Source organism: Cherax quadricarinatus, chromosome 77 (assembly GCF_038502225.1).
Source record: "Cherax quadricarinatus isolate ZL_2023a chromosome 77, ASM3850222v1, whole genome shotgun sequence".
NCBI classification, from domain to species: domain Eukaryota; kingdom Metazoa; phylum Arthropoda; class Malacostraca; order Decapoda; family Parastacidae; genus Cherax; species Cherax quadricarinatus.
In genome coordinates, this window is record NC_091368.1 from 18,158,332 (window position 1) to 18,302,510 (window position 144,179).

At 43.4% G+C, this 144,179-nt stretch overlaps 1 protein-coding gene across 1 annotated transcript; it reads left to right on the forward strand.

Moving 5' to 3' along the window:
• Positions 1 to 58,170: 58,170 nt before the first annotated feature.
• LOC138854997 (glutamate receptor ionotropic, kainate 2-like) lies at positions 58,171 to 110,754 on the forward strand. The gene is made up of 12 exons (XM_070101509.1): positions 58,171 to 58,754; positions 59,773 to 59,914; positions 72,170 to 72,390; positions 72,705 to 72,833; positions 85,245 to 85,403; positions 85,726 to 85,816; positions 90,082 to 90,385; positions 90,541 to 90,761; positions 91,258 to 91,438; positions 103,118 to 103,217; positions 110,167 to 110,296; positions 110,423 to 110,754. The coding sequence occupies exons 1-12, from the start codon at positions 58,171 to 58,173 to the stop codon at positions 110,528 to 110,530; spliced, it is 2,370 nt and encodes a 789-aa protein (XP_069957610.1). The 3' UTR covers positions 110,531 to 110,754.
• Positions 110,755 to 144,179: the final 33,425 nt, after the last annotated feature.

The window sequence follows — 144,179 nt, forward strand, 5'->3', positions numbered from 1 at the left end:
TAGAGTTCTTCATCAGTCTATTCAGATCTAGTGTCATTGTCAGAATTAATTTGACGGCCGATTTTGGTGTCATCGACAAACTTGTTTATGCCACTATTCTATGTTGTTTATGTAAGTTGTGAACAATGGAGATAAATAGTGTAAAATACCGACAAGGTGAAAAATAAACACAAGTGCAATATAATATGATACTTTATTGACTACGTTTCGCCCAAACAATGGGTTTCATCAAGCCACAAACAGATCTGATAAATTAGGCACATGTGCAACACTTGGGTATGTTTATTGAGGAAACGTTTCGCCACACAGTGGCTTCATCAGTCCATACAAAGGAGAATGGCGAAGAACAGGAGGAGTGTGAGGTAATCAGTCCCTCTGCCTGGAGTCTATGTAATCGACTTATATGCATTATATATATATATATATATATATATATATATATATATATATATATATATATATATATATATATATATATATATATATATATATATATATACACATTATTATTTATTTTATTATCACACTGGCCGATTCCCACCAAGGCAGGGTGACCCGAAAAAGAAAAACTTTCACCATCATTCACTCCATCACTGTCTTGCCAGAAGAGTGCTTTACACTACAGTTTTTAAACTGCAACATTAACACCCCTCCTTCAGAGTGCAGGCACTGTACTTCCCATCTCCAGGACTCAAGTCCGGCCTGCCGGTTTCCCTGAACCCCTTCATAAATGTTACTTTGCTCACACTCCAACAGCACGTCAAGTATTAAAAACCATTCGTCTCCATTCACTCCTATCAAACACGCTCACGCACGCCTGCTGGAAGTCCAAGCCCCTCGCACACAAAACCTCCTTTACCCCCTCCCTCCAACCTTTCCTAGGCCGACCCCTACCCCGCCTTCCTTCCACTACAGACTGATACACTCTTAAAGTCATTCTGTCTCGCTCCATTCACTCTACATGTCCGAACCACCTCAACAACCCTTCCTCAGCCCTCTGGACAACAGTTTTGGTAATCCCGCACCTCCTCCTAACTTCCAAACTACGAATTCTCTGCATTATATTCACACCACACATTGCCCTCAGACATGACATCTCCACTGCCTCCAGCCTTCTCCTCGCTGCAACATTCATCACCCATGCTTCACACCCATATAAGGGCGTTGGTAAAACTATACTCTCATACATTCCCCTCTTTGCCTCCAAGGACAAAGTTCTTTGTCTCCACAGACTCCTAAGTGCACCACTCACCCTTTTCCCCTCATCAATTCTATGATTCACCTCATCCTTCATAGACCCATCCGCTGACACGTCCACTCCCAAATATTCACCTCCATACTCTCTCCCTCCAATCTGATATCCAATCTTTCATCACCTAATCTTTTTGTTATCCTCATAACCTTACTCTTTCCTGTATTCACTTTTAATTTTCTTCTTTTGCACACCCTACCAAATTCATCCACCAATCTCTGCAACTTCTCTTCAGAATCTCCCAAGAGCACAGTGTCATCAGCAAAGAGCAACTGTGACAACTCCCACTTTATGTGTGATTCTTTATCTTTTAACTCCACGCCTCTTGTCAAGACCCTCGCATTTACTTCTCTTACAACCCCATCTATAAATATATTAAACAACCACGGTGACATCACACATCCTTGTCTAAGGCCTACTTTTACTGGGAAATAATTTCCCTCTTTCCTACATACTCTAACTTGAGCCTCACTATCCTCGTAAAAACTCTTCACTGCTTTCAGTAACCTACCTCCTACACCATACACCAGCAACATCTGCCACATTGCCCCCCTATCCACCCTGTCATACGCCTTTTCCAAATCCATAAATGCCACAAAGACCTCTTTAGCCTTATCTAAATACTGTTCACTTATATGTTTCACTGTAAACACCTGGTCCACACACACCCTACCTTTCCTAAAGCCTCCTTGTTCATCTGCTATCCTATTCTCCGTCTTACTTTTAATTCTTTCAATAATAACTCTACCATACACTTTACCAGGTATACTCAACAGACTTATCCCCCTAAAATTTTTGCACTCTCTTTTGTCCCCTTTGCCTTTATACAAAGGAACTATGCATGCTCTCTGCCAATCCCTAGGTACCTTACCCTCTTCCATACATTTATTAAATAATTGCACCAACCACTCCAAAACTATATCCCCACCTGCTTTTAACATTTCTATCTTTATCCCATCAATCCCGGCTGCCTTACCCCCTTTCATTTTACCTACTGCCTCACGAACTTCCCCCACACTCACAACTGGCTCTTCCTCACTCCTACAAGATGTTATTCCTCCTTGCCCTATACACGAAATCACAGCTTCCCTATCTTCATCAACATTTAACAATTCCTCAAAATATTCCCTCCATCTTCCCAATACCTCTAACTCTCCATTTAATAACTCTCCTCTCCTATTTTTAACTGACAAATCCATTTGTTCTCTAGGCTTCCTTAACTTGTTAATCTCACTCCAAAACTTTTTCTTATTTTCAACAAAATTTGTTGATAACATCTCACCCACTCTCTCATTTGCTCTCTTTTTACATTGCTTCACCACTCTCTTAATATATATACACACACACACACACACACATATATATATATATATATATATATATATATATATATATATATATATATATATATATATATAAACACTGATTTCTGGCTGAAGGAGACTCGAACCTACGAACCTTGGAGCAAGGTACGCAGTGCTATACCAATCTCACCACACTGGACCAATACATATATATATATATGTCGTGCCGAATAGGCAGAACTTGCCATCTTGGCTTAAATAGCAACGCTCATCTTGCCATATACGACAAGTGAAAATTTGTGTATGCAATAATTTCGCCAAAATCATTCTGAACCTAACGAAAATAATATCTTTCACTTTGTTTGTTTAATATTAAATTATTGTAAACAAATCTAAAATGCATTTAGTTGTGTTAGGATAAAATAAATTGCGCTTATTATAATAAGGTTAGGTAAGTTTTCTAAGTTCCTTTTGGTGCAAAATTATAAGTTTTTACATCAACATTAATAAAAAAAATATATCTTTAAACGTATAAGAGAAAATTTTTGAAAGGACTTAATTTTAAATGAGTTCTTGCTAATTGACCAGTTTTACATATTCGGCACGACATATATATATATATATATATATATTATTATTATTATTATTATTATTATTATTATCATCATCATCAACACACTGGCCGATTCCCACCAAGGCTGGGTGGCCCGAAAGAGAAAAACTTTCACCATCATTCACTCCATCACTGTCTTGCCAGAAGGGTGCTTTACACTACAGTTTTTAAACTGCAACATTAACACCCCTCCTTCAGAGTGCAGGCACTGTGTTCCCATCTCCAGGACTCAAGTCCGGCCGCCGGTTTCCCTGAATCCCTTCATAAATGTTACTTTGCTCACACTCCAACGACACGTCAAGTATTAAAAACTATTTGTCTCCATTCACTCCTATCAAACACGCTCACGCATGCCTGCTGGAAGTCCAAGCCCCTCACACACAACCTCCCTCCAACCTTTCCTAGGCCGACCCCTACCCCGCCTTCCTTCCACTACAGACTGATACACTCTTGAAGTCATTCTGTTTCGCTCCATTCTCTCTACATGTCCGAACCACCTCAACAACCCTTCCTCAGCCCTCTGGACAACAGTTTTGGTAATCCCGCACCTCCTCCTAACTTCCAAACTACGAATTCTCTGCATTATATTCACACCACACATTGCCCTCAGACATGACATCTCCACTGCCTCCAGCCTTCTCCTCGCTGCAACATTCATCACCCATGCTTCACACCCATATAAGAGTGTTGGTAAAACTATACTCTCATACATTCCCCTCTTTGCCTCCAAGGACAAAGTTCTTTGTCTCCACAGACTCCAAAGTACGCCGCTCACACTTTTCCCCTCATCAATTCTGTGATTCACCTCATCTTTCATAGACCCATCCGCTGACAGGTCCACTCCCAAATATCTGAATATATTCACCTCCTCCATACTCTCTCCCTCCAATCTGATATCCAATCTTTCATCACCTAATCTTCTTGTTATCCTCATAACCTTATATATATATGGGGATACAAATCGCAACAGGTAGGTGGGGAAATTGAGGCAAGACAGAAGGTATGAACAGCAGCCCATGACACCGACCCAAACACTTACCTCCCTGCTCCCCTCACACCCTTCTAATCGATATCAACTGATTTATTGCCATATGGAATTATTTTACGTAAGTACAGGGGCTTATCTACAGAAAATAGCGCCTTTTACATGCTCTGAAACTGCGCCTCTGTCCAAACATCTGACACACATCTTTCAGATAACTTTACCATAAAATCATCTTACAAGTCAAGCTAGTTAATCTTTTAATTAACTAATTATATCACTACATGAAAATTGCAACTGCAAATTCCTTGATTTCAATGATACAAATTGGTAGATGATATAATTAAATTGAGTTTTTTTCCACTTTCTTCTCTTTCTTCACTCAGCAGCGCAAGATCACAGCATCTATCGTGACTCATAGAAGCTCTCAGATACGAAAGTATTAGTTTTAACTTTCTGAATGATCTTTCACAGCTGGAGATGGAAACTGCGATGGTTAACATTATCTGAATAATAATGTGAAGATTAAGGAAGACGCTCTCATCTCCATACTGAACAACAATTTTGAGATGCTCTTTAGGTCTTAATATTTTCATGTTGACCCAACTTGACACTAACATTCTGAAATCCAAAATTTCTTCGTGTAGTTAATCTTCATCATCATAGTTTTACACTTTATCTTTTTTGAACTTTTTCTTCTTTGGGTTGTTAGTGTCGAGGAGAAACCCAAACTTGGCGTCAGTGTCGTGAAGACGGTCGAGTGTTCCTTCATGACTCTTTCTATTTCCTCCTTGACTGTTAATTCAGTGTCTCTCGAGTTCTCATCAGTTATTCGTTTCTGACGTCTGTGGAGTCTTCCAACTTCAATATTCCATTCTTGACAGAGACTGAATCCTTGTTCTAGTGACACACTGACCAACACTTCTCTTTCCTTACCAAAATGATCTCGGAGGACTTTCTAATCTAGAACAGCATCGTGGAACTTCATGCTAGGATCCTGCAGCCTCTTTTGAATACGGTCATTGCGAAGGAGTACTTTGTTCCAAAATCTTAGCAAAGTCAGAAAATCGTAACTCAACATGGTTATACAGCTGCCTTGCGACCCTTCTTGTTTCACCGGTCTTGTTTTCCTTGTCTATCATGTCCTGGAGAACTTGAAGTATCTCCTCAAAGTGCTTGTTGACGGGCTTCACTGCTTCCGTCCTAGCACTCCACCTGGCTTCGGACTTCGACTTAACATTTACACGCAAGGCGTTTTTTATTTTTTTCCAGCATTGTGTTGAACGAGAAAGTAACAGGTAGAGAGCTTCGATGGTTCCAAAAAACGTGACCATAACTGAATCCTGCTTGGCTGTATATACACCCACAAAGCTGAGTGGTTGTCGCAATTAATACTGACAGGTTGTTTTTCTCACTCTCTGATAACACAACTTGTGTGTCCAGCCATCACAGCAGTGTTGTCGTAACACTGTGACCAACAATCTTTTAGCTTCATTTCGTTCTTCTCTACCTGTTTCAAGTTGTCTTCAACCAAGCTCTCAGCATCCTTCTGGCTTATCCGCATAAAACCAAGGAAGAACTCTCTAACAAGGATTTTTTTGCTCTCAAAATCAAATTCCACGTACCACATTACTTCTGACATCTGCTCATGGTATGCCTAACCAGGAATCGAGTCGCTTATCTTTGCGAATGTTTCTCAGTAAACTCGGGCAAACAGTTGATGCCATCATGTGGATGAATTCATCCTGGACACACGGCGTGGATCCAGGATTAATTTCCACTCTAGTGAGGTGTTCTTTCACGACAGGGTCAAAGATGACCAATAGTTTCAGTAAACCAAGGAAATTTTCCACAGTGGAATCATCACCGTCCAGCTGAAGTGACTCATTGTGTCCTCGCGAAACCAGGTTCTGAGCCTTAAGGAATTTTATGCAGTGAAGGTTTCTCGTCAAGATATCACGTCACTTCTGTTTTTTTTCCCTCAATATACGACCAAAGTTCCTTGTCAATAACTCCTCTGATTTCAGCTAAATTTCTTTCCACTGTGTGAAGAACTCCCGATGATTAGCATTTTCATGAACATTAATCCTTTCAGGTGCTTTCCACTAGTTGAATCCACTTTCCTGCTCCAATGAGGATTGATGGTCTGACCGGGAATAGAGAAAACAATAGATACAAAACGCAGACTTTTTAGAAGGGAACTAGACCAGCCATGAACGAGTCACTTCCTCAGCACCTCCACTTCCCAGTTTCCTCTTGAACCAAGTTTTGTTCATTGAACAATTATTTGTTGATAGAGACCTTCCATCACTGTTCTGGAAATACTTTGAACTCAGCATTATTATTTATGTTCTCTACGCATCTTGCATAACTGCTTCTTCAGTATCCTTGTCAAACTTCAAAAGTCCAGTGTCATGCTGTTTAATAACTTCTGGATTGGATTTATCTGACATCTGACTTGACTTCCTCCTCGTCTTGTGATGAATTTGTACATGATCCACCTTCTGATTCTAACATACTTGTAGCAGGTGTAGGCGACTCTATGGAACGTTAAGAACAACTTGTTCCAGGCTTCCCAAGAAAGCATGAATTGTGCTCGCTTTGTCACTCAGTCATACATAAATATGACAACTCCCACACGTCTGAGGGATCAGACAAATATATGGATAAAAAAATATACGAGGAAGAAATATCGTACATGAGTAACACATAAACTGCGTAAAGTCAAATCAAACGGTTGGTGATGTAATTGTAATGAAAAATACAGAAACAGAGGATTACTAACATAAACACGAATGGCTAGAAGTGGGAAGCATAATATCAATATAGATACGTGGACAGGAGCTCTGTGAGAGAAGTGACGGAAGAAGCTCCTGTAAGTAGAGCCTCGAACCTCAATCGAGCCTCGTGGCCCTGTCTTTGACCAGGTCGCGAGGGCGTTGATCTCCAGAACACACTCCAGGTAGGTATACACTTAGAAACAGATTCAGTTTACATCACAGCATCATACTGACTCTGGAAGCTTTCGTGTGACCAGACCGAAGACTCGCCTCTTCCTCGGCCAATACGTCGACCTAACAATTGTTACTTGCGCTGTTAGGTGACCAGTACCTCTCTTAATGTTCTCATCTTACCTAAATATTCCTGTGCTTCCAATGTACTTTTAATAAACTTTAAAAAATGTTGTTTAAAACCAAACCATATGTTAATAATAATAATAATGGAAGAAGAAGAGGCTAAATAAGAAAGTTAAGACACATGTGCAACATCTGGATATCTTTATTGTAGTAGACGTTTCGCCATCCAGTGGCTTTATCAATACAGATTCTAGGACATAATAGGAAGACAGTAGAACTATATACAAAAGATGAGGTAATCAGTCCCTCGGCCTTGGAGTTAGTGTTCACAGCATCGTGGTGGAGGAGAATCTGGAGCAAAGACAAGAAGACTGGCGGTTATATAGGCGTCAGTGGATAGGGACGGGCAGCAGACGAGGGCAAAGTTATCCAGATGTTGCACATGTGTCTTAACTTTCATATTGTCGGTATTTTATACCTTTCTTGCACAACTTGTCAGACACTGCAACATCATGGAATCTTGGCTCAGAGGACATCTACAAGACCTTCTTCACGGCTGCTGCAACTAACCCATCTCTTTGGGAAGGACCTACTTCCACTGGGGAATCCCGCCTACCAGTGACTTTGCCCTCGTCTGCTGCCCGTCCCTATCCACTGACGCCTATATAACCGCCAGTCTTCTTGTCTTTGCTCCAGATTCTCCTCCACCACGATGCTGTGAACACTAACTCCAAGGCCGAGGGACTGATTACCTCATCTTTTGTATATAGTTCTACTGTCTTCCTATTATGTCCTAGAATCTGTATTGATAAAGCCACTGGATGGCGAAACGTCTACTACAATAAAGATATCCAGATATTGCACATGTGTCTTAACTTTCATATTGTCGGTATTTTATACCTTTCTTGCACAGAGGCTAAATAAGCAACATCTAAAAAGATGTTTCTCGTTTATTTAAAAAACTCGACCTGTCTTATCTGGGGAAGACGGGTCAAAATACCTGGCGTATACCTGGAGAGGGTTTCGAGGGTCGACGCCCCCTCGGCTCGGTCTAAGACCAGGCCTCATGGTGGATCAGGTTCTTATCAACCAGGCTGTTACTGTTGTCCGCAATCAACCCGACGTACGAACCACAGCCCTGCTGAACGGGTACTGACTTCAGATGCTTGTGAGCACCTTCTTGAAGACAGTCAGGGGTCTATTGGTATTCCCCCTTTTGTATGCTGGGCGGCAGTTGAACAGTCTTGGGCCCCTGACACTTATTGTGTTGTCCCTTAATGTGCTAGTGGCGCCCCTGCTTTTTTAGTGGGATGATGTTGCATCTTCTGTCGAGTCTTGTGCTTTAATAGGGAGCGATTTTCGTGTGGAAATTTGTTATTAATCCCTCTACGATTTTCCAAGTGTATATAATCATCTATCTTTCCCGCCTAAGTTCCAGGAAGTACAGGTCGAGAAACTTCAAACGTTCTCAGTAATTTAGATGTTTTATCGTACTTATGCGTGCTGTGAAGGCTCTCTGTAAAATTTCTAGGTCAGCAATTTCACCTGCCTTGAGAGGCACTGTTAGTGTGCAGCAATATTCCAGCCTAGATAGGACAACGACCTGAAGAGTGTCATCATGGGCTTGGCATCCCTGGTTTTGTAGGTTCTCAGTATCCATCTTGCGATTGATACAATGTTGTGGTCTTTGACCAAATAAAGAATTTATTGAAAAAGGTTGAATTCAGGTAAAGGGAGACAAGTGTAACTAATGCTACGTTTTGTTCATGTAGATCAAAACGTTGCCACAATAAATCGTCGCATTATTCGCATTACTGACATATTGTCGGTAATTATACCAAATTATCTATGTTCACTTAGACTTAAAAGACATAATCAACACCCTGAGTTTCCTAACAAAGATTCTTTCTAACAAGGATCAAACTCCTGAGTACCGTCATAGAAGCTAAGAGTTAGTGTAGTGTTAAAAATAGGTTGGATAAATACAGGAGTGGATGTGGGTGGGTGTGAGTTGGACCTGACTAGCTTGTGCTACTAGGTCGGATGCCGTGCTCCTCCCTTAATGACTTGTCTGACCTCTTGCAGATCAATGGTTCAGAGAGCCGACACGTTGATAAATTAGACACATGTGCAACTCTTGGGTGTCATTATTGAGGAAACGTTTCGCCACACAGTGGCTTCATCAGTCCATACATAGGAGAAACTTGAACAGGATGAGGTAATCAGTCCCTCAACCTTGAATCAATGTGGTCAGTCCATCAATCTTGAATAGATCTTAATACTTGGGAATTCTTCGCTTGTTTAAGCCTTGGGCACGACCTACTTCCACATTGGACAAATTTGACACCACCTGCGACTGCTGCACCTCTCCTGCCTACGGTTTATAAGAAGAAGAAGAACGAAGGAATACTGCTGAAGGCCTACTGGCCCATGCGAGGCAGGTCCACGTCTCCTACCTTAAGCCAGTGTGACTTTGTCAATGGTCCAAGTCGGACCGAAACGTCGACGTAAGCTTCTCTCTTATGAACATTAAAATGGTATAAAATACCGACAGGTTGTTAGGAAAGACACATATGCAACAGTTAGGTATCTTTATTTCGAAACGTTTCGCCTACACAGTAGGCTTCTTCAGTCGAGTACAGAAAAGTTGATAGAAGCAGAAGAGACTTGAAGACCTCAAAACTTTAAGGGTGATGGACTGATTACATCGTCTTCAAGTCTCTTCTGCTTCTATCAACTTTTCTGTACTCGACTGAAGAAGCCTACTGTGTAGGCGAAACGTTTCGAAATAAAGGTACCTAACTGTTGCATATGTGTCTTACCTTCTCTCTTTTATGTGCGGGTTATTTGTGTATTAAGCCAATGCACCCAACCTAGTCAGGTCAGGTTACCTTGACTTAACCGTCCTGGTAGCACAAGCTAATCAGGTCCAACTCACACCCACCCACACCCATTCATGTATTTATCCAACCTATTTTTAAAGCTACACAACGTTCTGGCCTCTAGGACTGTACTTGGGAGTTTGTTCCACTCATCCACAACTCTATTACCAAACCAGTACTTTCCTATATCCTTCCTGAATCTGAATTTTTCTAACTTAAAACCATTGCTGCGAGTCCTGTCTAGGCTAGATATTTTCAGCACAATCTTTACATCCCCTTTATTTATTCCTGTCTTCCATTTATACACCTCAATCATATCCCCCCTAATTCTACGTCCTTCTAGAGAGTGCAGATTCAGGGCCCTTAGTCTATCCTCATAGGGAAGGTTTCTGATACATGGGATCAACTTTGTCATCCTCCTTTGTACATTTTCCAGAGCATTTATATCCATTCTGTAATACGGTGACCAAAACTGTGCAGGATAATCTAAATGAGGCCTAACCAAGGATGTATAGAGTTGAAGAACAACCTGAGGACTCCTATTATTTATGCTTCTTGATATGAAGCCAAGGACTCTATTAGCTTTATTGCGAACACTTATGCACTGTTGTCTTGGTTTCAGATTACTGCTAACCAGAACTCCTAAATCTTTTTCGCAATCCGTAATATTAAGATCTACATTATTTAGTTTATATGTGGCATGGTTATTTTCCTGTCCAACATTTAGAACTTTGCATTTGTCTATATTAAACTGCATCTGACACCTCTCCGACCACTGCATCAGTCTATTCAAATCTTCCTGGAGTGCTCTAATGTCCTCGTCAGAATGAATTCGACGGCCTATTTTGGTGTCATCGGAAAACTTGCTGATGTCGCTCTTTATGCCCTCATCTATGTCGTTTATGTATATTGTGAACAGCAGGGGGCCCAACACTGACCCCTGTGGAACACCGCTCTTGACGCTTCCCCACTCTGATTTCTCCCCATTTATGCAAACTTTCTGCTGCCTATTTGTCAACCATGCCTCTATCCAGGAAAAAATTTCTCCTATTCCATATGCCTTAATTTTCCTCAATAGTCTCTGATGTGGGACCCTGCCAAAAGCCTTACTGAAGTCCATATACACAATATCATATTCATTACCATGATCTACCTCCTCAAATACCTTAGTGAAAAAAGTTAATAAATTCGTAAGGCAGGAACGCCCCTTTGTAAAACCATGCTGAGATTCGTTGATTAATTTATGCTTTTCAAGGTGGCTACGAACTGCCTAGGCAATTATTGATTCCATAAATTTTCCCACTATGGAGGTTAGGCTTATTGGTCTATAGTTAGAAGCTAAGGACCTCTCACCTGCTTTGAAAATAGGTATCACATTTGCCATTTTCCACTTAACTGGCACCATGCCAGTTTGTAGTGATATGTTGAAAAGATTAGCCAAAGGTTTGCTAAGCTCCTCTTTACATTCCTTTAGAACCCTTGCATACAGTTCATCAGGGCCTGGGGATTTGTTAGGTTTTAATTTATCTATTTGCCTAAGGACCATGTCACCTGTGACCCTAATAGTGCACAATTTATTATCGTCCTGTTCCACATAATTTATCATTTCTGGAATATCGCTGGTATCCTCCTGTGTAAAAACTGAGAGGAAGTATGTGTTAAAACTTCTACACATTTCCTTATCACTGTCAGTGAGCTGACCCGAGGAACTTTTGAGTGGGCCTATCTTGTCCCTGATCTTACTTCTGTATACCTGAAATAATCCTTTTGGGTTAGTCTTCGAATCTCTTGCAACTTTAACTTCATAATCTCTTTTTGCTTTTCTAATTCCTTTTTTTATTTCTTTCTTTAACTGAATACATTGATTTCTTAATTGCCCCTCTCCTCTTTTGATTTGCCTATATATGCCTCTCTTTTGACCAGTTAGATATTTTAATCTATTGTTCATCCATTTAGGATCATTTTTGATTGATCTGATTTCCCTATTTGGAACATAATTTGACTGAGCAGCTAGAACTATGCCCTGGAAAGCGTCATATCGGCAACCATCACCACCTACCTGACCCTTAGTCAGGTCATTCCAGTTCAGCCCACCTAAGTAATTTTTCAGTCCTTTGAAATCAGCCAAGCGGAAGTCAGGGACAGAGACTTGATTGCCATTATTAGGGGAATTCCATGATATATTAAAATTGAGTGATTTGTGATCACTTTCCCCAAGCTCATCATTAACCTCAAGATTATTAATTAGTGTTTCCCTACTGGCAAGAACCAAGTCAAGGAGGTTATTTCCCCTAGTTGGCTCTGTCACAAACTGTTTTTAAAAACAATCCTGGATCGTATCAAGAAAGTCACATGACTCTAAATTTCCTGTCAAATTGCTCCAGTCAATCTGTCTATAGTTGAAATCTTCCATTAGCACAACATTTTCGTATGTAGATGCCTTACGAATTTCGTCCCATAGAAGTTTACTGCACTCCCTATCAAGATTTGGGGCCCTGTAAATCACACCCAAAATTAGTTTTTCTCGGCCCTCGAGAAGCTGTAACCAAACAGATTCAGTGGCTGACGCTTCTAATTTAATATCTTGTCTAACACAACAATTTAAATTGTCTCTGACATACATCGCTACTCCACCACCTTTCCTGTTGACCCTGTCAATGTGGAATAATTTATAGCCTTGTATGTGGCATTCAGAGAGCATCTCTCTATCTTTCAGATTGAGCCAGGTCTCTGTTATAGCAATAATATCTATGTTTCCTGCACTTGCAATTAATCTTAGCTCATCTATCTTATTTCTTACACTCCTGCTATTAGTATAGTAAACCTTAAGAGAGCTAGTCCCTTGCTGCCATCTGCTGTCCCCCTTTGTTTGCTGACCTGATCTATTGTTTTTATTTATAACTTCAGGCTGAATGCCTTTTATACATTTACTGTTTCCAACCCTAGTGTTGCAACCTGCTTGTTTCCCACACACACCCATACCTCTATCTCCCATCAGTTTAAAATCATAGGCATTTCACCAATGGCCTTCTCAATCGAGTCTGCAAGTGCTACCACCCCAGCCCCAGAGATATATACCCCATGCCTTGCATACATATCATGTTTGCCATAAAAGTTGTTCCAATTGTCAATGAATGGGATTGCAAGTTCCTTGCAGTATCTGTCTTGCCAGCAATTTACACCAATTGCCCTAGACACCCATTCATTTCCTACTCCCCTTTTAGGCAAGATGCTACATATGATTGGGATCCCTCCCTTAGACTTAATGAAATCTGTAGCTGACCTGTGCTTTTCTAGCAGCTCTTCTCTCCTACCCTTCCCAATATCATTTCCACCAGCACTGAGACAGATAATGGGCTTGTTCCCATTACCTGACATGATATTATCCAGCCTGTTGACAATGTCCCCAACACCATCTCCAGGGAAGCACACTCTATCTCTCATCTTCTTATTCCTATTACAAAAAGCACGGTCAATATATCTTACCTGAGAGTCACCAACCACAAGAATGCGCTTACCTCCATTAGCAGGGGCAGTAGTACCCTTACCTTCACTGGCCACTGAAGTACATTCATCCTGAAGAACAGAGAAGCGATTTCCTACCTTCAGATCTTCACTCTTAACTTTCCTTACTCTGATGCGCCTCCCATTACTGTGAACCACTCGCCACTTGTAGCAGGTGCTGGGCTGCACCTCACTGCTGGTAGCCGTTGCTACCTCCCCAACTACAGCCTCCTCACAGCGAGAGACAGACTGCACCTCACTGATAGAAGCCTCATTCCCCACAACTCCAGCCACCTCACACTCTCTCCCAGACCCATTGAGGTGGACCTTCAGCCTCCTAATCTCCTCCTGGAGAAGCAAGACCTCCTCCTTCAACTCTCCAACCTCAATTTTTAAAACACTGCAGAAGCAAGCCATGCTTTGTAACCGTCCACGCTAATCCCCAAAGCAGCTCAGGGTCTGTGACCTCACGTGACGACTGACTCATATGCTGTATTCTATTGAAGATTGATGGACTGACCACATCGACTCAAGGTTGAGGGACTGATTACCTCATTCTCCTCCTGTTCTTCAAGTTCTCCTATGTATGGACTGATGAACCCACTGTGTGGCGAAACGTTTCCTCAATAAAGATACCCAAGAGTTGCACATGTCTAATTTATCAACGTGTCTGACCTCACTAGATCAAGGCATTGTCTTGAGCCGGTGGGACAATTGGACCTGCCTCGCATTGGCCAGTAGGCTTGTTGCAGTGTTCCTTCTTTCTTATGTTCTTCTTATATTTTCTAAAGTCACTTTCAGATCGTTGTGGATAACATCACATTTATCTCGCGCACAGAGTGATGAAAGGAAGACGAATATTACGTTCAACTAACGTGAACGATCGTTTAAAGTTCGTGAGGATGTGGGCGAGTGGGCAGACAATACGAGACATCGCTTCAGACACAGGCTGCAGCATCACAACAGTCAGCAGGTGGATAAGAAGGTGGAAAAGAGAAGGCAACGTTAACTCCAGACCTCGCATTGGCAGACCTCGACAATGTATATCTCGTATGTTATACGAGGTTCTTGGAGAGTATGTTCGTCACTTTCAACCAATCCTATGTCCCAGGGACATTGAAAGACAAGTATATTGTCTAACTGGTTGCCATTATTACCAAACCTCAAGGAACAACTTTCCGGAAACTTTCTTTAATACAACTGACAATGTTTGGTCCATGTACAGAAACAATCTTTTGGCATAACTGTACATATAATATCTGGCTTATGGCCACGGAATATACTCTGAGGTGTCTGGAAAGGAGTTAAGATATTTTATATGATGTTCTACACTGTAATAAACATTTTGACCACTCGTACCACCTTACTTTTCACGTTAACTTTTCAAATCAGAAGTCCTGAAAGATAAATCAACAACTACCAAGCAGATTAGACTTTTTATATATAAATATTAAAATTTTGTATTTAAAGTCATAAAACATATAAACTTTTCACTCTAACCTATGAATAACAATCGTAACCAATCTTCTGCCATAACTCATAAATTCGTGTATCATGTAAATTTTCCCCGATTGATAATTGCGTAGACGCCTCTACTACTGATGTCAGTCGTCATCGTTAGGTCGATGGACATGTCTACAGATGCTCCCTTAGTCACATAACCAGTTGACTTGCAAGAATAACAATAAAGTTCACTAATAGCCATTCAAAAGTCTGATCATGTACCATTGCAGCGTAACTTCGGAAATATATGGTGATAACTTCCAAAATTTTATCTTAATGGGATGAACTGCCTTGACACCTGGAATGACCGGAGTGTTTCATAATCTATTATATGCCAAAATATCATTACTAAACAACCTTACTAAATTTCTTGTCATGCTCGATTGCATCAGTTTTCATTTGCTTAACTCTTTCAACTTTTGACTTGATTCCTAAAATCTTCAGAAGCATATCATTAATTAGGTATCCGTCAACGCTGGTAATTGGAAATTATACCAAGATTCTGTGTACCTCATTACCAAAGATGTAAGACACATTTCCAGGATCCTGCAATAGATCCGATAACTTCCAAAATCCTCTGAGACGTAGCATGGAACATTCTACCTCACATCTCCACGAGTGAAACTAATATGTGTAGGCACATATTTAATCATCACACGTGTAAGATATTGATAACTCTTTTATTCCCTTTTAAACCAAGTTATATTAATTTAAGTATCTCTTCTGAATGGTTTCAACATTTAATGGCAGATTTATTGTATGGCCAGGATAGTGCTTACTAAGTGTAGTTTGTGCCGGGAAATTTGTTAATGCACTAATTGTTTTAAAAAAACTATATTTTCAGCCTTCGAGTGTTGCCAAGAGAGAGCAAAACTTGCATACATATTTACATCAAAAAGTCCCAACTTTACAATTCTTTTAAATAAATAGAGAAATTGATTTCCAGACAATAATTAAAGAACTAAAGTCCTGGAAATGGGAAATACACTTCTTGCACTTTAAAGGAGGGGACTGGGATATTGGCAGTTTGGAGGGACTTCTAAACTGTCGTATCTGAGCGCCTCTACAAAGATAGTGATTATGCAGGAGTGATGGTGAAAGTGTTGAATGATGAAATTTTTTTCTTTCTTTTTGGGTCACCCTGCCTCGGTGGGAAACTGCCGAAGTTAATGCCTCATCTTCTCGACTTGTTTCTATATGAGGGAAGACACACAGCAACTGAAATTATTAGGACCAATTTGGGGTTCTTGTTCAAAGAGCAGTTCCTGAAGAATGCCTTTTCTGATAGACTTCAAACTTTCAGTGCTGATCAGCTTTATAAAAAAAAGTTTTGGTTTCACTTAGTGTTATGTACTAATGTTTATATTGCCAACTTTATTAAGTAACTTGCTTTCCCTTTTATAAAAAGAGAAAGACTTTTCTGCTTGTTTTCAAGAACCTGAAAGTTGGGTTAATTAAAGAAAAGTATTATTTTTTATCTTATTATGAGCAAATTTACCAATTTATAGATTTTCGATCAAATTAAATTTATTAAAAAACATAAGATTTAGTGTTTGTCGAAGATAATTTGAATACTAAATGAGCTAATCAGTGATCCGTCCAATTGTGAGCTACAGTGTTCTCATCCCTTGTAACTTCCCATTAATATTAAGATTCTGGAAGCAACTGACAAGTACAAGTATCCTTTGCTCACTTTTTTAAAACAATTTCTTAATAACAAAAAAAAAAAAGGCACAATACCGTGACTGGAACGATACACAAATAACCCGGACATGATGAGAGTAAGACACATGTGCAACATCTGGGTATCTTTATTGTAGACGTTTCGCCATCCAGTGGCTTTATCAATACAAATTCTAGGACATAACTTGAAGACAGTAGAACTATGTACAGAAGCTTACGACGACGTTTCGGTCCGACTTGGACCATTTACAAAGTCACACTAACCAGAAGTGGAGCAGGACGGCTATATATAGGCAGGAAGAGGTGGTGGTAGCTTTAGAAAGCTTCTCATGATCGTCTTCAAAATTTAATGCTGGTATATCGTACTTAGAAGAAGGTTGATGTTGGTAATGGATATTACTGTAATATTTGATAATGTTGCATTATTTTGCTCTGGTGCTGGTGAGTGGCTCTTAATTGAAGGAATGGAAATTACCTTGTTTATTGGATCGGATTCGAATGTTTCCCATTCCACAAGTGCGTTTTCCCGTAATTAAAATACAAAGATTCTGATCTGCATCAGTTTTTAATTACTGATTCATCATATAAAATCTATGAAACAATTTTTGGGTTCAGGCTTTGAAGGTTCACATTACGTTGTAATCTGTACAGTAGCAGCAGAATCTCACATTTGGTCAGCTAGAACTTTAATGTACTGATGTTCATTCCTCAAAGGAAACTTTACCTCTATTTTAGTGAAAGATTTAATGTGCTAATTTTATTAATCAAACTGATTTCTGTGAAATAACTAGAGAACGTCCTATGTGATCAGTAACCAGTCACAGGGCTTGATTATTTTGGGAGGTTTTGCTTGGATCAAGCTACATAAGGCACTTTTAATGCGTAATGTGTGTGTGCCATCAAGACCACTGCAAAAATAATTGTGTTGTGTGTTCAATATGTAAATAAAACGTTCTTAGTTTCTTCCCTGCATACTTAAAATACCTTAAACACAACTGTCATCAAAGATTTGTTAAGTTATACCATGAATTAAGGAAAGATCCTGGACTTCACCTTACGAAACAGAAAAGCAAATGCGATAGTAATTATGGAAAAGGTAGATTATAGTGGGAAAATGAACATGTTATTAGAAGACGGGAGAGCTTATATGCCTCTTAAATGATGAATTTCATGGGATGAATAAATAATCTGACGGACCTCGCATAACTAACGCTCATAACTTCATTATGTAAATTCTACGTGACATCATACTTAATGTGCGTGTTTGTGCTTTATAGTGTGGCGGTCACCTGGGAAAACAGCAGAACGTTCTTCATCTTTGCTTGGCATAAAAGCTGGTATTTCTTAGTAGAAGATACGAGTTTATGGAGCTTATTTCTACTGCTCCTACTACTACCACTAACTACTACCTCTACTACTATTACTACATCACTACTACACCCTACTCTTTTTATACTTCTTAGATATATTCTGGCTTCCTTCTCTTCGCTTTAGTCTTTGTTACTAGTTAAGGGACCAATTTGGACCTTATCGTGGTCATAAGTTACATTCTCGTAAATACTGAATACATGTTCATTATGTTATGATACATGATACATTACCTCAGGCTAGACACATCTGACGACACTGTTGGTAATTTAACCACAAATCGGAAGTGAAGCCACCAGAAATACAGTCCTCCATTGCGTGTACTAATAAGCCCGTATATAAGCAATGAGAATTAGATATTATAGGAAAAGTATTAAATAGCTTTGATAAAACACAAGTTGGTAATTGAGACACTTGGGCCATATTTGGTAATCTATGTTCTGGAAAAGTTTTGCCAGCCAGTGGTTTCTTAGTCCAATACAGAGAAGAACGGTGGAAAATGAGGAATTTGAAATAACCAGTCCGTCAGTCTTTGGTCGGCGTGTTGACTCCATCAATCTTTACAAGTACACATAACTTTTACAAAGCTTGTCTAACCTTATAGCCATGATGTGATTCCACTAGTGGAATTTCCAGTGGTGACTCAGTTTACCACTGCTTCACCTCATCTGTCTTCGGTATATTAACTCCTTCTGTGGGCATATGCTGCATTTGTATTATATATATATATATATATATATATATATATATATATATATATATATATATATATATATATATATATTACATGAGATGTGAGAGATAAATGTCTAGTACATATTGTTACATGTTTGTCACTGATTATAAAGGGAAAATCTCATCCAGCTCTTCAGAACTGGGGCGCGTGCCCAAAATACAGCAGGCATTACCCCTTTGAACAGCAACGCTGAGTCGCTGGAGCAGAAAACTAGCTGCCCTGGGATCCCTAGTTAACCTGATGAATCTTTTGCCTAGCTCCTCAAGGAACTTAGAGGCACTCTTTCCCCATGAGCCAAGGGTCTGTGAGCCTATGGGAACAAACATATAATCATGGGCAAGTTCTCCATATTTTCTAGACTTTTGGGACTCCCTGAAGCTGGCGGCTGCCCCTCCTTCCTCCCTGGTGTATTGGAGATAGGTATCAACCAAGGTAGATGTACATGTGTAGTCCCATACCACCTGCTTACCGTCTGTCCAGGCTTGAAGTGTGATACTATCTGGACATTTCTGGCTGCCATCGGATCTGCATTGCTGGGGTGGCTCCCTTACTGCTGGGCATCCGGCTGTTGTGAGGCTCCTCTTGATAATGTTATTAACCTCCTCATGTCTTGCAGTCTTACCCTCGGATATACGGCACATAAGACTATGGTACCCGAATCGATCTGCTGCTTCACTGCCACAAATACACCTGTGTTCGGTGAGAAAAGAAGCGGCAAGTCGAAGGGCAACACCAATGCGGATGGTCTGTGGGTCGAGCTGTGTGCCAAGGCTGGAGTTGGGAACAGCCAACAAAGTCCCGTGTATGAGGGGCCAGAAGGCTGGCTCTGTCCTTCCCTGACACACTCTGAAGCATTGTTGTGGCTATTTTCTCCGCTATCAGGCCATCCCAGTGCGATTGTTTGTCGTTGTTGGGGGCAGAAGGTCTGGTTTCAGAGCCCGTTAGATTATCCCAGATCATGGCTCCGTCAATGAACTTTTATTCCTGGACTCCAATCTTGTCCGTAAGATGTTCAGGGAGAATCGCTGCTACAAGCCCTCTGGATGCAATACACGAGGACAGAAAAGCAGGTAACGCAATCTGTGATGACTAGCGGACACCAATGCCTCCTAGTCTGACTGGAAGTGTAGCTTGGTTCCACTGTCCGACTTCTAGAGTAAGGTTAAGTACTTTCGTAAAAATCTGCCTCAGCATACTGTCATATTCGTGCAGTATAGGGTTATCATATGAAGGTGCACATCTTAAGAAATATGTCAACCTGGGCAGACTCAAGCACTTGTGAGAAGGTACAAGGCATCGTGGGTGTCAAGACTGCCTATTCGTTGTTCCATTTTCCTCAATTCTTCCAATTTCTTCCTGAGGATTGTGTCAATGACATCGCTTCCCAGAGATGCTCCAAGAAAGACGCTATTTGTAGGGGGCAATGACTGATGCTCCGGGTAGTATGGATCTCACAGCATTTATCACAAACACACACACACACAAACACACACACACACACACACACACACACACACACACATATATATATATATATATATATATATATATATATATGTGTGTGTGTATATATATATATATATATATATATATGTGTGTGTGTATATATATATATATATATATATATATATATATATATATATATATATATATATATATATATATATATATATATATTATATATATATATATATGTCGTGCCGAATAGGCAGAACTTGCGATCTTGGCTTAAATAGCAACGCTCATCTTGCCATATAGGACAAGCGAAAATTTGTGTATGCAATAATTTCGCTAAAATCATTCTGTACCTAACGAAAAAAATATATTTCACTGTGTTTGTTTAGTATTAAGTTATTGTAGACAAATCTAAAATATATTTAGTTGTGTTAGGCTAAAATAAATTTTTCTTGTTATCATAAGGTTAGGTAAGTTTTCTAACATTCTTTTAGTGCAAAATTAAAATTTTTACATTAACATTAATGAAAAAAATATATCTTTAAACATATAAGAGAAAATTTTAGAAAGGACTTAATTTTAAATGAGTTCTTGCTAATTGACCAGTGCTACATATACGGCACGACATATATATATATATATATATATATATATATATATATATATATATATATATATATATATAGGTAGTAGGTTGGTAGACAGCAACCACCCAGGGAAGTACTACCGTCCTGCCAGATGACTGTGAAACAAAAACCTGTAACTGTTTTGCATGATGGTAGGATTGCTGGTTTCTTTTTCTGTCTCATAAACACGCTAAGATAACAGGGATATCTTGCTACTCCTACTTACACTTTGGTCACACTTCACAGACACGCACATGCATATATATATATACATACATCTAGGTTTTTCTCCTTTTTCTAAATAGCTCTTGTTCTTTTTTTTATTTCTTCTATTGTCCATGGGGAAGTGGAAAAAGAATCTTTCCTCCGTAAGCCATGCGTGTCGTATGAGGCGACTAAAATGCCGGGAGCAATGGGCTAGTAACCCCTTATTACAAAAAAAGTAATTTTTAAAAGACGATGGTATTAAGATTTACTCCTTTTGTAATAAAGAGTTCGGGATACATAAATACACACATTAATATAAATTAATCTTTAATATATAAAAATCAACTATCTTTGGTCTAGAGGTATTTGAACTATGATATAATAATAATATGTACATGTTACTATAATAAATTATAATCAGCATTTTACTAAAATATAATTAATAACCCTACACAGGGTACAACTCTTGACACTACTGTCACTATATATATATATCTCTATGCTAAAACAATAAATTATAAATAACATTTTTATAATAATAAATTACAATCAACTGCCTCTCACGACACGAAGTCAGTCACACGACACTGTTCAGTGTACACTACAACCAGGCCATCTTCAGTGTCCCACGACACCCTTTTCATCTCAGTGTTCCACTACGGTCCTATGCATATCTCAGTGTTCCACTCCATCGTACGTCCCTCAGTGTCACACTACGGTCCTGGCCCAGTTCAGTGTAACACTCCAACCTTTTCTTCATGTAATGTCCCACTAAACAGCATCTGACGACTCCGGCCCACAGTTGATCAACGTAGACGGTGAGTCCACAGACATCACCGGTAGTCCAGTAAATCCTCTCCAAAGGCGGTTGACACACCGCTAGCCGAACACCATGCTGCAAGCTCACTGAATGCGGCCGTCAAGTAACTGAGGCCAACAGACTCAGTGAGCTGCGGTGAGCGGTTCTTCTAACGCCAGTAGATAGGTACGATTCGGTGGTCAGGTACCTACTGCATAGACGTGTACCCTGAGGAGTTCAGGTACTTAATGTTGAAGCCAGTAGACGTGTACCCTTCGGTGGTCAGGTACCTACTGCTTAGGTGTGTACAGCGAGGCGCTCAGGTACATAATATTTCTAAAGCCAGTAGACGTGTACCCTTCGGTGGTCAGGTACCTACTGCTTAGGTGTGTACAGCGAGGCGCTCTGGTACATACTGTTACTAAAGCCAGTAGACGTGTACCCTTCGGTGGTCAGGTACCTACTGCTTAGGTGTGTACAGCGAGGCGCTCTGGTACATACTGTTACTAAAGCCAGTAGACGTGTACCCTTCGGTGGTCAGGTACCTACTGCTTAGGTGTGTACCGTGAGGCACTCAGGCTCTTACTGCTCTAAGGCCGGCTCAGCAGCCCCCACATTGGGTTTGATGACGCACCCAGTGGTACTGCCGGCCGGCAGGTTAACTATTTAACCGCTAGTTTGGCAGGGGCCGCAACACCCCCACCACAAAAGGACCGACACACAAAGATCAATGTAATATGTATCCCGAACCGTCATCCCGGATATGATCATCCAGAAATCATTCTTGATAATCATTATCCTCCCGGACAGGCCCCCATATATTACAAAAAAAGTAATTTTTAAAAGACGATGGTATTAAGATTTACTCCTTTTGTAATAAAGAGTTCGGGATACATAAATACACACATTAATATAAATTAATCTTTAATATATAAAAATCAACTATCTTTGGTCTAGAGGTATTTGAACTATGATATAATAATAATATGTACATGTTACTATAATAAATTATAATCAGCATTTTACTAAAATATAATTAATAACCCTACACAGGGTACAACTCTTGACACTACTGTCACTATATATATATATCTCTATGCTAAAACAATAAATTATAAATAACATTTTTATAATAATAAATTACAATCAACTGCCTCTCACGACACGAAGTCAGTCACACGACACTGTTCAGTGTACACTACAACCAGGCCATCTTCAGTGTCCCACGACACCCTTTTCATCTCAGTGTTCCACTACGGTCCTATGCATATCTCAGTGTTCCACTCCATCGTACGTCCCTCAGTGTCACACTACGGTCCTGGCCCAGTTCAGTGTAACACTCCAACCTTTTCTTCATGTAATGTCCCACTAAACAGCATCTGACGACTCCGGCCCACAGTTGATCAACGTAGACGGTGAGTCCACAGACATCACCGGTAGTCCAGTAAATCCTCTCCAAAGGCGGTTGACACACCGCTAGCCGAACACCATGCTGCAAGCTCACTGAATGCGGCCGTCAAGTAACTGAGGCCAACAGACTCAGTGAGCTGCGGTGAGCGGTTCTTCTAACGCCAGTAGATAGGTACGATTCGGTGGTCAGGTACCTACTGCATAGACGTGTACCCTGAGGAGTTCAGGTACTTAATGTTGAAGCCAGTAGACGTGTACCCTTCGGTGGTCAGGTACCTACTGCTTAGGTGTGTACAGCGAGGCGCTCAGGTACATAATATTTCTAAAGCCAGTAGACGTGTACCCTTCGGTGGTCAGGTACCTACTGCTTAGGTGTGTACAGCGAGGCGCTCTGGTACATACTGTTACTAAAGCCAGTAGACGTGTACCCTTCGGTGGTCAGGTACCTACTGCTTAGGTGTGTACAGCGAGGCGCTCTGGTACATACTGTTACTAAAGCCAGTAGACGTGTACCCTTCGGTGGTCAGGTACCTACTGCTTAGGTGTGTACCGTGAGGCACTCAGGCTCTTACTGCTCTAAGGCCGGCTCAGCAGCCCCCACATTGGGTTTGATGACGCACCCAGTGGTACTGCCGGCCGGCAGGTTAACTATTTAACCGCTAGTTTGGCAGGGGCCGCAACACCCCTTCTCCTGTATACATTTACTAAAAAAGAGAAGAAGAAAAACTTTATAAAACTGGGTTGCTTAAATGTGCGTGGATGTAGTGCGGATGACAAGAAACAGATGATTGCTGATGTTATGAATGAAAAGAAGTTGGATGTCCTGGCCCTAAGCGAAACAAAGCTGAAGGGGGTAGGAGAGTTTCAGTGGGGGGAAATAAATGGGATTAAATCTGGAGTATCTGAGAGAGTTAGAGCAAAGGAAGGGGTAGCAGTAATGTTAAATGATCAGTTATGGAAGGAGAAAAGAGAATATGAATGTGTAAATTCAAGAATTATGTGGATTAAAGTAAAGGTTGGATGCGAGAAGTGGGTTATAATAAGCGTGTATGCACCTGGAGAAGAGAGGAATGCAGAGGAGAGAGAGAGATTTTGGGAGATGTTAAGTGAATGTATAGGAGCCTTTGAACCAAGTGAGAGAGTAATTGTGGTAGGGGACCTGAATGCTAAAGTAGGAGAAACTTTTACAGAGGGTGTGGTAGGTAAGTTTGGGGTGCCAGGTGTAAATGATAATGGGAGCCCTTTGATTGAACTTTGTATAGAAAGGGGTTTAGTTATAGGTAATACATATTTTAAGAAAAAGAGGATAAATAAGTATACACGATATGATGTAGGGCGAAATGACAGTAGTTTGTTGGATTATGTATTGGTAGATAAAAGACTGTTGAGTAGACTTCAGGATGTACATGTTTATAGAGGGGCCACAGATATATCAGATCACTTTCTAGTTGTAGCTACACTGAGAGTAAAAGGTAGATGGGATACAAGGAGAATAGAAGCATCAGGGAAGAGAGAGGTGAAGGTTTATAAACTAAAAGAGGAGGCAGTTAGGGTAAGATATAAACAGCTATTGGAGGATAGATGGGCTAATGAGAGCATAGGCAATGGGGTCGAAGAGGTATGGGGTAGGTTTAAAAATGTAGTGTTAGAGTGTTCAGCAGAAGTTTGTGGTTACAGGAAAGTGGGTGCAGGAGGGAAGAGGAGCGATTGGTGGAATGATGATGTAAAGAGAGTAGTAAGGGAGAAAAAGTTAGCATATGAGAAGTTTTTACAAAGTAGAAGTGATGCAAGGAGGGAAGAGTATATGGAGAAAAAGAGAGAGGTTAAGAGAGTGGTGAAGCAATGTAAAAAGAGAGCAAATGAGAGAGTGGGTGAGATGTTATCAACAAATTTTGTTGAAAATAAGAAAAAGTTTTGGAGTGAGATTAACAAGTTAAGAAAGCCTAGAGAACAAATGGATTTGTCAGTTAAAAATAGGAGAGGAGAGTTATTAAATGGAGAGTTAGAGGTATTGGGAAGATGGAGGGAATATTTTGAGGAATTGTTAAATGTTGATGAAGATAGGGAAGCTGTGATTTCGTGTATAGGGCAAGGAGGAATAACATCTTGTAGGAGTGAGGAAGAGCCAGTTGTGAGTGTGGGGGAAGTTCGTGAGGCAGTAGGTAAAATGAAAGGGGGTAAGGCAGCCGGGATTGATGGGATAAAGATAGAAATGTTAAAAGCAGGTGGGGATATAGTTTTGGAGTGGTTGGTGCAATTATTTAATAAATGTATGGAAGAGGGTAAGGTACCTAGGGATTGGCAGAGAGCATGCATAGTTCCTTTGTATAAAGGCAAAGGGGATAAAAGAGAGTGCAAAAATTATAGGGGGATAAGTCTGTTGAGTGTACCTGGTAAAGTGTATGGTAGAGTTATAATTGAAAGAATTAAGAGTAAGACGGAGAATAGGATAGCAGATGAACAAGGAGGCTTTAGGAAAGGTAGGGGGTGTGTGGACCAGGTGTTTACAGTGAAACATATAAGTGAACAGTATTTAGATAAGGCTAAAGAGGTCTTTGTGGCATTTATGGATTTGGAAAAGGCGTATGACAGGGTGGATAGGGGGGCAATGTGGCAGATGTTGCAAGTGTATGGTGTAGGAGGTAGGTTACTGAAAGCAGTGAAGAGTTTTTACGAGGATAGTGAGGCTCAAGTTAGAGTATGTAGGAAAGAGGGAAATTTTTTCCCAGTAAAAGTAGGCCTTAGACAAGGATGTGTGATGTCACCGTGGTTGTTTAATATATTTATAGATGGGGTTGTAAGAGAAGTAAATGCGAGGGTCTTGGCAAGAGGCGTGGAGTTAAAAGATAAAGAATCACACACAAAGTGGGAGTTGTCACAGCTGCTCTTTGCTGATGACACTGTGCTCTTGGGAGATTCTGAAGAGAAGTTGCAGAGATTGGTGGATGAATTTGGTAGGGTGTGCAAAAGAAGAAAATTAAAGGTGAATACAGGAAAGAGTAAGGTTATGAGGATAACAAAAAGATTAGGTGATGAAAGATTGAATATCAGATTGGAGGGAGAGAGTATGGAGGAGGTGAACGTATTCAGATATTTGGGAGTGGACGTGTCAGCGGATGGGTCTATGAAAGATGAGGTGAATCATAGAATTGATGAGGGAAAAAGAGTGAGTGGTGCACTTAGGAGTCTGTGGAGACAAAGAACTTTGTCCTTGGAGGCAAAGAGGGGAATGTATGAGAGTATAGTTTTACCAACGCTCTTATATGGGTGTGAAGCGTGGGTGATGAATGTTGCAGCGAGGAGAAGGCTGGAGGCAGTGGAGATGTCATGTCTGAGGGCAATGTGTGGTGTGAATATAATGCAGAGAATTCGTAGTTTGGAAGTTAGGAGGAGGTGCGGGATTACCAAAACTGTTGTCCAGAGGGCTGAGGAAGGGTTGTTGAGGTGGTTCGGACATGTAGAGAGAATGGAGCGAAACAGAATGACTTCAAGAGTGTATCAGTCTGTAGTGGAAGGAAGGCGGGGTAGGGGTCGGCCTAGAAAGGGTTGGAGGGAGGGGGTAAGGGAGGTTTTGTGTGCGAGGGGCTTGGACTTCCAGCAGGCATGCGTGAGCGTGTTTGATAGGAGTGAATGGAGACAAATGGTTTTTAATACTTGACGTGCTGTTGGAGTGTGAGCAAAGTAACATTTATGAAGGGATTCAGGGAAACCGGCAGGCCGGACTTGAGTCCTGGAGATGGGAAGTACAGTGCCTGCACTCTGAAGGAGGGGTGTTAATGTTGCAGTTTAAAAACTGTAGTGTAAAGCACCCTTCTGGCAAGACAGTGATGGAGTGAATGATGGTGAAGGTTTTTCTTTTTCGGGCCACCCTGCCTTGGTGGGAATCGGCCAGTGTGATAATAAATAATAAATATATACATACACATATATATTTATATATATATATATATATATATATATATATATATATATATATATATATATATATATATAAATATTTTTTTATTCATTTATTTATTTATCCACACGCCCTTCAAATATTTACAATTTACTGCTGATAATTTCTGTGTGTATATGTGTGTGTACTCACCTAGTTGTGGTTACAGGGATCGATTCACAGCTCCTGGCCCCTCCACTTTACTGGCAGCTGCTAGGCCACACTTCCCGCTCCATGAGCTACGTCATACCTCTTCCTAAAGCTATGTATGGATCCTGTCTCCACTACATCACTTCCCAAGTGTGTGTGTGAGTGTACTCACCTAATTGTACTCACCTAATTGTGGTTGCAGGGGTCGAGACTCCGCTCCTGGCCCCACCTCTTCACTGATTGCTACTAGGTCCTCTCCCTCTCTGCTTCCTGAGCTTTGTCATACCTCTTCTTAAAACTATGTATGGTTCCTGCCTCCACTACTTCACTTGCTAGGCTATTCCACTTCCTGACGACTCTAAGACTGATGAAATACTTCCAAACGTCCCTGTGACTCGTCTGAGTATTCAGCTTCCAGTTGTGACCCCTTGTTCCTGTGTTCCCTCTCTGGAACATCCTATCTCCGTCCACCTTGTCTATTCCCCGCAGTATCTTGTATGTCGTTATCATATCTCCTCTGACCCTTCTGTCCTCCAGTGTCGTCAGTCCGATTTCCCTCAACCTTTCCTCGTACGACATTCCCCTGAGCTCTGGGACTAGCCTTGTTGCAAACCTTTGTACTTTCTCTAACTTCTTGACGTGCTTGACCAGGTGTGGGTTGCAGACTGGTACTGCATACTCCAGTATGGGCCTAACATACACAGTGTACAGTGTCTTGAACGATTCCTTATTAAGGTATCAGAATGCTATTCTCAGGTTCGCCAGGCGCCCGTATGCTGCAGCAGTTATTTGGTTGATGTGTGCCTCCGGTGACGTGCTCGGTGTTATGGTCACCCCGAGGTCTTTCTCCCTGAGTGAGGTCTGTAGTCTTTGTCCACCTAGCCTATACTCTGTCTGCGGTCTTATTTGCCCCTCCTCAATCTTCATGACTTTGCATTTGGCAGGATTGAATTCGAGAAGCCAGTTTCTGGACCACATGTCCAGCTTGTCCAGGCTTCTTTTCAGTCCTGCCTCATCCTCATCCGATTTAATTCTTCTCATCAACTTCACATCATCTGCGAATAGGGACACTTCAGAGTCTATTCTTTCCATCATGTTCGCATATATCAAAAATAGCACTGGCCCTAGAACTGACCCCTGTGGGACCCCGCTCGTCACAGGCGCCCACTGTGATACCTCTTCACGTACCATGACTCGTTGCTGCCTCCCTGTCAGGTATTCCCTGATCCATTGCAGTGCCCTCCCTGTTACATGCCCCTGATCCTCAAGCTTCTGCACTAATCTCTTGTGGGGAACTGTGTCAAAGGCCTTCCTGCAGTCTAGGAAAACGCAATCAACCCACCCCTCTCTCTCGTGTCTTACTTCTGTTACCTTGTCATAAAACTCCAGGAGGTTTGTGATAAAAGATTTGCCTCCCATGAACCCATGCTGGTTTTCATACATAATCTTGTTCCGTTCCAGGTGTTCGACCACTCTCCTCCTGATAATCTTCTCCATGACTTTGCACACAATACATATCAGAGACACAGGTCTGTAGTTTAGCGCCTCGTTTCTGTTTCCTTTCTTAAATATGGGGACTACATTTGCTGTCTTCCATTTCTCAGGTAGTTGCCCAGTTTCATGGGATGTGTTGAAGATTGTGGTTAGAGGTACGCACAGCATCGCTGCTCCTTCTCTGAGGACCCATGGGGAGATGTCCGGCCCCATCGCCTTTGAGGTGTCAAGGCCACTTAGCAGCTTCTTCACCTCCTCCTCGGTTGTTCGTATGTCATCCAACACTTGTTGGTATATTCCCTCTTGATGTTCCCTTCTGTGCTGTCTTCCCACAGCCCTTCCTGTCTCTAATGTAAAAACTTCCTTAAATCTTCTGTTTAGCTCCTCACATACCTCCTGGTCATTTTTTGTGAGTTCTCCCCCTTCTCTCCTTAATCTGATCTCCTGGTCTTTGACTGTTGTCGTCCTCCTGATGTGGCTATACAACAGTTTCGGGTCAGTCTTGATTTTCGATGCTATGTCATTTTCATACTGTCGCTGGGCCTCCCTCCTTACCTGTGCTTACTCGTTCCTGGCTCTGCGACTGATCTCCCTATTTTCGTGTGTTCTCTGCCTTCTGTACTTTTTCCATTCTCTATTGCACTTAGTTTTTGCCTCCTTACACCGTCGGGTAAACCAGGGGCTCGTTCTGGTGTTCCCGTTGTTTCTGTTGCCCTTGGGAATAAACCTTTCTACTGCCTCCTTGCATTTTGTTGTTACATATTCCATCATTTCATTTACTGGCTTTCCTGCCAGTTCACTGTCCCACGGGACCTCCTGCAGGAAGTTCCTCAACCCTATGTAGTCCCCTCTTTTATAGTCAGGCTTTTCCCATTCAACTCCTGTTACTCTCTCCACTTGCAGCTCTACTATATATATTCAAAGCACAGAACCACGTGGTCGCTAGCTCCTAGGGGACTCTCATACGTGATGTCCTTATTGTCTGAACTGCCTTGGGTGAGCACAAGGTCCAATCTTGCTGGTTCATCCTCCCCTCTCACTCTGGTAGTGTCCTTAACATGTTGGTGCATGAGGTTTTCCAGCACCACGTCCATCATCTTGGCTCTCCATGTTTCGGGACCCCCATGTGGCTCCAGGTTTTCCCAGTCAATCTCCCTGTGGTTGAAATCCCCCATAACCAGCAACTTTGCTCTGCTGGAGTGAGCTCTTCTTGCCCCCTCAGCAAGTGTGTCCACCATTGCTCTGTTGCTCTCTTCATATTCCTCTCTTGGCCTCCTGCAGTTCTGTGGTGGATTATACATCACTGCAATGACCACCTTGTGTTCCCCAGACTGAAGTGTACCTACTATGTAGTCTCCTTCTCCCATCTCATCTATGCCTTCCATTTTCTCGAATTTCCATCTGTTTTTTACGAGCAGAGCAACCCCACCTCCCCCTCTGCCCCTTCTATCTTTCCTCATGATGTGGTATCCTGGTGGGAAGATTGCATCTGTTATTGTCTCCGTGAGTTTAGTTTCTGTAACTGCTATGATGTCTGGGGACTTCTCATTGATTCTTTCTTGCCATTCCTCATGTTTATTCGTTAATCCATCTGCATTTGTGTACCAAACCTTCAACTTCTGTTCTAATACTGTAACTGTGGTGCGGGGGGTGGAAACAGAGGGATCGGTGTGTGATGGTTGGTTTGGATTGTTCAGTTGCCTTGGGGGTGTCGTGGCTGGGGTCCTTCTGCAGGTGTTTCTGGGGGGTGTGCTTGTCCTTCCACTTGTTCCTGGGTTATTCTGCTCTCCTTTTTCATTTCCTCCCATTTCTCCTTTCGTTTATGAACTCTCTCTTTCATCGTCTTCCTTTCCTCCTGTGTTCTGTCTCGATCGAGGTGCACACTCATGAACTCCTGCCTGCCTCTCAGCTGTGCTTTCTCTTGCAGGATAATGGTTCGGGTTGATTCTGCCTTGAAAATTACTTTGAGAGGCCGATTCCTTTTCTTTGTGAACCACCCGATTCTCCGAAAATTTGCCACCTGGGTCATGTCCCCCTCGCCTATCACCTTCATGATACCTTCAGTCGCTTTTTTTTCCTCCTGCTTTCTTTCATCATAAGTTTCCCTTTTAGCTTCGTCTAGCCCATAGACAAACACTGATCTCTCCCCTTCCACCTCCCACTGTGACTCCCATTGCATCCTCTGATGTGTTTTAGTTCCTTCCCGTGGAGTGTTCCTTCCTTCAGTCCCTTCCCTAGCTATGGCCCCTATGCTCCTTGGTTTCTCCTTCCTGCTCACCTGTTCCTGGCCCCCACAGGTGTCTGGTAAGGTCCCTGCACATGTCCTAGTTCCTTCAATGTCTTCCAACCCCACATTTTGTCCTAGTGTGCTCCCTGTCTTTGTTTTGGCCCCATGTGGGTTTGACAGGACCTCTGCATACAGTTTAGTTTCCATGCTTCCTTCAGACCCGTTGTCTGTGTCTGATGTAGCCATTGCCGATGCTACTTCTGTAATATCTTTGTCTCTATGCTGTTTCAGATATCTCAGCTCCTCTTCTAATCTCTTTACCTTGTTTTCTGCTGTTGTGGCATGTTGCTTCCACCTTCTGCATTCTGCTTCTAACCTCTCTTCCATCTTCCTTGCCAGCTCTTCTAGTCTCCTTCCCCAGTCTTCCTCCCTTTTTTTGAGCTCTGCTTCCCTGTCCTACCCCCCAGATTTTTCCTTGGAGCCCCTTGTTCTCATCCTAGTTCTAGGTTCCCCCGTTGCTCCACAGAAGGAAGGGGGAGGGGTGGTTAGGGGGAGGAGAATAGATGGTTGGAGGAGAGGGCATGGATGGTTATGGGGGAGGGGGAGGATGGTTATTGGAGGTGGAGAGGTTGTTGGGGGTGGGGGTTAGATGGTGTGGGGGAGGGGTTAGATGTGTTAGGGAAGGGGGAGAGGTGGTTAGGGGAGGGGTGAGGTACCTGTTTGTGTCAAGTGTATATGTGCTTGTGTATGTGTGTGTGTGCATGTGTGGGAGAGGGGTGGGATAAAAGGGGGGGTAGAGAAGGATGAGTGACCCTTAGAAGTATGGGGAGGTGTGTGCATGGGATTAGCAGGGAAGGGAGGGGAAAAGAGGGTCTAGGGTAAAGTGACCGTGACAGTATATGAGTGTATGTGCATGTGTACTCACCTTGTGTGTACTCACCTAGTTGTACTCACCTAGTTGAGGTTGCGGGGGTCGAGTCCGAGCTCCTGGCCCCGCCTCTTCACTGATCGCTACTAGGTCACTCTCCCTGAGCCGTGAGCTTTATCATACCTCTGCTTAAAGCTATGTATGGATTCTGCCTCCACTACATCGCTTCCCAAACTATTCCACTTACTGACTACTCTGTGGCTGAAGAAATACTTCCTAACATCCCTGTGATTCATCTGTGTCTTCAGCTTCCAACTGTGTCCCCTTGTTACTGTGTCCAATCTCTGGAACATCCTGTCTTTGTCCACCTTGTCAATTCCTCTCAGTATTTTGTATGTCGTTATCATGTCCCCCCTATCTCTCCTGTCCTCCAGTGTCGTCAGGTTGATTTCCCTTAACCTCTCCTCGTAGGACATACCTCTTAGCTCTGGGACTAGTCTTGTTGCAAACCTTTGCACTTTCTCTAGTTTCTTCACGTGCTTGGCTAGGTGTGGGTTCCAAACTGGTGTCGCATACTCCAATATGGGCCTAACGTACACGGTGTACAGGGTCCTGAATGATTCCTTATTAAGATGTCGGAATGCTGTTCTGAGGTTTGCTAGGCGCCCATATGCTGCAGCAGTTATTTGGTTGATGTGCGCTTCAGGAGATGTGCCTGGTGTTATACTCACCCCAAGATCTTTTTCCTTGAGTGAGGTTTGTAGTCTCTGACCCCCTAGACTGTACTCCGTCTGCGGCCTTCTTTGCCCTTCCCCAATCTTCATGACTTTGCACTTGGTGGGATTGAACTCCAGGAGCCAATTGCTGGACCAGGTCTGCAGCCTGTCCAGATCCCTTTGTAGTTCTGCCTGGTCTTCGATCGAGTGAATTCTTCTCATCAACTTCACGTCATCTGCAAACAAGGACACCTCAGAGTCTATTCCTTCAGTCATGTCGTTCACAAATACCAGAAACAGCACTGGTCCTAGGACTGACCCCTGCGGGACCCCGCTGGTCACAGGTGCCCACTCTGACACCTCGCCACGTACCATGACTCGCTGCTGTCTTCCTGACAAGTATTCCCTGATCCATTGTAGTGCCTTCCCTGTTATCCCTGCTTGGTCCTCCAGTTCTTGCACCAATCTCTTGTGTGGAACTGTGTCAAACGCCTTCTTACAGTCCAAGAAAATGCAATCCACCCACCCCTCTCTCTCTTGTCTTACTGCTGTCACCATGTCATAGAACTCCAGTAGGTTTGTGACACGGGATTTCCCGTCCCTGAAACCATGTTGGCTGCTGTTGATGAGATCGTTCCTTTCTAGGTGTTCCACTACTCTTCTCCTGATAATCTTCTCCATGATTTTGCATACTATACATGTCAGTGACACTGGTCTGTAGTTTAATGCTTCATGTCTGTCTCCTTTTTTAAAGATTGGGACTACATTTGCTGTCTTCCATGCCTCAGGCAATCTCCCTGTTTCGATAGATGTATTGAATATTGTTGTTAGGGGTACACATAGCGCCTCTGCTCCCTCTCTCAATACCCATGGGGAGATGTTATCTGGCCCCATTGCCTTTGAGGTATCTAGCTCACTCAGAAGCCTCTTCACTTCTTCCTCGGTTGTGTGCACTGTGTCCAGCACTTGGTGGTGTGCCCCACATCTCCGTCTTTCTGGAGTCCCTTCTGTCTCCTCTGTGAACACTTCTTTGAATCTCTTGTTGAGTTCTTCACATACTTCACGGTCATTTCTTGTTGTCTCTCCTCCTTCCTTCCTTAGCCTGATTACCTGGTCCTTGACTGTTGTTTTCCTCCTGATGTGGCTGTACAACAGTTTCGGGTCAGATTTGGCTTTCGCTGCTATGTCATTTTCATATTGTCTTTGGGCCTCCCTTCTTATCTGTGCATATTCGTTTCTGGCTCTACGACTGTTCTCCTTATTCTCCTGGGTCCTTTGCCTTCTATATTTCTTCCATTTCCTAGCACACTTGGTTTTTGCCTCCCTGCACCTTTGGGTAAACCATGGGCTCATCTTGGCTTTTTCATTATTCCTGTTACCCTTGGGTACAAACCTCTCCTCAGCCTCCTTGCATTTTGTTGCTACATATTCCATCATCTCATTAACTGGCTTCCCTGCCAGTTCTCTGTCCCACTGAACCCCGTTCAGGTAGTTCCTCATTCCTGTGTAGTCCCCTTTCTTGTAGTTTGGCTTCATTCGTCCTGGTCTTCCTGCTTCTCCCTCCACTTGTAGCTCTACTGTGTATTCGAAGCTTAAAACCACATGGTCACTGGCCCCAAGGGGTCTTTCATATGTGATGTCCTCGATATCTGCACTACTCAAGGTGAATACTAAGTCCAGCCTTGCTGGTTCATCCTCTTCTCTCTCTCTTGTAGTGTCCCTTACGTGTTGGCACATGAAGTTTTCCAGTACCACCCCCATCATCTTAGCCCTCCATGTATCTTGGCCCCCATGCGGGTCCAAGTTCTCCCAATCGATCTCCTTGTGGTTAAAGTCACCCATGATCAGGAGCTTTGCCCTGCATGCATGAGCTCTTCTGGCCACTCTAGCCAGTGTGTCAACCATCGCTCTATTGCTCTCGTCGTACTCTTGCCTTGGCCTCCTGATGTTCTGTGGTGGGTTATACATCACTGCTATTACCACCTTGGGACCTCCAGAGTGAAGTGTTCCCGCTATGTAATCACTTTCTTCTCCGCTGTCTCCTCTCTCCAGCTCATCAAAATTCCAGCGATTTTTGATCAGCAACGCCACTCCTCCACCCCCCTGTTCCCTCTGTCTTTCCTCAGGATTTGGTATCCCGTTGGAAAGATGGCATCTGTTATCATACCTGTAAGCTTGGTTTCTGTGAGAGCTATGATGTCCGGTGATGCTTCTTTGACTCTTTCATACCACTCCTCCCACTTATTTGTTATTCCATCAGCGTTTGTGTACCATACCTTCAGTTTCCTTTCCAACACTGTGGTTTGGGGGGCCTGTGAGGGTGGGAGACCTGGTGGCATACTGTGGGATTCTATAGCTCGGTGTTGGGTGGAGGCTGTGGGTATGGATTGTAGTGTGTGTTGGGATGGTGTGATAGGTTGTATGGTTCTGAGAATAGTTGTGTGTGTGCTTGCCCTTGCTGTTCTGTTCTGCTCTGACTGACCTGTGCTGGTTCTATCCTTGTCTCTTTTCCTAGCTCCTTTCGCTTTTTTGTCCTCTCCCTCAGCTGCTGTCATTCTGATTTTGTTCTGTCTCTGTCTAGGAACACCCTCTTGTACTCTTCCGAGTTTTTCAATCGTGGTTTCTCTTGGAGGATCCTGTTCCGCACTGTTTCCGTCCTGAGAATCAGCTTGATTGGTCGGTTTCTCCCCTTCGAGTACCCCCCTATTCTCTGAAAATTTACAATCTCGTCCATCTCTTCACCTATTTCCGTGATGATTTTCTCAATCTCCTTTCTTTCTTCCTGCTGCCTTTCAGTGTGTGTCCTTTCCTCTCTCTCCTGAAGCCCATGGATAAACACTGATTTTGCCCTTTCTTCCTCCCATTGCCTCACCCTCTGTGACTCTGGATCCTGCCTGTATGTGGCCAGTTTCTCCCTTGATTTTTCCAGTGGCTCTTGATAGCCTGGTTGTGCCTCAGCATTCGACCTATCACCCTCTCCATCTGCAACCAGCTGTTCTTCCCTTTCACTCCTTGGTCCTCCTTGGCAGGCTGATATGACCTTAGCATAATTCATAATTCCTTCCTTCCTGTTCGGCCTCGCAGCTTCATATGCTGTGTCTTCTCTGGTCACTGCCCCTGTAACTCGCTTCAGCCTATTTATCTCAACTTCTAGGACCCTTATCTTGGCTACTGCAGTTTCGACTTGTGCCTCCCAATTCTTTGTCTCCTTCTCCAACCTCTTTTCCAATTTCACAGAGAGCTCTTTCTCCATTTTTTCAGAAAGCTCTCCTAATTTTCTCTCCCACTCTTGTTCCATCCTTTTCCACTGCTCCTCCGTCCACTCCTCCCTACCAGAACCATTCTCATCTGATCCTTGGTTCCTGTGAGTCCCCACCATTTTTTTTTTTTTTTGTGAGAGAAGAGAGAAGGGAAAGGTAGAGGGGGAGAGAGAGTGAAGGGAAGAGTAGGAGAGGGGAGAGTTTGAAGGGAAAATGGGGAAGAGAGAGAGCAAGAGAGAGAGAGAGAGAGAGAGAGACAGAGAGAGAGACAGAGAGAGAGAGAGAGGGGGGGAGAGAGAGAGAGAGAAAGAGAAGGCAAAGAGGGGGAGAGAGAGGGGCAGAGAGGGGGAGAAGGGGGAAAGAGGGGGGAGATGGAAGAGCGAGAGGGGAGAGAGGCTAGGGGGAGAGGGAGGGGAGGAGGGGAGAGAGATGGGGAAAGGGAGAGGGGAGAGATAATGGGAGGGGAGAGATGTTAGAGGGGGAGAGATGTTAGAGGGGGGAGGTGTTAGAGGTAAGAGATGTTAGAGGGGAGAGATGGGAGAGGGAAGAGAGAGAGAGAGATAGGTAGAGAGTGATAGGTAGAGAGAGAGATATAGGTAAAGAGTGAGAAAGGTAGAGATAGGTCTCTACTTAGGATAGGAAGAGGGGGGTGAGAGGAGCAAGGTTCAGATGGTCAGTTCACAGGACGGTGTGAAATCCTGTGTATGTGTGTGTTTGCGTGTGTACTACAGCTTACAAGTGCTTGTTCCTGTGTGTGTATGTGTATGTGTGTGTACGTGTGTGTGTGTGTGTGTATGTGTGTGTGTGTGTATGTATGTGTGTGTGTATGTGTGTGTGTGTGTATGTGTGTGTGTGTGTGTGTGTGTGTATGTGTGTGTGTGTGTGTGTGTGTATGTGTGTGTATGTGTGTGTGTGTGTATGTGTATGTGTGTGTGTGTGTGTGTGTGCCCCCACTTCTAAGTATTCATACTGCTAATGAATACCGGTAGATACCAGTAATTCTAAGCTTACCAACACTTGTAACACTTATCGATTCTACTTCTAAAATTCAGAAAGTAGCTAGGTTGTAAAATTTAGCTTGTCTCAGCTTAAGTGTCTGACGTTATCCCTCACTACCGCTTTACTCCTTGCACTCTCCTCTATGCTATTTCTACTCTAATTCTGGTAATGGCTTGCAGGAGTGAGTGACCAGTATCTAACAGTGATGCAGGACCAGACTCAATCTTGCAAAATGCAACCTCAACAGATGGAATACTTGCGCTGACAGTGGTGTGATAACAAGTTGCCAGAAGCTGATGACGTAGCCGTCTACATAGGCCTTCTCTCACTATTTTGTAACTCCTTCACACATGATGTTTATAATCATATATGCTCATGCATCCCGCGTTCCTCAAGTGATTTCACTTTTCACTTATTACAGAATACACTTCACATTCGGTGTTACACTTTATATGTATAATGGCATACAAACGGTTGTGACGTCACTGCTTCAGTAGGCCTACTGCCACCTTCCCTTGTTGTATATTTTATTTTTTCTTTCTCCTTTTGCCTATTAACTTTTTCACTCTCACATTACGGTGCCCCACATTTCACTTGTTAACCAAACGCTGGTAATTCTTGATCACCCGTTTCCACACTCGCTTTGATATTTTTATGTTTGTATCTGTGTGGCAACAGTGCCTAGTAGATCCACAACGGTTTGGCACTTTTAAAAGAAAATACTGAATTTAGGTTTCCCCTCGAATTTTTTCAACTAATAACTATAGTTATCACTCGTAGGTTTGTTCACTGACTTTGTCACTACCACTGATTACTGCTAGGGGTTATTGCACCCCTCAAAACACGAAGGTTCTCGGAGCCTTGTGTACCCACGTCTGCACCCATGTGTGTGTGTGTGTGTCTGTGTGTGTGTGTGTGTGTGTGTGTGTGTGTGTGTGTGTGTGTGTGACCAAATTAATGAGCATAAATAGTTCATGGCCAGTGTAACTTGTTCAGCTATCACAATTTTGCGGTCCGGTCCCTGGACCTATTATATACCTCTGTAATCCTTTACTGCCGCCCACAGGATCTGTGTGGGATGCATAATAAAAGTGTTTAACTTAAACTTATTGATGATTGATGTAACTTGGGACTGCCTTTCTGTAAACTTGGATTTCCTCTCCACCTGCCATACCCTAAGTGGGGAATTGAGGGAACAGGAACTGGTTGGTGTCACCACGTTACCTAACTGAGAAAACTTCATCTCATTCCACTTGTTGCTACTCCTGCAACTTTGCATAATTCCTGAAGACGCACTGAGACATGTGAAAGATCTTGAGCTGAAGATTTTCATCCCCCCCCCCCCGTGGCTTGTCTTGCATTGTTAAGATCGCCTCTCTGCGATTGTATTGTATATACACATATATTTACACATACGTATAACTATATATAAGGAGAATTAAATTACACTTTGTATACACAGCTCCATTACTGCTTTTAGATAACTGAAAAAATGGAAGGAACCGTGATGGCTACACTTCCAACGGTGGTGCTGTGTGCGGCTGTTAGCGTGGTGCTGTGTGCGGCTGTTAGCGTGGTTGGTCTTCCTCATCAACCTCAGTGTAAGTACACACGTTACATAAGAACATAAGAACATAAGAACGAAGGAACACTGCAGAAGGCCTACTGGCCCATGCGACGCAGGTCCAAGCCTCCTACCGGCTTGAGCCAATGCACCCAACCTAGTCATAAGAACATAAGAACATAAGAAAGAAGGAACACTGCAGAAGGCCTACTGGCCCATGCGAGGCAGGTCCAAGTCTCCTACCGGCTTAAGCCAATGCACCCAACTTAGTCAGGTCAGGTCACATTGACTTAAGGGAGGAACACGGCAACCGACCTGGTAGCACAAGCTATCAGGTCTAACTCACACCCACCCACATCTACTCATGTATTTATCCAACCTATTTTTAAAGCTACACAACGTTCTGGCCTCTATAACGGTACTTGGGAGTTTGTTCCACTCATCCACAACTCTATTACCAAACCAGTACTTTCCTATATCCTTCCTGCATCTGAATTTTTCCAACTTAAAACCATTGCTGCGAGTCCTGTCTAGGCTAGATATTTTCAGCACACTATTTACATCCCCTTTATTTATTCCTGTCTTCCATTTATACACCTCAATCATATCCCCCCTAATTCTACGTCTTTCTAGAGAGTGCAGTTTCAGGGCCCTTAGTCTATCCTCACAGGGAAGGTTTCTGATACATGGGATCAACTTTGTCATCCTCCTTTGTACATTTTCCAGAGAATTTATATCCATTCTGTAATACGGTGACCAAAACTGTGCAGCATAATCTAAATGAGGCCTAACCAAGGATGTATAGAGTTGAAGAACAACCTGAGGACTCCTATTATTTATGCTTCTTGATATGAAGCCAAGGATTCTATTAGCTTTATTGCAAACACTTATGCACTGTTGTCTTGGTTTCAGATTACTGCTAACCAGAACTCCTAAATCTTTTTCGCAATCCGTAATATTAAGATCTACATTATTTAGTTTATATGTGGCATGGTTATTGTCCTGTCCAACATTTAGAACTTTGCATTTTTCTATATTAAACTGCATCTGCCACTTCTCCGACCACTGCATCAGTCTATTCAAATCTTCCTGGAGTGCTCGAATGTCCTCGTCAGAATGAATTCGACGGCCTATTTTGGTGTCATCGACAAACTTGCCGATGTCGCTCTTTATGCCCTCATCTATGTCGTTTATGTAGATTGTGAACAGCAGGGGGCCCAACACTGACCCCTGTGGAACACCGCTCGTGACACTTCCCCACTCTGATTTCTCCCCATTTATGCTAACTCTCTGCTGCCTATTTGTCAACCATGCCTCTATCCAGGAAAAAATTTCTCCTCCTATTCCATGTGCTTTAATTTTCCTCAATAGTCTCTGATGTGGGACCCTGTCAAAAGCCTTACTGAAGTCCATATACACAATATCATATTCATTACCATGATCTACCTCCTCAAATACCTTAGTGAAAAAAGTTAATAAATTCGTAAGGCAGGAACGCCCCTTTGTAAAACCATGCGGAGATTCGTTGATTAATTTATGCTTTTCAAGGTGGCTACGAACTGCCTCGGCAATTATTGATTCCATAAATTTTCCCACTATGGAGGTTAGGCTTATTGGTCTATAGTTCGAAGCTAAGGACCTGTCACCTGTTTTGAAAATAGGTATCACATTTGCCATTTTCCACTTATCTGGCACCATGCCAGTTTGCAGTGATATGTTGAAAAGATTAGCCAAAGGTGTGCTAAGCTCCTCTTTACATTCCTTTAGAACCCTTGCATACAGTTCATCAGGGCCTGGGGATTTGTTAGGTTTTAATTTATCTATTTGCCTAAGGACCATGTCACTTGTAACCCTAATAGTCACAGTTTATTATTGTCCTGTTCTACATAATTTATCATTACTGGAATATCGCTGGTATCCTCCTGTGTAAAAACTGAGAGGAAGTATGTGTTAAGAATTCTGCACATTTCCTTATCACTGTCAGTGAGCTGACCCGAGGAACTTTTGAGTGGGCCTATCTTGTCCCTGATCTTACTTCTGTATACCTGAAAGAATCCTTTTGGGTTAGTCTTCGATTCTCTTGCAACTTTAACCTCATAATCTCTTTTTGCTTTTCTAATTCCCTTTTTTATTTCTCTCTTTAACTGAATATATCGATTTCTTAATTGCCCCTCTCCTCTTTTGATTTGCCTATATATGCCTCTCTTTTGACCAATCAGATATTTTAATCTATTGTTCATCCATTTAGGATAATTTTTGTTTGATCTGATTTCCCTATTTGGAACATAATTTGACTGAGCAGCTAGAACTATGCCCTGGAAAGCATCATATCGGCAATCATCACCACTTACCTGACCCTTAGTCAGGTCATTCCAGTTCAGCCCACCTAAGTAATTTTTCAGTCCTATGAAATCAGCCAAGCGAAAGTCAGGGACGGAGACTTGATTGCAATTATTAGGGAAATTCCATGATATATTAAAACTGAGTGATTTGTGATCACTTTCCCCAAGCTCATCATTAACCTCAAGATTATTAATTAGTGTTTCCCTACTGGCAAGAACCAAGTCAAGGAGGTTATTTCCTCTAGTTGGCTCTGTCACAAACTGTTTTAAAAAACAATCCTGGATCGTATCAAGAAAGTCACCTGACTCTAAATTTCCTGTGAAATTGCTCCAGTCAATCTGTCTATAGTTGAAATCTCCCATTAGCACAACATTTTCGTATGTAGATGCCTTACGAATTTCGTCCCATAGAAGTTTACTGCACTCCCTTTCAAGATTTGGGGCCCTGTAAATCACACCTAAAATTAGTTTTTCTCGACCCTCGAGAAGCTGTAACCAAACAGATTCAGTGGCTGACGCTTCTACTTTTATATCTTGTCTAACACAACAATTTAAATTGTCTCTGACATACATCGCTACTCCACCACCCTTCCTGTTGACCCTGTCAGTGTGGAATAATTTATAGCCTTGTATGTGACATTCAGAGGGCATCTCTCTATCTTTCAGATTGAGCCAGGTCTCTGTTATAGCAATAATATCTATGTTTCCTGCACTTGCAATTAATCTTAGCTCATCTATCTTATTTCTTACACTCCTGCTATTAGTATAGTAAACCTTAAGGGAGCTAGTCCCTTGCTGTCCTCTGCTGTCCCCCTTTGTTTGCTGACCTGATCTATTGTCTTTATTTATAACTTCATGCTGAATGCCTTTTATACATTTACTGATTCCAACCCTAGTGTTGCAACCTGCTTGTTTCCCACACACACCCATACCTCTATCTTCTATCAGTTTAAAATCATAGGCATTTCACCAATGGCCTTCTCAATTGAGTTTGCAAGTGCTACCACCCCTGCCTCAGAGAGATGTACCCCATCCCTTGCATACATATCATGTTTGCCATAAAAGTTGTTCCAGTTGTCAATGAATGGGATTGCAAGTTCCTTGCAGTATCTGTCTAGCCAGCAATTTACACCAATTGACCTAGACAACCATTCATTTCCTACTCCCCTTCTAGGCAAGATGCTACATATGATTGGGACCCCTCCCTTAGACTTAATGAAATCTATAGCTGACCTGTACTTACCTAGCAGCTCTTCTCTCCTACCCTTCCCAATATCATTTCCACCAGCACTGAGACAAATAATGGGCTTGTTCCCATTACCTGACATGATATTATCCAGCCTGTTAACTATGTCCCCAACACCAGCTCCAGGGAAGCACACTCTATCTCTCATCTTCTTATTCCTATTACAAAAAGCACGGTCAATATATCTTACCTGAGAGTCACCAACCACAAGAATGCGCTTACCTCTGTTAGCAAGGGCAGTAGTACCCTTACCTTCACTGGCCACTGAAGTACATTCATCCTGAAGAACAGAGAAGCAATTTCCTACCTTCAGATCTTCACTCTTAACTTTCCTTATTCTGATTCTCCTCCCATTACTGGTTACCACTCGCCACTTGTAGCAGGTGCTGGACTGCACCTCACTGCTGGTAGCCGTTGCTACCTCCCCTCCTACAGCCTCCTCACAGCGAGAGACAGACTGCACCTCACTGCTAGAAGCCTCATTCCCCACAACTCCAGCCACCTCACACTCTCTCCCAGACCCATTGAGGTGGACCTTCAGCCTCCTAATCTCCTCTTGGAGAAGCAAGACCTCCTCCTTCAACTCTCCAACCTCAATTTTTAAAACACTGCAGAAGCAAGCCATGCTTTGTAACCGTCTATATCCTCTAAATAATGTTATATTTCTCTGAATAACATTCACATCTCATATTGCTCCCAAAAATAATGTCTTCACTTCTCAATTCTCTTTCAATATTATACATTTAAAGATGATAACTTGAAAATACAAGAAGCTGGTACGACTATTCTTCACTAGTGTTTCATTTTATCCCGCTACTAACAAACTCTGTTTTCTAACATTTTTCTGTAAGTCAATGGTGTGTCAACCTCGTATTTAATTATCTCGTCTACCGAAAAGTCTATTGCCAAAAATCTAAATATTTTCACCGAGTCCAGTTTCCCTTTAACTTTAATTTTAGAAGATGTTTTATATTGCCTACACCTTTTATTGTTCTCGTTCTCTGGCTCTTGTGTTAATATTAAACTTTATTTACACAAGTGATGTATCCTATCCACCACCTTCTATTATTACCTTAAATATTAATCAATCAGAACTATATCACATCACTCCCCACTTCCCTGCCACATCACTCCACACTTCCCTGCCACATCACTCCACACTTCCCTGCCACACCACTCCACACTTCCCTACCACATCACACTTCCTTGCCACATCACACCCCACTTCCCTGCCACATCACTCCCCACTTCCCTGCCACATCACACTTGCTTGCCACATCACTCCACACTGCCCTGCCACATCACTCCCCCCTTCCCTGCCACATCACTACACACTTCCCTGCCACATCACACTTCCTTCTTGCCACATCACTCCACACTGCCCAGTCACATCACTCCCCACTTCCCTGCCACATCACACTTCCTTGCCACATCACTCCACACTGCCCTGCCACATCACTCCCCCTTCCCTGCCACATCACTACACACTTCCCTGCCACATCACACTTCCTTCTTGCGACATCACTCCACACTGCCATGCCACATCATTCCCCACTTCCCTGCCACATCACTCCACACTTCCCTGCCACATCACACTTCCCTGCCACATCACTCCCCACTTCTCTGCCACACCACTCCACACCTCCCTGCCACATCACTCCACACTTCCTTGCCACATCACTCCACATTTCCCTGCCACATCACTCCACACTTCCCTGCCACACCACTATACACTTCCCTGCCACACCACTCCACACTTCCCTGCCACACCACTCCACACTTCCCTGCCACATTACACTTCCCTGCCACACCACTCCACACTGCCCTGCCACATCACTCCCCACTTCCCTGCCACATCACTCCACACTACCCTGCCACATCACACTTCCCTGCCACACCACTCCACACATCTCTGCCACACCACTCCACACTTCCCTGCCACACCACTCCACACTTTCCTGCCACGCCACACCACTCCACACTTCCCTGCCACACCACTCCACACTTCCCTGCCACATCACTCCCCACTTCCTTGCTACATCACTCCCCACTTCCCTGCCACACCACTCCACACTTCCCTGCCACATCACTCCGTACTTCCCTGCCTCATCACTCCACACTTCCATGCCTCATCACTCCCCACTTCCCTACCACATCACTCCACTTCCCTACCACATCACTCTACACTTCCCTACCACATCACTCCACACTTTCCTACCACATCACACTTCCCTGCCACATCACTCCACACTTCCCTTCCACATCACTCCCCACTTCCCTACCACATCACCTACCACATCACTCCCCACTTCCCTATCACATCACTCCACACTTCCATACCACATCAATACCCACTTCCCTACCACATCACTCCCCACTTCCCTATCACATCACTCCACACTTCCCTACCACATCACTCCCCACTTCCCTGTCACATCACTCCGCACTTCCCTACCACATCACTCCTCACTTCCCTACCACATCACTCCCCACTTCCCTACCACTTCACTCCCCACTTCCCTGCCACACCAATCCACACTTCCCTACCACATCACTCCACACTTCCCTATCACATCACTCCCCACTTCCCTGCCACATCACTCCACACTTCCCTACCACATCACTCCCCACTTCCCTATCACATCACTCCCCACTTCCCCAACACATCACTCCACACTTCCCTACCACATCACTCCTCACTTCCCCAACGCATCACTCCCCACTTCCCTATCACATCACTTCATACTTCCCTATCACATCACTCCCCACTTCCCTATCACATCACTCCACACTTCCCTATCACATCACTCCCCACTTCCCTGCCACACCAATCCACACTTCCCTACCACATCACTCCACACTTCCCTATCACATCACTCCCCACTTCCCTACCACATCACTCCACACTTCCCTATCACATCACTCCCCACTTCCCTACCACATCACTCCCCACTTCCCTATCACATCACTCCTCACTTCCCCAACGCATCACTCCCCACTTCCCTATCACATCACTTCATACTTCCCTATCACATCACTCCCCACTTCCCTACCACATCACTCCCCACTTCCCTATCACATCACTCCCCACTTCCCTACCACATCACTCCACACTTCCCTATCACATCACTCCTCACTTCCCTATCACATCACTCCACACTTCCCTATCACATCACTCCCCACTTCCCTGCCACATCACTTCACACTTCCCTTCCACATCACTCCCCACTTCCCTATCACATCACTCCCCACTTCCCCAACACATCACTCCACACTTCCCTACCACATCACTCCTCACTTCCCCAACGCATCACTCCCCACTTCCCTACCACATTACTCCACACTTCCCTATCACATCACTCCCCACTTCCCTACCACATCACTCCCCACTTCCCTATCACATCTCTCCCCACTTCCCCAACACATCACTCCCCACTTCCCTATCACATCACTTCATACTTCCCTATCACATCACTCCCCACTTCCCTATCACATCACTCCACACTTCCCTATCACATCACTCCCCACTTCCCCAACACATCACTCCACACTTCGCTACCACATCACTCCCCACTTCCCCAACGCATCACTCCCCACTTCCCTATCACATCACTCCCCACTTCCCTATCACATCACTCCACACTTCCCTACCACATCACTCCACACTTCCCTACCACATCACTCCCCACTTCCCTATCACATCACTCCACACTTCCCTACCACATCACTCCCCACTTCCCTAACATTCGCTTCATTAACAACTCCTCAAATGCCACAAATCCGCTAATACTGAAAAAATGTCCCTTTTAAAAATATATGCTAAGTAGAACTTTCTCTAAGTAACAGTCGTGAGTTAGGTAGGTGTGATGTCACCACAGTTGTTCAATATATTTACAGATGGAGTTAAAAGAGAAGTGAATGCTCGGGTGTTGGCAAGACGTGTGGGGTTAAAATAAAGAATCTAAAACAATATGGTAGTTGCCAAAGTTGCTTTTTGCTGATTACAAAATGCTTTTGGGACATTTTGGAGAGACGTTGCAAATATAAGTGGATGAATTTGGGAGGTTGAGTATGAAAAAGGAAATTAAAAGTGAACGAAGGCAAGAGCAGGATGATGAGGTTAACAAAAGAAATAGATAAGGAAAGACAGGATTTCTGATTAGAGGGAGGGAAGGAGAGAGTATAGAAGAATTGAATGTTTTCAGATACATGGGAGTGTAACTGACGGCAGATGGATCTTTGAAAGACTTGGTGAACAATAAAACTGATGAGAAGAAAAGGGTGGAGTTGTGTATTGAGGCATCTGTGGAAACAAAGAAAATTATCCATAGAAGCACAAAGGAAAATATATTTGAGGGTATGGGGTACTAATGCTCTTGTATGGGTGTGAAGTATGGGCTGTGAATGTTACAGCAAGAATGAGACTGGAGGCAGTGTAGATGTTGTGTCTGAGGGAAATGTGTGGTGTGAATATTTTGCAGAGAATTCGTAGCTTGTAGAATAGAAGAAGTTGTGGGGTTTCTAAAAGTATTATCCAGAGGACTGCAGAGGCTTGTTGAGGTGGTTGGAACATTTAAAGATGGAACAAAATAGGATGACTTGAAGGGCTTATAAATATGTAATAGAATGAAGGCTGGTCAGGGGTCATCCCAGAAAAGGTTGAAGAGATGGAGTAAAGGTTTCGTATGCGAGGGGCTTAGACATCTAACAAGCGTGTGCGTGTGAGCCTCTTAAAAAGTGAGTGGAGGCAAATGGTATGTATGACTTAACGTGCTGTTTGAGTGTGAGAAAGGTAACATTTAAATAGAAAGTCAGGGAAACCACATAGCCGGACTTGAGTCCTGGAGGTGGGAAGTACAGTGTCTGCACTATGAAGGAGGGGTGTTAATGCTGTAGTTTTGAACAGCAGTATCGGCGGTGGGGATGCCTCAGAGCTAATTTTATTCTACTCCCCGTTTGGTGTACTAGCCTCAACAAGTAGTGTTTTATATTACTGCAACCACGAGCAAGTGGTATTGAGGCACCCACACCACCGTATGTCCTCGGATCAAGGTAACACATCCAGCTCTGCTGGATGCCTGATTCTTGTAGGATTTGGTGGTCCTATGGGTAAGAACGTCATGTGGTTTTCGCTCACCATGAGGCGGGCCAAAATAACATGGGTTCGAGTTCTTGGCTAGTCGCAGTGTTGTTATTGTTAGTGTTGTTTTATATATATATATATATATATATATATATATATATATATATATATATATATATATATATATATATATATATATATATATATGAGAGAGAGAGAGAAAAAACAGAGATTATCTGAAATAGTTTAAGAAAAAGGTTATATATCTGTTTCTTTTAAAAAGTGAGAAATATTTTTGTAGGTTTTTGATCAACAAGTTTTAATATACATAAATTTATGGAAGTGAAAGTCACAAAACTCTTCCCTCAACACAATGGATATTCTGAATATATAATATTTCAATGTAGGTGAAAACAAAGTTATGAAGAAAATTTTACGGCAATTAAGAAAAAACTCAATAAAATGATGATAAAAATAGGCAATGAAAGTATTGTTAACTTTTTTAACAGTAAATATCTAGAATGGATTAACTTACGCTACTTTCCCGTCCATTAATATATAAGAACATTTTTGTTCTAGATTTTCGCTTCATTTTTCTCTGCAGCAACTGACAGTTACTCTACGATGGCACTAAGAGATGCGATAATTGACATAATAGGAAAGGAAACACTCGCCCTGTGCCCAGTGTTTCTGCTGACTGGTGGTCACTTGTCCAGTCCCAGAGTCTTCACGGTGAGTCTTCACTTACGTCTACCTCTACATGCATTTATCCATTCATATTTACATTTTTTTAACAATTCGGCGGTCTCCCACCGAGGCAGGGTGACCCAAAAAGAAAGAAAATCCCAAAAAAGAAAATACTTTCATCATCATTCAACACTTTCACCTCACTCAAACATAATCACTGTTTTTGCAGAGGTGCTCAGAATACAACAGTTTAGAAGTATATACGTATAAAAATACACAATATATCCCTCCAGACTGCCAATATCCCAAACCCCTCCTTTAGAGTGCAGGCATTGTACTTCCCATTTCCAGGACTCAAGTCCGGCTATATAAAAATAACCGGTTTCCCTGAATCCCTTCACTAAATATTACCCTGCTCACACTCCAACAGATCGTCAGGTCCCAAATACCATTCGTCTCCATTCACTCGCATCGAACAAGCTCATGCACGCCTGCTGGAAGTCCATGCCCCTCGCCCACAAAACCTCCCTTACCCCTTCCTTCCAACCTTTTCGAGGACGACCCCTACCCCGCCTTCCTTCCCCTACAGATTTATACGCTCTCCACGTCATTCTACTTTGATCCATTCTCTCTAAATGACCAAACCACCTCAACAACCCTTCTTCAGCCCTCTGACTAATACTTTTATTATCTCCACACCTCCCAATTTCCACACTCCAAATTTTCTGCATAATATTTACACCACACATTGCCCTTAGACAGGACATCTCCACTGCCTCCAACCGCCTCCTCGCTGCAGCATTCACAACCCAAGCTTCACACCCATATAAGAGTGTTGGTACTACTATACTTTCATACATTCCCTTCTTTGCCTCCATTGATAACGTTTTTTTTGTCTCCACATACACCTCAACGCACCACTCGCCTTTTTTCCTTCATCAATTCTATGATTAACTTCATCCTTCATAAATCCATCTGCCGACATTTCAACTCCCAAGTATCTGAAAACATTCACTTCTTCCATACTCCTCCCCAATTTGATATCCAATTTTTCTTTATCTAAATCATTTGATACCCTCATCACCTTACTCTTTTCTATGTTCACTTTCAACTTTCTACCTTTATACACACTCCCAAACTCATCCACTAACCTTTGCAATTTTTCTTTAGAATCTTCCATAAGCACAGTATCATCAGCAAAAAGCAACTGTGTCAATTCCCATTTTGTATTTGATTCCCCATAATTTAATCCCACCCATCTCCCGAACACCCTAGCATTTACTTCTTTTACAACCCCATCTATAAAAATATTAAACAGCCATGGTGACATTACACATCCCTGTCTAAGACCTACTTTTACTGGGAAGTAGTCTCCCTCTCTTCTACACACCCTAACCTGAGCCTCACTATCCTCATAAAAAAAACTTTACAGCATTTAGTAACTTACCACCTATTCCACATACTTGCAACATCTGCCATATTGCTCCCCTATCCACTTTATTATATGCCTTTTCTAAATCCATAAATGCAATAAAAACTTCCCTACTTTTATCTAAATACTGTTCACATAAATGCCTCAATGTAAACACTTGATCTACACATCCCCTACCCACTCTGAAACCTCCTTCCTCAACTGCAATCCCACATTCTGTCTTACCTCTAATTCTTTCAATTATAACCCTACCGTACACTTTTCCTGGTATATTCAGTAAACTTATTCCTCTATAATTTTTACAATCTCTTTTGTTCCCCTTCTCTTTATATAAAGGGACTATACATGCTCTGTGCCAATCCCTAGGTACCTTCCCCTCTTTCATACATTTATTAAACAAAAATACCAACCACTCCAACACTATATCCCCCTCTCCTTTTAACATTTCTGTTATGATCGCGTCAGTTCCAGCTGCTTTACCCCCTTTCATTCTTTTTAATGCCTTACGCACCTCCCCCACACTCACATCCTGTTCTTCTTCACTCCTAAAAGATGGTATACCTCCCTGGCCAGTGCATGAAATTACCGCTTCCCTTTCTTCGTCGACGTTTAAAAGTTCCTCAAAATATTCTCGCCATCTACCCAAAACCTCCATCTCACCATCTACTAACTCCCCTACTCTGTTTTTAACTGACAAATCCATACGTTCTCTAGGCTTTCTTTTAACTTGTTTAACTCTCTCCAAAATTTGTTCTTATTTTCATTAAAATTTCTTGACGGTGCCTCTCCCACTCTATCATCTGCTCTCCTTTTACACTCTCTCACCACTCTCTTCACTTTTCTTTTACTCTCCATATACCCTACTCTTCTTATAACACTTCTGCTTTGTAAAAACTTCTCATAAGCTAACTTTTTCTCTTTTATCACACCCTTTACTTCATCATTCCACCAATCACTCCTCTTTCCTCCTGCACCCACCCTCCTATAACCACAAACTTCTGCCCCACATTCTAATACTGCATTTTCAAAACTATTCCAACCCTCTTCAACCCCTCACTACTCATACTTGCACCAGCCCACCTTTCTGCCAATAGTTGCTTATATCTCACCCGAACTTCCTCCTCCCTTAGTTTATACACTTTCACCTCCCTCTTGCTTGTTGTTGCCATTTTCCTCTTATCCCATCTACCTCTTACTCTAATTGTAGCTACAACTAAATAATAATCTGATATATCAGTTGCCCCTATATAAACGTGTACATCCTGGAGCCTACCCATCAACCTTTTATCCACCAATACATAATTTAACAAACTACTTTCATTATGTGCTATATCATACCTTGTATATATATTTATCCTCATCATAAAATATGTATTATTACCAAACCTCTTTCTACACATAGCTCAATTAAAGGCTCCCTATTTTCATTTACCCCTGGAACCCCAAATTTACCTACTACTCCCTCCACAACAATTTTGCCCACTTTAGCATTGAAATCCCTAACCACCATTACTCTCACACTTGGTTCAAGACTCCCCACGCATTCAATCAACATTTCCCAAAATTTCTCTCTCTCCTCTACACTTCTCTCTTCTCCAGGTGCATATACGCTTACTATAACCCACTTTTCATATCCAACCTTTGTTTTACTCCACATAATCCTTGAATTAATACATTCATAGTCCCTCTTTTCCTGCCATAATTTATCCTTCAACATTATTGCTACTCCTTCTTTAGCTCTAACTCTATTTGAAACCCCTGACCTAATCCCATTTTTCCTCTCCACTGAAACTCTCCCACCCCCTTCGGCTTTGTTTCACTTAAAGCCAGGACATTCAGCTTCTCATTCATAACATCCACAATCATCTCTTTCTTATCATTCGCACAACATCCACGCACATTCAAACTTCGCACTTTGACAATTTTCTTCTTCTTATTCTTTTTAGTAATTATTACAGGAAAAGTCGTTACTAGCCCATTGTTCCCGGCATTTTAGTTGACTTTTACAACAGACGTGGCTTACGGAGGAAAGATTCTTTTCCACTTCCCCATATATATGTAAAAGGAAAAGTAATAAGACCAAACTATTAAGATAAAATCAAAGAAAACTCAGGTGAGTGTGTATAAATAAACGTGTACATGTATGTGTAGTGTGACCTAAGTGTAAGTAGAAGTAGCAAGACGTACCTGTAATCTTGCATATTTATGAGACAGACAAAAGACACCAGCAATCCTACCATCATGTATATACTTACTGTATATACAATTTAAAGATATAATATTTTGTTGATCTTTATAACGGCACAGAATTTTCGGTCGATACCGGTACCAAATTTTCGACCAATACTGATAATTTTCCTATATATATATATATATATATATATATATATATATATATATATATATATATATATATATATATATATAATTTTAAAATTACAGTGACTATGTTCAATAAATAAGAGAATGGTTATTGCAAAGTGAGTATTAAACAAGACAGTAAATTTAAATAATAAATAACTTTAATGCTGTGAGGCTTACAAAGTTCATTACAGAAAACATTAAAATTTTTAATCAATCTCCGTATTTTGTAACCTGATGAAATTGTTTAGAAATCAATGCTTCAGCTATCAGGTGCCCAGTACCACTGAACATGTCACTCCTGATGCCAGAACATACATGGCATGGAAGCTACACGACTCAGGTGCCCAGTACCACTGAACATGTCACTCCTGATGCCAGAACATACATGGCATGGAAGCTACACGACTCAGGTGCCCAGTACCACTGGACATGTCACCCCTGATGCCAGAACATACATGGCATGGAAGCTACACGACTCAGGTGCCCAGTACCACTGAACATGTCACTCCTGATGCCAGAACATACATGGCATGGAAGCTACACGACTCAGGTGCCCAGTACCACTGGACATATCACTCCTGATGCCAGACCATGCATGGCATGGAAGCTACACGACTCAGGTGCCCAGTACCACTGGACATGTCACTCCTGATGCCAGAACATACATGGCATGGAAACTACACGACTCATTTCATTCTCCTCCCGTTTGAAACTCCAGTTTTCACGACCAGTACACACATTAATGCATCCACGAACAAGTGGTTTTAAACAAGCAATATGCAACTACCCAGGGATCAAACCCCCAGTGATGCGTCTTAGAATTTTGGAGGACATTATATACATATACATAATGTAATTATATAGTATTGTAACCACGAATGAGTGGTATTTAATCACTAACAACACTGTGACTAGCCAGGGGATCGAACTTGTGTTGTTTTAGCCAGCCTCGTGGTGAGCGAAAATTCACGACGCTGTAACCCACTGGACCATATAATCCTACAAAGATCACGCACCCAGCAGAGCTAGGTGTTGTACCGTGATCCGAGGACATGCGATGGTGTGGGTGCCTCAGAGCTAATTTCATTCTACTCCGCATGGATCAGTAGGCCTGTTGCAGTGTTCCTTCTTTCTTATGTTCTTACTCCACATTTTGTGTACAAGCCTGCATAAGACGTATGTATAGTATACGTCTTACGCAGGCCGGGGGATTGTATAGTCCAGTGGGTTAGATTGTCGTGAATTTTCGCTCGCCATGAGGCAGGCTGAAACAACACGGGTTCGATCCCCCTGGCTAGTCGCAGTGTTGTTGGTGATTAAATAACACTCGTTCGTGTTCAGAAGTTTGTGGTTACAGAAAAGTGGGTGCGGGAGGGAAGAAGAGAGATTGGTGGAATGATGATATAAAGAGAGTAGTAAGAGAGAGGGAGAAAGTAAGCATATGAGAGGTTTTTAAGAAGCAAAAGTGATGCAAGGAGGTAGGAGCATATGGAGAGAAAAAGAGAGGTTAAGAGAGTGGTGAAGCAACGTAAAAAGAGAGCAAATGAGAGAGTCTGTGAGATATCAGCAAATTTTGTTGAAAAGAAAAACTATTGGAGTGAGATTCAGATGAGAAAGTCTAGGGAACGAATGGCTATGATAGTTAAAAACAGGAGAAGAGTTATTAAACTGAGACTTAGTTCTCGGGAAGATGGAGGGAATATTTTGAGGAACTGTAAAATGTTGATGAAGATAGGGAAGCTGTGATCTCGTGTATAGGGCAAGGAGGAATAACATCTTGTAGGAGTGAGGAAGAGCCAGTTGTGAGTGTGGGGGAAGTTCGTGAGGCAGTGAGTAGAATGCAAAGGGGTAAGACAGCTGGGATTAATGGTATAAAGATAGAAAAGCTAAAAGCAGGTGGGGATATAGTTCTGGAGTGGTTGGTGCTTTATTTATTAAATGTATGGAAGAGGGTAAGGTACCTAGGGAGTGGCAGAGAACATGTATGGTTGGTTCGTGTAAAGGCAAAAGGGACAAGAGATAATGTTCAAAAAGCAGAGTGAAAATTTATCTGTGCAACAAATCTGTTAAAATGAATCTGAACATGACCAGAAGAACTTTTCTTTATTTTAAGTAATATTAAACAAATTTGTAATGTCCCTTATACACAACGTTGGTTATGTCGCTGCTGTTGGAAACACTAGGAGGTAGTTATATTGCTGGGTGTCTAGTTATGTCGCTGCTGTTGGAAACACTAGGAGGTAGTTATATTGCTGGGTGTCTAGTTATGTCGCTGCTGTTGGAAACACTAGGAGGTAGTTATATTGCTGGGTGTCTAGTTATGTCGCTGGTGTTGGAAACACTAGGAGGTAGTTATATTGCTGGGTGTCTAGTTATGTCGCTGCTGTTGGAAACACTAGGAGGTAGTTATATTGCTGGGTATCTAGTTATGTCGCTGCTGTTGGAAACACTAGGAGGTAGTTATATTGCTGGGTGTCTAGTTATGTCGCTGCTGTTGGAAACACTAGGAGGTAGTTATATTGCTGGGTATCTAGTTATGTCGCTGCTGTTGGAAACACTAGGAGGTAGTTATATTGCTGGGTATCTAGTTATGTCGCTGCTGTTGGAAACACTAGGAGGTAGTTATATTGCTGGGTATCTAGTTATGTCGCTGCTGTTGGAAACACTAGGAGGTAGTTATATTGCTGGGTGTCTAGTTATGTCGCTGCTGTTGGAAACACTAGGAGGTAGTTATATTGCTGGGTATCTAGTTATGTCGCTGCTGTTGGAAACACTAGGAGGTAGTTATATTGCTGGGTATCTAGTTATGTCGCTGCTGTTGGAAACACTAGGAGGTAGTTATATTGCTGGGTGTCTAGTTATGTCGCTGCTGTTGGAAACACTAGGAGGTAGTTATATTGCTGGGTGTCTAGTTATGTCGCTGCTGTTGGAAACACTAGGAGGTAGTTATATTGCTGGGTGTCTAGTTATGTCGCTGCTGTTGGAAACACTAGGAGGTAGTTATATTGCTGGGTGTCTAGTTATGTCGCTGCTGTTGGAAACACTAGGAGGTAGTTATATTGCTGGGTATCTAGTTATGTCGCTGCTGTTGGAAACACTAGGAGGTAGTTATATTGCTGGGTATCTAGTTATGTCGCTGCTGTTGGAAACACTAGGAGGTAGTTATATTGCTGGGTATCTAGTTATGTCGCTGCTGTTGGAAACACTAGGAGGTAGTTATATTGCTGGGTATCTAGTTATGTCGCTGCTGTTGGAAACACTAGGAGGTAGTTATATTGCTGGGTATCTAGTTATGTCGCTGCTGTTGGAAACACTAGGAGGTAGTTATATTGCTGGGTATCTAGTTATGTCGCTGCTGTTGGAAACACTAGGAGGTAGTTATATTGCTGGGTGTCTAGTTATGTCGCTGCTGTTGGAAACACTAGGAGGTAGTTATATTGCTGGGTGTCTAGTTATGTCGCTGCTGTTGGAAACACTAGGAGGTAGTTATATTGCTGGGTGTCTAGTTATGTCGCTGCTGTTGGAAACACTAGGAGGTAGTTATATTGCTGGGTATCTAGTTATGTCGCTGCTGTTGGAAACACTAGGAGGTAGTTATATTGCTGGGTATCTAGTTGTGTCGCTGCTGTTGGAAACACTAGGAGGTAGTTATATTGCTGGGTATCTAGTTATGTCGCTGCTGTTGGAAACACTAGGAGGTAGTTATATTGCTGGGTATCTAGTTATGTCGCTGCTGTTGGAAACACTAGGAGGTAGTTATATTGCTGGGTATCTAGTTATGTCGCTGCTGTTGGAAACACTAGGAGGTAGTTATATTGCTGGGTATCTAGTTATGTCGCTGCTGTTGGAAACACTAGGAGGTAGTTATATTGCTGGGTGTCTAGTTATGTCGCTGCTGTTGGAAACACTAGGAGGTAGTTATATTGCTGGGTATCTAGTTATGTCGCTGCTGTTGGAAACACTAGGAGGTAGTTATATTGCTGGGTGTCTAGTTATGTCGCTGCTGTTGGAAACACTAGGAGGTAGTTATATTGCTGGGTATCTAGTTATGTCGCTGCTGTTGGAAACACTAGGAGGTAGTTATATTGCTGGGTGTCTAGTTATGTCGCTGCTGTTGGAAACACTAGGAGGTAGTTATATTGCTGGGTGTCTAGTTATGTCGCTGCTGTTGGAAACACTAGGAGGTAGTTATATTGCTGGGTGTCTAGTTATGTCGCTGCTGTTGGAAACACTAGGAGGTAGTTATATTGCTGGGTATCTAGTTATGTCGCTGCTGTTGGAAACACTAGGAGGTAGTTATATTGCTGGGTATCTAGTTATGTCGCTGCTGTTGGAAACACTAGGAGGTAGTTATATTGCTGGGTATCTAGTTATGTCGCTGCTGTTGGAAACACTAGGAGGTAGTTATATTGCTGGGTATCTAGTTATGTCGCTGCTGTTGGAAACACTAGGAGGTAGTTATATTGCTGGGTATCTAGTTTATGTCTGGGCTAGTTATGTGCTGTTGGAAACACTAGGAGGTAGTTATATTGCTGGGTGTCTAGTTATGTCGCTGCTGTTGGAAACACTAGGAGGTAGTTATATTGCTGGGTATCTAGTTATGTCGCTGCTGTTGGAAACACTAGGAGGTAGTTATATTGCTGGGTATCTAGTTATGTCGCTGCTGTTGGAAACACTAGGAGGTAGTTATATTGCTGGGTGTCTAGTTATGTCGCTGCTGTTGGAAACACTAGGAGGTAGTTATATTGCTGGGTGTCTAGTTATGTCGCTGCTGTTGGAAACACTAGGAGGTAGTTATATTGCTGGGTATCTAGTTATGTCGCTGCTGTTGGAAACACTAGGAGGTAGTTATATTGCTGGGTGTCTAGTTATGTCGCTGCTGTTGGAAACACTAGGAGGTAGTTATATTGCTGGGTATCTAGTTATGTCGCTGCTGTTGGAAACACTAGGAGGTAGTTATATTGCTGGGTATCTAGTTATGTCGCTGCTGTTGGAAACACTAGGAGGTAGTTATATTGCTGGGTATCTAGTTATGTCGCTGCTGTTGGAAACACTAGGAGGTAGTTATATTGCTGGGTATCTAGTTATGTCGCTGCTGTTGGAAACACTAGGAGGTAGTTATATTGCTGGGTATCTAGTTATGTCGCTGCTGTTGGAAACACTAGGAGGTAGTTATATTGCTGGGTATCTAGTTATGTCGCTGCTGTTGGAAACACTAGGAGGTAGTTATATTGCTGGGTATCTAGTTATGTCGCTGCTGTTGGAAACACTAGGAGGTAGTTATATTGCTGGGTATCTAGTTATGTCGCTGCTGTTGGAAACACTAGGAGGTAGTTATATTGCTGGGTATCTAGTTATGTCGCTGCTGTTGGAAACACTAGGAGGTAGTTATATTGCTGGGTGTCTAGTTATGTCGCTGCTGTTGGAAACACTAGGAGGTAGTTATATTGCTGGGTGTCTAGTTATGTCGCTGCTGTTGGAAACACTAGGAGGTAGTTATATTGCTGGGTGTCTAGTTATGTCGCTGCTGTTGGAAACACTAGGAGGTAGTTATATTGCTGGGTATCTAGTTATGTCGCTGCTGTTGGAAACACTAGGAGGTAGTTATATTGCTGGGTATCTAGTTATGTCGCTGCTGTTGGAAACACTAGGAGGTAGTTATATTGCTGGGTATCTAGTTATGTCGCTGCTGTTGGAAACACTAGGAGGTAGTTATATTGCTGGGTATCTAGTTATGTCGCTGCTGTTGGAAACACTAGGAGGTAGTTATATTGCTGGGTATCTAGTTATGTCGCTGCTGTTGGAAACACTAGGAGGTAGTTATATTGCTGGGTATCTAGTTATGTCGCTGCTGTTGGAAACACTAGGAGGTAGTTATATTGCTGGGTATCTAGTTATGTCGCTGCTGTTGGAAACACTAGGAGGTAGTTATATTGCTGGGTGTCTAGTTATGTCGCTGCTGTTGGAAACACTAGGAGGTAGTTATATTGCTGGGTATCTAGTTATGTCGCTGCTGTTGGAAACACTAGGAGGTAGTTATATTGCTGGGTGTCTAGTTATGTCGCTGCTGTTGGAAACACTAGGAGGTAGTTATATTGCTGGGTATCTAGTTATGTCGCTGCTGTTGGAAACACTAGGAGGTAGTTATATTGCTGGGTGTCTAGTTATGTCGCTGCTGTTGGAAACACTAGGAGGTAGTTATATTGCTGGGTGTCTAGTTATGTCGCTGCTGTTGGAAACACTAGGAGGTAGTTATATTGCTAGGAGGGTTATATTGCTGGGTGTCTAGTTATGTCGCTGCTGTTGGAAACACTAGGAGGTAGTTATATTGCTGGGTGTCTAGTTATGTCGCTGCTGTTGGTAAACACTAGGAGGTAGTTATATTGCTGGGTGTCTAGTTATGTCGCTGCTGTTGGAAACACTAGGAGGTAGTTATATTGCTGGGTGTCTAGTTATGTCGCTGCTGTTGGAAACACTAGGAGGTAGTTATATTGCTGGGTATCTAGTTATGTCGCTGCTGTTGGAAACACTAGGAGGTAGTTATATTGCTGGGTATCTAGTTATGTCGCTGCTGTTGGAAACACTAGGAGGTAGTTATATTGCTGGGTATCTAGTTATGTCGCTGCTGTTGGAAACACTAGGAGGTAGTTATATTGCTGGGTGTCTAGTTATGTCGCTGCTGTTGGAAACACTAGGAGGTAGTTATATTGCTGGGTATCTAGTTATGTCGCTGCTGTTGGAAACACTAGGAGGTAGTTATATTGCTGGGTGTCTAGTTATGTCGCTGCTGTTGGAAACACTAGGAGGTAGTTATATTGCTGGGTATCTAGTTATGTCGCTGCTGTTGGAAACACTAGGAGGTAGTTATATTGCTGGGTATCTAGTTATGTCGCTGCTGTTGGAAACACTAGGAGGTAGTTATATTGCTGGGTATCTAGTTATGTCGCTGCTGTTGGAAACACTAGGAGGTAGTTATATTGCTGGGTATCTAGTTATGTCGCTGCTCAAGGCAATAAAAAGCACACTCGGTAGGTTATTCATAACCACACGATTTCCCGTAGATATATTATTTTCTGGCCTTTTCTTCAGCACACACTCATAAGTTCCATAATTGCTGGCAACGTTGGTCCCAGATGAACCTCAATTTTTTTCCACCGAACTGTATTTGGGACTAAAAATCTTACCACCTTTGTCGGGATTAGGGAATTGAGCTTTCATCCTTATATATCAGACACACGTGACTCACTGATAGCTTCCTCATGGAGAAACGACCAACTCCACTTTACAATGACTGTTAGATTACAATGTCAGTCCACCTTATGTTAAGAGGTTGTGCTGTGCACCAGCGGGCACGCAGGATTTACTTTCCATATCTACACTGCCCCAGTACACTCTGCCTGGCCTCCTTGCTGAAAGATCCACCTCTGAAGCAGACTCTTTCTCTCTTGATTTTTTAAGGGACCCTAACCTACCACATGAATTTTTATTTAAATTTTACTTGTGCACTAAACTCCGCCTCTATTAAAACTACCTCTACACGTCCCTACTTCTCCCTGACTCTCAGCCTTCACACATTCCTAGTTTTGCATATCCTTCCCTGCTAAAACAGATCACATTACATTAAACTATTATCAGTTACAAATGTTCACCACTCGTTACCAAGGATAACACGCTGAACACAATGTGCATTCCTCGATATCCAACATTTTCTGTGAGTATTTTGTTTTCTATTTGTGATTTATTGAAGCTGACTGGAAGAAATATCGCCAATCAAGATTTCCACATAACTTCATTTGTGTATTTTTACTATGTTGTAATTTTATACCATTACCTATCTAGTTGGTAATGTTATCACTGAATTCACTGACAGCACAAAAATAAATGAAGTTATTTTTATCATCACTTGTGCAGTTTATGTACCGTCCAGTACTGACATATCATGATGGTTAAAATGTAAACTATTACCATTGAGTATATGTTAACATTTAAGTATATTTTACAGAATTAATGCATTTTTCTTAAAGCATGTTTTGAGACACTTGGAGACATCTTGGGGCGTTGGGTTGTTCAGTGTGGCAGCGAGCGGCCAGGACCTTAACGTGACGCACTGGGAGATCTCCAAGGTTGTCTCCCAGGCTCGGCGGGTACGTAACACTTGATAGTAAAGTAGAATAGCTCCCAGAATATTTGTGATCTATACGAAATTTGTGTACAATTTGCCACATAAATTTTAACAAACATGATATTCATAATTTGTGATTCACAGTACTTAAATCAGCAGCTTTTCTGATTTCAGATGATTGACTGGTAATAAACAGACACTTGACAGGCACTGTTGCATGTTATATAAGGCAACTTTACGCAGTTCAATTTCTGCTGCATTTTTGTAATTTGAGTCATGTAATACTGAGTTATTTGCGGATATAACAGATGACAATTTCGCCACTGTGTTGAAATACTAATTACAAGATGATTATTGTGGGTGTGAAACTTAGGATGTACAGCATTAAGAAAATTTTGTGCCCAACAAACGCGTTGCCAATAATGTAATGAATTTACTGAAAAGAAGACTAATAAAAAGGTCAGGACGATGTTGAAGTAGAGTCTTCTACATTAATACACCAGAACGATGTTGAAGTAGAGTCTTCTACATTAATACATCAGAACGATGTTGAAGTAGAGTCTTCTACATTAATACACCAGAACAATGTTGAAGTAGAGTCTTCTACATTAATACACCAGAACAATGTTGAAGTAGAGTCTTCTACATTAATACACCAGAACAATGTTGAAGTAGAGTCTTCTACATTAATACACCAGAACAATGTTGAAGTAGAGTCTTCTACATTAATACACCAGAACAATGTTGAAGTAGAGTCTTCTACATTAATACACCAGAACAATGTTGAAGTAGAGTCTTCTACATTAATACACCTGAACGAGAGAATAGAGAGCCAGAGTATCACTGATCTAACAATACTCAAATAACCTTGACTAAGATGAGGGTAAGTAATGACGACTTCTCGGTCAGATTTGGACAATTGATAAGTCACACTGAAGTGAAAACGGACCAGAATATATACGAGATGATGCAGGACGAGAAGTGAGAGAAAATGTTAGTGGAAGCAGAGGCAGTAGTCATGGTGCTGTGGTGATGGTGGATATAGATTAACAGCAGAAGTAGTGACAGTAAAGGTAACAACATTGGTAATAGTAGCAGTGATATAGCATTAACAGTAGTAATAGAGAAGTAATATTTAGTAAAAGTGAAAGACGTAGTAGTAATGGTCACAATTGAACAAGAAATAAGAAAGAGAGAAAGAAGAAAGACAGAAAAGAAGGGACGGGAAAGTAGCAGGAGTATTGGTTGCAGTAGTAGTAACAATAGTAGAGTGTCGAAAGTGTAGGTAATTGTAGATGTAGAAGTGGTAGTCAGTGGTAGTACAGCAGTGGTAATAAGTGGTAGTGCAGCAGTGGTAGTGCAGCAGTGGTATAGTCAGTGGTAGTGCACCAGTGGTAGTCAGTGGTAGTGCAACAGTGGTACTCAGTGGTAGTGCAACAGTGGTAGTCAGTGGAAGTGCGCCAGTGGTAGTCAGTGGTAGTGCACCAGTGGTATAATCAGTCGTAGTGCAACAGTGGTATAGTCAGTGGTAGTGCAGTAGTGGTATAGTCAGTGGTAGTGCAACAGTGGTATAGTCAGTGGTAGTGCAGTAGTGGTATAGTCAGTGGTAGTGCAACAGTGGTATAGTCAGTGGTAGTGCAGCAGTGGTATAGTCAGTGGTAGTGCAACAGTGGTATAGTCAGTGGAAGTGCAGCAGTGGTATAGTCAGTGGTAATGCAACAGTGGTATAGTCAGTGGTAGTGCAACAGTGGTACAGTCAGTGGTAGTGCAGCAGTGGTATAGTCAGTGGCAGTGCAGCAGTGGTATAGTCAGTAGTAGTGCAGCAGTGGTATAGTCAGTGGTAGTGCAACAGTGGTATAGCCAGTGGTAGTGCAACAGTGGTATAGTCAGTGGTAGTGCAACAGTGGTATAGTCAGTGGTAGTGAAACAGCGGTATAGTCAGTGGTAGTGCAACAGTGGTATAGTCGGTGGTAGTGCAACAGTTGTATAGTCAGTTGTAGTGCAACAGTGGTATAGTCAGTGGTAGTGAAACAGCGGTATAGTCAGTGGTAGTGCAACAGTGGTATAGTCGGTGGTAGTGCAACAGTGGTATAGTCAGTGGTAGTGCAGCAGTGGTATAGTCAGTGGTAGTGCAGCAGTGGTATTGTCAGTGGTAGTGTCACAGTGGTATAGTCAGTGGTAGTGAAACAGTGGTATAGCCAGTGGTAGTGCAACAGTGGTATAGTCAGTTGTAGTGCAACAGTGGTATAGTCAGTGGTAGTGAAACAGCGGTATAGTCAGTGGTAGTGCAACAGTGGTATAGTCGGTGGTAGTGCAACAGTGGTATAGTCAGTGGTAGTGAAACAGCGGTATAGTCAGTGGTAGTGCAACAGTGGTATAGTCGGTGGTAGTGCAACAGTGGTATAGTCAGTGGTAGTGCAATAGTGGTATAGTCAGTGGTAGTGCAACAGTGGTATAGTCAGTGGTAGTGCAGCAGTGGTATAGTCAGTAGTAGTGCAACAGTGGTACAGTCAGTGGTAGTGCAACAGTGGTATAGTCAGTGGTAGTGCAGCAGTGGTATAGTCAGTGGTAGTGTCACAGTGGTATAGTCAGTGGTAGTGCAACAGTGGTATAGTCAGTGGTAGTGTAGCAGTGGTATAGTCAGTGGTAGTGCAACAGTGGTATAGTCAGTGGTAGTGCAACAGTGGTATAGTCAGTGGTAGTGCAACAGTGGTATAGTCAGAGGTAGTGCAACAGTGGTGTAGCCAGTGGTAGTGCAACAGTGGTATAGTCAGTGGTAATGCAGCAGTGGTATAGTCAGTGGTAGTGCAGCAGTGGTATAGTCAGTGGTAGTGCAGCAGTGGTATAGTCAGTGGTAGTGCAACAGTGGTATAGTCAGTGGTAGTGCAGCAGTGGTATAGTCAGTGGTAGTGCAGCAGTGGTATAGTCAGTGGTAGTGCAGCAGTGGTATAGTCAGTGGTAGTGCAGCAGTGGTAGTGCAACAGTGGTAGAAGTAGAAATAAAAGGGTAGATGATGAAGTGGAAGTCGAAAACAAGGGAAAAATAATTAGCACAAAATTAGTAACGAAATAGTAGTAGTAGTAACAGCGGTGGTGGTAGTAGTAATAGTGGTGGTGGTAGTAGTAACAGCGGTGGTGGTAGTAGTAATAGTGGTGGTGGTAGTAGTAACAGCGGTGGTGGTAGTAGTAATAGTGGTGGTGGTAGTAGTAACAGCGGTGGTGGTAGTAGTAATGGTGGTGGTGGTAGTAGTAACAGCGGTGGTGGTAGTAGTAATAGTGGTGGTGGTAGTAGTAATAGTGGTGGTGGTGGTAGTAGTAATAGTGGTGGTGGTAGTAGTAATAGTGGTGGTGGTAGTAGTAATAGTGGTGGTGGTATTAGTAACAGCGGTGGTGGTAGTAGTAATAGTGGTGGTGGTAGTAGTAACAGCGGTGGTGGTAGTAGTAATAGTGGTGGTGGTAGTAGTAATAGTGGTGGTGGTAGTAGTAACAGCGGTGGTGGTAGTAGTAATAGTAGTGGTGGTAGTAGTAATAGTGGTGGTGGTAGTAGTAACAGCGGTGGTGGTAGTAGTAATAGTGGTGGTGGTAGTAGTAATAGTGGTGGTGGTAGTAGTAATAGTGGTGGTGGTAGTAGTAATAGTGGTGGTGGTAGTAGTAACAGCGGTGGTGGTAGTAGTAATAGTGGTGGTGGTAGTAGTAATAGTGGTGGTGGTAGTAGTAACAGCGGTGGTGGTAGTAGTAATAGTGGTGGTGGTAGTAGTAACAGCGGTGGTGGTAGTAGTAATAGTGGTGGTGGTAGTAGTAATAGTGGTGGTGGTAGTAGTAACAGCGGTGGTGGTAGTAGTAATAGTGGTGGTGGTAGTAGTAATAGTGGTGGTGGTAGTAGTAATAGTGGTGGTGGTAGTAGTAATAGTGGTGGTGGTAGTAGTAACAGCGGTGGTGGTAGTAGTAATAGTGGTGGTGGTAGTAGTAATAGTGGTGGTGGTAGTAGTAACAGCGGTGGTGGTAGTAGTAATAGTGGTGGTGGTAGTAGTAACAGCGGTGGTGGTAGTAGTAATAGTGGTGGTGGTAGTAGTAACAGCGGTGGTGGTAGTAGTAATAGTGGTGGTGGTAGTAGTAACAGCGGTGGTGGTAGTAGTAATAGTGGTGGTGGTAGTAGTAACAGCGGTGGTGGTAGTAGTAATAGTGGTGGTGGTAGTAGTAACAGCGGTGGTGGTAGTAGTAATAGTGGTGGTGGTAGTAGTAACAGCGGTGGTGGTAGTAGTAATAGTGGTGGTGGTAGTAGTAACAGCGGTGGTGGTAGTAGTAATAGTGGTGGTGGTAGTAGTAACAGCGGTGGTGGTAGTAGTAATAGTGGTGGTGGTAGTAGTAACAGCGGTGGTGGTAATAGTAATAGTGGTGGTGGTAGTAGTAACAGCGGTGGTGGTAGTAGTAATAGTGGTGGTGGTAGTAGTAACAGCGGTGGTGGTAGTAGTAATAGTGGTGGTGGTAGTAGTAACAGCGGTGGTGGTAGTAGTAATAGTGGTGGTGGTAGTAGTAACAGCGGTGGTGGTAGTAGTAATAGTGGTGGTGGTAGTAGTAACAGCGGTGGTGGTAGTAGTAATAGTGGTGGTGGTAGTAGTAACAGCGGTGGTGGTAGTAGTAATAGTGGTGGTGGTAGTAGTAACAGCGGTGGTGGTAGTAGTAATAGTGGTGGTGGTAGTAGTAACAGCGGTGGTGGTAGTAGTAATAGTGGTGGTGGTAGTAGTAACAGCGGTGGTGGTAGTAGTAACAGCGGTGGTGGTAGTAGTAATAGTGGTGGTGGTAGTAGTAACAGCGGTGGTGGTAGTAGTAATAGTGGTGGTGGTAGTAGTAACAGCGGTGGTGGTAGTAGTAATAGTGGTGGTGGTAGTAGTAATAGTGGTGGTGGTAGTAGTAATAGTGGTGGTGGTAGTAGTAATAGTGGTGGTGGTAGTATTAATAGTGGTGGTGGTAGTAACAGCGGTGGTGGTAGTAGTAATAGTGGTGGTGGTAGTAGTAATAGTGGTGGTGGTAGTAGTAATAGTGGTGGTGGTAGTAGTAATAGTGGTGGTGGTAGTAGTAACAGCGGTGGTGGTAGTAGTAATAGTGGTGGTGGTAGTAGTAATAGTGGTGGTGGTAGTAGTAACAGCGGTGGTGGTAGTAGTAATAGTGGTGGTGGTAGTAGTAACAGCGGTGGTGGTAGTAGTAATAGTGGTGGTGGTAGTAGTAATAGTGGTGGTGGTAGTAGTAATAGTGGTGGTGGTAGTAGTAATAGTGGTGGTGGTAGTAGTAATAGTGGTGGTGGTAGTAGTAACAGCGGTGGTGGTAGTAGTAATAGTGGTGGTGGTAGTAGTAACAGCGGTGGTGGTAGTAGTAATAGTGGTGGTGGTAGTGCATATTATTATTATTATTATAATCAAGGGGGAAGCGCTAAACCCGGAGGATTATACAGCGCCTGGGGGGGGGGGGATGTGGAAGGCATTCAGGCTTAATTCGGGGAACTGGAGCACTGATCCAATTCCCTAAATCAAGAGCCCCTCACCAACATCAAGGAACCTTCCTTGAGGGGGTGGTAGTGCATAAAAACAAGAAAAGAGAGGAGTGCTGCAGGACAACTACTGATCCTCGGGTGAGGGACAAAAACCCTCTAGGACAACTACTGATCCTCGGGTGAGGGACAAAAACCCTCTAGGACAACTACTGATCCTCGGGTGAGGGACAAAAACCCTCTAGGACAACTACTGATCCTCGGGTGAGGGACAAAAACCCTCTAGGACAACTACTGATCCTCGGGTGAGGGACAAAAGCCCTCTAGGACAACTACTGATCCTCGGGTGAGGGACAAAGGCCCTCTAGGACAACTACTGATCCTCGGGTGAGGGACAAAAACCCTCTAGGACAACTATTGATCCTCGGGTGAGGGACAAAAACCCTCTAGGACAACTACTGATCCTCGGGTGAGGGACAAAAACCCTCTAGGACAACAACTGATCCTCGGATGAGTGACAAAAACCCTCCAGGACAACTACTGATCCTCGGGTGAAGGACAAAAGCCCTCTAGGACAACTACTGATCCTCGGGTGAGGGACAAAAACCCTCTAGGACAAGTACTGATCCTCGAGTGAGGGACAAAAACCCTCTAGGACAAGTACTGATCCTCGGATGAGTGACAAAAACCCTCCAGGACAACTACTGATCCTCGGCTGAGGGACAAAAACCCTCCAGGACAACTACTGATCCTCGGATGAGTGACAAAAACCCTCTGGGACAAACCTCCCTTTGGACAGTACCAAAAAGGCAGAAAAGAAGAAAGGAAAAAAATACAGAATATATGAAGAGGTAAGGAGAGGAGGAGGCAATCATATTAGCTCTGGGTAATACGAATATTAGCCAGGGCTGAAATTCATATTAGGAATGTTGTATTTAAGGGATGCTACAACAAGACGACTTCACTAAAGGCAAGAAGAGTAGACAGGTTTTTTTTTTTTTTTTTTTTTTTTTTTTTTTTTTTTTTTTTTTTTTTTTTTTTTTTTTTTTTTTTTTTTTTTGCAGAAGACCAGTCAATAGGATGACTGTGATCTCTAACATAACAGAAAAGAGCGTTGCTAGGCTAGAGTTGGCAAGGGTAACACTTCTGTGGAAAATTAAATTTACTTGGATGAATCTCATAAGATACATACCAGTAAATGGTAACAAAGATAATTATTCTTTATCAAGGTTACAGAGACAAGTAGGAATTTTAGGACACCTAGGTCGCAAAAAAATGTTTCCTTTGATACCTACTACTGTCATATCCACAAGTCACTCTGGACCTATACTAATTTCAAGTGAAATATACATCACCAGGAATTCTGGTAAAACATTAATATAAATATGTGGACTGCATATTAAATTTAAAAAATGAATATACATTGCAGGAGAATTTATAATAAGACTTACCAATTTGTCTGGAGATTACTTGGTGTATCATACACAAACCCCTGCCTAAATATGAAGAGAATACTGGCCAGAATTCCAACATAAATGGACATGACTTAGCTGGGGTTCCTGGACTGTCCTGTCCACTCGCCTAATGCTCACATTATGCAAGACGGCAAATCCAACAATTTAACCCCTAGAGCGACGAAAATTCTTCCGATTTTCACTAACGTTTGCCTCGGTCAATTCAAAACAATGGCGACCCTTTCCCAGCGACACTCACCCATCGCTGGTTCTTTATTTATTTAAAAATCAATTTTTATTACCTACAATACATTCCATCAATTTATATACAAAATACACTATTTTTGGAAAACATACAGTATTTTCTACAACTTTTGTCTGTCAGAAAGAGAGCACCCAGGTTCTCTGAGGTACTGGAAAGGACAAGAGGAACAGAAAATGGAGACAGCAGAAGCATCAGGGGTAGGAGAAGTATGAGCTAAATTGCTACGAATAGTAATAATTTGCCTAAAGTGATGCTTGATATATAAAGGATGGAGAGTGTAGCTAAGATTTAGGAGACTGTTCTTTAACAGAAGATTTCAGAGAAGGAAGATTATGAAAGAAAAAAGTTCGTTCAGCATGAAAGTAAGCAGAGTTGGTGAAATCGTGGGGATAGCAAAGGCAAGAGAAAGAACTGCTAAGAGTGGAAATTACCAAGCCGAGAAACTGAGGGTCACAGATACAACAGAGGGAAAGGAGAAATAAAGAATCAAAAAGCACTTTTCTTGACAGAGGAAGGATGGTAAGAAAAGTAGTGAATGAACAGGTCACTGTGCATTATTTGTGGTAAACGGAAAAAGCAAAGCTTGTAGCCGAGCAGTTGATATATACAAGAAGGAAAGGAAGCAAAGCGATAGATTCCCATTCAGCTGAGAACCTGATGGAAGGAACAAGATTGTTAAAGGAATCGAGAAAAGATTGTTGTCAAGTGGTCAAAGAGCAAAACACAGCCTTTGTAGGTCTTTCTCGTAGATTTTCAGACTAGCTTGATCTCATCACAGCAAATGCCCATGTGTGCTACGATGTGTTGTATTGGTTGCATTTGGAACACACCTACTAATGTTCGTTAATTCGTCTTTCCACGATTTTAGAAGTCTCCTTCGTATATTTCATCACTCCACACACATCATTGTTCTGGTTAGCTTCTCCTTTGATCAAGTCCTAGTTGGTGGCGGTAGAGCTCGTTCGTAAATTTGAGGATGTAATTTGGTAGTGCTGTGTTGATATTCCTGGTAACGTTGCTGACTGGAAGGGCACTGTATCTTGTTGCTTCTCAAGTGCAGCTGCGTTAATTACACCAGTCACGCTTTCAACAGTCTGAAATAAAGTATGGATGTGCCTCTGATGGTTCCTGTGACATTTTGTGAATGGAAGTGTACAAGGTCGCCCTTATTTTGTTACATATAAACGTTATACTGTCACCGCTTGCATTTAGGAAAGCTTAAAAGAATGGGAACTTGTTACAGGCTTGTATTACCCAGTAGTTTGTATTTTGTATTTCACGAGTGAGTATCCCTGCCAGTTTTTCAGACACTTCCGATTACCTGAGATGAGAGGTCTGAGGACGAGATCCCTTTATTTTCTTTTTGGGTAGCCTATAAACCTAACAAACTCTGAATTAATTTTGCTAGGCAGTTACATGTCCTTATTCGAAACCTGACTTCCCCAACACAAGTCCACCCTGTTTTTAACAATTTCATTAAAAATTATTGACTCATATTGTAATGGGCAAACTACAAAAGAAAGGGAGTTATTTTACTGGCAGACGAAAAGAACCTTCAAATCCGAGTTAAGACTATAGGAATAATAGCTACGACAGTCGTAAGGAAACAGAAATATCATGCTTCCAATGCTGTACACTCAGGATATCACAAGGTCATTATCAGAACATGGCTACAAAAATTAATGTTTTATCTGTTACACATCATCATCGCTGCTCTGGAAGGTGTGAGGGAGAAGATCATATGAAACAATGAGTATTTCCCTACAATCCAAGACATGACTCATGAAATAGAGCCAGAAACAACAAATTATACTGGCAACAATCCATACCTTCACGGAGAGAGATACAGTGAACTTTGTATGCAAATAAAACAACAGTACAAAGTTCCTATACTTCACTAAGGATCCATTTTACCTACCAGGAACATTTTCAGTCAAAATCAGATTCAGATTCAGCGGTATAAGAGGACCATCAAGTGTACCCAGTGTGTCACTTGGCAGTGTTCTGATGTAAACAGCGGCCGGTAAACCCGGCCTCTTCTCTACTTAATTAACCTCATCTTTGACCTGTCTTTCTCTGAGCATTACGTTAGGATTCTCAAGTGTTTTGTAAGGTCTGTATTTTGCATATTCCTGTATACTTCATGAGACCCAGCCTCTCACACTGTATACCTCATGAGACCGAGCTTCTCACCCTGTATACTTCATTAGACCGTCTCTCACCCTGTATACTTCATGAGACCCAGCTTCTCACCCTGTATACTTCATGAGACCCAGCCTCTCACCCTGTATACTTCATGAGACCCAGCCTCTCACCATGTATACTTCATGAGACCGTCTCTCATCACGTATACTTCATGGGACCCAGTCTCTCACCCTGTATGCTTCATGAGACCCAGCCTCTCACCCTATATACTTCATGAGACCCAGCTTCTCACCCTGTATACTTCATGAGACCCAGCCTCTCACCTTGTATACTTCATGAGACCCAGCCTCTCATCCTGTATACTTCATGAGACCCAGCTTCTCACCATGTATACTTCATGAGACCGTCTCTCACCATGTATACTTCATGAGACTGTCTCTCACCCTGTATACTTCATGAGACCCAGCTTCTCACCCTGTATACTTCATGAGACCCAGCTTCTCACCCTGTATACTTCATGAGACCCAGCTTCTCACCCTGTATACTTTATGAGACCTAGCTTCTCACCCTGTATACTTCATGAGACCCAGCTTCTCACCCTGTATACTTCATGAGACCCAGCTTCTCACCCTGTATTCTTCATGAGACCCAGCTTCTCACCCTGTATACTTCATGAAACCCAGCTTCTCGCCCTGTATACTTCATGAAACCCAGCTTCTCACCCTGTATACTTCATGAGACCCAGCTTCTTACCCTGTATTATTCATGAGACCCAGCTTCTCACCCTGTATTATTCATGAGACCCAGCTTCTCACCCTGTATTCTTCATGAGACCCAGCTTCTCACCCTGTATACTTCATGAGACCCAGCTTCTCACCCTGTATACTTCATGAGACCCAGCTTCTCACCCTGTATACTTCATGAGACCCAGTTTCTCACCTTGTATTATTCATGAGACCCAGCTTCTCACCCTGTATACTTCATGAGACCCAGCTTCTCACCCTGTATACTTCATGAGACCCAGCTTCTCACCCTGTATAATTCATGAGACCTAGCTTCTCACCCTGTATACTTCATGAGACCCAGCTTCTCACCCTGTATACTTCATAAGACCCAGCTTCTCACCCTGTATACTTCATGAGACCCAGCTTCTCATTCTGTATTCTTCATGAGACCCAGCTTCTCACCCTGTATATTTCATGAGACCCAGCTTCTCACCCTGTATACTTCATGAGACCCAGCTTCTCACCCTCTATTCTTCATGAGACCCAGCTTCTCACCCTGTATACTTTATGAGACCTAGCTTCTCACCCTGTATACTTCATGAGACCCAGCTTCTCACCCTGTATACTTCATGAGACCCAGCTTCTCACCCTGTATTCTTCATGAGACCCAGCTTCTCACCCTGTATACTTCATGAAACCCAGCTTCTCACCCTGTATACTTCATGAGACCCAGCTTCTCACCCTGTATTATTCATGAGACCCAGCTTCTCACCCTGTATACTTTATGAGACCTAGCTTCTCACCCTGTATACTTCATGAGACCCAGCTTCTCACCCTGTAAACTTCATGAGACCCAGCTTCTCACCCTGTATTCTTCATGAGACCCAGTTTCTCACCCTGTATTATTCATGAGACCCAGCTTCTCACCCTGTATACTTCATGAGACCCAGCTTCTCACCCTGTATACTTCATGAGACCCAGCTTCTCACCCTGTATACTTCATGAGACCCAGCTTCTCACCCTGTATACTTCATGAGACCCAGCTTCTCACCCTGTATACTTCATGAGACCCAGCTTCTCACCCTGTATACTTCATGAGACCCAGCTTCTCACCCTGTATTCTGCATGAGACCCAGCTTCTCACCCTGTATACTTCATGAGACCCAGCTTCTCACCCTGTATACTTCATGAGACCCAGTTTCTCACCCTGTATTATTCATGAGACCCAGCTTCTCACCCTGTATAATTCATGAGACCCAGCTTCTCACCCTGTATAGTTCATGAGACCCAGCTTCTCACCCTGTATACTTCATGAGACCTAGCTTCTCACCCTGTATACTTCATGAGACCCAGCTTCTCACCCTGTATACTTCATGAGACCCAGCTTCTCACCCTGTATAGTTCATGAGACCCAGCTTCTCACCCTGTATACTTCATGAGACCCAGCTTCTCACCCTGTATACTTCATGAGACCCAGCTTCTCACCCTGTATACTTCATGAGACCCAGCTTCTCACCCTGTATACTTCATGAGACCCAGCTTCTCACCCTCTATTCTTCATGAGACCCAGATTCTCACCCTGTATACTTCATGAGACCCAGCTTCTCACCCTGTATACTTCATGAGACCCAGCTTCTCACGCTGTATACTTCATGAGACCCAGCTTCTCACCCTGTATACTTCATGAGACCCAGCTTCTCATCCTTGGGAGAAACATCTTCGAATTAAAAGGATTCCCTGCTGCCAGTGTCTTTATTTCCATTGGTTGATTACATAACTAGTAAATCGGGTAGGATTCATTGCTGTTAAAACGGGTAGGTTACATTACTAGTAATTGAGTATGATACAATACTATTAAAACGGTTAGATCAAATTGTTGTTAACAGATGGATTCATTACTACCAAGGTGTGTAGGTTATATTACTACCAAGGTGTGTAGGTTATATTACTACCAAGGTGTGTAGGTTATATTACTACCAAGGTGTGTAGGTTATATTACTACCAAGGTGTGTAGGTTATATTACTACCAAGGTGTGTAGGTTATATTACTACCAAGGTGTGTAGGTTATATTACTACCAAGGTGTATAGGTTATATTACTACCAAGGTGTGTAGGTTATATTACTGCTCAGAAGGGTAGATAACTCGTATATTACTGAGACAGTTAATTCACACTTTCATTTCTAACTATACTGACAACAACAGCTGAGACAGGAGTCACGTTGCGTGACAATGTTACTGGCGAGCGACGACATAGTGTTCCTGTCAGCTTTCGCTGAAGTGTCCCTGAAGGATCGTCTTTTTGTATGGTCAACTAGGGTTCTGATGGTCACATATTTGCCACTACACAACTTGAAGAATATGCATAAGGTTCTCTCTAGCAGGAATGCAGTGTTACTCACCCTCCACAATTCTACATTTTACAGGTAATCCAAATAATTTAGGTAAACTAGTTTTGCTTCTTATTAATTAAACAAAATAATGAAAAGATCGTGGCCAACAAACATCGACAGGAAGAACAGCATGCAATATTTTTTATTAAATGAGTTAAACACCTGCCTAAATGGAAGTGAAATACGTCTCTCTTGGATGATGACGGAACAGAGTTTCTAATATTACTGAGGAAAATATTAAAAAGTAATTAGAAAATAATGCAAAATTCTGCAGTGTATCATTAAATAATATGTACCTTCATAACCAGGCATTCACACCTTAGTAATACTAATGTTTGACACTGGAGGTGCAGTGTGTACGTGTATCTACCATACAGTCCTGGAGGGTCACCAGGTGTCAGAGTAGCATCATGGACGCCCCAGCGAACACTTACTCTTACTTCCAACCTGCCAGTCTTCCCAGACAAATTCTTCAGGTATTTACGATATGCGCTTATATAAGATATTTTCTATTACCATCTTATAAAAGTTCTCTTGCACTACGTTTACAACAGCTGTATTCTAATTTTATCTGGTATCTCCCAAAACTTTATCCTCATTAAATTCATATACGCATATTTAAATTCTTAATATACTAAATTTTTCTTGCATCCATTTAACTCAAGTTTAATATTCGCATTGCATATTCTTAGTATGTGTTAATGAACTTTAATTCTCATTATTACGGAGAAATCATCCGTATTCTTATGAAAATTATTGAAGGAAAAAGGCATATAAACAATATGAATATATAAGGAATATTATGATTTAAAAATGACACTTCTAAATAACACAAATTTTTTTTAAACTTAATTGATAAATAATACGCAAATACGAAAAACTTCATAATTGAATCAAAGCAATGAAAAAAGTTAAATAAATTATGAACGTGAATCCAAGCTAAAATATGCACCGTGTTTATGAGACAAAACACACCAGCAATACTGCTATCATGTAGACCAGTTAGAGGTTTGTGTTTCACACTTGGCAGGATGGTAGTACCTCCCTGGGTGGTTGTTGTCTACCAATCTACTACCACAGGACGGTAGTACCTCCCTGGGTGGTGGTTGTCTACCAATCTACTACCACAGGACGGTAGTACCTCCCTGGGTGGTTGTTGTCTACCAATCTACTACCACAGGATGGTAGTACCTCCCTGGGTGGTTGTTGTCTACCAACCTACTACCACAGGACGTTAGTACCTCCCTGGGTGGTTGTTGTATACCAATCTACTACCACAGGATGGTAGTACCTCCCTGGGTGGTTGTTGTCAACCAATCTACTACCACAGGACGGTAGTACCTCCCTGGGTGGTTGTTGTCTACCAATCTACTACCACAGGACGGTAGTACCTCCCTGGGTGGTTGTCTACCAATCTACTTCCACAGGATGGTAGTACCTCCCTGGGTGGTTGTTGTCTACCAACCTACTACCACAGGACGGTAGTACCTCCCTGGGTGGTTGTCTACCAGCCTACAGCCACAGGATGGTAGTACCTCCCTGGGTGGTTGTTGTCTACCAATCTACTACCACAGGATGGGTATTACCTCCCTGGGTGGTTGTTGTCTACCAATCTACTACCACAGGACGGTAGTACCTCCCTGGGTGGTTGTCTACCAATCTACTACCACAGGATGGTAGTACCTCCCTGGGTGGTTGTTGTCTACCAATCTACTACCACAGGATGGTAGTACCTCCCTGGGTGGTTGTTGTCTACCAACCTACTACCACAGGACGGTAGTACCTCCCTGGGTGGTTGTTGTCTACCAGCCTACAGCCACAGGATGTAGTACCTCCCTGGGTGGTTGTTGTCTATCAATCTACTACCACAGGATGGTAGTACCTCCCTGGGTGGTTGTTGTCTACCAATCTACTACCACAGGACGGTAGTACCCCCCTGGGTGGTTCTTGTCTACCAATCTACTACCACAGGATGGTAGTACCTCCCTGGGTGGTTGTTGTCTACCAATCTACTACCACAGGACGGTAGTACCTCCCTATGTGGTTGTTGTCTACCAATCTACTACCACAGGATGGTAGTACCTCCCTGGGTGGTTGTCTACCAATCTACTACCACAGGATGGTAGTACCTCCCTGGGTGGTTGTTGTCTACCAATCTACTACCACAGGACGGTAGTACCTCCCTGGGTGGTTGTTGTCTACCAATCTACTACCACAGGATAGTAGTACCTCCCTGGGTGGTTGTTGTCTACCAATCTACTACCACAGGACGGTAGTACCTCCCTGGGTGGTTGTTGTCTACCAACCTACTACCACAGGACGGTAGTACCTCCCTAGATGGTTGTCTACCAATCTACTACCACAGGATGGTAGTACCTCCTTGGGTGGTTGTTGTCTACCAATCTACTACCACAGGATGGTAGTACCTCCCTGGGTGGTTGTTGTCTACCAACCTACTACCACAGGACGGTAGTACCTCCCTGGGTGGTTGTTGTATACCAATCTACGACCACAGGATGGTAGTACCTCCCTGGGTGGTTGTTGTCAACCAATCTACTACCACAGGACGGTAGTACCTCCCTGGGTGGTTGTTGTCTACCAATCTACTACCACAGGATGGTAGTACCTCCCTGGGTGGTTGTTATCTACCAATCTACTACCACAGGATGGTAGTACCTCCCTGGGTGGTTGTTGTCTACCAACCTACTACCACAGGACGGTAGTACCTCCCTGGGTGGTTGTTGTCTACCAATCTACTACCACAGGAGGGTAGTACCTCCCTGGGTGGTTGTTGTCTACCAACCTACAGCCACAGGACGGTAGTACCTCCCTGGGTGGTTGTTGTCTACCAACCTACTACCACACGTCGGTAGTACCTCCCTGGGTGGTTGTTTACCAACCTACTACCACAGGACGGTAGTACCTCCCTGGGTGGTTGCAGTCTACCAGCCTACAGCTACAGGACGGTAGTACCTCTCTGGGTGGTTGTCTACCAACCTACTACCACAGGACGGTAGTACCTCCCTGGGGGGTTGCTGTCTACCAACCTACTACCACAGGACGGTAGTACCTCCCTGGGGGGTTGCTGTCTACCAACCTACAGGCACAGGACGGTAGTACCTCCCTGATGTGGTTGCTCTCTACCAACCTACAGCAACAGGACGGTAGTACCTCCCTGGGTGGTTGCTGTCTACCAACCTGCTACCACAGGACGGTAGTACCTCCCTGTGTGGTTGCTCTCTACCAACCTACTACCACAGGACGGTGGTACCTCACTGGGTGGTTAGTGTCTACCAACCTACTACCACAGGACGGTAGTACCTCCCTGGGTGGTTGCTGTCTACCAACCTACAGCCACAGGAGGGTAGTACCTCCCTGGGTGGTTGCTCTCTACCAACCTACTACCACAGGATGGTAGTACCTCCCTGGGTGGTTGCTGTCTACCAACCTACTACCACAGGACGGTAGTACCTCCCTGGGTGGTTGTCTACCAACCTACTACCACAGGACGGTAGTACCTCCCTGGGTGGTTGCTGTCAACCAACCTACTACCACAGAACGGTAGTATCTCCCTGGGTGGTTGCTGTCTACCAACCTACTACCAAAGGACGGTAGTACCTCCCTGGATGGTTGTTGTCTACCAACCTACAGCCACAGAACGATAGTACCTCCCTGGGTGGTTGTCTACCAACCAACAGCCACAGGACGGTAGTACCTGCATGGGTGGTTGCTCTCTACCAACCTACTACCACAGGACGGTAGTACCTGCATGGGTGGTTGCTCTCTACCAACCTACAGCCACAGGATGGTAGTACCTCCCAGGGTGGTTGTTGTATACCAACCTACTACCACAGGACGGTAGTACCTCCCTGGCTGGTTGCTGTCTACCAACCTACAGCCACTGAATGGTAGTACCTCCCTGGGTGGTTGCTGTCTACCAACCTACTACAATAGGACAGTAGGACCTCCCTGGGTGGTTGTTGTCTACCAATCTACTGCCACAGGACGGTAGTGCCTCCCTGGGTGGTTGATGTCTATCAACCTTCTACCACAGGACGGAAGTACCTCCCTGGGTGGTTGCTGTCTACCAACCTACTCCCACAGGACGGTAGTACCTCCCTGGGTGGTTGATGTCTACCAACCTTCTACCACAGGACGGTAGTACCTCCCTGGGTGGTTGCTTTCTACCAACCTACTACCACAGGACGGTAGTACCTCCCTGGGTGGTTGTTGTCTACCAATCTACTACCACAGGACGGTAGTGCCTCCCTGGGTGGTTGATGTCTACCAACCTTCTACCACAGGACGGTAGTACCTCCCTGGGTGGTTGCTGTCTACCAACCTACTACCACAGGACGGTAGTACCTCCCTGGGTGGTTGCTGTGTACCAACCTACTACCACAAGACGGTAGTGCCTCCCTGGGTGGTTGATGTCTACCTACCTACTACCACAGGACGGTAGTACCTCCTTGGGTGGTTGTTGTCTATCAGCCTACTACCACAGGACGGTAGTACCTCCCTGGGTGGTTGCTGTCTACCAACCTACTACCACAGGACGGTAGTACCTCCCTGGGTGGTTGATGTCTACCAACCTACTACCACAGGACGGTAGTACCTCCCTGGGTGGTTGATGTCTACCAACCTTCTACCACAGGACGGTAGTACCTCCCTGGGTGGTTGCTCTCTACCAACCTACTACCACAGGACGGTAGTACCTCCCTGGGTGGTTGTTGTTTACCAACCTACTACCACAGGACGGTAGTACCTCCCTGGGTGGTTGTCTACCAACCTACTACCACAGGACGGTAGTACCTCCCTGGGTGGTTGCTGTCTACCAACCTACTACCACAGGATGGTAGTACCTCCCTGGGTGGTTGCTGTCTACCAACATACTACCACAGGACGGTAGTACCTCCCTGGGTGGTTGTTGTCTACCAACCTACTACCACAGGACGGTAGTACCTCCCTGGGAGGTTGCTGTCTACGAAGCTACTACCACAGGACGGTAGTACCTCCCTGGGTGGTTGCTGTCTACCAACCTACTACCACAGGACGGTAGTACCTCCCTGGGTGGTTGCTGTCTACCAACCTACTACCACAGGACGGTAGTACCTCCCTGGGTGGTTGCTGTCTACCAACCTACTACCACAGGACGGTAGTACCTCCCTGGGTGGTTGCTGTCTACCAACCTACTACTACAGGACGGTAGTACCTCCCTGGGTGGTTGCTGTCTACCAACCTACTACCACAGGACGGTAGTACCTCCCTGGGTGGTTGCTGTCTACCAACCTACTACCACAGGATGGTAGTACCTCCCTGGGTCGTTGCTGTCTACCAACCTACTACCACAGGACGGTAGTACCTCCCTGGGTGGTTGCTGTCTACAAACCTACTACCACAGGATGGTAGTACCTCCCTGGGTGGTTGCTGTCTACCAACCTACTACCACAGGACGGTAGTACCTCCCTGGGTGGTTGCTGTCTACCAACCTACTACCACAGGACGGTAGTACCTCCCTGGGTGGTTGCTGTCTACCAACCTACTACCACAGGACGGTAGTACCTCCCTGGGTGGTTGCTGTCTACCAACCTACTACCACAGGACGGTAGTACCTCCCTGGGTGGTTGCTGTCTACCAACCTTCTACCACAGGACGGTAGTACCTCCCTGGGTGGTTGCAGTCTACCAACCTTCTACCACAGGACGGTAGTACCTCCCTGGGTGGTTGCTGTCTACCAACCTACTACCACAGGACTGTAGTACCTCCCTGGGTGGTTGTTGTCTACCAACCTACTACCACAGGATGGTAGTACCTCCCTGGGTGGTTGCTGTCTACCAACCTACTACCACAGGACGGTAGTACCTCCCTGGGTGGTTGTCTACCAACCTACTACCACAGGACGGTAGTACCTCCCTGGGTGGTTGCTGTCTACCAACCTACTACCACAGGACGGTAGTACCTCCCTGGGTGGTTGCTGTCTACCAACCTACCACCACAGGACGGTAGTACCTCCCTGGGTGGTTGTTGTCTACCAACCTACTACCACAGGACGGTAGTACCTCCCTGGGTGGTTGTTGTCTACCAACCTACTACCACAGGATGGTAGTACCTCCCTGGGTGGTTGTTGTCTACCAACCTACTACCACAGGACGGTAGTACCTCCCTGGGTGGTTGCTGTCTACCAACCTACTACCACAGGACGGTAGTACCTCCCTGGGTGGTTGTTGTCTACCAACCTACTACCTCAGGACGGTAGTACCTCCCTGGGTGGTTGTTGTCTACCAATCTACTTCCACAGGACGGTAGTACCTCCCTGGGTGGTTGTTGTCTACCAACCTACTACCACAGGACGGTAGTACCTCCCTGGGTGGTTGTTGTCTACCAACCTACTACCACAGGACGGTAGTACCTCCCTGGGTGGTTGCTGTCTACCAACCTACTACCACAGGATGGTAGTACCTCCCTGGGTGGTTGTTGTCTACCAACCTACTACCACAGGAGGGTAGTACCTCCCTGGGTGGTTGTCTACCAATCTACTACCACAGGATGGTAGTACCTCCCTGGGTGGTTGTTGTCTACCAATCTACTACCACAGGATGGTAGTACCTCCCTGGGTGGTTGTTGTCTACCAACCTACTACCACAGGACGGTAGTACCTCCCTGGGTGGTTGCTGTCTACCAACCTACTACCACAGGATGGTAGTACCTCCCTGGGTGGTTGTTGTCTACCAACCTACTACCACAGGATGGTAGTACCTCCCTGGGTGGTTGTTGTCTACCAACCTACTACCACAGGACGGTAGTACCTCCCTGGGTGGTTCTTGTCTGCCAATCTACTACCACAGGATGGTAGTACCTCCCTGGGTGGTTGCTGTCTACCAACCTACTACCACAGGACGGTAGTACCTCCCTGGGTGGTTGCTGTCTACCAACCTACTACCACAGGACGGTAGTACCTCCCTGGGTGGTTGCTGTCTACCAACCTACTACCACAGGATGGTAGTACCTCCCTGGGTGGTTGTTGTCTACCAACCTACTACCACAGGACGGTAGTACCTCCCTGGGTGGTTGCTGTCTACCAACCTACTACCACAGGACGGTAGTACCTCCCTGGGTGGTTGTTGTCTACCAACCTACTACCACAGGACGGTAGTACCTCCCTGGGTGGTTGCTGTCTACCAACCTACTACCACAGGACGGTAGTACCTCCCTGGGTGGTTGTTGTCTACCAACCTACTACCACAGGACGGTAGTACCTCCCTGGGTGGTTGCTGTCTACCAACCTACTACCACAGGACGGTAGTACCTCCCTGGGTGGTTGTTGTCTACCAACCTACTACCACAGGACGGTAGTACCTCCCTGGGTGGTTGTTGTCTACCAACCTACTACCACAGGACGGTAGTACCTCCCTGGGTGGTTGCTGTCTACCAACCTACTACCACAGGACGGTAGTACCTCCCTGGGTGGTTGCTGTCTACCAACCTACTACCACAGGACGGTAGTACCTCCCTGGGTGGTTGTTGTCTACCAACCTACAGCCACAGGACGGTAGTACCTCCCTGGGTGGTTGCTGTCTACCAACCTACTACCACAGGACGGTAGTACCTCCCTGGGTGGTTGCTGTCTACCAACCTACTACCACAGGACGGTAGTACCTCCCTGGGTGGTTGTTGCTGTCTACTAAGCCTACACCACAGGACGGTAGTACCTCCCTGGGTTGCTTGTTCCACCAACCTCTACCAGCCGGACTGGCAGTACCTCCGGGTGGACATGGTCTACAGTTGCCTAACCTCCCTATGTGCCTGGGTCTTGTCTCACCTTCACAGCTGGAGCACGTAGTACCTCCCTGGGTGGTTGCTGTCTCCACCAAACCTACTACCACAGGACGGTATCCTTGGGGGTTGCTGTCTACCCCACCTCCACCTGGGAGGACCTTAGGGTGGTTGCTGTTCACCAACCTACTACCACAGAACGGTGAGTACCTCCTGGGTGGTGTCACCAACCCACTCCGGGCAGGATTGATCTACCAAGGCTACTACCCGTCTACGACTACGTAACAGGGGAATACCTCTCTGGGTGGTTGTCTACCAACCTACTACCACAGGCAGGATTCGAGGGTGGAGTACCTACGAACCTTAACCACAGGATGGTAGTACCTCCCCTTGCTGTCTACCAACCTACTACCACAAGGACGGTAGTATCTCGTGGAGCTGCCTCCAACCTAACAGGACGGTAGGGTATTTCCCCGGTGGTTCCTGGCACCAACCTACTACCACAGGACGGTAGTACCTCCCGGGTGGTTGTCATACCTACACCTCAGGGAGTACCTCCCCGGGTTTGTGCTCCACCAACCTACTACCACAGGATGGTAGTACCTCCCTGGGTGGTTGTTCTCCAACCTCCACCACAGGACAGTAGTTCCTGGCCTTGTTGTTGCGTCACCAACCTCCATACAGGTCGGTAGTACCTCCCTGGGTGGTTGCTGTCTACCAAGCCTACTACCACAGGACGGTAGTACCCGTCCTGGGTGGTTGCTGTCACCTGAACCAGCCTACAGGACATAGTACCTCCTGGGATGGTTGCTGTCTACCAACCTACTAGCCACAGGACGGTAGTACCTTCCCTGGGTGGTTGTTGTCTACCAACCTATCGGACGGTAGTTCCTCCGGTAGCACCTCCCTGGGTGGTTGCTCTCTACCAACCTACTACCACAGGACGGTAGTACCTCCCTGGGTGGTTGTTGTTTACCAACCTACTACCACAGGACGGTAGTACCTCCCTGGGTGGTTGTTGTCTACCAACCTACTACCACAGGACGGTAGTACCTCCCTGGGTGGTTGCTGTCTACCAACCTACTACCACAGGATGGTAGTACCTCCCTGGGTGGTTGCTGTCTACCAACATACTACCACAGGACGGTAGTACCTCCCTGGGTGGTTGTTGTCTACCAACCTACTACCACAGGACGGTAGTACCTCCCTGGGAGGTGGTTGCTGTCTACCAAGCTACTACCACAGGACGGTAGTACCTCTCTGGGTGGTTGCTGTCTACCAACCTACTACCACAGGACGGTAGTACCTCCCTGGGTGGTTGCTGTCTACCAACCTACTACCACAGGACGGTAGTACCTCCCTGGGTGGTTGCTGTCTACCAACCTACTACCACAGGACGGTAGTACCTCCCTGGGTGGTTGCTGTCTACCAACCTACTACCACAGGACGGTAGTACCTCCCTGGGTGGTTGCTGTCTACCAACCTACTACCACAGGACGCTAGTACCTCCCTGGGTGGTTGCTGTCTACCAACCTACTACCACAGGATGGTAGTACCTCCCTGGGTGGTTGCTGTCTACCAACCTACTACCACAGGACGGTAGTACCTCCCTGGGTGGTTGCTGTCTACCAACCTACTACCACAGGATGGTAGTACCTCCCTGGGTGGTTGCTGTCTACCAACCTACTACCACAGGACGGTAGTACCTCCCTGGGTGGTTGCTGTCTACCAACCTACTACCACAGGACGGTAGTACCTCCCTGGGTGGTTGCTGTCTACCAACCTACTACCACAGGATGGTAGTACCTCCCTGGGTGGTTGCTGTCTACCAACCTACTACCACAGGACGGTAGTATCTCCCTGGGTGGTTGCAGTCTACCAACCTTCTACCACAGGACGGTAGTACCTCCCTGGGTGGTTGCAGTCTACCAACCTTCTACCACAGGACGGTAGTACCTCCCTGGGAGGTTGCTGTCTACCAACCTACTACCACAGGACGGTAGTACCTCCCTGGGTGGTTGTTGTCTACCAACCTACTACCACAGGATGGTAGTACCTCCCTGGGTGGTTGCTGTCTACCAACCTACTACCACAGGACGGTAGTACCTCCCTGGGTGGTTGCTGTCTACCATCCTACTACCACAGGACGGTAGTACCTCCCTGGGTGGTTGCTGTCTACGAACCTACTACACAGGACGGTAGTACCTCCCTGGGTGGTTGCTGTCTACCAACCTACTACCACAGGACGGTAGTACCTCCCTGGGTGGTTGCTGTCTACCAACCTACTACCACAGGACGGTAGTACCTCCCTGGGTGGTTGCTGTCTACCAACCTACTACCACAGGACGGTAGTACCTCCCTGGGAGGTTGCTGTCTACCAACCTACTACCACAGGACGGTAGTACCTCCCTGGGTGGTTGTTGTCTACCAACCTACTACCACAGGACGGTAGTACCTCCCTGGGTGGTTGCAGTCTACCAACCTTCTACCACAGGACGGTAGTACCTCCCTGGGAGGTTGCTGTCTACCAACCTACTACCACAGGACGGTAGTACCTCCCTGGGTGGTTGTTGTCTACCAACCTACTACCACAGGATGGTAGTACCTCCCTGGGTGGTTGCTGTCTACCAACCTACTACCACAGGACGGTAGTACCTCCCTGGGTGGTTGATGTCTACCAACCTACTACCACAGGACGGTAGTACCTCCCTGGGTGGTTGCTGTCTACCAACCTACCACTACAGGATGGTAGTACCTCCCTGGGTGGTTGTTGTCTACCAACCTACTACCACAGGACGGTAGTACCTCCCTGGGTGGTTGCTGTCTACAAACCTACCACCACAGGATGGTAGTACCTCCCTGGGTGGTTGTTGTCTACCAACCTACTACCACAGGACGGTAGTACCTCCCTGGGTGGTTGTTGTCTACCAACCTACCACCACAGGATGGTAGTACCTCCCTGGGTGGTTGTTGTCTACCAACCTTCTACCACAGGATGGTAGTACCTCCCTGGGTGGTTGCTGTCTACCAACCTACCACCACAGGATGGTAGTACCTCCCTGGGTGGTTGCTGTCTACCAACCTACTACCACAGGAGGGTAGTACCTCCCTGGGTGGTTGCTGTCTACCAACCTACTACCACAGGACGGTAGTACCTCCCTGGGTGGTTGCTGTCTACCAACCTACCACCACAGGATGGTAGTACCTCCCTGGGTGTTTGCTGTCTACCAACCTACTACCACAGGATGGTAGTACCTCCCTGGGTGGTTGCTGTCTACCAACCTACTACCACATTACGGTAGTACCTCCCTGGGTGGTTGCTGTCTACCAACCTACCACCACAGGATGGTGGTACCTCCCTGGGTGGTTGCTGTCTACCAACCTACTACCACAGGACGGTAGTACCTCCCTGGGTGGTTGCTGTCTACCAACCTACTACCACAGGACGGTAGTACCTCCCTGGGTGGTTGCTGTCTACCAACCTACCACCACAGGATGGTAGTACCTCCCTGGGTGGTTGCTGTCTACCAACCTACTACCACAGGACGGTAGTACCTCCCTGGGTGGTTGCTGTCTACCAACCTACTACCACAGGACGGTAGTACCTCCCTGGGTGGTTGCTGTCTACCAACCTACTACCACAGGACGGTAGTACCTCCCTGGGTGGTTGCTGTCTACCAACCTACTACCACAGGACGGTAGTACCTCCCTGGGAGGTTGCTGTCTTCCAACCTACTACCACAGGACGGTAGTACCTCCCTGGGTGGTTGCTGTCTACCAACCTACTACCACAGGATGGTAGTACCTCCCTGGGTGGTTGCTGTCTACCAACCTACTACCACAGGACGGTAGTACCTCCCTGGGTGGTTGCTGTCTACCAACCTACTACCACAGGACGGTAGTACCTCCCTGGGTGGTTGCTGTCTACCAACCTACTACCACAGGATGGTAGTACCTCCCTGGGTGGTTGTTGTCTACCAACCTACTACCACAGGATGGTAGTACCTCCCTGGGTGGTTGTTGTCTACCAACCTACTACCACAGGACGGTAGTACCTCCCTGGGTGGTTGCTGTCTACCAACCTACTACCACAGGACGGTAGTACCTCCCTGGGTGGTTGTTGTCTACCAACCTACTACCACAGGACGGTAGTACCTCCCTGGGTGGTTGTTGTCTACCAACCTACTACCACAGGACGGTAGTACCTCCCTGGGTGGTTGCTGTCTACCAACCTACTACCACAGGACGGTAGTACCTCCCTGGGTGGTTGCTGTCTACCAACCTACTACCACAGGATGGTAGTACCTCCCTGGGTGGTTGTTGTCTACCAACCTACTACCACAGGATGGTAGTACCTCCCTGGGTGGTTGTTGTCTACCAACCTACTACCACAGGACGGTAGTACCTCCCTGGGTGGTTGCTGTCTACCAACCTACTACCACAGGACGGTAGTACCTCCCTGGGTGGTTGTTGTCTACCAACCTACTACCACAGGACGGTAGTACCTCCCTGGGTGGTTGTTGTCTACCAACCTACTACCACAGGACGGTAGTACCTCCCTGGGTGGTTGCTGTCTACCAACCTACTACCACAGGACGGTAGTACCTCCCTGGGTGGTTGTTGTCTACCAACCTACTACCACAGGACGGTAGTACCTCCCTGGGTGGTTGCTGTCTACCAACCTACTACCACAGGACGGTAGTACCTCCCTGGGAGGTTGCTGTCTACCAACCTACTACCACAGGACGGTAGTACCTCCCTGGGTGGTTGCTGTCTACCAACCTACTACCACAGGACGGTAGTACCTTCCTGGGTGGTTGCTGTCTACCAACCTACTACCACAGGACGGTAGTACCTTCCTGGGTGGTTGCTGTCTACCAACCTACTACCACAGGACGGTAGTACCTCCCTGGGAGGTTGCTGTCTATTATAACACAAGTCTTGATATAAATAATTATATTTTCACTTAGAATCAGGAACAGATTAATTCCATTTTCATTATTCATAGGAGAGAGAGAATAGCTTCAGTATACACATATACTAGCTTTGTTTGAAACACTTTTTTTACCATTTAACATGCAATGATTAATAAGCTGGTTAACTGTGTGTACTAGATTTGTGAAGGCACCAGTACTCAATGTTTCCATAATAGAGGGACCGAATCATGAAATTGTTGTGGTGAGAGACTCAGAGATACCCGGGACTGGACTGCTGACCTACACGGGGCCCATAGCTAACGTTGTCCACTACCTCGCACATGCTCTAAATTTTACGTATGTTGGTAAAACAATATGACATATGCTAATATAAAATTTAGTATTTGAAAAAAAAAATATTGATCACATTGATTATTTCTATAGGAATATGAAAATCAATTTTGAGGCAATCATTAACTATATATACCATTTAGATATAACTTGGAAAATTAAAAATCTTATATATTACAAGAATTTCGTATTATTCAATTTTTTTTAAATCCATGTGTTTCATAGATTATTTTTTGGGGCATATATTCGTGAACATATTTGTCTTAAGCGTAAGAAACTTAATTATGTACAATTTTCTTAAAAAAAAAAAACTCATACTCATGGTCAGGTATAGGTATGTAATGCCTGCTGATAGCACCTATGGCACGAAAGCAGCCGATGGCTCTTGGACAGGCATGGTGGGAATGGTGAACAGGGAGGTAAGTGCAGCATGGTAGCATACATGGGAATGGGTCATTGACATGCATGGTGGGAATGGGAAACAAGGAGTTAGCTACAGTGTGGAAGCAAACATGGGGATTTGTTCCATTCTAGCATTGTGGGTATAATGAGCAGGGAGGCACTAAAGCCGATTGGCATAGTGACAGTTATCTCTCTACGATGGTGGGTATCAACAACTTGACATCACTGTTAGGTTAGGTTTGTCAGGAGACATGACTAGTGTTTCCTGACGCGGGTCTTAGTAACATGACCCACAGCTGGAGCTTTTGGTCATCTGACCGAGGCCTTCCACTGGCATTCAGGTCCACGCCTTTAAAAATTATGATTATTAACAACACGGGAAAATGAACATGAGAGTAATGTATCTGAAGGAACATGAGAGTAATGTTGTATCTGAAGGAACATGAAAGTAATGTTGTATCTGAAGGAACATGAAAGTAATGTTGTATCTGAAGGAACATGAAAGTAATGTTGTATCTGAAGGAACATGAAAGTAATGTTGTGTCTGAAGGAACATGAAAGTAATGTTGTATCTGAAGGAACATGAAAGTAATCTTGTACCTGAAGGAACATGAAAGTAATGTTGTGTCTGAAGGAACATGAGAGTAATGTATCTGAAGGAACATGAAAGTAATGTTGTATCTGAAGGAACATGAAAGTAATGTTGTATCTGAAGGAACATGAAAGTAATGTTGTATCTGAAGGAACATGAAAGTAATGTTGTATCTGAAGGAACATGAAAGTAATGTTGTATCTGAAGGAACATGAAAGTAATGTTGTATCTGAAGGAACATGAAAGTAATGTTGTGTCTGAAGGAACATGAAAGTAATGTTGTATCTGAAGGAACATGAAAGTAATGTTGTGTCTGAAGGAACATGAAAGTAATGTTGTATCTGAAGGAACATGAAAGTAATGTTGTATCTGAAGGAACATGAAAGTAATGTTGTGTCTGAAGGAACATGAAAGTAATGTTGTATCTGAAGGAACATGAAAGTAATGTTGTATCTGAAGGAACATGAAAGTAATGTTGTATCTGAAGGAACATGAAAGTAATGTTGTATCTGAAGGAACATGAAAGTAATGTTGTATCTGAAGGAACATGAAAGTAATGTTGTATCTGAAGGAACATGAAAGTAATGTTGTATCTGAAGGAACATGAAAGTAATGTTGTGTCTGAAGGAACATGAAAGTAATGTTGTATCTGAAGGAACATGAAAGTAATGTTGTACGAGAGTAATGTATCTGAAGGAACATGAAAGTAATGTTGTATCTGAAGGAACATGAAAGTAATGTTGTATCTGAAGGAACATGAAAGTAATGTTGTGTCTGAAGGAACATGAGAGTAATGTATCTGAAGGAACACGAGAGTAATGTATCTGAAGGAACATGAAAGTAATGTTGTATCTGAAGGAACATGAAAGTAATGTTGTATCTGAAGGAACATGAAAGTAATGTTGTATCTGAAGGAACATGAAAGTAATGTTGTATCTGAAGGAACATGAAAGTAATGTTGTATCTGAAGGAACATGAAAGTAATGTTGTGTCTGAAGGAACATGAGAGTAATGTATCTGAAGGAACATGAAAGTAATGTTGTGTCTGAAGGAACACGAGAGTAATGTATCTGAAGGAACATGAAAGTAATGTTGTATCTGAAGAAACATGAAAGTAATGTTGTATCTGAAGGAACACGAGAGTAATGTATCTGAAGGAACATGAAAGTAATGTTGTATCTGAAGGAACATGAAAGTAATGTTGTATCCGAAGGAACATGAAAGTAATGTTGTATCTGAAGGAACATGAAAGTAATGTTGTACCTGAAGGAACATGAGAGTAATGTTGTATCTGAAGGAACATGAGAGTAATGTTGTATCTGAAGGAATATGAGAGTAATGTTGTATCTGAAGGAACATGAGAGTAATGTTGTATCTGAAGGAACATGAGAGTAATGTTGTATCTGAAGGAACATGAGAGTAATGTTGTATCTGAAGGAACATGAGAGTAATGTTGTATCTGAAGGAACATGAGAGTAATGTTGTATCTGAAGGAACATGAAAGTAATGTTGTATCTGAAGGAACATGAAAGTAATGTTGTATCTGAAGGAACATGAAAGTAATGTTGTACCTGAAGGAACATGTATCTGAAGGAACATGAAAGTAATGTTGTGTCTGAAGGAACATGAAAGTAATGTTGTGTCTGAAGGAACATGAAAGTAATGTTGTATCTGAAGGAACATGAAAGTAATGTTGTGTCTGAAGGAACATGAGAGTAATGTATCTGAAGGAACATGAAAGTAATGTTGTGTCTGAAGGAACATGAAAGTAATGTTGTGTCTGAAGGAACATGAGAGTAATGTATCTGAAGGAACATGAAAGTAATGTTGTGTCTGAAGGAACATGAAAGTAATGTTGTAATGTTGTGTCTGAAGGAACATGAGAGTAATGTTGTATCTGAAGGAACATGAAAGTAATGTTGTATCTGAAGGAACATGAAAGTAATGTTGTGTCTGAAGGAACATGAAAGTAATGTTGTGTCTGAAGGAACATGAAAGTAATGTTGTATCTGAAGGAACATGAAAGTAATGTTGTATCTGAAGGAACATGAGAGTAATGTTGTGTGAAGGAACATGTATGTTGTGTCTGAAGGAACATGAAAGTAATGTTGTGTCTGAAGGAACATGAAAGTAATGTTGTATCTGAAGGAACATGAAAGTAATGTTGTGTCTGAAGGAACATGAAAGTAATGTTGTGTCTGAAGGAACATGAGAGTAATGTTGTATCTGAAGGAACATGAAAGTAATGTTGTGTCTGAAGGAACATGAAAGTAATGTTGTGTCTGAAGGAACATGAAAGTAATGTTGTGTCTGAAGGAACATGAGAGTAATGTTGTATCTGAAGGAACATGAAAGTAATGTTGTGTCTGAAGGAACATGTATCTGAAGGAACATGAAAGTAATGTTGTATATGAATGAACATTAAAGTAATGTTGTATCTGAAGGAACATGAGAGTAATGTTGTATCTGAAGGAACATGAAAGTAATGTTGTATCTGAAGGAACATGAAAGTAATGTTGTATCTGAAGGAACATGAAAGTAATGTTGTACCTGAAGGAACATGAGAGTAATGTTGTATCTGAAGGAACATGAGAGTAATGTTGTATCTGAAGGAACATGAGAGTAATGTTGTATCTGAAGGAACACGAGAGTAATGTTGTATCTGAAGGAACATGAGAGTAATGTTGTATCTGAAGGAACATGAGAGAAATGTATCTGAAGGAACACGAGAGTAATGTTGTATCTGAAGGAACATGAGAGTAATGTTGTATCTGAAGGAACATGAGAGTAATGTTGTATCTAAAGGAACATGAAAGTAATGTTGTGTCTGAAGGAACATGAGAGTAATGTTGTGTCTGAAGGAACATGAAAGTAATGTTGTATCTGAAGGAACATGAAAGTAATGTTGTGTCTGAAGGAACATGAAAGTAATGTTGTGTCTGAAGGAACATGAAAGTAATGTTGTATGTATCCGAAGGAACATGAGTAATGTTGTATCTGAAGGAACATGAGAGTAATGTTGTATGTTGTGTCTGAAGGAACTGAAGGAATGTTGTACCTGAAGGAACATGAGAGTAATGTTGTATCTGAAGGAACATGAGAGTAATGTTGTATCTGAAGGAATATGAGAGTAATGTTGTATCTGAAGGAACATGAGAGTAATGTTGTATCTGAAGGAATATGAGAGTAATGTTGTATCTGAAGGAACATGAGAGTAATGTTGTATCTGAAGGAACATGAGAGTAATGTTGTATCTGAAGGAACATGAAAGTAATGTTGTATCTGAAGGAACATGAGAGTAATGTTGTATCTGAAGGAACATGAAAGTAATGTTGTATCTGACGGAAAAATGAAAGAAACTTATATTTTGGTTCATGAATAATGCCACTAATATTCTCACCATTTTAGGTTATTTAAAGAATGAGTAAATCATTTACGATTTTATAAATTTGTTTTATATTTATCTCCTTGTTGCAGTATATTTATTCTGTCCCTCATTCAGCTAATGTGGTTGACAATATATAATGAAAATTTAACTATTCTCTTATTAATTTTACTTTTCAATTCTTCACATGTAAAGATATGGTGAATAATTGCGAGAAAACATTAAGATGAATATAAACAACTCACGAATCCTACACTATCCGTGAATATAGTGAATAATTTAACATTGTCAATGCATCCACCCAGGAAGCAGACATCTCCATAGGACCTCTGAGTATGACTGCAACTCGCACTCAGGCAGTCGACTTCACTTGGCCAGTATTGTTTGATAATACTCGTGTCTTAGCTGGTCAGGGGAAGCTAGAGGTGGACCCGTGGAGCTTCCTGTTACCACTGACACCGATGGTGTGGACAGCTACACTGACCACGCTGCTGCTGCTGCTGCCTGCTGCTATGCTGCTGTCTTATCTATGCTTCTCTCAACAGAGACCTCTATGCTTTATCTGGATCGATAATACTTATAGTTTTCTTCGCATATTATTACAACAAAGTAAGTCCATTTGTTATTTAATAGGTATTTTCATATTTTCTTTCAAATAGAAGAAACTTCTAGCTTTAACATTTGATGATGAATATATTTAAAAATACATAATTTTAAAATTACTGGTAAATATTTCAACGTTTTGTCGATTTCTCTTCAATCAGTGATATCAACACAAACGATGAAATTATTGTGGAGGAAGTTCATATTTGGGGTGTGGATGATGGCCACATTGGTGTTAACTCGGAGTTACTCTGGCAACTTGATGGCTCTCCTGGCAGTGAGACACATCCCACAACCCTTCCAGTCGCTCCGGCAAGTTATCGATGATCCGTCAACAATTATGATATGGCAGAGTGGCTCTATAAACACAGAATATCTTCGGGTATGTTGTTGCATTAGAATTTGTAATTCTGTATGATGTAGTCTGTGTACGTTGGTATTATTTGATCTTTCTTTCAGGTAGAGGTCGTTCTGATAAGAACCTGCCTCGCATGGGCCAGTAGGTCTTCTGCAGTGTTCCTCCATTCTTATGTTCTTATGTTTGATAAGAATTTTAGAACTGTAAAATGTTGTCTGTGTAGGTTATTAGGATTTAGTCTCTGATGTTTAGATGTTATCGAGAGGTTATCTCTGCATGTCAGGATCATTTTTAACATAAAAAATTCCTATAAATCAAGAATGTGTGTTCTTTTACAAAGAAGTTTTGCATAATATTATCATTAGCGAGAAATTAATGACCAGTAAATACTAACCAGTATCAAGTCAAACTTCAAGTCAAGTGCAAATTTAATTTAAATATGTCCCACTTATCCATAATCTAAATACATCATATGAATAATAGATTAAAAGTGTTTTATTTACTTTTTGTTTTCTTACAGAATATAAAATCTGGCATAATCCGAGAAGTGGCTGACCTAGAAGCAAGAGGACGTGTGATGTACATGGCACCTAAAGAGTACAAAACTGTTTTGAACACGTTTGTGAGGCGAGGATCTCACGTCCTCGTAGACGTGGACATAACTCTCAGATATTTAACTGCGCAGGACTTCACAGAAAAAGGTGTTTTGTTTTTTGCTGTTCTTGTTTGTCTGTTCCAGGTTATGGAATACAATGTGAACTCTGCAGGTATTTATAGAGGGAAGAATGAGTGCTACCAGCTGTGTCTACTTATGGCTGAATCCACGTTTAAACTGAGCCTATAATGAGTACAAAGATCTGTTTGAACAACTAGCAAACACTGAAAACAAGAGTAATAATCATTTCTGACAGACAGTTTGGCTCATGATACTACCTTAGCGTCCTCGTCATGCAGGCAGAAAGCCTAATAAAATGTACAATATAAATGGACAAGCAGGTTGTACAAGGATTAAAGTCGGGTAACTTGGTTGTTTACTATGCAAAATATGTCCCGGTTCGATAAATCTGTATTCAGGTGGTGTGTAGGTTCTGGAGTTAGTTACATACAAATACAGTGATAGTACTTCACACAGAAGACAGTAACCTGGTGCACAAAAAAGATTCATGAATAATCAATAATAAGCATTGTACATTGTACATTGGCACACAGTAACCCAGAGCAACACTTCAGCGCCGAATATTTTAACTACTAAAATATAATGAACACAATTTTTTACTGGGGAGGGGAATAAGGAAACTTATGAATACTTATAAAAGAAATAGAGTATAGCAGATCCCGAAGATAAGATAACATAGAAGACTACCAGTCATGACAGAGCCCCTGATTGTTAAACCCTTAGCACCTGGCTCGCTGGTCGGGAGGCAGCCTATATGGGTGTGTGACTTGCGCCGAATAAAATGTAACATACTCTTAGCATGACACAGTAACCCTTGCTTAAAAGATTTGCTTTCTATGAAGTAGTGTTTGAAAGCTACAGAATAAGAGCAAAATAATCTGATAAGTGTAAATCAATCAAATTTGAGATACACAATGAAACTGAACACATCAGTAAAATCTCCACAAGAAACAAACTCAATAAAATGGACATAAACTGACCTAATATCACTGTCACTTTGGAAATAGTAATCAAACAAGTTGATCGATTAAAGGAAAATAAATCCCCGGGCACTTAAAAACCCTGTTTCAAGGGATTTTAAGGAGTGCAAAATGGAACTTTGTGAACCATTAACTAAAAATTCTTAATATATATCTTCAAACAGGTCTAGTGTCTGATATGTAGAAGATGGCTAATGTAATTCAAATTTTTAAAGTAGGTTATAAGTTATTGCTGTCAAATTACCGTCTAATAAGCCTGACCTCAGTTGTTGGCAAATTACTCAAGTCAATTACAGCTAATATAAAACGCCATCTTGATAAGCATAATTTCATCTTTGATATTCAGCAGGGTTCAAGAGGGGACATTCCTGCCTGACTAATTTACCGACTTTCTTCAGTAAAGCATCTGAGGCAGTTGATCATGGTAAAGAAACTATAGAATTTATTTGTACTTTAGTAAAGCTTTTGATACAGTACCACACAATCGACTGTTACAGAAAGCTGTTGCTCTTGGTATTGGGGAAAAATTCCTGTCATAGAAGCATAGACTATATAAATGGGAGCAAATGTGAGTGGGGATCAGTCACAAGTGGCGTTCCTCAAGGATCAGTTTTAGGCCCATTGTTGTTCATAATATACATTAATGATCTTGACGAGGGAATATCAAGTGAAATGAGAAAATTCGCTTACGATACAAAAATAGATAAGATAATTGATTCAGATGAAGATGCCAACGAACTTCAGGAGGAATTAGCCAAGCTCAAGTTATGGTCAGAAAAGTGGCAGATGCAGTTCGATGTAGATAAATGCAAAGTCATGAAGCTCGGGAATGTAAATAACCCTAGCACATATAAGGCAAACAGATACTGAGATTTATTTCAAGTATAAGAAATAGGAGTCCAGAGGTTATACTACAACTCTACACATCATTAATAAGGCCTCACATTAGTCCTCACTCAGTTCTGGTCTCCAAGCTACAGAGTGGATATAAATTTGTTAGAGAACATTCAAAGAATGACAAAATTTATCCATTGCATAAGAAATATTCCATACGAAGAAAGTTTGAAATCCCTTGACATTCATTCTGTTGTAAGACATAGAATGAGGGAAGAAGTTTATGTGGAAGATGGGCATAAATGAAGGAAATATAAATAAGGGTGTGAAAATATCCATTCCAAAATGAACTCGAAATAATGACTCCAAATAGGATAATTTTAGATTTAGAAAGGATATAGGAAAGCATTTTTTTTGGAAATAGAGTAGTCGATGAGTGGACAGTCTATTTAATAGTGTCATTAAAGCTAAATGCTTCGAATAACTTCAAATATTGGTTAGATAATTACATGAGTGAGAGGGTTGTTTAAGAGTGGAACAAATAGATGGGCAGGAATGGTTGGTATTGAGAAAGATCTTCCTTGTATGGGTTAGTAGGCCAACTATAGTGTTTATTCTTATGTTCTTAAGACCCCTGAGTTCATAGATCCCTGATGTTACCCTCGCCCACCTGTCCCTTGACTCTTGCTTGACCACTGATGAGCTACGGAGGGTTAAGGGGCACGTAACTTCCCCCATCTTCCAATAATATTTTCATTTCTCCACTATAATCTACCTTGTCCATAATTACTATTTGTTACAAAAAACGCGATTCTAAAAGCTTAGAGATCTCCAGTGAATACTAGAAAGGACTGCCCTTCTAGCATCCAGCCTGTTACTGGGTTTTCGTAACAAGTAGTCAGTATCCTTGTCCAATTATCCATTAAAATTCAGTATGGTTCAATAGTGCTTTAGGATTACAACTGGAAGGCTACTAACTAGAGAAATTAAAATTTAATAAATTTATTAAGTAGTAAGTTGTCTAGAGGTATATTATCAAATTAAATTAATTACAACAATCAAAATAAAATCAATCTCTCGAGTTCAATATTATTGTGCTGAAAGCACATATCACATTTATAATTCTTAAGTACCGTCAGGTACATTAACATTTAATAAGATATTACAAATATGTACAAGTGTGAGTATGCGTGTAAGTGCTCTTAAGTAGTTAGCTATGTCTCAAGACTTGAATAAGACTTAAACAAGTGACTGACAAAGTCCTCAAATAAACTAACTTCTTGACCGACTGGCAACCCGAACAGTCTGCTTGAACAACAAAGAATGCTAAGCCCAATAGCAATGCAATATCAAGCGACTACGACACAGAATCAGGAACTGGGAAATAATATAACGACACTAAGTAGGGACCATCAGCAGATCCTCCACTAAAGTTACAAAACTCCCAAAATACTGAATCTACGTTCAGCATAGGAAAAACTGTGACTGTGACAATACACAGGAATCAGTACAAAATTAGGTCAGAAGCTATAGCTCGGGACCTGAGATGTTCAGAGTGTCTATGTGACACACAACCTCAGTACAACGTCGTAAATCACTAAGTCTATACAATGTTCTGTGAACAAAGTTCTACAGAACTAACAAGAATAATGAGACAGACAATCTGTCCAACCAGCAAGCGAGTCTCCAGCAGACTGACAATTTCACGAGAGGTGAGGACACCCCCCCCTCGATCACGTGATAGCTACGTGGACAACTGCAGCTCAGAAGCCGGCAGTATAACGAGCGACAAGCGATAATTACAGTAGTTTGACAATCAAGCCTAACTGAGCACATTTTATATACATCCTAACAACATAAGCTAAATAACAATATAACAGTCAAATAATAATATAAAGTCATACATTTACGATTTAGCTATTATCGCAAATATAAGCAATATAAAATTATATGAAAAGATAATATACATTACATATATACATAATAATCATTGTAACCCATTCAGGGGTTGCAACACCCCCCCAACACGACAGAGGGTCGCACTGGGAGTTGCATGAATGTCTATCACATTATTTCTGGTTACTCATATCAATATTATATAATATAAAAATTATTTAGTCACTCTCGTCCCAAGCACCTCTACAATTTCACAGCGTCCGTCACTAGGATGTACCCCTAGGTACTAGGGCAGTACACAGTATCGTATATCTTTGCATACTCATGGTTATGTACATCAGTGTAGAGACAGGATAGCGCTGACAAGGAGGGCACGTTGAGGCTCGATCATAGTAGAGGAGACTGCATTCCACTCTTAAGTAGTGGTTGTGGAATGCTAGGCAGTATGAACATCTGAGTATGAAACAGCTTAAGGTGTGTAGTGAGGGGGGGTCTGCGGCAGGACAGTGTTGCATCACGCAGTACATCACCCGCACCACACTACTCACTCAAAACTCAGCTTGTTTCCTCCTCACACAACATTACTGTGAATATATAAATATAATAATTAGACATGACATGAGTATATATAGTTAATATGGGCTGGAGGGATGAAGTTACTTTACTGAATTTGACGTAGCAAGTAACAAAAGGTATTTGGGCATAAAATTACGTTAATTTAATGTAACTGATAATTATTAAGGACGAGACAGAGCGTCGGAAATTACATTACAATGACCACTTATGTGTTTTATACTAATAGAATAAGGTTGGATTCTGAGGGCCCACCTCATGATCCTAGCATTTTTACTTTTCATAGTATTTATATAAGTGAGTGGATTGTGGTCAGAAAAAACGTTAATTTTAAATGGGGAAGTGCCCAAATACACGTCAAAATGTTCCAATGACACCACAAGAGCTAGAGCCTCTTTCTCAATAGTGGCATAATTTTTCTGGTGTCGTTTAAGCTTAGATGAATAGTAACATATAGGATGGAGAATATCAGTGGATGTTGACTGTTGGAGCAGCACAGCACCCACTGCATAACCACTCGCATCTATATGTAAAAAGAAGGGAAGATTGAAATTAGGACTTTTCAACACAGGAGCAGAGGATAGCAAGCGCTTCAACCTTTTGAACGAGTCTGAACAATCTCTAGTCCAGGTGAACTGAACTTTGCTACTAGTAAGCTCAGTGAGAGGAGCTGCAATCTGAGAAAAGTTTTGACAGAACCTGCGATAATATCCTGCCATACCCAGGAATCTCTGTACTCCTTTCCTATCCTGAGGCACCGGAAATTCAGAAATTGCACGAACCTTAGCCTCAATAGGAGCAACCTCACCTTGGCCGATACAAAAGCCTAGATAGGTAATCTTGGCTTGACCAAAACTACATTTAGCTAAGTTGACAGTGAAGTTGTAGTGCGCCAGTCTCTCAAACAATGCTCTGAGACGCGTCAAGTGTTGTTCCCACTCGTCACTGTACACCACTAAGTCGTCAAGGTAGGCTTCTACTCCTTCTAAGTTGTGGGTCAACTCGTTCATTATACGTTGGAATGAAGAAGCCGCGTTACATAGGCCGAAGGGGGTGACGAGGTAGTTAAACAATCTATCTTGAACAGTAAAAGCAGATATTTCTTGAGCACGTTCAGTAAGCGGGACTTGATAATAGCCTCGTAAGAGATCTAAACGGCTGACAAACTTGGCTCCTGACACACGGTCAATAAGGTCGTCAATGCGAGGTAGAGGATAACCATCAGGCAAGGTGACAGAGTTCACTTTCCTGTAATCAGTGCACATCCTGAAACTACCGTCAGGTTTAGGCACTAAAATACAGGGAGATGCCCATGGACTTTTACTGCGTTCAATAAGTCCGTGAGATAACAGAAAATCAACCTCTTCTCTCAATGCTTTATGCTTTGTTGGACTCATCCTATATGGTGATTGCTTAATGGGTGATGCTCCCTGTACATCAACGTCATGTACACCCAGAGTACAACGTTTAGGAACATCACCGAACAATTCAGGGAAATGCAAAATCATGTTTTTAACATCACCAGCTTTATCAATCCCAAGGTTACTAAGAAAATCGTCTAGTGATTTTAGAGTCACTGAATTTTCTAAACGAACATCTATACCTCTAGAGATGTCAGGTAGACTGACGTTTTCTTCCTCTGTCCTAGGAAGAATAGAAGTAGTAGGTAGAGGACTAGCGTAGTATGCCTTGAGCTGGTTAACATGGTACACATGATTAGATTTCTTTTTCCCAGGCGTACGTACCAAATAATTTACGTCGCTAAGCTTTTTCACTACTTCCAGGGGACCATCATACCTGGCTTGTAGAGCATGACCTGGTACTAATTTCCGAGCCATCACCTTATCTCCTGCTTTAAAAGAACGAGAGACAGCACGCTTGTCATAATGTTGCTTCATTCTAGCTTGGGCTGAAACTAGGTTTTTCGAAGCTAGCTCTCTAGCGGCTGTCAGATGTTGCTGCATTAATGAAGGTGAAGTACTCAATGATGGATTTGATTTTCCTGTCCACACGTCTTTTAACACTGCGAGAGGACCACGCACTTGGTGTCCGAATATTAGTTCAAACGGACTAAACCCGAGACTTTCTTGCTCACTTTCTCTCATAGCGAACAGAAGAAAAGGTATACCCTCATCCCAGTCTCTAGAAAAATGTTCACAATAAGCTCTCATCATGGACTTCAGTGTCTGATGAAATCTCTCTAGAGCCCCTTGGGACTGTGGATGATAACTGGTTGAAAGTACAGACTTTATTCCTAGGTGGGATAATGCTTCTCGAAAGATCTTAGAAGTGAAATTAGATCCCTGATCTGATTGTATCTCTCGTGGCAATCCAACCTGGGAGAAAAATTTCATCAACGCTCTCACAATAGCACGAGCATTAATTTTTCTCATAGGAATTGCTTCGGGATAGCGTGTTGCAGCGTCCATAATAGTAAACAAGTATTGGTTTCCTAGTTTGGTTCTAGGCAAAGGACCAACACAATCAATAATAAGACGTGAGAATGGTTCACCATGCACGGTGATAGGAATGAGAGGCGCAGGTGGAGGTGTGTGCGCTGGCTTGCCTGTCACTTGACACACGTGGCAACGTCGCACATGATCAGCTACTGTTTCCTTCATCTTTGGCCAAGTAAAATGTTTTGCCAGTTTACCGAGTGTCTTCTTGACACCCAAATGTCCTCCTATGGGACTATTGTGAGCAAAATCAATGGCTTGTTCACGAAATGTAACTGGTAACACAACGAGATGCTTGACTGTGGTAGAAACACTATCAGCTGACAACTTACATGTATTTTTCTCCATCAGTACACCGTTACTATAATAGTAACAATTATCGAGATCCTTTGCTTCACTCTCAGTAACTGCTATATCTCTCAGTCTTTCCAGTGACTGATCAACAAACTGATCCTTGATTAAATCATCATGAGTAAGAAATTTAACGTCAGTTGTGTCTTGACTAGGTTGATGACCGGGGGGAGTCAGTGTTAATGATCCTGGGCGCAGAGCGTCACTAAACAACATATTCAAGCCCAAATCATTGTCATCCACTAACTCAACAGGAGACAAGGATGGTTGTTGAATCTTTGACATAGCTCTAGTAATTGCGCTGAGAGGAAATAAAATAGGTTTCTCTCTACAAGCTTCAATGGCATAATTATCATCAGTGTTATTATCAATCACAAGTGGTTCCTTACATATACCAGCATGAAGGATATCGTTCCCTATCAACAAGTCCACTGACCTGATGGGAAATACACCACTGGATATACCCACTGAAATATAACCAGTATAATAGCTTGTTTCAATATAAACTTTGTGCAGAGGCACTTTTATAACAGCCCCTCCATAGGCTTCTAACAATACATCTATCTTGCAATAGGTATCGTCAGTAATGGGCAGTACATCTTCTCTTAATAACGTGAGATAACTGCCAGTGTCTCTGAAAGAAATTATCTCAGTTAGATGTGATTCGTCAAATCCTACTTTACCTCTTGAAAAGTAAGGACTCATTGCTGAACGAATCTTTTCGTCAGATACACTTTCTGATGTTAGTCATCTATCCTGAGTAACATTATCTAAAACAGTAGGATCAGAGGAATTGCTAGGATTTTGGTGCCTTTGTTGCTCGGAAGAGGATACGACTTGAGTGGGGGCGCCAGCCGCACGACTGTTTCTCGTATCTCTTTCTAATTTATAGCAATACTCTCTAGCATGTCCTTTTCTGTTACAATAGGTACATTTAACTTTCTTCTTCTCGATACCAGATTTCTGTCTAGCCACAGAGACAGATTCAGGATTGTGAGTTTTCCTGGTAAAGGTACGAGAAGTTACAGTAGCAGGTACATCAGGCCGGCAATGAGCAGCTGATTTAGGTTGCCAACTTCTAGGACAATTTTTAGTTACCTTGTTTCTTTGTGTTTTAGTACGTACAAGTTTGTGAGAAATCTCGTAATTGTCTGCTAATGCTGCAGTTTCCAGAATATCCGAGGTAGTATGATCGATCAGATATTCTTGTATGTCCGCAGACATACAGTTGTTAAACTCTTCATGTAGCAACAACTGAACAAGGCTGTCGTAGTTGTTACATTTAGCAGCTCTAGTCCATCTCTCAAATGCAACTTTTTTCTCACGAGCAAACTCTACACAAGTTTGATCTTGTCGTCGTTGTAACGTACGAAATGCTCTTTGATAACTTACAGGTAACAAGTTATACGTCTCTAGAATTGTTTGTTTGACAGTGTCATAACTAATGTACTTAGCAAATGGCAAAGCAGCCGTACAAGTTTGAGCTCTTCCCGTCAAAGCAGTATGAAGCAATGTTGCCCAGTGCTTACGTGGCCAGTTCATAGCACGTGCCTGGTTCTCAAACACATCAAAATATGTGTCTAAGTCACTTTCAAAAAACTTAGGAACCATAGATGCAGCTTTCTGCACATTAAATGTGTCCTGTGATATATCAGTCTGTTGTCTTAACAGACGAACATTTTCTCTTTGGAAATCTTCTTCGTTCAATCTCCTCTGTGCCTCAATTTGTGCAGTCTGCAACATAATGAGGCGTTCCAACCTCTCAAACTGTTCCTGAGAGATAGGACCAGTGGGTAATGGAGGAGTAGGGAAATTAACATGGTCTGGACGGTCCTTAGGTCGGACACTTGGTCCAGCCGTCTCTAGAGTGTCTAGATCTGGTCTAGGATAAGTAGATACAGGTGTATCATACACTGTACTAGTATTAGGCTGTGTCATACTACCAGCTATACTCTGTACTATAGTGTCAGTGAGGCGGGAAGGTGTGAGCGAGAACTGAGCTACACTAGGCTCAGACACGAGGCTCACTTCTGCTCTAGTTGCTCTTTCTTCAACTTCAAATAGAGCCATACTTCCTAATTGTGACACTAGGCTTTCAGAATCTGAATCATAATCAGACATCTCTGTATGAGCAGGAAACAATATATCTTTAATTAATGCTCTGACAGTTTCTGCGGTGTAATTCCTGTTATACGTCACACCGAGATACTTGGCTACTCGCCAACACGTCTGAAGTTTTAACGTACTTAACTCAGACAAAGTCAGAGTATCAATTAACTGTTTCACTTTGGCATACATCACAAAAATAATTGTACTACGAGAGAGTGATTAGGGGAAACTATAATCTTGATAGGAATTTTAGTGTTGGTTGTCTTAGAGTTAGAACTCATAAACAGTATTTCCATCTCCTTGGGTCAAGAGACTCAGTCAGGTACATACATCCACCTGGTATGTTGTACAAGACTAAACTCAAAGTCTTCAGATTAGGAAAGTACTCAAAGTGTTTGATCATATAAGTACTAGTATGTCAAACTGGACAATTTCTCCAACACCTTGGATCAAGAGCCTCCCGGACAGGCCCCCATTTGTTACAAAAAACGCGATTCTAAAAGCTTAGAGATCTCCAGTGAATACTAGAAAGGACTGCCCTTCTAGCATCCAGCCTGTTACTGGGTTTTCGTAACAAGTAGTCAGTATCCTTGTCCAATTATCCATTAAAATTCAGTATGGTTCAATAGTGCTTTAGGATTACAACTGGAAGGCTACTAACTAGAGAAATTAAAATTTAATAAATTTATTAAGTAGTAAGTTGTCTAGAGGTATATTATCAAATTAAATTAATTACAACAATCAAAATAAAATCAATCTCTCGAGTTCAATATTATTGTGCTGAAAGCACATATCACATTTATAATTCTTAAGTACCGTCAGGTACATTAACATTTAATAAGATATTACAAATATGTACAAGTGTGAGTATGCGTGTAAGTGCTCTTAAGTAGTTAGCTATGTCTCAAGACTTGAATAAGACTTAAACAAGTGACTGACAAAGTCCTCAAATAAACTAACTTCTTGACCGACTGGCAACCCGAACAGTCTGCTTGAACAACAAAGAATGCTAAGCCCAATAGCAATGCAATATCAAGCGACTACGACACAGAATCAGGAACTGGGAAATAATATAACGACACTAAGTAGGGACCATCAGCAGATCCTCCACTAAAGTTACAAAACTCCCAAAATACTGAATCTACGTTCAGCATAGGAAAAACTGTGACTGTGACAATACACAGGAACCAGTACAAAATTAGGTCAGAAGCTATAGCTCGGGACCTGAGATGTTCAGAGTGTCTATGTGACACACAACCTCAGTACAACGTCGTAAATCACTAAGTCTATACAATGTTCTGTGAACAAAGTTCTACAGAACTAACAAGAATAATGAGACAGACAATCTGTCCAACCAGCAAGCGAGTCTCCAGCAGACTGACAATTTCACGAGAGGTGAGGACACCCCCCCCTCGATCACGTGATAGCTACGTGGACAACTGCAGCTCAGAAGCCGGCAGTATAACGAGCGACAAGCGATAATTACAGTAGTTTGACAATCAAGCCTAACTGAGCACATTTTATATACATCCTAACAACATAAGCTAAATAACAATATAACAGTCAAATAATAATATAAAGTCATACATTTACGATTTAGCTATTATCGCAAATATAAGCAATATAAAATTATATGAAAAGATAATATACATTACATATATACATAATAATCATTGTAACCCATTCAGGGGTTGCAACACTATTGAATTTGCTTTGTCTGTTCCCTAAGGTGAAGTTTAGGATCTTTCTTTAATTTATGGCATAACTTAACAAATCTTTGAGGACAGTTGTATTACAGAGGTCTGAGCTTTACTCAACTTCTAGTTAAGTTATACCAAGAATTAAGAGAAGATCCTGGACTTCACCTTACGAAGCAGACAAAGCCAATGTTATAGTAATTATGGACAAGGTAGATTATAATGGAAAGTTGAATATGTTATTAGAAGACGGGGGAACTTAGGTGCCTCTTAAGACTGCTGCCATAAAATGCCTCTTCTCCCCTCATCCAACCTCTCCTCTTCCCCTCATCCTCACCTGTCTCTTACATACGAGTGAGTAATATTATAAGGTACTCAGTTTACCCTCGTCGTGACGTGGCTCATAAAACTACATGGATTCTTACTCAGAGCAAAATTATCTTGGTCACTATAGCCATTATTTCTGTCCAACATCTCGTGCTGGAATTTACATTATTCCATAAAAATGTTTTAGGTATTTCCTAAATAACATCTATAATAATGATAACATGAATTATAAATAAATTAATGATTATTTCAAAAATATTATTATTATTATTATTAGTATTAGCAGCACTAATTCTAGTTATCATATACATATAATATCATAATTAAAGTATTATAATAAAATTTACAAGATTTATAGCACATTCAACAAGATTATATTGCATTAATTAATGTGCTTTCAAACGAAATAATGCAAAAAGCTCATTAATAAATTTATGCATTTTAACCCTGTAGAAATGAACTAAGCTAATGTATATAACAGGTCACTGTGATTTTTACACATCCAGAGAAGGGTATCTGCCGTTCTCGTCTGGTATTATAAGTCAGAAGGACAACCCTATTGTACCATCTATAAATAACAGGTAAATTATTTTAAAAAGCTTATCAAGTGAATTGTGTTGTTCTATTTTGTATGTGTGCGTGTGTACTCACCTAGTTGTGGTTGCAGGGGTCGATTCACAGCTCCTGGCCCCGCCTCTTCGTTGTTCGTCACTAGGTCACTCTTCCTGCTCCATGAGCTTTATCATATCTCTTTAAAGATATGTATTGATCGTGCCTTCACTACATCACTTCCCAGGCTATTCCAGATCCTGACAACTCTATGACTGAAGAAATACTTCATAACATCCCTGTGATTCAACTTCCAAGTGTTATCCCTTGTTGCTGTGTCCCATCTCTGGAACATCCTGTTTCTCTCCACCTTGTCGATTCCTCTCAGCATTTTATATGTTGATATCATGTCCCCCCCCCCTGTCTTTCCTGTCCTTCAGTTAGTTACCATTTTGTCCTAGGCACATGTCGATTAGACACTAGGCCTGTTGTAGGTGTGTAGGTGTGTGTGTGTGTGTGTGTACTCAGTTGTACTCTCCTAATAGTGATTGCAGGAGTTCAGTCTTAGCTCCTGGCCCTGCCTCTTCACTGGTCACTACTAGGTCCACTCTGTCCCTGCTACATGAGCTTCATCATACCTCTTCTTCAAACTATATATTTGCTCTTCCTCTTGAGTCTGGGTTTTCTGGTCCATCTCCATCCTTCCCTCTCTTTCCTCCTTGCATCTCTGTACACCTCTCTTTCTGTTTCTGTCTTTCTTCTCGTGTTCTGTTGTTGTCGAGGTACACCCAATGGTACGTCGATGTGTCCCTTAGTCGTACTTTTTCCAGTAGGATCCTGTTCCGAGCTATTTCTGACTTGAAAATCACTTTGGCTGGCTGGCTGGCTTTCTCCCCTTGCAAACCTGCCTGTTCTCAGAAAAATTGCTGACTGGGTCATGTCGTCCTCTTCTATTGCTTTCATGATACTTTCATTCACTTTTATCTCCTCCTCTAGTCTTGCTTTGTAAGTTTCTTCTTCAACTTTTTCGAGCCCAAGAACAAAGGCTGACCTCTCCCTTTTGTCCTCCCACTGCATTTCCCTTTGGTTCCCTGAAGGTTTCCTTCAGTCCCCTCTCTCTCAGTTATCCCTGTACCCAATGGCCTGTCATTTTTCCCTCCCCTGCTTTTCCTGGGCACCGCTGTGGTCTATTAGGGCTTCTGCTTATTGCTTAGCTCTTTCATTTCTTTTAGTACCCTCATTACCGATGTAGCAGTTTCTGATGTCATGCCCATACTGTCCTTTGGTTCTTTAGATTGCTTCAGTATTTTTAGTTCCTTTCAGCCTCTGTTGCTGTGGCTTGCAGCTCCCAATTACTGCTCTCAGCAGCCATCCTCTCCTCCATTTTGTTGCTAAGCTCTTCTAGTTTCTTTCCCCTACCCAATCTTCTTTCCCAGACTCACTCTCCAGTCCCCTGGGTTTCCATCCTGTGTGTGTGTGTATGTATGTATGTTCGATTATGCCTCTCCTTGCCTCCTTGTTGTCCAGGTTAGCTCTTAATTAACGTCTGTGCTATTAGAATATACTGTATTGTGGATCTTTATATAGGAAGAAGTTTGTGAGCTGTGTAACTGGCAAGGCCGGTGATGCCCAACCGAACTTTAATGAACATGTGGGTGTCACCTTGTTTTTTCACGATTTCTGTATTTTTTGTGTAGAACTTTGTCCGAGAGGATTTTGTTCATGAAGTTCGTTACACTTCATGACCCTTTAAAGGCTGATGAAATACTTCCTAACATCCATGTGACTCATCTGTGTTTTCAACTTCCAACTGTACTACTGTGTTCCTGTTTTCCCTCTCTTGAGCAGTCTCTCCCTGCCTTCACTAACCAATCATATAAGTATCTTGTATAACGTTACCCTAAGATCCCTTGTCTTTCTGTCCTCTAATGTGGTCAGGATTAGCTTCAATGGTCTCCATTCATAACTCATTTCTCTTAGCTAAAGACTAGTATCGTTGCAAACCTCAGCATTTTTCCCTTTCTTGACATGCTTCATTAAGTATACATTATGTTATACAGCATTTCTTAATATAGGCATATATGTCTTATACATTATTCTGCAGGACTTCTTGCTCAGGTTCTTAAGAGTTGATCATAGATTTACTAGCTATGCATTTGTTGTAGCAGTTATTCACTTAATGTGCACCGCAAAAGACTCGCCATGAAATCGTCCTCCTTGACTGAGGTTCGCAGCATTTGCCCGAGGTCTAGTCATGGATCGGGCCGTGGGGGCGTTGACACTCTGAACACCCTCCAGCTATAACTCCAGCTATCGAGCATATGCTTCCGGTTTGGCCGTCTTAGCCAAACTCCAATCTTCATAAATTTGCATTTACTAGAGTTAAACTGTAATACCCGCTTCTCAGATTAGACTTGTATCCTGACCTGGTCTAGTTATATTCCTTCCTGGTCTTTTCCTTTTTCCATTTCCTCATTATTTTTACATCACCTGTAAACAGGGACACGTCTGGCTTTAACTTCCATTATGTCTTTCACATAAATAAGCAATAGTACATGTTCCAGCATTTGTTACCCGTGCATATTCCGCCACCTCTTTTCGGACAGTCACTCGTTGTTTCCTTATCATTAAATATTCATTTGTGAGATACAGTATCATAAACCTTATCATTCAGAACACAATCCACTGATCCCTCTCTCTCCTGCCTCTCTCCTCGTAGTGTTGTAGACCTGTTGAAGGACTATGAGACAGGGTTTATCATCTCTGAATCAATGTTGTTGTTTACGAACCCACACCTTTCCAGGTGGTCCAACCTTTACCTCTTGATCAACTCCATGATCTTACTATGCGTGTCAGTCAAACTGGCCTGCAACTCGACGCTTCCTCTCTGTTCTTTTTCTTACAACATCTCTGGCAATCGTCACAAGTCTTGAAGATTTTGACCAGAGCGTTATTTACGAAGGGAGAACCTACCCATCCTCGGAAAATTTATCGGCTGTCCTATCTCTTCCTCTCTTACTATAGACCGGATAACCGGTATGATCTGACGTGAATGTATGAGTGTACTCACCTAATTGTGGTTGCAGGGGTCGAGACTCAGCTCCTGGCCCCGCCTCTTCACTGAACGCTACTAGGTCTTCTCCCTGCTCCATGAGCTTTATCACACCTCATCTTAAAGCTATGTATGGTTCCTGCCTCCACTAACTTGCTTGCTAGACTATTCCACTTCCTGACAACTCTATCATATATTTCCTAACATCCCTTTGACTCGTCTGAGTCTTCGGCTTCCAATTGTGACCCCTTGTGTCTGTGTCCCCTCTTGAACATCCTGTCTCTGTCCATCTTATCTATTCCACGCAATATTTTGTATGTCGTTATCATGTCTTCCCTAGCCCTTGTTTCCTCCAGTGTCGTCAGGCCGATTTCCCTTAATCTTTCTTCGTAGGACATTCCCCTGAGCTTCGGAACTAACCTTGTTGCAAACCTTTGCACTTTCTCTAATTTCTTGATGTGCTTGACCAGTATGTGTGTGTGTGTGTGTGTGTGTGTACCCACCTATTTGTGCTTGCAGGGGGTCGATTCATAGCTCGGGGCCCCGCCTCTTCATTGATCGCTACTAGGTTCTCTATCTCACTGCTCCATGAGCTTATCAAACCTCGTCTTAAAACTATGTATGGTTCCTGCCTCCATTACGTCACTTGCCACACTCATCCACTTCCTGACAGCTCAATGGCTAAGGAAATACTTCCTAACATTCCTTTGATACATCTGATTCTTCAGCTTAAAATTGTGGCCCTTTGTTGATACGTCCCATTTCTAGAACATCGTGTCTCTGTTCACCTTGTCCATTCCTCGACGTATTTTGCATGTTATCATGTCTCCCCTGACCCTCCTGTCCTCCAGTGTTGTCAGGCTGATTGCCCTTAACCTTTCTTTGTAGGACATTTCCTTTAGCTCTGAAACTAGTTTCGTTGCAGACCTTTGCACTTTCTCTAAGTTCTTGACGTGCTTGACCAGGTGTGGGTACCAAACTTGTGCTGCATACTTCAGTATGGGCCTGAAGTACACGGTGTACAGTGTCATGAACAATTCCTTGCTAAGGTACCGGAACGCTATTCTCAGGTTTGCCAGGCACCCATATGCTGCAGCAGTTATCTGGTTGATGTGCACCTCAGGAGATATGCTCGGTATTACACTCACCCAAAGATCCTTTTCCTTGAGTGAAGTTTGCAGTCTTTGGCCACCTAGTCTATACTCTGCGGTCTTCTTTGCCTTTCCCAGATCATTATGACTTTGCATTTGGCGGGGTTAAATTCGAGGACCCAGTTGCTGGACCAGGATTCCTGCCTGTCCAAGTCTCTTTGTAGTCCTGCCTGATCCTCATCTGATTTTATTCTCCTCATTAACTTCATATCTGCAAACAGGGACACTTCTGAGTCTATCCCTTCCGTCATGGCATTCACATATACCAAAAATAGGACTGGTCGTAAGATAGACCCCTGTGGAACCCCGCTCGTCACAGGTGCCCACTCTGACACCTCGTCATTTACCCTGACTCGTGTTGCTTCCTTTTCAGCTATTCTATGATCCATTGCAGTGCCCTTCCTGTTATGCATGCCTGATCCTCTAGCTTTTGCACAAATCTCTTGAGGGGCTGTGTCTAAGGTCTTCTTGCAGTCCAAGAAAATGCAATCTACCCACCCTTCTCTCTCGTTTTGTACTTCCATTACCTTTTCATAAAGCTCCAGTAGGTTTGAAACACAAGATTTTCCTTCCCTGAATCCATGTTGGATGTCATTTATAAGACTGTTCCATTCTAGGTGCTCCACCCCTCTCATGATAATTCTCTCCATGACTTTGCATACTAAACACGTCAGTGATACTGATCTGTAGATTAGTGCCTTGTGTCTATCTCCTTTCTTAAAAATGGGAACTACATTCGCAGTCTTCCATATCTCGGGTAATTGCCCAGTTTCAATGGATGTGTTGAAAATTGTTGTTAGTGGCACACACAGCATCTTTGTTCCCTCTCTCAGGACCCACGGAGAGATGCTGTCTGGTCCCACCGCCTTTGAGGAATCAAGTTCACTTAGCAGCTTCTTCACCTCCTTCTCGCTTGTGTGTATTTCATCTAGAATTTGTTGGTATATCCTTTGTTGGTGTATTCCCTTATTATGACTTCCAGGAATCCTTTCTGTCTCTACTATAAATGCTTCCTTAAATATCACATTCAGCCCCTCTCCTACTTCTTGGTCGTTTCTTGGGAGCTCCCCACCTTCTTTCCTCAGCCTGATTACCTGGTCCTTGACTGCTATCTTCCTCCTGATGTTTCGATACAACTGCTTTGAATCAGACTCGACTTTCGATGCACTGTTATTTTCGTATTGTCGCCGAACCTCCTTATCTGTGCATACTCGTTTCTGGCTCTTCGACTTCTCTATTTTCCTGCGTCATTTGTCTTCAATACTTTTTCTATTCTCTATCGCACTTAGTTCTTGCCTCCCTACACCTTTAGGTAAACCAAAGGCTTGTTCTGGTCTTCCCATTATTTCTGTTGCCCTTGGGAACAAACCTTTCCTCTGCCTCCTTGTCACGTAGCCCATCATTTCGTTTACTGATTTTCTTACCAATTCTCTTTCCCACTGGACCTCCTGCAGGAAGCTCCTCATGCCTGTGTAGTCCTAGAACCACGTGATTACTAGCTCTGAGAGGCCTTTCATATGTGATGTTTTCAATGTTGGACCTTCTCAAGATGAATGCAAGGTCCAGTCTTGCTGGTTCATCCTGACCTCTCTCTCTGGTAGTGATGATGATCCATGATGTTTTCCAATACCACATCAATCATCTTTGTTCTTCATGTTTTGGGACCCCACTGTAGCTCCAGGTTTTCCCACTCAGTCTTCTTGTGATTGGAATTGCCCACAATTAGTAACTTTCCTCTACCCATCTGAGCTCTTCTGGCCACCTCAGCTAGTATGTCCACCATTGCTCTGTTGCTCTCTTCATATTCTTCTCTTGGCCTCTTGCAGTTCTGTGGTGGGTTATACATCACTGCGATGACTTCCTTATATCCCCCAGACTGAACTGTACCTATTATGTAATCTCTTTTGTCCATTTCGTCCATTCCTTCCATTTCCTCAAATCCCCATCGGTTTTTAATGAGCAGTGCAACTGCTCCTTCCTCTCTGCTCCTTTTATCTTTCCTCCATATCTGATATCCGGGTGGGAAGTTTGCATTTGTTACCATCCCAGTGAGTTTCGTTTCTGTGAGTGCTATGATGTCTGGGGATGTGTCCTTGACTCTTTCATGTCACTCCTCACATTTACTTGTTATTCCATCTGCATTCATGTACCAAACCTTCTTTTCTAAAACTGTGGTCTGGGGAAAGTGTTGGGGTTGGGGGAGTGGGGGACCTGACAGGGAACTATGGGGGGTTGCTGTGGGGGGTAGAGTTTGTGATGAGAGGGAGTTGAAGCATTGGGTATGGTGTGTGGGTTTTTGGTTAGATTGTTTGGTTGCACTGGGGTTGTTGTGGTTGAGGTCCTTCTGTAGGTAGTTGTGAGGAAGTTGTATTTGCTCTTCCTCCTGAGTCTGGGTTCTCCTGGTCAACTCCATCTTTGCTTCTCTTTCCTCTTTGCATCTTTGTACCCTCTCTTTCAGTTTCTGCCTTTCTTCTTGTGTTGTGTCACGGTCAAGGTATACCCTCTGGTACGTCAGTATGTCTCTTAATTGTGCTTTCTCCTGCAGCATCCTGTTTCGAGCCGATTCTGCCTTGAAAATCACTCTGGCCAGTTTTTTTTTTCTTGCACAACGCCCTTGGCCCGTTGTGAGAATTTTGTGTGTGTGTGTGTGTGTGTGTGTGTGTGTGTGTGTGTGTGTGTGTGTGTGTGTGTGTAATGGCATTCTTGTCACATTGTTTACCTCACAGTATATGCCAAACAAGAGCACTGAATAGCCTTTGCACTCTTATTTGTACACAGAGTTATGGCACTTTTGGAATCCGGGATATTCGTGAGATGGTTCAAGACAAACATTCCCAACTCTACCACGTGTCTCAACCCGCCCAAGAAGTTCACCATCCGCTCCTCACTATCTCTAGCAAACCTTTGGGTACAATAACATCACACTTGTTCTGTATGGAAATATAATTCCCCTTACATTTTAAAAGCTCAAATCTTAAATTAAACTAAAAATTTTTATCACTATAAAATTAGCACTTTGTTTTATATCTCTCAGGGAATGTTTGTGGTTGGCGCCGCTGGAACATCAGTCAGCTTATTAGTGTTTTGTCTTGAGGTCCTAGTGCACTCCAGGGTAAAACCTACACAAGTGACTCTCACATAGTAAGGCTTCGGTCAGATGACCAAAAGCTGCAGCTGTGGGTCATCATATGACTGAGACCCGCGTCAGGAAACACTTGTCCTGGTTCCTGACAAACCTTACCTGACATACTAAGATGAATTTCTTTTCACTTTTCCCATAATTCTGTTAAATGAATCAGAATATTTACAGTTTTACTATATAGTTTAATCATACCTAGGTATACTAGTGACTTTCTTTGTACTTTATATTTTGTAATATGTAAACCTCACATTGCAAACTTTACGAAGAAATAAAAATTTTGAATAGTTGTACATATAAAAAAAATCCCAATTTCTTAACCTCAGATTTTTTAGCGGACTTTTTAACTAGAAAAATCTGCATTTGTTTTAAAAATAAATGAAGCTGTTCTTGGTTATTTAATGCACAATATATGAAGTTATGCATCAAATAATTATGGACCAACATCTCTGAAATTATCAAAGGCATTTCTAATGAAGAAACATTGATGCAGTATCAAATAAATGAATTCAGGTAAAAAAAGATTTCATTTATATTTTTACATCCGTGAAAAGAAAAACTAGAAAATTTGTTATTAAGTTTTATTAAATTTGTCTTTTCATTAACTGGCAAATTGTCCTATGGAGCAGAAATTATGATCATTTTGATAATCCTGAAGACCAGTTGAAGGAGTCATGTTTATGTATGAAAAGATAGAAAGATTTGCTTAAAAAAGTAGATCAGTAATGGATTACTACTTAACTTTTCTCTCGGAAATAACTATTCTTCAATATTTAACCAGTGGCAGCGTTTATCACTGTGTGTTTAATAGTGAATTTTAAACTTAGAAGTTTGGTTTGCCAATGGGAAACTCCATTTTGCCAGTTCTTAGTAGTCTATGCATGAATCTTTTTTAAACAATTTGCCAAGTAGAATTCATCCATATATTGCTTAATTATATCAATATGAGCATGATGTCTTAAGTTTGCAGTCATTCCACTGTTGACCTTGCTACTGAGAAGTCACAGTCGCTCTACCTCAAGAAGTATCCCTTCGATCCCCTTCGGGGAGGGAAATTTGTAATCCTACACACCGTCTCATTTAGTCTTTTACGATGCTTTCGTATCGCGTAAAGATCAAGCCAACCAGTGGAGTTATCAATGATTCCACCAAACTTGTCCTTGCAGCCACTGTAAACACCTGGTTGCAGGTAAAATTTACAACTATCCACTATTTGAAAGACTCCTTCATTGTCGTCTCTACTGACGATACTGAAGCTTTTGAACTGATGGAAGACACCGCTGTGAAGACTCTGTGACCGACAGTTTACCGTCTCTCCTTCACCTTCCCTGCTGGCGAAATGTTGTTTTCGTCAAACGGTTGGACAAGATCATCACATCCCTATCGACTGGGGACTTAAGACCTCTATCGAGGAACATAACACCTGGGCCTCGATTAACAACATCACCAAAATCCCAAATGCTTCTTCAATGATCAAACTCGCCTTCTCCAACATCGACATCGCTACCAGAGCACTTTCTAATGGCCTAGCCATCTATTACTACCATATTCATCCACGACAAATAGAACCACAGGGTTTTGCACAAGTCTCTCCCTGCTGGACCTGTTCTTACCTTCACTCAACCACCGACATCCCCATCAAAGACAAGAAATTCCGTTCCAACTGAGGTAAAGGTCACGATTTCTAAGCCTGTTCCACCACCATTGCCACTCCAACCTGTCTCAACTGTGAGGACACTAATACCCTTGCAGCCAAATGCTCACTAAGGAAGTGCTGACCAAGAAAATCAAAGAAACTAAGAAGAGCAGCCCCGACATATGCCGCCATAACAAAACTACAGTCTGATACCAAGAAAATTCTTCAAGCTACACAACAGCCATCTCTATCCAGCAGCTCCCTCCAAGGTGCTGTCTTGCATGGTGCATGCGCACCTTGCGAATGCAGCCAACCCTTGCACATTCAACTCCACCTTCAATGAACTATTCAGACTTAACAACATGCCTGCCTTCGTTTTCCTTGACTTCACACCTTCAGCTGATATCCTCAGGCTTCTTTCTAACGTCGTTAACTTCACTACTGCCGACCTGTAGCAGCTGTTCCTGCACCTTCCACAACCTCCCACACCACCGTTCATGCTGCCTCGACCACCGCCTCCCTACACAACCAGTACACCTCTCCACTGATCGTGTCGACCCTCGGTTACCTGCTAGTACCAAGACAGACTCGTCTACTGAATCCACGTCTGAAGAAGATATTGACAAGTCTAGCACACCAGCATGGAAAGCCTTACATTCTACACTGCCCCATCAGTTCTGACCATAACCTACACTCAACTCTACAAAAGCCTCGGTGCAGGAACTGTGAAGTTTTCTTGCGAACAACCTCATCACTTCACACTCACCCAAGTTCTGGAATTCCTCAAGCCTCTACGATTCACGTTTGGAAACAAGACAAAACTTCATCACCTCTCTAAGAGTAGATTCGAGAAATTTGAGAATGGCTCTTCTACAAACCTGCCACCCTAATCGCGTCATATAACACCACCAGTATGGTGCCCTCTGATGCTCTTATCTGCCTGCCCTATCCTGAGACGTAACCTGCTGCCATCTTGTCAGGTTTGAAGACCTCCAACTTCCACAAGATCATGCTACTGAGACTTCTATTCCTGTTCCTCAAGTCTGTCCCACGATCGCCGAGCTGATGGGTTAAGCTCTGATTCTGTGACTAAGGACAGTTCTCTTCAGCGCTATTCTTCGCCAGTCCCGTCTTCCTTACCCACCCCATTGGGGTCTTACCTTTCATTTATTCATTCACACGCGCAAGCTCTGAAGGACAAACATCCACCCAGGGCTCCCAGTACCAACATTGACCTCCCTGACATTGCAGCAGGCGAAGAACATCTAACCTTACAGGATGCTGATGTGTATAAAGCTGCTATATCATTTCCACAGGGCTCAGCTGGAGGTTTCACCGGTTTAAGGCCTCAACACTTAAAACAAATACTCAATCCAGCACTTGGTGAGGTTTCAGAGAGGCTGCTGTCTGAACTCACCAAATTTTCCAACCTGTGCCTGGCTGGCATTGTCCCAGAGGCCATCAGACCCATTTTCTTTGGTGCGTCAGTGTGTGCCCTCCGGAAAAAGGATGGCGGAATCAGGCCCATTGCAGTGGGTAACACCCTTCGGCGCCTAGTCGCCAAGGCTGCAGTAAGAAGGATGAGTCAAGAGGCTGCTGCATGCTGAAACCAACTCAGCTCGGTTTCGGCGTTCAACAGGGCTGTGAAGCAGCTGCCCACGCAGCACGAGTATATATCAAAAACATGTCCGATGAAAAAGCCTTGGTCAAATTGGACTTTGTCAACGCTTTCAACACAGTCAGAAGGGATGCTGCTCTCCAAGCAGTTTATAGAAACTTCCCTTCCCTTTATCCCTTCATAGAATCGTGTTATAGTGTGACTTCCAAACTATTGTTTGGAGACCATGAAATTGACTCATGTGAGGGCGTGCAACTGGGGGACCCTCTCGCCCCCTTTGTATTCTGTTTGGTCATCAAGGAAGTCACAGAAGCACTCTCCAGCGAGCTCAATATCTGGTTCCTGGATGATGGTACCCTAGCTGGCACAACAGAATCTCTCCTAGAGGACATCAGTAAAATTAAAGACATGGGAGAAAGCCTGGGCCTTTCTTTAAACCCCACCAAATGTGAAACAGTTTCTACCAATCGACAGATGATCCAGAATATTAACGCCGTTTTACCAGGAGCACGAGCCATTGATCCAGCCAATAGCACTCTCCTTGGTGCTCCTCTTGGGTCCAATGCCATCGATCTGATCCTAGAAAAAAGTCTCAGACCTCCGGACGATGGAAAGCAGGATGAAAGACATTGACACACATGATGCCTTCTACCTACTCACCAGGTGCCTGTCAATCCCAAAACTTAGCTACTTTCTGAGATGCTCCCCAGCCTTCAGCAGTCCAAAACTCAAGGAATATGACTCTCTCCATAAGACCATGCTAAAGAGTGTATTGAATCTTTCCTTTGAAGATGGACAGTGATTGCAAGCCTCACTTCTGGTCAGGCTTGGAGGGTTAGGAGTACGCAGATCCTCCCAGATTGCTCTTCCAGCTTTCCTATCCTCTTCCATAGCATCAAACGAGTTGATAGGACAAATTCTTCCTGACACCCTCAGTGACTCAGCAGGAAAAGAAGACCCCAGCTATGCCAGTGCCATCACTGAATGGGTGACTCTTGCTGCTTCAGCACCAAACCCTAGTGCAGCACTGGCTCACAAACAGTCGAGCTGGGATGGCCCGATCGCTGAAAAGGTGCTTGCCAACTTGTTCAGGGCTGCAACATCAGATAGGGAGACTGCCCATCTCCAGGCTGTGAGAGCATCTCACTCCGAGGACTTCCTCCAAACAGTTCTCATATCGGCAATGGGAACGCCACTCGACCCTAAGACCCTCCATATTGCAGTGGCTCTGCGCCTTGCTGCCACAATTCACACAGAATATACGTGTATTTGCGGCAAAGCGCAAGCAGACCAATACGGTCTACATGGTCTTAACTGTTCCAAAAGCAAGGGCTGGCATGCAATCGCAATGAGATCAACGACATTATTAAGAGAACCCTTGCTACAGCTGGATGCCCAGCCGAGAGGGAGCCCCGATCACTGACAGCCAACAATACCCACAACCCAGCAAACCACCCCTACGGGATCACCATCTATTCTTGGAAGAATTGCAAGCTCTTAGCATGGGACTATACCTGTGTCTCCGCACTGGCTGACACCTATATCCATCACAGTGTGGGGCGACAGGGAGGAGCTGCTGACCACAGGGAGGAGTACAAGATCAGCAAGTACAGAGACATAAGCCAACAGTATCAATTTGTCCCAGTGGGATCAGAGACCTTGGGATCATGGGGAAAAAATGCCATATGTTTCCTTAAAGAATTAGATTCCAGACTCATCGACACCACCAGGGACCCAAGGGCAGCCACTTTCATGTTCCAGCGCCTCAGCGTGGCCATCCACAGGGGAAATGCTTGCTGCATACTTGGCTCGCGTCCGGCCTCAGAGGAGCTGGAGGAAATTCATGATCTTTGATACATTGTATTCATGTTTATGTTTTTCTGTAAATGCATTCTGCTTATTAATAAATGTTCACATAGAATATCTAATACAGGGGGTGGTAGGAGAAGAAAATATTCAAACAGCTCCACGGAGAATCTTGAGTTTTCCCTGAGGTACGTTTGTCTTCTCTGAGGATGAGGGTCCTCAGTCCAGCCATAGAGGTGGTACTTCCATATATATATATATATATATATATATATATATATATATATATATATATATATATATATATATATATATATATATATATATATATATATATATAGTAAAAAACTCGTTACCATTTTAAATGGTTTAATAAATAAAAAACTGAATTAAAATTTAAATTATATAAAAATCAATAAATATTTCTTCCAATGTCTGATATTATTCATCACATCGTAAATAAATTAAATATTCATTGCTGTCAGAGTTTTTGAGAATTGTGTGTTCGTAGCGCAGCGTTCATAGCCGAGGTAACTATTTAAAAGTCACTAGGAACACATCGTATAATCCTAAAGTAGAGGTCTCGTACTCATAAACTTCCTGAACATTACTGCTCCACTCCACAAATTTCTCCTGATAAAGAAAATGCTGACGAAAACCTCTATGGGATCCCCTGAACTAAACGTGAGAAATGTTAGGAAGAACAGATTGAACTGGAACAAGAATAAGGGAGCACAACTACAGTATAAGGACTCGCCACGAGTCTGTTTCTTCAAGAAAAAGGTTTTATCATCGTGTTGCTCAAAAATTAAATTTTTTAGATTGTAAAAAGCTCACTTGTATACAAAACTTTTCTGACTCTAATTCGAGCATTTGTCTGACAATTTTCAAGTCAAACGCTTTCCGAATTAATAGTCTAAGACTTCTAAGTTACAGTGACAAGCAACATCCCATTAACCAAATGCATCACTGTTGTCCTGCCATAGTTTTGTGTTAACATTAAACTCAGGTCCTAGAATAGAGATCTTCATCTCTGAATTCGTCTCTCTAGGTCAATATGTGAAGTGTATCTGAAATGTATTTGGCTTTAATAAGTCAGATCCTTAAATTTGGCAAATGTCTGCTGTATACTAGGTACGCTTTTATTTATTGCCGTTACTGTTTCTTGAGTATACAGTGCTAGTCACGGTATCATGCCGGGTGAACGCCCCGGCATAATGCCGTTACGAAAATCAAACGCCTACCATACAGGGGGGTCTTTTTTCTCGTCAGTGCATTATGGCGGGTAGCAGCCGTTAGCATGACGTCACGGCCTGCCCCCACACTCCTCAGTGACTCCTCAGTGCTCACGTGGCTGCCATGGTGAGAGGAAGTGTTGCACTTTTGTCTCTCATCCGCCCCATCTATTGTCCGGTGTTCCCTATGGTTTTGGGGTTATACATTATGGGTAAAAGGAAGTCTTTAACACCTGAAACTATAGCTCAAATCATAGGGCTTCACAAAGCTGGGCACCAGACGAAAGAAAAAATGGAGAATGTTGGTGTGTGTGAGTGTTCAGTGAGGAACTGGGTGCAGTGTTCCAAGGCTGGTGGCGGTGTCTCGTTACCGTCTGCTAAACCTCGGCCTGGCCCCTCGAAGAAGACATCTGTTCGTACCTTAACTGTGTTAAAGAAGTAGTTAGAGAGTACACCTAAGATAACTGCTAGAGAACTGAAAGAAAAGAACGCACATCTTCTCTCAGAGGTGTCTGTAAGAACTGTTAACAGATGTGTGTCAGAACTGGGCTACAGAATTCACCTCCAGGTTAAGAAACCGATCCTCTCCAAGCCACTGAAGAAACAGGCTGGTTTATGCAAAAAAATATCTCCACTGGATTCCTCAACAGTGTTACTTTGGAGTGATGAAGCAACTTTCACCGTCACCTGTAACCGTGGGGGACATTTGAACTGGCCCAGAGGTAGTGATCTGCTAGATCCACGCTACACCTGTGGGACCACCAAACACCCAGACTCGCTCATGGTTTGAGAGTGTTTTAGTGCTCAGAGTGTTGGTGAAATCATTGTCCTTCCCAGAAACCGGTATATGAACCAGTATGAACATTAAAATGGTATAAAATACCGACAGGTTGCTAGGTAAGACACATATGCATATTGCATGAACCAGTATATTGTATATACTGGAGTATATTGGAGTTATTGTGTGATAATTTACCTGAGGCATTTGACAAGTGTGGGGCTACGGTTTTTATGCAGGACGGTGCACCGTGTCGTACCACCAAATCTACAGTTCAGTGGGTTAAGGACTGTGAAGTGAGATTCTTTAATGACTGGCCAGGCAATTCCCCAGACCTAAACCGTATTGAAAACCTCTGGTCAATACTGAAATGAAGTTTACTGGGCAAGGATATCAGTCTGTAAAAGTAAAAGGACACAAGTGCAACTAATGTGACATATTATTGAGGCAACGTTTCGCTCTCCAGGAGCTTTGTCAAGCTGTAACGGCTTGACATATTGTCGGTAATTTTACCAACATATATACAAGACTATCAGTTCCATCCCGCGGCTGGAGGCTGCTTTACATGAGGCATGGAATAATATACCTCCCCAAACTCTCAAGAATTTGTGTGCGAGTCTTCCTACACGGCTGAGCGACGTGATTAAACGTAAAGGACAGAACACCAAGTATTAAAACCTCAGTAAGTGTGCAAATATATATATATACTATAATCTTTCATGGTATGTGTTTGTGTTTTGGTATGTGTGTGGGGAAGAGGCGGCATAATGCCGTGACTAGCACTGTATGATTGATATATCACGAAAATACTTTGAGTATAATTGATTTGTTACTGTGTTTGTATTGAATATTAAAATTTCATCGGATTCTTGTGATCACATTGCTTATCCATTCTTAAGCTCACTTTTTACGTTACTTCCCACTTTTTGTCTGCCTCAAACTGTTAGAGTACGACTTCCTCCTAAAGTCCATCCTAGAAAAATCCTGACGCTTTTTCAGGCAAATCACAGTGGAAGCAAACATTTCTAATCATATAGACCCTCTTTTCCCTCTCCAATGGATCGAACGAGCCGGTGAAAAAAACTTTGCCAGAACATATATGCAGACTCGTAGGAATAGATGATCTCAGTTACACTAGATGCACCAACGTGTAGGATATCCTTCTGCATAAACGAGAGGAACAAAAACATTGGATACAATTATTGAACAGAGAACATACAGTGGAAAAAAAAGAAAAAGTTTTGCAACACAATGCTAGAGAAGAAATCTTCAGAGAACAACAAGTGGGAGTTACGAGCTGTTGCTTCTGAGGCGGAGGCACTGGAAGGAGGAGAGGTTGCTTATTATTTATGGGTTTCATGGGGCAGAAAGGAATGCCTACAGTGAAGGTATTCACAGGGAAGAGGAAAAGAGAATGAGAGCATCATCGCGGTAACAGGAGATATGACCCAACTGACAAATTTTCAGAGACTTGGTCGGTACTCGAGGAAAAGAAAAAAGCTCGGTCAAATTGACATTCAAGACAGAAATACAATGAAACAAGATCCTACAGGAAAATCACTCTTAAAGGACTCCCCAAAACATCAGCAAGTGTACCTCGGCCACGACAGAATACAAAATGAAAGGGAACAACTCAGCAAAAATGTAAGAAGGTACAGGAGTCAGGAAGGGAGAGTACTACCATCCTCCTGGATGGTAGTACTCAGTAGTAACAGTCTTCCTGGATGGCAGTATTAAGTAAGGACAGTCCTCCTGGATGGCAGTATTCAGTAAGAACAGTCCTCCTGAATGGTAGTACTCAGCCTCAGTAAGAACGGTCCTCCTGGATGGTAGTACTCAGCCTCAGTAAGAATGATCCTCCTGGATGGTAGTACTCAGCCTCAGTAAGAACGGTCCTCCTGGATGGTAGTACTCAGCCTCAGTAAGAATGGTCCTACGGGATGGTAGTACTCAGCCTCAATAAGAACGGTCTTCCTGGATGGTATACTCAGCTTCAGTAAAAATGGTCCTCATGGATGGTAGTACTCAGCCTCAGTAAGAATGGTCCTCCTGGATGGTAGTACTCAGCCTCAGTAAGAATGGTCATCCTGGATGGAAGTACTCAGCCTCAGTAAGAATGGTCCTCCTGGATGGTAGTACTCAGCCTCAATAAGAATGGTCCTTCTGGATGGTAGTACTCAGCCTCAGTAAGAATGGTCCTCCTGGATGGTAGTACTCAAACTCAGTAAGAATGAACCTCCTGGATGGTAGTACTCAGTTTCAATAAGAACAGTCCTCCTGGATGGTAGTACTCAGCCTCAATAAGAACGGTCCTTCTGGATGGTGGTACTCAGCCTCAATAAGAACGATCCTCCTGGATGGCAGTACTCAGCCTCAATAAGAACGGTCCTCTAGGATGGTAGTACTTAGCCTCAGTAAGAATGGTCCTCCTGGAAGGTAGTACTCAGCATCAGTAAGAACGATCCTCCTGGATGGTAATACTCAGCTTCAGTAAGAATGGTCCTCCTGGATGGTAGTACTCAGCCTCAGTAAAAATGGTCCTCCTGGATTATAGTACTCAGCCTCAAGAACTGTCCTCCTGGATGGTAGTACACAGCCTCAGAACGATCCTCCTGGATGGTAGTACTCAGCCTCAATAAGAACGGACCTACTGGATGGTAGTTCTCACCCTCAGTAAGAATGGTCCTCCTGGATGGTAGAACGCAGTAAGAACAGTCCTCCTGGATGGTAGTATTCAGTAAGGACAGTCCTCCTGATTGGTAGTACTCAGCCTCAGTAAGAACGGTCCTCCTGGATGGTAGTACTCAGCCTCAGTAAGAATGGTCCTCCTGGATGGAAGTACTCTGCCTCAATAAGAATGGTCCTCCTGGATGGTAGTACTCAGCCTCAATAAGAACGGTGTTCCTGGATGGTAGTTCTCAGCCTCAGTAAGAATGGTCCTCCTTGATGGTAGTACTCAGCCTCAGTAAGAATGATCCTCCTGGATGGTAGTACTCAGCCTCAGTAAGAAAGGTCATCCTGGATGGCAGTACTCAGCCTCAGTAAGAACTGTCCTCCTGGATGGTAGTACTCAGCCTCAGTAAGAATGGTGTTCCTGGATGGTAGTACTCAGCCTCAGTAAGAATGGTCCTCCTGGATGGTAGTACTCAGCCTCAGTAAGAATGGTCCTCCTGGATGGTAGTACTCAACCTCAGTAAGAACTGTCCTCCTGGATGATAGTACTCAGCCTCAGTAAGAATGGTCTTCCTGGATGGTAGTACTCAGCCACAGTAAGAATGGTCCTCCTGGATGGTAGTACTCAAACTCAGTAGGAATGAACCTCCTGGATGGTAGTACTCAGTTTCAATAAGAACAGTCCTCCTGGATGGTAGTACTCAGCCTCAATAAGAACGGTCCTCCAGGATGGTAGTACTTAGCCTCAGTAAGAATGGTCCTCCTGGATGGTAGTACTCAGCATCAGTAAGAACGATCCTCCTGGATGATAGTACTCAGCCTCAGTAAGAATGGTCCTCCTGGATGATAGTACTCAGCCTCAGTAAAAATGGTCCTCCTGGATTATAGTACTCAGCCTCAAGAACTGTCCTCCTGGATGGTAGTACACATCCTCAGAACGATCCTCCTGGATGGCAGTACTCAGCCTCAATAAGAACGGTCCTACTGGATGGTAGTTCTCACCCTGAGTAAGAATGGTCCTCCTGAATGGTAATACTCAGTAAGAACGGTCCTCCTGGATGGTAGTACTCAGCCTCAGTAAGAATGGTCCTCGTGGACGGTAGTACTCAGCCTCAATAAGAACGATCCTCCTGGATGGAAGTTTTCAGCCTCAGTAAGAATGGTCCTTCTGGATGGTAGTACTCAGCCTCAGTAAGAATGGTCCTCCTGGATGGTAGTACTCAGCCTCAGTAAGAATGGTCCTCCTGGACAGTAGTACTCAGCCTCAATAAGAACGGTCCTTATGGATGGTAGTACTCAGCCTCAGTAAAAATAGTCCTCCTGGATTATAGTACTCAGCCTCAAGAACTGTCCTCCTGGATGGTAGTACACAGCCTCAGAACGATAATCCTGGATGGTAGTACTCAGCCTCAATAAGAACGATCCTCCTGGATGGCAGTACTCAGCCTCAATAAGAACGGTCCTCTAGGATGGTAGTACTTAGCCTCAGTAAGAATGGTCCTCCTGGAAGGTAGTACTCAGCATCAGTAAGAACGATCCTCCTGGATGGTAGTACTCAGCTTCAGTAAGAATGGTCCTCCTGGATGGTAGCACTCAGCCTCAGTATAAATGGTCCTCCAGGATTATAGTACTCAGCCTCAAGAACTGTCCTCCTGGATGGTAGTACACAGCCTCAGAACGATCCTCCTGGGTGGTAGTACTCAGCCTCAATAAGAACGATCCTCCAGGATGGCAGTACTCAGCCTCAATAAGAACGGACCTACTGGATGGTAGTTCTCACCCTCAGTAAGAATGGTCCTCCTGGATGGTAGTACTCAGTAAGAACAGTCCTCCTGGATGGTAGTATTCAGTAAGGACAATCCTCCTGATTGGTAGTACTCAGCCTCAGTAAGAACGGTCCTCCTGGATGGTAGTACTCAGCCTCAGTAAGAATGGTCCTCCTGGATGGTAGTACTCAGCTTCAGTAAGAATGGTCCTCCTGGATGGTAGTACTCAGCCTCAGTAAAAATGGTCCTCCTGGATTATAGTACTCAGCCTCAAGAACTGTCCTCCTGGATGGTAGTACACAGCCTCAGAACGATCCTCCTGGATGGTAGTACTCAGCCTCAATAAGAACGATCCTCCAGGATGGCAGTACTCAGTAAGAACAGTCCTCCTGGATGGTAGTATTCAGTAAGGACAGTCCTCCTGATTGGTAGTACTCAGCCTCAGTAAGAACGGTCCTCCTGGATGGTAGTACTCAGCCTCAGTAAGAATGGTCCTCCTGGATGGTAGTACGCTGCCTCAATAAGAACGGTCCTCCTAGATGGTAGTTCTCAGCCTCAATAAGAATGGTCCTTCTGGATGGTAGTACTCAGCCTCAGTAAGAATGGTCCTCCTGGATGGTAGTACTCAGCCTCAGTAAGAATGGTCATCCTGGATGGTAGTACTCAGCATCAGTAAGAGCTGTCCTCCTGGATGGTAGTACTCAGCCTCAGTAAGAATGGTCTTCCTGGATGGTAGTACTCAGCCTCGGTAAGAAATGTCCTCCTGGATGGTAGTACTCATTCTCATTCTGGATCGTAGTACTCAGCCTCAGTAAGAACTGTCCTCCTGGATGGTAGGCCTCAGTAAGAATGGTTCTCCTTGATGGTAGTACCCAGCCTCAATAAGAACGGGCCTCTTGGATGGTAGTACTTAGGCTCAGTAAGAATGGTCCTCCTGGACGGTAGTAGTCAGCATCAGTAAGAACGATCCTCCTGGAAGGTAGTACTCAGCTTCATTAAGAATGGTCCTCCAGGATGGTGGTACTCAGCCTCAGTAAAAATGGTCCTCCTGGATTATAGTACTCAGCCTCAAGAACGGTCCTCCTGGATGGTAGTACACAGCCACAGAACGGTCCTCCTGGATGGCAGTACTCAGCCTCAATAAGAACGGTCCTCCTGGATGGTAGAACTCAGCCTCAGTAAGAATGGTCTTCCTGGATGGTTGTGCTCAGCTTCAGTAAGAATGGTTTTCCTGGATGGTAGTACTCAGCCTCAGTGAGAATGGTCCTCCTGGATGATAGTTCTCAGCCTCAATAACAATTTTCCTCCTGGATGGTAGTACTCAGCTTCAATAAGAACGATCCTCCTGGATGATAGTACTCAGCCTCAATAACAACGGTCCTCCTGGATGGTAGTACTCAGCCTCAGTAAGAATGGTCCTCCTGGATGGTAGTATTCAGCATCAGTAAGAATGGTCCTCCTGGATGGTAATATTCAGCCTCAATTAGAACGGTCCTCCTGGATGGTAGTGTGTAGCCTCAGTAAGAATTGTCCTGGATGGTAGTGCTAAGCCTCAGTAGGAATGGTTCTCCTTGATGGTAGTACTCAGCCTCAATAAGAACGGTCCTCCTGGATGGTAGTACTCAGCCTCAGTAAGAATGGTCCTCCTTGATGGTAGTACTGAGCATCAGTAAGAACGATCCTCCTGGAAGGTAGTACTCAGCTTCAGTAAGAATGGTCCTCCTGGATGGTAGTACTGAGCCTCAGTAAAAATGGTCCTCCTGGATTACAGTACTCAGCCTCAACAACGGTCCTCCTGGATGGTAGTACACAGCCTCAGAACGGTCCTCCTGGATGGCAGTACTCAGCCTCAATAAGAACAGCCGACCTGGATGGTAGTACTCAGCCTCAGTAAGAATGGTCCTCCTGGAGGGAAGTGCTCAGCCTCAGTAAGAATGGTCCTCCTGGATGGTAGTACTCAGCCTCAGTGAGAATGGTCCTCCTGGATGATAGTACTAAGCCTCAATAAGAATTTTCCTCCTGGATGGTAGTACTCAGCCTCAGTAAGAATGGTCCTCCTGGATCGTAGTACTCAGCCTCAGAAAAAATGATCCTCCTGGATGGCAGTACTCAGCCTCAGTAAGAATGGTCCTCCTGGATGGTAGTATTCAGCCTCAATTAGAACGGTCCTCCTGGATGCTGGTGCTCAGCCTCAGTAAGAATGGTTCTCCTTGATGGTAGTACTCATCCTCAGTAAGAATGGTCCTGCTAGATGGTAGTGCTCAGTAAGTACAGTCCTCCTGATTGGTAGTACTCAGCCTCAGTAAGAATGGTCCTCTTTGATGGTAGTACTCAGCCTCAATAAGAACGGTCCTCCTGGATGGTAGTACTCGGCCTCAGTAAGAATGGTCTTTCTGGATGGTAGCACTCAGCCTCAGAAAGAATGGTCCTCCTGGATGGTAGTACTCAGTTTCAGTAAGAACGCTCCTCCTGGATGGTAGTACTCAGCCTCAATAAGAACGGTCCTTCTGGATTGTAGTACTCAGCCTCAGTAAGAACTGTCCTCCTGGATGGTAGGCCTCAGTAAGAATGGTCTTCCTGGATGGTAGTACTCAGCCTCAATTAGAACGGTCCTACTGGATGGTAGTACTCACCTTCAGTAAGAATGGTCCTTCTGGATGGTAGTACTCAGCCTCAAGAATGGTCCTCCTGGATGGCTGTACTCAGCCTCAATAAGAACGGTCCTCGCGGATGGTAGTACTCAGCCTCAGCAAGAATGGTCTTCCTGGATGGTAGTACTCAGGCTCAGTGAGAATGGTCCTCCTGGATGATGGTACTCAGCCTCAAGAAGAACGGTCCTCCTGGATGATAGTACTCTGCTTCAATAAGAATGGTCCTTCTGGATGGTAGTACACAGCCTCAGAACGGTCCTCCTGGATGGCAGTACTCGGCCTCAATAAGAACGGTCCTCGTGGATGGTAGTACTCAGTCTCAGCAAGAATGGTCCTCCTGGATGGCAGTTCTCAGCCTCAGTGAGAATGGTCCTTCTGGACTATAGTACTCAGCCTCAATAGGAATTTTCCTCCTGGATGGTAGTACTCAGCTTCAATAAGAACGATCCTCCTGGATGATAGTACTCAGCCTCAATGAGAACGGTCCTCCTTGATGATAGTACTGAGCCTCAGTAAGAATGGTCCTCCTGGATGGTAGTACTCAGCCTCAGTAAAAATGATCCTCCTGGATGGCAGTACTCAGCCTCATTAACAATGGTTCTCCTGGATGGTAGTATTCAGCCTCAATTAGAACGGTCCTCCTGGATGGTAGTGCTCAGCCTCAGTAAGAACTGTCCAGGATGGTAGTACTCAGCCTCAGTAAGAATGGTCCTCCTGGATGGTAGTACTCAGCCTCAGTAAGAATGGTCCTGAATGGTAGTACTCAGCCTCAGTAAAAACGATCCTCCTTGATGATAGTACTCAGCCTCAGTAAGAATGATCCTCCTGGATGGCAGTACGCAGCCTCAGTGTGAATGGTCCTCCTGGATGGTAGTATTTAGCCTCAATTAGAACGGTCCTCCTGGATGGTAGTACTCAGCATCAGTAAGAGCTGTCCTCCTGGATGGTAGTACTCAGCCTCAGTAAGAATGGTCCTCCTGGATGGTAGTACTCAGCCTCAATAAGAACAATCCTCCTGGATGGTAGTACTCAGCATCAGTAAGAGCTGTCCTCCTGGATGGTAGTACTCAGCCTCAGTAAGAATGGTCCTCCTGGATGGTAGTACTTAACCTCAGTAAGAATGGTCCTCCTGAATGGTAGTACTCAGCCTCAGTAAGAACGGCCCTCCTGGATGGTAGTACTCGGCCTCAGTAAGGACGGTCCTCCTGGATGGTAGTACTCAGCCTCAGTAAGAACGGTCCTCCTGGATGGTAGTACTGAGCCTCAGTGAGAACGGTCCTCCTAGATGGTAGTACTCTGCCTCAGTAAGGACGGTACTCCTGGTTGGTAGTAGTCAGCCTCAGGAAGAACGGCCCTCCTGGACTGTAGTACTCAGCCTCAGTAAGAACGATCCTCCTGGATGTTAGTATTCAGCCTCAGTAAGAACGGTCCTCCTGGTTGGTAGTACTCAGCCTCAGTAAGTATGGCCCTCCTGGATGGTAGTACTCATCCTCAGTAAGAATGGTCCTCCTGGACGGTAGTACTCAGCCTCAGTAAGAACGGTCCTCCTGGATGGTAGTACTCAGCCTCAGTAAGAACGGTCCTCCTGGACGGTAGTACTCAGCCTCAGTAAGAACGGTCCTCCTGGATGGTAGTACTCTGCCTCAGTAAGGACGGTACTCCTGGTTGGTAGTACTCAGCATCAGTAAGAACGGCCCTCCTGGACTGTAGTTCTCAGCCTCAGTAAGAACGATCCTCCTGGATGTTAGTATTCAGCCTCAGTAAGAACGGTCCTCCTGGTTGGTAGTACTCAGCCTCAGTAAGTATGGCCCTCCTGGATGGTAGTACTCAGCCTCAGTAAGAATGGTCCTCCTGGACGGTAGTACTCAGCCTCAGTAAGTATGGCCCTCCTGGATGGTAGTACTCAGCCTCAGTAAGAATGGTCCTCCTGGACCGTAGTACTCAGCCTCAGTAAGTATGGCCCTCCTGGATGGTAGTACTCAGCCTCAGTAAGAATGGCCCTCCTGGATGGTAGTACTCAGCCTCAGTAAGTATGGCCCTCCTGGATGGTAGTACTCAGCCTCAGTAAGAATGGTCCTCCTGGATGGTAGTACTCAGCCTCAGTAAGAATGGTCCTCCTGGATGGTAGTACTCAGCCTCAGTAAGAATGGCCCTCCTGGATGGTATTACTCAGCCTCAGTAAGTATGGCCCTCCTGGATGGTAGTACTCAGCCTCAGTAAGAATGGTCCTCCTGGATGGTAGTACTCAGCCTCAGTAAGTATGGCGCTCCTGGATGGTAGTACTCAGCCTCAGTAAGAATGGTCCTCCTGGATGGTAGTACTCAGCCTCAGTAAGAATGGTCCTCCTGGATGGTAGTACTCAGCCTCAGTAAGTATGGCCCTCCTGGATGGTAGTACTCAGCCTCAGTAAGAATGGTCCTCCTGGATGGTAGTACTCAGCCTCAGTAAGTATGGCCCTCCTGGATGGTAGTACTCAGCCTCAGTAAGTATGGCCCTCCTGGATGGTAGTACTCAGCCTCAGTAAGAATGGTCCTCCTGGATGGTAGTACTCAGCCTCAGTAAGAATGGTCCTCCTGGATGGTAGTACTCAGCCTCAGTAAGTATGGCCCTCCTGGATGGTAGTACTCAGCCTCAGTAAGTATGGCCCTCCTGGATGGTAGTACTCAGCCTCAGTAAGAATGGTCCTCCTGGATGGTAGTACTCAGCCTCAGTAAGAATGGTCCTCCTGGATGGTAGTACTCAGCCTCAGTAAGAATGGTCCTCCTGGATGGTAGTACTCAGCCTCAGTAAGAATGGTCCTCCTGGATGGTAATACTCAGCCTCAGTAAGAATGGTCCTCCTGGATGGTAGTACTCAGCCTCAGTAAGAATGGTCCTCCTGGATGGTAGTACTCAGCCTCAGTAAGAATGGTCCTCCTGGATGGTAATACTCAGCCTCAGTAAGAATGGTCCTCCTGGATGGTAGTACTCAGCCTCAGTAAGAGTGGTCCTCCTGGATGGTAGTACTCAGCCTCAGTAAGAATGGTCCTCCTGGATGGTAGTACTCAGCCTCAGTAAGAATGGCCCTCCTGGATGTTAGTACTCAGCCTCAGTAAGAATGGTCCTCCTGGATGGTAGTACTCAGCCTCAGTAAGAATGGTCCTCCTGGATGGTAGTACTCAGCCTCAGTAAGAATGGCCCTCCTGGATGGTAGTACTCAGCCTCAGTAAGAATGGTCCTCCTGGATGGTAGTACTCAGCCTCAGTAAGAATGGTCCTCCTGGATGGTAGTACTCAGCCTCATGAAGGTTAGAGATGGAGAAGGATTTTGTGAAGCAGATTCAGATTTTATGTCCAATTTGTATTTTACTGCAGATATTAGAGTGAAACTTAGCTCTGTTAGCGCTGCTTCCATAGCTCTTGTGGCAGTAAAAATCCTTCTTTGGTGTTTTTTTGTAATAGGTAATCACAGCTATATTTTTGTTTGTTATTTCTATTTAGTGTTCCGGTTACTGTTGATGTTTTCGTTAGTTTTATTTAGACGTCTCTAAATGAACCAATCTCGGTGTCGTAATTCATTGAATTTATGACACAAATTATTTTTCTTTGTCTTACAGTCAAGATGGTTTATATTTGTCTGTTTTGTTCTTAAAATCCTGAGAATATACATATTTTATTATTTCTCCGTAATTATATTTTATTTTTAAGACTAAGAAAACATGAAAATTTACTTTTCATTATTTCCTAACTTGACAATACTTAAACGTTTACGTTAGCATGTTTATAAGGTCGACATACGGTAGAGTAAACTTACAAGAGTTTCCACATCATGACATTAAGCAATCATTTCCCCTGAGTAGTTAAATGACAATTTTATAATTAGAATCGTATCTGATATTAATTATATACAAACTGATCAATTTTCTCTGACATATGCTGTCAAGGGGTAAAAATCATCCGCGTTCATCAGAAAATTTACTAAATGTCTGGAAATAGGATGTGGGCTGTGGATGGTCCAAGGCCAATAAATAGCAGTGCGCAGCCATTCATGACTCACTTCTCGTCTACTGCTCTCCGTGGCATCTACTGCCTTCTCCTCATCTAGCGACGAGAGGCTTACAATCTTCAGGTGAGCTGCAAGTCGCTAACTTGCTTATTAGTGGTAACTTAATTTTAGCTGCGGGAGATGTTTCAAGATCACTGGCAGCCTCTTAACTACTCACAAACAGTATCATGCATGGTGCTTCACGCCTCAGGCAGTTTCATTCACTCTTCCAGGTCGTTCCACTTCCAGCTCATCAACAAATAAGCATTTCTGGTATACCTGTGATGTATCTAAATCTTTAACTTCCGTCCACTCTAGTCTTCAGTCCCCAAAAGCTGTCTACTTTGCTAAGTAATCCGAGTATGGTCAACTTAGTAATTATATCTCCCACTAGCTCTAATTTCTTTCCTCGCACAATATTCCATTTATTTTTTGATCAGTATCTTTGTAAATCAGTGGACGACCTCAAGTATCTGGACGTGTTTTGAGTGTTCCTGTTGGTGCTGCCTAGGAGTCCGTGTGCTGCCTAGGAGTCCGTGTGCTGCCTAGGTGTCCGTGTGCTGCCTAGGAGTCCGTGTGCTGATTAGGTGTCCTTGTTTTGTATAGGTGTGCGTGTGTTTTGTGTAGGTATGTGTTGTGCAGGCGTGTGTGTTGTGTGAGTGTTGTGTGGGTCTGTAGCGTAGGTGTGTGTGTTGTGTAGGTACTCACCTAACTGTACTCGCCTAATTGTGGTTGCAGGGGTCGAGACTCAGCTCCTGGCCCCGCCAGGTGTGTTTGTGTGTGTTGAGCAGGTTTGTGTGTTGTGTAGGTGCGTGCATTGTGTAGGTATGTAGGCGTGTGTGTGTTGTGTACGTGTGTTATACTCACCTATTTGGTTGCAGGAGTCGATTCATAGCTCCTGGCCCCGTCTCTTCACTGATCGCTAATAGGGCCTCTCTCTCTCCCTGCTCCATGAGCTTTATCAAACTTCTTCTTTAAACTATGTATGGCTCCTGCCTCCACTACGTCACTTTTCAGAATATTCCACTTCCTGACAACTCTTTGACTGAAGAAATACTTCCTAACATCCCTCTGACCCATCTGAGTCTTCAACTTGTAAATGTGACCTCTTGTTTCTGTGTCCCGTCTCTGGAACATTCTCTCTCTGTCCAACTTGCCATTTCCTCGCAGAATTTTATGTCGTTATCATGTCTTCCCTAACTCTCCTGTCCTCCAGTGTCGTCAAGCCGATTTCCCTTTACCTTTCTTAATAGGACATTCCCCTTAGCACTGGGACTAGTCTTATTGCAACCCTTTGCACTTTCTCTAATTTCCTGACGTGCTTGATCAGGTGTGGGTTCCAAATTGGTGCTGCATACTCCAATATGGACTTGACATAAAGGGTGTACAGAGTCTTGAACAATTCCTTATCGAGATATCGGAACGCTATTCTTAGGTTTGCCAGGTGCCCATATGCTGCAGCAATCTGGTTGATGTGCGCCTCAGGAGATGTGCTCGGTATTATACTCACCCCAAGATCATTTTCCTTGAGAGAGGTTTGCAATCTTTCGCTAAGTAGACTATAATCTGTCTGAGGTCTTCTTTGCCCTTCCCCGATCTTCATGACATTGAATTTGGCGGGGTTAAACTCGAGGAGCCAGTTGCTGGACCAAGCTTGCAGCCTGTCCAGGTCTCTTTGTAGTCCCGCTTGGTCCTCATTCAATCCTCCTCATTAACTCCACATCATATGCAATCAGGGATACTTATGAGCCTATCCCTTCCGTCATGTCCTTTCTGTCTGTTCTGTAAATACTTCTTTAAATCTCATGTTGAGTTCCTCACGTACTTCTTGGTTGCTTCTTGTGAGCTCCCCACATTCCTTCCTCAATCTTGACTGTTGTTTTCTTCCTGAAGTGACTGTACAACAGATTTGAGTCAGACTTGACTTTCGATGCTATGTCGTTTTTGTACTGTCTCAGGGCCTCCCTCCTTATTTGTGTATACTCGTTTTTGGCTCTTCGACTAAAGTCTTTTTTTTTCCAGAGTCCTTTATTTTCTGTATTTTTTCAATTCTCTAGTGCACTTAATTTTTTGAAAACCTACATCTCTGAGTGAATCAAGGGCTAGTTCTGGTCTTCCCATTATTTCTGTTGTTCTTGGAAACAAATCTCTCCTCTGCCTCTGGATTTTGTTGTCACGTACTCCATCTTTTGTTTACCGATTTTTCTGCCAGTTCTCTTTCCCACTGAAACTCTTGTAAGAAGTTCCTCATGCCTGTGTATTCCCATCTTTTGTAGTTTAGCTTTTTCCATCCTACTCCTGTTACACTCTTCACTTGTAACTCTATCTATTCAAAGCTCAGAACTACATGATCACTAGCTCCAAGGGGCCTTTCATATGTGATGTCCTCGATGTCCGAGCTACTCAAGGTGAATACGAGGTCCAGTCTTGCTGGTTCATCCTCACTCCTCTCTTCGGTGGTGTCCCTAACATATTGATGCATGAGGTTTTCCAGTACCATATCCATCATCTTGGCTCTCCATATTTCGTGACCCCCATGTTTCTCCAGGTTTCCCAAGTCAGTTTCCTTGTGATTAAAATCACCCATATCTAGTAACTTTGCTCTACCCGTGTGAGCTCTTCTGGCCACCTCAGATAGTGTGTCTGCCATTGCTCTATTGCTGTCTTCATATTCTTCTTTTGGCCTCCTGCAGTTTTTTGGCGGGTTGTACATCACTACAATTACTACCTTATTGGCCCCAGACTGAATTGTTCCTATGTAGTCCCTTTCTCTCATTCCGTCCATTCCTGCCATTTCTTCAAATCCCCATCGGTTTTTAATGAGCAGTGCAACTCCTCCTTCCCCTCTGCTCCCTCTATCTTTCCTCAAGATCTGATATCCAGGTGGGAAGATTGCGTCTGTTAATCATCCCAGTGAATTTCATTCCTGTGAGTGCTATGATGTCGGGGGACGTATCCTTGATTCTTTCATGCCACTCCTTACAATTATTTGCTATTCCATCCGCACTCATATACAAAACCTTCTACTACTTTTCAAAAACTGTGGTTTGGGAAATACGGTAGGGATAGAGGAGTGGGAGACCTGGCGGGGAACTATGTAGGGTTGCTATGAAGGTAGAGTTTGTGATGGGGGGGGGGGGGCAGTGCGTATAGTGCGTGGGTTTTGGGTTAGATTGTTTGGATACATTAGGGTTGTTGTGGTTGAGGGCCGTCTATAGGTGGTTCTGGGAGATGTTGTATTTGCTCTTTCTCCTGAGTCTGGGTTCTCCTTACCATACCTTGTCTTTGCTTCTCTTTCATCCTTGTATCTTTGTACCCTGTCTTTGAGTTTCTGTCTTTCTTTTAGTATTGTCGCAGTCGAGGTGCACCCTCCGGTATGCTGATATGTCCCTTAGTCTTGCTTTCTCCTGCAGGATACTGTTTCGAGCTGATTCTGTGTTGAAAATCGCTTGCAAACCCCTTTATTCTCAGAAAATTACTCAGCTGGGTCATGTCATCCTCTCCTATTGCTTTAATGACATTTTCAATCACCTTTTTCTCCCTCTATCTTCTTGTGTAGGTTGTGTGTGTGTTGTGTGTAGGTGTGTGTATGTGCTGTGGATGTCCGTGCCTCGTATAGATGTCCATGCCAAGCTCCAGTGATGGCCTAATTGCAAGTACAGATTCACTAACTACAAAGAACCTATAGTCACCCAAGAAACCTGATCTTGACGACAAAGAACCGACCAATTATGACCAAAAAGAGACGTCCGGCATTCAAATACTAGACCTGGGACCAGCCGTACAACCAGACAAGCGACGTTTTCCGCTACACCTGTTTACCCAGTGGAAAAAGTCACTTGTCTGACTTTTTGGGTTATCCTAGGTAATCTACACATATGCTACAATGTATGGTAAGTCATGTAACTGTGTGAGATAAACAGTTTTCAAAACCGACAAGTTGAAGATTTGTGAACGAGATTATTTGGTGTTTCTGGTAGCGGATGAGTGAATGATACATCTTCGGAGGCTTCTTACTTTATTTGAAAAGTCATGGTGGGTACACAGGCTTGTGTGTTATGTGCCCATGGCCCGGGAGGGCCATGCCAAGAGAGAGAGAGGGATTAGGCTTCTTGTCTGCTTCTAGGCCGCTGAGTGAATGAGCGAGTGGGACCAGCGTCCCACTGACCTGGGCAGGCCTAGAGAGGGCAGCACCTTAGTGCCGCGAAATATGAACTAAGCTGGCAGACAGCATAGGCTGTCTGTGCAGACAGTACAGGCTGTCTACATTTGCTCGACCACCTACCTCACGTCGTCCCGACGCGACAATACTGGTAGTAAAAAAAACTCGATGTCTCTCTCGTAGGAACAGGACACAGAACACATGTATATACATATGGACATGGAAAAAAAAACTTCCTAAAGGGAGGGAAGAAAAAAACATGTGGGGTGTGCTAAACATCACGGTCATAGGCAGTGAGCATCGATGGGCATCACTGCAACACAGGAGACATCGCTGCGGCTGAGCTGTGACATAACAGGGTACGGTCTCCTCTAGAACGGCGAAGCAGTCATCGTAGGAGTCACTGCAGGTTTCACTCAACCTGGGCCACGACATGCTGGTGCCCTTGAGTGAGGCATCGTCAAAACTCGGCAACTGAGCAGGACTTCTGGCAAGCGACTCAGGAGGACACTTCTCAACTGGTACTGTCGCTGGGCTGTCACTGCCGGAGAGCGTGGAGTGAGTCGTGGAGCGAGTCGTGGCAGAGACGACTGGGCGAATCAGGGAGTCGTAACATCATACACCACACTGCAGTGAGCGAGCTAGCAGTCAAAGTGACATCATTGTGCAGGAGCTCACTGAAGCTATGACACGAGGCTGACACAGCGCCTGCTGACAGGGCTTAAACTGCGGCTTGACAAGTGTCATTTTCTCGACAGTTGGAGTTATAGTAGAGGTTAGTCTAAGCGTCCTCAGACTTGTTTCTCTACATATAACTGCACTCTGAAGGTCTGGAGGTGAAGTGAAACAAATCTCGATGGGAATCGTAGCAGGTACGATTCTGCAGAACATCTATGAGCGACGAGCATAAGAGCTTTCTGTACAAAGGGCTCATATGCTCAGGGATGACTAATATCAGCTGTCAAATGTGCTGGTCACACTGGATGACAATAACAGTGGTGCTGAAGATTGAGACACTTATGCAGCATATGGGAATCTTTATTCAGGAAACGTTTCGCCACACAGTGGCTTCATCAGTCCAATACAAAGAGGAAGGCGTAAGGAGAGGAGTATGAGGTAATCAGTCCCTCAGCCTGGAGTCGATGTGTTCAGTCCATCAATCTTGTAGAATGTACAGCATAGGGCCGTAGACGTGGCTTATATACTGCAGTGAGGTGAGATGAAGCAGGCGGAGGCGGGGTCATAGTGGAACCATCCACTAGTCGAAGTAGGTCTTCGTCCAAAGGTTGAACAAGTGTAGAAGAATTCTTTGTAAAAAGATCCCATGATGCTGCAGTGTCTGACAGTTGTGATGAATGGTTTGAAAAACCGACAAGTTGAAGATTGAGACACTTATGCAGCATATGGGAATCTTTATTCAGGAAACGTTTCGCCACACAGTGGCTTCATCAGTCCAATACAAAGAGGAAGGCGTAAGGAGAGGAGTATGAGGTAATCAGTCCCTCAGCCTGGAGTCGATGTGTTCAGCCCATCAATCTTGTAGAATGTACAGCATAGGGCCGTAGACGTGGCTTATATACTGTAGTGAGGTGAGATGAAGCAGGCGGAGGCGGGTCATAGTGGTACCATCCACTAGTCGAAGTAGGTCTTCGTCCAAAGGTTGAACAAGTGTTGAAAAATTCTTTGTAAAAAGATCCCATGATGCTGCAGTGTCTGACAGTTGTGATGAATGGTTTGAAAAACCGACAAGTTGAAGATTGAGACACTTATGCAGCATATGGGAATCTTTATTCAGGAAACGTTTCGCCACACAGTGGCTTTTGTATTGGACTGATGAAGCCACTGTGTGGCGAAACGTTTCCTGAATAAAGATTCCCATATGCTGCATAAGTGTCTCAATCTTCAACTTGTCGGTTTTTCAAACCATTCATCACAACTGTCAGACACTGCAGCATCATGGGATCTTTTTACAAAGAATTCTTCTACACTTGTTCAACCTTTGGACGAAGACCTACTTCGACTAGTGGATGGTTCCACTATGACCCCGCCTCCGCCTGCTTCATCTCACCTCACTACAGTATATAAGCCACGTCTACGGCCCTATGCTGTACATTCTACAAGATTGATGGACTGAACACATCGACTCCAGGCTGAGGGACTGATTACCTCACACTCCTCTCCTTACGCCTTCCTCTTTGTATTGGACTGATGAAGCCACTGTGTGGCGAAACGTTTCCTGAATAAAAATCCCCATATGCTGCATAAGTGTCTCAATCTTCAACTTGTCGGTTTTTCAAACCATTCATCACAACAGTGGTGCTACACACTGGTCTGGGCTCAAGACCACGCTGGACACACGGAAAACTTTACACACACCCGCGGTACATGCGGTACAACATGGCTTAAACTAGCAAATGATGCTTTTCTGTGCACAAAATTGACACTAAGCTATACACTAACATGTGAGAACACTGACTGAGAGGAATTAATTTACACGACATATATCTTCTCTCAATCATCTCGACAATACTGACATAATTACTGAAACACTCGATGTGACATGTGATGTCAGGCGTGACGTCGCGAGGTGACGTCAGCAGCACTGTGGCATCAGTAGACATCTCGAGGTGACGTCAGGCAGACATTGTGACGTCGGGCAGTAGCAGACCACAGCATGCGGCCTGGGACATCTGGCTTGGTAACCCACATAGCTTGTAGATCCACGTGACATCGTCCACACCCCATGTGGCATTGGGATCCATGTGGCATCGTGATCTACGTAGCATGCTGATGCACATAGCTTGCTGATACACGTGGCTTGCTGATCCACGTGGCTTCGTGATCCACGTGGCTTCGAGTGGCGTCGGCCACTCGGATACAGAGCTTTGGCAATGAATTCACTCGGAAAACAGCAGAAAACACAGCAGAGGGAGTGAGTACATAGTGGTGGAATGTGGTGGTAGGAAGGTTAGGTGTGAGTGTACAGCAGGTCGAGTGTGGGCGAGGTAAGGAACGGCCACTTCCTCCTATTCTCTCCACAAACACGTTGAGAAACTCACACTGGATGCAGAAATCACCACAAAACTCACCTCTGGCTTGCTGAAACAGCTGTGCTGAGCTGAACAACAATAGCAGAACATACAAGTGACGCTGAACACGTGCCTTGAGAAACAGCGTGGGACGCTGTCACGTGGAGTCACTTATAATTCTCGAAGAAATTCGGCAAATTTCGGCTAGATCCTGCTTGTACCTGTGTCTGGATGCTGAAACGTGAACACACGACATCAGGATAACTCGTGGAGAGACGGATGTTTCATGTGTAGGGTGATGAAGTGAAGATGACTTCATACCTTCCTCTCTCCAGGCAAACACAACTGCTGCGACCACCGCTTCCCACCAATGTGAACGAGATTATTTGGTGTTTCTGGTAGCGGATGAGTGAATGATACATCTTCGGAGGCTTCTTACTTTATTTGAAAAGTCTTGGTGGGTACACAGGCTTGTGTGTTACGTGCCCATGGCCCGAGAGGGCCATCCCACGAGAGAGAGGGGGAGTAGGCTTGTTGTCTGCTTCTAGGCCGCTGAGTGAGTGAGCGAGTAGGACCAGCGTCCCACTGACCTGGGCAGGCCTAGAGAGGGCAGCACCTTAGTGCCGTGAAATATGAACTAAGCTGGCAGACAGCATAGGCTGTCTGTGCAGACAGTACAGGCTGTCTACAGATTGAGACACTTATGCAACATAAGGAAATCTTTATTAAGGAAACGTTTTGCCGCAGAGTGGGTTCTTCAGTCCAGTACCATTTATCACATCTGTCAGACACTGCAACATCATGGGAACTTGATACAAGGAATTCTTTAATACTTGTCCAACCTTTGGACGAAGACCTACTTACACTAGTGAATGGTTCCACTGTGATCCCGCCTCCTCCTGCTTCCACTCACCTGACTACAGTATATAAGCCACGTCTACGTCCCTATGCTGTACTTTCTACAAGAGTGATGGACTGAACACATCGATTCCAGGCTGAGGGACTGATTACCTCCAGCTCCTCCTCTCCTTACCCCTCTCTGCTTTGTATTGGACTGATGAATCCACTCTGTGGCGAAACGTTTCCTTAATAAAGATACCCATATGTTGCTAAAGTGTCTCAGTCCTCATGTAACTGTATTTGTTCATCTGTACCTGAATACCCCTCAGGGAAGGTTCCTTGATGTTGGTGAGGGGCTCTTGATTTAAGGAATTGGATCTGTGTTCCAGTTCCCCGAATTAAGCCTGAATGCCTTCCACATCCCCCTCAGGCGCTGTATAACCTACGGGTTTAGCGCTTCCCCTTGATTATAATAATAATAATAATAATGTACCTGAATAAAAAGCTACTTGCCTCGGATAGGTGTCCGTGCCTTGTGTAGGTGTCCAAGTGTACAGTGTAAGTATCCTTGTGCTGTATAAGAGTATGTATGTTGTGTATGTGTTCGTGTTCTGTGTAAACGTTCGTGTATTGTGCAAGTGTTCGTGTGAAATGTAGGGGTTCATGCAGTTTGCAGGTGTTCATGTACTATGTACGTGTTCTTATGTTGTACTGCCACATATATGGCTGCTTGGGTCGAGTCTCAGCTCTTGGCCCTGCCTCTTGGCTAGCAGCTGGGTTTACTCCTGGCTTTGAGAGCCTCAGCGTACCTCCTCTTAAAGCTGTTTGTTAATGGATACTATCTCTGCCACTTCTCCGTTCAGGTCATTACACTTCTAGAGCTGAAGAAATACTTCTTGACATCTCTTTGACTCATCATTGTTTTCATCTTCCAGATGAGGCCTCACGTTCCTGTTTCCTTTCTCTGGAGTATGTCCTTGTGCACCTATCAATTTTTCTCAATATTTTGTGCATTGTTGTCATATTGACCCTAGTTTTTCTCTCTAATGTCATCAGGTTTGGTTCCCTTAACCTCTTCTCATAGGGGACACCCTTTAGCTTCAGGTTTCTGACATGCTTGTTCATGTGTGGGTTCCATATTGGTGCTACATATTTTAATATAGGCATGTCATGTGCAGTATGAATTACTCCTTGATTATGTTTCTGAAGACTTGCAGCAGTTATTGGGTTGTTTCAGTCATAGGCGATATGCTTCGTACAATGCACTCCCGGAGGTTCTCCTGAGTAAGGTCTGCATTCCCTTACTCCCGAGCCTATGCTCTGTTTGCTGTTTTCTTTGCCTCTACCCAAGCATCATAATCACTTGTCAGACCGGACCTACTGCTTAGTTCTCACATATCTGTATTCTCACCAGTTATCTCATCTGTAAAGAGAGATATCTCTGACTTTATCCGTTTTCTCATGTCATATACGTACATGAGAATAGTACCAGTCTTCATGTTGGTCATAGTGGACCCCACTCGTCACACTCATCCATTCAATTACTCGTTGTTTTCTGTATTACGTATTCCTTATCCATTGTAGTTCCTTCCCTATTATTCCTGCCTGCTTCTCTTGGATTTGTCTCGTTCTCTTGTATCATAAAGCCTTCTTACAGCCCAAGTTTTTCAATATACGCATCTTCCCCCCCCCCCTCTCTCTCTCTCTTTATTTACACAGGGTTTGACAAGGTTAGGTTAGGGATCCCTAGCTTTATTTACAAGCTATTTACAGGTTAAGGCTTCATAACTTTATTGGCAAGCTAAGAGCTGTTACCTACATCAGCTCATTTGAAAGCATTTTTATTGTTATGAGACATACAAGTAGGGAACAGGATGAAGTTGGAGCCATCTGTGGGCCAGCATTTTCATTTGATCAACTGACTTTATCTCGTTGACATCATTATGCTGTACGAATGTGTTTCATACTCGAGTCATCCTGGGTATATATGATCTCAGATGGAGTGATGTTCTGGAGAAGGGTACAGCCAGAGTGAAGTTGCTGCTTTCTGTCCCGTCTTGTGGCATAAAAGCTTGTTTCACGCTGTCCTCGAAGTGGATCCAAATGTGATACTTTGACAATATTGGCCTAGTACATAACAATAAGGCCGCCCACATCCCTCCTGTATTGAAGGCTCTGCTGAAATGACAGATCTATCCAGGATGGGTCCAGGCGAGAGATAAGACGTCTTGCTCTGTTCTCTACTCTGTCAAGCATTCGCAGATGAGAGGGGGGGGGGCAGGCAAACCAAGAAAGTGGAGCATACTCAAGATGTGAGCGTACTTGTGCCTCGTACAGAATCTTGCAACCCCTACTGTCAAACAGATGCGAGATACGGCGAAGTGCTGTAAGCTTCCTGGCTGCCTTGTTTGCAAGATTTACAACATAAGAACATAAGAACATAAGAAAGGAGGAACACTGCAGCAGGCCTGTTGGCCCATACTAGGCAGGTCCTTTACAATTCATCCCACTAACAAACATTTGACCAACCCAATTTTCAATGCCACCCAAGAAACAAGCTCCGATGTGCAAGTCCCACTCAAATCCAACCCTTCCCACTCATGTACTTATCCAACCTAAGTTTGAAACTACTCAAAGTCCTAGCCTCAATAACCCAACTAGGTAGACTGTTCCACTCATCAACTACCCTATTTCCAAACCAATATTTTCCTATGTCCTTTCTAAATCTAAACTTGTCTAATTTAAATCCATTACTGCGGGTTCTCTCTTGGAGAGATATCCTCAAGACCTTGTTAATATCCCCTTTATTAATACCTATCTTCCACTTATACACTTCGATCAGGTCTCCCCTCATTCTTCGTCTAACAAGTGAATGTAACTTAAGAGTCTTCAATCTTTCTTCATAAGGAAGATTTCTAATGCTATGTGTTAATTTAGTCATCCTACGCTGAATGTTTTCTAACGAATTTATGTCCATTCTGTAATATGGAGACCAGAATTGAGCTGCATAATCTAGGTGAGGCCTTACTAATGATGTATAAAGCTGCAGTATGACCTCTGGACTTCTGTTGCTTACACTTCTTGATATAAATCCCAGTAATCTATTTGCCTTATTACGTACGCTTAGGCATTGCTGTCTTGGTTTAAGGTTGCTGCTTACCATAACCCCCAAGTCCTTTTCGCAATCTGTATGGCTAAGTTCTACATTATTTAACTTATAAGTGCTAGGGTTATGGACACTCCCGAGCTTCAGAACCTTGCATTTATCTACATTGAACTGCATCTGCCACTTTTCTGACCAAGAGTAGAGTTTGTCTAAATCCTCCTGAAGTTCCCTAACATCTACGTTTGAATCAATTATCCTACCTATCTTCGTGTCATCGGCGAATTTGCTCATATCACTAGTAATTCCTTCATCAAGATCATTGATATACATTATAAACAACAACGGGCCCAAGACTGATCCCTGTGGAACGCCACTTGTTACTGACCCCCACTCGGATTTAACCCCATTTATGGACACTCTCTGCTTCATGTCTGTGAGCCATGATTCGATCCACGAGAGCACTCTTCCCCCAATGCCATGAGCTGCTACTTTCTTCAACAGTCTTTGGTGAGGAACTCTATCAAATGCCATACTAAAATCTAAGTAAATAATATCAAATTCTTTATCGTGGTCAACAGCCTCAAAAGCTTTACTGAAGAAAGTTAATAAATTAGTTAGACAAGACCGGCCTCTTGTGAATCCATGCTGAGTATCATTAATCAAGCTATGCTTATCGAGATGGCTTCTTATAATTTGAGCTATAATTGACTAGTAATTTGCCTACAATTGAGGTCAGGCTTATTGGGCGGTAATTTGACGGTAACGACTTGTCCCCTGTTTTAAAAATAGGAATTACATTAGCCATCTTCCACATATCAGACACTACACCTGTTTGAAGAGATAAATTAAAAATATTAGTTAAAGGTTCACAGACTTCCATTTTGCATTCCTTTAGAACCCTTGAAAAAACCTCATCAGGACCCGGTGACTTATTTTGCTTCAGTTGGTCTATCTGCTTCATAACCATTTCACTAGTGACTGTGATGTTACATAATTTATCTTCTTCTGGCCCACTATAAAAATTAATTACCGGAATATTATTAGTGTCTTCCTGTGTAAAAACCGAGAGAAAATAATTATTTAAAATCGAGCACATTTCATTCTCTTTGTCAGTAAGATGCCCGTAGTTATTTATAAGGGGGCCTATCTAATCTCTGACTTTTGTTCTATATACCTGGAAAAAACTTTTTGGGTTAGTTTTAGAATCCCTAGCAACTTTAATTTCATAGTCGCTTTTAGCTTTTCTTATCCCCTTTTTAATGTCCCTCTTAATGTCAATATACTGATTCATAAGATGACCCTCGCCTCTTTTGATACGCCTATAAATTCCTTTCTTATGCCCTAGTAGATATTTCAGCCTATTATTCATCCATTTTGGGTCATTTCTATTTGATCTAATTTCTTTATAAGGGATAAACGCTCTTTGAGCAGCATGTATTGTGTTCAGAAAACTGTCATATTGATAGCTCTCTTCGTTACCCCAGTCAACAGATGATAAGTGTTCTCTAAGCCCATCGTAATCTGCTAAGCGAAAATCTGGGACTGTTACTGAGTTATCCCTACTATCATACTTCCATTCAATTCTAAATGTAATTGATTTGTGGTCGCTAGCACCCAGTTCCTCTGAAACTTCTAAATTATTAACAAGGGATTCATTGTTTGCCAGAACTAAGTCAAGCAGGTTACTACCCCTTGTAGGTTCTGCCACAAACTGCTTCAAAAAACAATCCTTAACTACTTCTAAGAAGTCGTATGATTCTAAATTCCCAGTCAAGAAATTCCAATCAATATGACTAAAGTTAAAGTCTCCTAGAATTACTACATTATCGTGCCTTGTGGCCCTAACAATTTCCTCCCATAGTAGTCTCCCCTGGTCCCTATCTAAATTTGGGGAACGGTTTATCACACCTAAAGTTAATTTTTCATGCCCCTCTGAAAATTCTATCCAAACAGACTCTGTATGTGTTACTTCAGACTTAATACCCGTTTTTATGCAACAGTTCAAGCGATCTCGGACACACAATGCCACCCCACCCCCCTTCCCGATACTTCTATCTACTTGGAACAATTTAAAACCCTGAATGTGACATTCTGCAGGCATGTCCCGACTTTTTGAATTAAACCACGTCTCAGTAATGGCAAATACATCTATGTTACCTGCACTAGCAACTAGTCTCAACTCGTCCATCTTATTCCTAGCACTGCGACTATTTGTGTAATAAATACTTAAAGACCCTCCTCTCTCTTTACCCTTCCTGCTCCTTTCTGTTATTCCACTAAACCTATTATTGTCCTTGTCAATTAGTGCCACTGGCTTTCCAATATCCACCTCATTTTGCCTATTACTAGTTCTCCTAGTACTCATATTACTACCCTGAGACTTCACAGTTTTCGCGCAAAAACCCATACCACTAACTATTCCTAGTTTAAAGACGTAACAGCTCCCTCCACTGCGTTGGCCAGTGCTCCCACCCCACACCTAGATAAGTGAACCCCATCCCTGGCATACATGTCATTTCTGCCATAGAAGAGGTCCCAGTTGTCAATGAATGTTACCGCATTTTCCTTACAGTATTTGTCCAGCCAGCAATTGACACCAATTGCTCTGGACAACCATTCATTTCCAACTCCTCTCCTTGGCAAAATGCCACATATGACAGGTTTCCCACCCTTCCTCCTAATTATCTCTATTGCTGACCTATACCTGCTAATCAGGTCCTCACTCCTACATCTGCCAACATCGTTGCCTCCAGCACTGAGTCAGATAATAGGATTGCTCCCATTACCTCTCATGATGTCATCCAGACAGCTAACAATATCCTTCATCCCAGCCCCAGGAAAACACACTCTCTGCCTCCTATTCCTGTCCTTCAAGCAGAATGCCCTATCCATGTACCTAATCTGGCTATCCCCAACAACAACAATGTTTTTACCTTCCTTGGCGTCGTCCGTCGTGATGCTCCGAGTAGTCGACTCGCATTCACCAGGTAGCATTACACCACTTGTAGAATTCGTCAAGACGTTCTCAATGGTCTTCGTTGGGGTTTCTAGGGATGTCTCACTCACGTCTGCCAATGCTTCTTTGGTGCTCGTTGTGGCATTCCCAGTAGAACACTCACATTCGTCGGGTAGCACCGAGAATGGGTTGGAAGTTTCCACGGTAGTCTTCTGGTTTCTCGTTGTTTCTGCCTCTCCAACCGTTTTCTTGATCTTCAGCTTGGTTCCATGTTGCCCGGCCACTGACCAAGCTCCCCTCTTAACCTGGGGACTCACAACAGGAGGATTACTACGAATCCTCTTGTTCTCCTCCGTTAATCGCCGTATCTCCATCTTAGCAACTCTGAGCTCTTCTCTCAGCTGCTGGTAAAGTTGCTCAAGAGAGGGCATCCTGGTTCAGATTCACAGAGAGCACACAAACAGGTCTTCACAGAGCTAAGTACACGTCACCACGTCATGGTTCTTCATTGTTAGTTTGGAGTCAAATTTCATCCCAAGGATATCAACTTCTTCTCCAGGTGCCAACACCCTCCCATTCATCCTTACTACTGCACCAGCATTACCATCATTTGCGTTTTCTCAGGCGCAAATGTTACTTGCCATATATTTCTCTCTCTCTCTCACCTCACTCTGTCATCTTGTCATAGAATTCTAGTAAGTGTGTGAGACAGGGTTGACCACTGAAACCATACTGGATGTTATAAAATGATGCTGGATGTTATGAAACCGCACTTTGTACGTGTTCTACCGTTCTTGTGACAATTTTCTTCATAACCTGACATATTAAGCATGGACACCGGCCTGTAGCTAAATGCATCCTATCTGCTCCACCTCTCAAATATTGTTAAACACCGGTTCTCTTCCACACCTCTGGTTATCCCTGTTCCTATTCATATTGACTTAATGATCGCGACTAGTGGGTCACACAGTGCCTCGATTCCCTTTTTCAGGACCATCAGAAAAATTATCTGGTTCTACTATCTACGAAGTAGGTGATGGGACCTCATAATATATCTGTGCACTCTACCTCAGTCTCTCTGGTGTCTATTTCCTCCGAGAACCTCTCTTTAATTCCTTGCTGGGCTTCTCACAGACTTCCCGCTCATTCCTTGAGAGTTCTTCTCGTTCCTTCTTCAGTTTGATTACCCTGTCACTTACTATTGTCTTCTTCGTTACTGGGCTGTATTGCAACTTTGAGTCGAATTTGGCTTTCGATTTTTTTGTCATTCCTGGCCCTCCTGTTCACTTCCTTGTTTTTCTGTAATATTTTCTTCTTATATTTTTCCATGCTCTAGCGCTTTAAACTTTTGTGTCTCTGCACCTCTGGGTGAAC

Coding starts and splice junctions, on each gene's coding strand:
- LOC138854997 (XM_070101509.1), top strand. CDS start 58,171: ATGTCGCTGCTGTTGGAAACACTAGGAGGTAGTTATATTGCTGGGTGT. Junction 72,834..85,244: donor TTCCCAGACAAATTCTTCAG/GTATTTACGATA, acceptor TGTGTGTACTAG/ATTTGTGAAGGCACCAGTAC. Junction 110,297..110,422: donor TATCTCTAGCAAACCTTTGG/GTACAATAACAT, acceptor TATATCTCTCAG/GGAATGTTTGTGGTTGGCGC.